At 39.4% G+C, this 144,179-nt stretch overlaps 1 protein-coding gene across 1 annotated transcript; it reads left to right on the forward strand.

The window, feature by feature from the left end:
• Positions 1-49,636: 49,636 nt before the first annotated feature.
• Positions 49,637-106,172, forward strand: LOC107798217 (guanine nucleotide exchange factor SPIKE 1). Its single transcript, XM_016621191.2, has 31 exons — positions 49,637-49,868; positions 50,529-50,612; positions 56,438-56,600; positions 57,405-57,532; positions 57,612-57,724; positions 57,803-57,858; positions 57,986-58,083; positions 58,196-58,333; positions 59,530-59,838; positions 61,242-61,511; positions 61,938-62,105; positions 62,184-62,375; positions 62,579-62,622; positions 66,300-66,369; positions 67,249-67,410; positions 75,438-75,545; positions 75,717-75,754; positions 75,831-75,975; positions 84,257-84,383; positions 85,668-85,861; positions 87,385-87,515; positions 94,043-94,118; positions 94,264-94,374; positions 99,501-99,683; positions 100,333-100,476; positions 100,642-100,809; positions 100,988-101,335; positions 101,448-101,780; positions 101,892-102,077; positions 104,510-105,481; positions 105,697-106,172. The coding sequence occupies exons 2-31, from the start codon at positions 50,532-50,534 to the stop codon at positions 105,949-105,951; spliced, it is 5,511 nt and encodes a 1,836-aa protein (XP_016476677.2). The 5' UTR covers positions 49,637-49,868; positions 50,529-50,531; the 3' UTR covers positions 105,952-106,172.
• The last annotated feature ends 38,007 nt before the right edge of the window (positions 106,173-144,179 follow it).

Here is a 144,179-nt window from a genome sequence, read left to right on the forward strand (position 1 = left end):
ATGATTTTATAAAATCTGAACTTATTCTATCGCTTCAAAGTGTAACTTCAGAATCGAATTCGAAATTCTTCCATTGCTTCAATGCAACTTTAAAAAATTGAATGTGAAATTCTTCCTTCTATTCAATACAACTTTAGAAATCGGATCTGAAGTTCCATCGCTTCAATGCAACTTCAGAAAATTAAATCTGAAGTTCCTCTTTCACACCAATGCAACTTCGAAATCGCATCTGAAGTTTGCTTGAAGCCGTCGTAACTTCATATCTCTATGGTAAATACTTCATTTTCTTCTTCCTTAAACCATATGTATTACTAATTAGCATCACGTATGCTCTCTCTAATGGATTCAATTCGAATTTCTTCACCTTTGAGCGAAACTCGTCTTATGGCGCAAACAATGACCGGCAAAGTACAAAAAGGAGCAGTCGAATGGCGGGAACGGAATGTGGGTTCCTCAGTAATTACAGTATAACCCATAAAGCTTTTTTGAAGGAGAAGAAGAGAAGCAGGAAGCCGAAGAAATTGGAAGTGCCTCTACACTGGATACCAGTTAAATTTTTTTAAAAAGTGGATACAGGTTAAATAAGGGTGACCAAATAGGACGACCGTTAAAATTTTACGGGTATGTCATCTCATATGGATACTGGGTGACAACTTAGTTTTCTACGGATGTTTTGTCAGCCCAATCATCCATAGTGTAAGGATACTCAGATAGTGTAAGGATACTCTCATAGATTTTCTTCCATAGTGTAACACTTTTTTAGTTTTCCTCTATTTTGTCGAGTCTGAATAGATCATTACAAATAATTTTTTAATCTTAGCATAAAATAATTAATTTCTATTGACATGGCTAGAGTGTTTACCCTCAAAATCGGATAACAATTAGATTTATAAGTGATTTTAAGGATACTCAGATTAATTTGATACAAAGCGATAAATTAAGTTGTTATTGAATAAAGAAAGATAAAATAAATTCAAACCACATGAGTTGAATTATTTCAGCCTTAGTGAAATAGTCACTCTCGAGCCGGGCTCACCACGACCGATACAGATAAAAAAGAACAAGATCTAAATAAAGAAAAAATAATAATATATTACTTTTAAGTGAGTATTACAATGTCCTTCATGAATTATCAAACCTCCTTTATATGGTAGTGGAGTCCTACTATAGGTACAACTCTATAAAAGATAAAAAAAAATCTTCTGATTCACCAATTGACGGTTCCTTATTGATACGTGCCGAGATCCCCGCCGTGATATCCGGCCGGTCACACATATTTTGGCTTTTTGTTGGCTATGATGGATTGTTTGACAATGTTCTTCGAAGTCATTCGAGGCTAGGATCGATTCCGGGACCGTGGCCTCGATATTCTCGTGGGCGGTCGTCATGCCCCCGGGTGCTGGTCCGGTGGGACTTTGGCTCGATTTCGTTCCCTTGCCTCCATGTCTCGAGCCTGGCATATTTTATCAGAGACCGGGATATACCATGAGCTTGATTTCACCCGTATACAGATAGTTCCCTCGTTTTTTGGGAAAGTAAACGACGAGAAACGACATGAGATTTTGATTCTTACTTCGACACATCGTGACGGAAATGACAAAACATTTGTAACATCTTGTCAATCAAGTCATAATGGCATTAAATGCATGTCATCCGTCGGTCGGCTGTCCCTGGACGTGAAACGCCGCTGAACTACTATAAATACCTCCTTCTTTGTTCATTTTTACTTTACATCAAACCTTCTACCCTCGTACCTTCAGGATTTCATTACTCTTTAGCATTTTTACCCCGGTTATTCGAGGTCCTTTGCAAGAATTTTTATCCATCTTTTTCTCAAGACAACAAGTCTAATCCTTCAACTTCCTTTCTTTCTTCATCTTTCTCAGATTTTCCTCCATCTTCTTTTTCTAAAAGAATAGCAAAGACTTCCAAAACCATTCCCCAGAAAGAAGCTCCTTCCACTTCGCAGGCGGCTACTGAGGCCGAAGAGACCACTCCGTGCGCGACCGTCGATGAACCAGTACCCGAACCCCCTTTGAAAATGTTCATCCCTGGGGGATGCTCAGTCAACGTACCGTACAGGGTCGGTGTGAGAAGGTCTCGAGATATATCTGCTCGATTACCAAAGAGGTCCTCCCTACGGTCCAAAAAGACTGTAACTGGGCCGATAAAGACATAGTGGTCCCCGACCCCGAAGAGGCCATCACCACCCATGTCAAGGGATATCTAAGTATTTATACTTATCCCTTCACATTGGGCCTGGTGGACCCAGTCATTTTAGATTTCTGCAAGAGGTACAACATGTGCCTAGGCCAGATTCATCCATCACTCAAGAGGATCATGATCCTACTCCAGCTTTTTGTGAACAAAATCGATGGGTGCTCGCTCACCATTGATCATCTACTCCGATTATACAGTCCCTGAATCTTCCGAGGAGGCTGATAAAGCTTGTGGATCGGGTCAGTAAAGCCCATTCTCAAGTATTTATGAGGGCCGGGATCGAGGCTGGCAAGGCCGTTTTATCCGAGTGAGGACTTCGGACTTTATTTTGGCTGAGTGCAGGCCATTCCCTAAGCAGTTGAATACTTCACGTAAGTAGAACTTACTTTCCAATGTTGATTTTAAACTTACTTCTCCTTTCCTTATCGGTGCTTTGTGGTGGTGCAGCAGTCGTTCGGGTCCCAAATGTTGTCCCTCGACTCAAGGAGTGAGTCGAGGGTATCGTTTCATAGATGCCTTACTCCAAGCGCTCATGGCGCAAACTCTCGAAGGGCCGTTGGAAGGCCCGTTCCCATGGTGAGACTTCTTTCCCGAGTAGGTTGTATTAGGATTCTCCTTTTAACATTAAGCCATTACTCATTTTACTTCTTTTTGCAGGCTTATCTAAGGATGTCGAGCTTAGGCCTCCAGTCGGTGGAGAGGGCTTACTTGCTGAGTCCCCTGCTCCGAGACAGGCCAAAGAGAGGAAAAGGAAGAGGGCTTTGAGTTCCCCGAGCTCGGAGAAAAAAGAAAACAAGGAGAAGGCTGGTGCGCAAGTCAAAGGAAAACACCACCTCCCAAGTACCGACTTCGAATTTGCTCTATCGACTGAGGGACGAATCCGAGGGAGAAGAACCTTTTGTTCTGGTGGCCTGCGAGCCGTCGCATCTCGAAGAGCAGGGGGCCTCTGAACCAGAGATCCGTGAGACCGATCTGCCTCAAGTCAGGGAGACCGGGGTCGAGGCTTCCCAGGATGTGGGAAGTGCCCCGAAGGAGGCACTCGGCATGATAGACATCACTGAGTCACCCTTGTTTACCGAGTCCATATACAACGAGGCCCAAACGATGAAAGAGTGCCCTAACGAGGGGGACCACGGAGCAGATGACCCCCTCCGATGCTTTTCTTGATGGCGTGGATTTCACCGCCACGAAAGACGTCACCGTATTAGGTGACATGAAGGCACCGAGGAAAAGTTCGTCCTCGGGGGCAGGTGGGCCTAACTCGAGCCAGAAACTAATCAACTTGTTCCCTGCCCCTAGTGTGGATCCTGATCGGAAGCGATCCATTATCATTACCATTCCGGAGGATGCCCGGGTTCTTTCCACCCCCGTAGGGTTGGGCAGTTACCTCCAGTTCCTGGTGACCGAAAAAGACCAGGCCAAAATGAACGAGGTAGACGCGCCCTGCATGTTCAACAAAGCACAACAAGCGCTGAACCGGGTAACTCCAGATAACTTCTATTGATTTCAATTTCTCCTTTGATACTTGAACTAATTCATTGATAATCTTTACATTTTTCTTCGTATTTATAGGTCTCGGTTCTTTACCACAAAACTTTCCTCCGGTATCGGGATGAGCTGAACCAACTTGAAGTCGAAGTCAAAGAGCTTGCTGAGAAGAGAGATACGTACAAACTTCTCAGCGAGAAACGTGAAGGAGAGGCCAAGATCCATCGAGCAGAGTTGGAAGCGGCTCGGAAAGAACACGTCGACCTCGTTGAATAGGTAAAAATCTTTGAAGTTAGTAACGGTCGGAACCCGCAAGTTCAATAGAATATTGATTGGATCGACCAACTCAAGGTCGGAACCCGTAGGTCCAACGATGCAATCAAGGTCGAGCCCGAAGAATGGAGAGGTAAGATGGACCGCCTGGCCTCGGAAAAGGAGATTGCTCGGGCACATTTGACCTCTGTGGAGGCCCAACTTCGAGCTACGAGGTAGAAGGCTCAGGCACGGTCCCAAAAAGTTGAGGAGCTTCAGTCTCAGCTAAGCTCGGTTGTTGCCGATCGAGAGGCCATTGCTAAGGAGCTTAAAGTGTCCAAGTCAGTGGTCAAAGTAACCAAAGTCGATGCCGATGAGATGGTGGCCCAATATAAAGCCGATGCCAAGGCAGCCCAGGACCGCGTGAAAGATATTGTCGAATGCATGAAGTGGTCGTCCCGAAGGGAGGCCCTCGAGGAAGTTCATTCAAGGGGTTTTGATTTGTCAGCCGAGGATTCGGGAAGATCCGGGGGCGGAGAAGACTCCGATGGTCCCGGTGATGAGGCGGGCTCCTGTGGAGACCAAGCCGTTTAAGTGCCTTGTAGATTTTTCCTTATTTTTTTACCTTTGTACTTTTTTGTTGAGGCTGTTTGGCCTTTGTAAAGATCTTTATATATATATATATATATATATATATATATATATATATATATATATATATATAAGACTCATTTTCCCTTCGACAGTTTTTAAGCTTGATTCCTTTTGCTTTTTTCTTTATGATTGTAAAGATATTGAATGCCTTAGCACGTAATAATTAGGTCTTGTTCGGAGGTTCGAATAGGCCTTGCTCTCAATATTATGTTGCTTAAGACTTGTGGGGGGGCTAGGTACGACCGGAAGCTTTTCCCAAAGTACTTAGAATATTATAGATTACAATTTGTTGAGGGTAGCCTTTTGAACCGATTTAGAAATTTTGAAGGTCTTATGTTTTGGTTACGGGTTTCGGACGTCTCCAAGCTGTTCTAGGACAGTCGTAGCCTTTCTAGTTTGGGTGTTACCCAGTGTGCTTATTACCTCGAGTTGTACGATCTTAACCGAGACAACCATCCCCGAATGGGAATGGTCGTAGCCTTGAAAGTTTGGGAACTGTCTAATAAGCTTTGTGCCATCATGCTTAGTTATACCGGGTCGTTCGAAACTGCCTTGGGAGATAATCCCCAAGTGAGGTGGCCCTTGGGCTCGATGTCTTTAGGGGATCAAATGTACGAAAGAAAAATTTTCATGGACAAAATATTTATTCGCAAGGTAGAAAATTCCTTTCATTTTTGTGCGTAATATACAAAGTTACACATGTGTTCAAGCTTTGTGTCCAGGCTCGGGCGGTCTATGTGAGCACGGTTCAATTGACTATTTGTCCCTTACAGTAAAATCCTATCGATCGAGCCTAGACTATTCGAGCACAAAGTTTCTTTCCTTGCCAAAATCATTATCCGAAGGTGATGCCCCCAGTGCTCGAGGCTGATCATAGAGAAGACTCAAATACTATTGAATTGATCCTTGACATTGGTTCAGAACCGGTCTTCGATTCTAAGTTAGCACGATCCACTGTTGCCTCCTTAAAAACCTTGCCGGAAAAATCCATTTGGGATAAAACCGGTTCAAGGGAAAAAGAGTGCAACGCATTCTTTCAGGCCTAAAAAATTATATCGCCCTTTGATGGTCACCTGAAAGTGTTAGTCCAAAATGTAAATAAATAAAATAAATAAACGGGACCGTACCTTAGTAGTAATATCGTTTCAAGTGAGTTATGTTCCAATTGTTTGGTAGTCGCTCACCATTCATTGCTCCGAGTTTGTACGACTATTTTTCGGTGATCTCGATAATTTGATATGGACCTTCCCAGTTCGGCCCCAGCTTCCCTTCGTTCGGGTCCCCAGTGTTTAATGTGACCTTCCTCAACACTAAGTCTCCAACATTGAAATGTCGAAGGTTGGCTATTCGATTGTAATACCTCTCGATCCATTGCTTTTGGGGGGCCATCCGGGCGAGGGAGGCATCTCGTCTTTCATCTAATAATTCCAGGCTCATATTCATGGTCTTGTTGGTTGATTCCTCGGTTGCATATCAGAACCTGAGACTCGGTTCTCCGACTTTGACCAATATTAGAGCTTCATCTCCGTAAACCAACAAGAACGGGGTGGCCCCGGTATTGGATTTTTAGGTCGTACGGTATACCCAAAAGACTTCAGGCATTTCTTTCCATTTTCTTTTGGCGTCAGTCAATCCCTTTATGAGGTTTTGGAGTATGGTTTTGTTCGTGGACTCCGATTGCCCGTTCCCACTAGGGTGATAGGGTGTTGACAGGATTCTTTTGATCTTATGATCTTCGAGAAACTTGCTTACATTTTTGTCGATGAACTGCTTCCCATTCTCACACATGATCTCAGCCGGTATTCCGAACCAACATATAATGTGGTCCCAGATGAAATCAATGACTTCCTTCTCCCTGACTTTCTCAAACGCCTGGGCTTCCACCCATTTAGAAAAATAGTCAGTCATGAATGTACCGGGTGACAAGACCGAATGTAATAGCTCCTCGGACTGATGAATCATCGGAGCATGCCTTTGACATATGTTGCATTTTCGTATGAACTCCTTCTGCGTCTTTTTCTATGTCGATCCAATAGTAACTGACTTTGATTATTTTCTAAACTAATGATTCGGTGCCCGAATGATTTCCGCAGGTGCCTTCATGGATTAATCTGAGAACATATTCGGTGTCTCTTGGTCCTAGACATATTGCGAGTGGGCCATCGAACGTTCTCCAGAACAGTGTACCATCTTCGGACAGGTTGAGTCGGGCCGTCTTCGTATGCAGAGTCCTCGATTCCTTAGGGTTCGAGGGTAGTTTTTCGGTCTTCAGATATTCTATATATTTATTTCACTAGTCCCAAGTTAGGCTTGTTGAATTTATCTCGGTGTGACCTTCTTCCACTACCAATCTCATGAGTTGTACGACCGCCCCCGAGTTGAACTCATCGTCATCGACCGACGATCCCAAGTTAGCAAGGGCACCGGCCTCGCTGGTTTGATCCCGAGGCACGTGTTGTATAGTCCACTCCTTGAACCAATGTAATGTTACTTGCAGTTTATCCAGGTATCTTTGCATTCATTCCTCTCTGACTTCGAACATCCCATTAACTTGGTTCACCATAAGGAGGGAGTCGCACTTAGCTTCGGTCACCTCTGCCCCAAGCTTTTGGCCAGTTCGAGACCTGCAATCATGGCCTCATACTCAGCCTCATTGTTAGTTAATTTTATAGTCCTGATAGATTGTCTAACTACATTACTTGCGGGTGGCTTCAATACAATTCCAAGTCCGGACCCCTTTGCGTTCGAGGCGTCGTCCGTAAAGAGGGTCTAGATTCCCTAAGAAGTCCCTGAGTTTAACAACAATTCTCTTTTGACCTCGGGTATTAAGGCCAGCATAAAGTCGGCTACAAAGTTTGCCGAAATTTGATATTTAATGGAGGTCTAAGGCCGATATTCGATATCGTACCCGCTGATCTCTACGGCCCATTTGGCCAACCGTCCCAAGAGCTCAGGTGTATGCATTACATTCCTTAATGGGTAAGTGGTTACGACACATATGGGGTGACATTGAAAGTACGGTTTCAGCTTCCTAGAGGCGCTTAGCAAAGTGAGCGCTAATTTTTCTAGGTGAGGGTATCTAGTTTCGGCCTCACCTAAAGTCCTCCTAACATAGTAAATTGGAAATTACGTACCTTTCTCTTCTCGGACTAGGACCTCACTTACCGCTATTTCTGATACTGACAAGTACAGGTATAACTGTTCGTTTATCTTCGGTGAGTGAAACAGTGGTGGGCTCGATAGTTATCGCTTTAGCTCCTCCAAGGCTCATTGGCAATCCGGGGTCCATAAGAAGTTACTCTATTTCTTCAACAATGAGAAGAACCGGTGGCTCTTGTCGGAGGACCTCGAAGTAAATCATCCCAAGACGGCTATACGTTCGGTTAACCTTTGTACGGCCTTCACGTTGTCCACAACAGTGATATCTTTGATGGCCTTGATCTTATCGGGGTTGATCTCGATTCCCCGGTTGGATACCATGAATCCGAGGAATTTACCTGATGTGGCTCCGAATGCACATTTCTCTGCGTTCTGCTTCATATTGTATTTCTTCAATATGCCGAAGGTTTCCTGCAAATGTTTCAAATGGTCATCTGCTCGCAGGGACTTAACTAACATATCGTCTATGTAAACCTCCATTTATTTTCCTATTTGTTCTTTGAACATCCGATTTATTAGGCATTGGTAAGTGGCACCAGCGTTTTTAGTCCAAACGACATCACGTTATAGTAATAGGCGTCGTACTTGGTGATGAAGGAAGTTTTTTCCTAATCACCCGGGTTCATCCAAATTTGGTTGTACCCGGAATAAGCGTCGAGAAAACTGAGGATCTCGTGGCCGGTCATTGCATCGATTATGCGATCGATGTTAGGCAAAGGGAAAGAGTCCTTGGGACATGCTTTATTCAAGTCTTTATAGTCCACACACATTCTTAATTTGTTCCACTTTTGGGGGACTACTACTACATTTGCTAACTAGTTTGGGTATTTAACCTAATGGATGGACCCTATTTTAAGTAGTTTAGATACCTCGTCCTTGATGAAAGCATGTTTGACCTCGGACTCGGGTCTCCTCTTCTGCTTGACCGGGTGGAACTTCGGTCCAGACTTAGCCTGTGAGTGGTTATTTCCAGCGGGATACCTGTCATATCAAGGTGGGATCAAGCGAAACAATCTTAGTTAGCTATAAGAAATTGAATGAGTTTTTTCCTGAGCTCGGGATTCAACCCCGTGCCCAGGTATACCTTTTGATCGGGCAAGTGTTTGATCAGTACGACTTGCTCCAGTTCCTCGACCGTTGATTTGGTAGCATCGGAATCATCGGGAGCTATGAAAGACCTAAGAACCCGTAGTCGTCGTCCTCACACATCTCTTGCTTCTCTAGTTGGGACGGAGTCAGTGTCAGTAGTTGCTATTTGGTTTCTCCCTTGGTGACCGAACCCAGCTCCTTCGGTGTTGAAAGCGTAGATATCGGGACCACCTCGTCAACCGCAAACATCTCTTTTTGAGGCCAATTATTCTCCGTAAACTATTTTTATTTCTCCCGGCGTCGGGAACTTCAACACCTAGTGTAGAGTCGAGGGTACCGCCCTAATGTTGTGAATCCATGGTCTGCCGAACAAAGCATTGTACCTCATGTCCCCTTCAATCACATAGAAATTTGTTTCCTGAACGGTCCCGGCGGTGTTCACCGGTAATGTTATCTGCCCTTAAGTGGTCTCACATGCCATGTTGAACCCGTTTAGGACTTGGACGGCAGGCACGATGTGATCTTATAGGCCAAGTTGTTCCACGACCCCCGATCTGATGATGTTGGCCGAGCTACTTGGATCAATTAACACACGCTTAACTCGAGATTTATTTATGATATTACCAGTGCATCGTTGTGGGGCTGCACGATCCCCTCAGCGTCTTAGTCATTGAAGGACAAGTTTCCCTCCGGCACGTGATCCCGAGGCTGTTTTTCACTTGTAATGGATACATTGGTATGCTTCAGTATCGGTCCTTGGGGAACGTCGACCCCACTGATGATCATGTTAATGACGTGCTAAGGTTCCTCCTGCTCGATCTGTTTCCTAGAATCTCTATTCCTGAAGTGGTTCTTGGCTCGATCGCTCATAAACTCTCGGAGGTGTCCGTTGTTGAATAACCGGGCTACTTCCTCTCTTAATTGTCGGCATCTGTTATGTGGCCGTGAGTGCCATTATATTTGCACATTAGATTAGGATTCCTTTGGGCTGGATCGGACTATAGAGGTCGAGGCCATTTGGTATCTCTGATGCGTCCAATGGCAGATACGATGGCAGCGACATCGACGTTAAAGTTGTACTCTGATAGCCTTGGCGCCTCCTTGTGCCCGATGGGCCTGTCAAAACTATTTTTGCTCATGAGTCCTCGATTGCTTTGACCCCGATCACTCATTCTTTCACTTTTCATGAGTGTTCGCCCGGATTTGCTACCTTTTCGGTCTCCATTGCATGGCTGATACTGATCCATGTTTGACCTTGGTTCACAATCAACGTCTCTCCTGACTCTGTCGATGGATCTGACGGGGTAAAAGGACCCGAAAGGGGCTCCGAGTTGATCGTCTTCGACCCTGATTTTTGATTGATACCGATTATGCACGTCGGCCCAAGTGACAACCAGGTACTCTACTAGATTTTGTTTTAACTATTGTGAAGTCAACGAGCTTGGAGCATTGAGTCCCTGGGTGAAGGCTTGAACAGCCCAATCGTGTGCGACCAGAGGCAAGTCCATCCGTTCCATTTGAAATCGGGACATGAATTCCCTGAGCATCTCATTATCCATCTGCTTCACTTTGAAAATGTCTGATTTTCTAGTCTCAACCTTGATAGCTCCGACGTGTGCTTTTACGAAGGAATCTGCGAGCATAACAAACGAGTCAATAGAATTAGGAGGTAGGTTGTGATACCATATCATAGCTCCCTTGGACAGAGTTTCCCCGAACCTTTTTAGCAGGACAAACTCGATCTCATTATCCTCTAAGTCGTTCCCTTTGATAACGCATGTGTAGGAAGTCACATGCTCATTTGGGTCAGTCATTCCATTGTACTTAGGAATCTCGGGCATGCGGAACTTCTTTGGGATCGGCTTCGGGGCTGCGCTCGGAGGAAAAGATTTTTGAACAAACTTCTTAGAATCCAGGCCCTTTAATATCGGAGGTGCTTCTCGGATTTGGTCGACCCTAGAATTGTAGGTTTCCTCATTTTTGTCATTGGCTTCAATTTTCTTCTCCCCCGATTCTATCTGTTTTATCAATTCCTAAAGCACGTTTATGATCTCGGGGCTAGTCCCCAATTCATTTTCATTCGGCCTCTCCATGATCGGTTCATATCTGCGGGTGACTTCCCAGGATGGTTCGGGCACAACCCTGCTCAGCGCTCGGCTCTGGTTCTGCAACTGGGCTATCGCTGCCTGTTGAGCCTGTTACATTTCGAAGATCACCCGTAAATTGATCCCATCATTTTCACTGTTGTGCGTATTCTGGGCAATCGACCGGACTTCCCTGTGCATGTTGTTCTCAGGATCGGTAGGCAAATTTGTATTGATGGCCATATGCGAACTGGCGTCGATAAGGTCCACGACCGGAACTCCGTCGAGATTGACTCGGGGCACCTCGTTACCGGGTGCTACATTGTTGTTCTCGCCATGGTAGTTGGACTCGGCATCTATGTTTTAGAGGGGCGGACTGGGGGTTTGACATTTCGACTTTGACCTGGTATCAAGGACACTTCAAAGAACAAGTGTAAAATAGGGGTGTGTTACGAGAATTCGTATCAAATTACCGTTATTATCCTTAGCCCCACGGTGGGAGCCAAACTATTTATCCTCAAAATCGGATAACAATTAGATTTGTAAGTGGTTTTAAGGATACACGGATTAACTTACTACAAAGCGATAAATTAAGTTGCTATTGAATAAAGAAAGATAAAATAAATTCAAACCACACGAGTTTGATTGTTTCAGCCTTAGTGAAATAGCCACTCTCGATCCGGGCTCACCACGACCGGTACTGAAAAAGAACAAGAGCTAAAGACAGAGAAATTAATAATGTATTGCTTATAAATATGTGTTACAATGTCCTTCATGAATTATCACACCCCTTTATATAGTATGGGAGTCTTACTATAGGTACAACTCTATAAAAGGTAAAAAAATCTTATGATTCACTGATTGCCGGTTCCTTATCGATACGTATCGAGATTCCCGACGTGATATCCGACCAGTCACGGATATTTCGACTTTTTGTTGGCTATGCTGGATTGTCTGACAATATTTTTCGAAGTCGTTCGAGGCTAGGACCGATTCCGGGACCATGGCCTCGATATTCTCGTGGGTGATCGTCATGCCCCCGGGTTCTGGTCCGGTGGGACTTTGGCTCGATTTCGGTCCCTTGCCGCCATGTCTCGAGCCTGGTTTATTTTATCGGAGGTCGGGATGTACCATGAGCTCGATTTCACCCATATACATTGAGATTAAATCAAAACTTATTAGAGGGTTCGAAATTCTACTGAACATAGTAGCTAAGGATTACAGTAATCAAATCAATCCTAGATGCCCTCCTAAACCATGTCACACAAAATAAATCATTCATACCTAATTCAGTTATAGGAAAAACATAGTCAACTACAAAGAAAGAAATTGTATTGGGATCAACCATCAGCCGGAAGAAACTCCATCTAGAAAATTGGATTACAAAATTATGTTGTTAACACTTCCAGAAAGCAGATATGGACTGATGATCATATAACAAGTACGTTTATGAAATACCAGATTCGTTGTGACATGCCATCATAGGGGAACGTTTCAATATTTTTTTGTAAAATACGATAAACTATTTATAAGACAATTGCTTATATTATTCATAGAGATCTAATTACTTTTTATATTGAACATAACATACAACTCTTTATAGTATATAGTTTAGGAGGCATCTAGAATATTGATGTGACAAATATACATTAGAGTCTCTTTCTTAGTTGTAAAGTGGAATATGTGGATTCAAACAGTACAAAGATTTCCATACCAGCTAAGCTAATGCGAAACAAATTCCTTTGTTTTACCTTTCGTTCTTAGTTTTCCATAACCACTTTTTCTCAAAAGCAAAACTAACCCCATATTAATAGTCTTTTTCACTTGTCTGACTTAATGTATTTTGATAACGAGACTTGCTTTCTAGTGAAGCATATTGATTCGTCTTTCTTTCTACTCAATGTCCTCATTATTAGTTTCACAAAATTTCTTTGTCGAATGTCTTTCTTATACTGCTAATATCTAGAAAGAAATTCAGCACGAATAATAATTATTTTCTTGAATTTTACTTTTAGCGTTCTGTTGAAAATGGAATTAGGTGATGTAGGGAAATTTGTAATTTGTATTCAACCTCCCCAGTAATGGACGTCTCTATATCACTACGTATCCCCTCCCCCCCCCCCCCCCCAAAAAAAAAAAAAAAAAAACCCAATTTTGCCATCAGCTTCCTCTTCTCTTTTATATCCAATAAAAAAACAATGAAAAAGTTTACTCGCATTTCAAGTTTATATATATATTATCATATAAATTATTACTCTACTTAGTTATACTTCCTCCGTTTCAATTTAGATGATATATTTTGACTTAGCACAAAGTTTAAGAAAGAAAAAAAGACTTTTGAAATATGTGGTCCTAAAAACTTAAGAGGCAAAAGTTTTGTGGGTCCATGACATTTGTGCGGCTATAAAAACGGTAAAATGGATAAACTAAAAAGTTTAAAGTTAAATTATTTCCAAATATAGAAATGTGTCATTCTTTTTTGAACGGACAAATAAAGAAAATGTGTCATTTAATTATTCCTCGATGTAGTACTAATTATAACATATTAGTATAATCTAATGTAAAAATACTATGGTCATGACTCTTCAAAGATGTGGGACTTTTAGGACTCGTTTGGTACGAGGGATAAGAAATAATTAATTCGGGGATTAAATTTGAGATGAGTTTATTCCATGTTTGGTTGTGATAAAATTGTGGTATAGCTAATCCCGGGATTAGTTATCCCGGGATTGTAATATTTTTCTATCCCTGGAAGAGGGTGAAGTAACTAATCTCGGGATAATTAATATTGGGATAACTTATTTCCAACCAAACTACCCTTAGCCTGTTTTCCTAAAACACAGTCATGAATAGACTTATGTTTAGTTTTTAATAATATTAATAATTAATAATAAATAATAAGAGGGCGCTTTGTCTTTAAAAAAAAAAAGAGAAAGAAAAATCATGAGTGGACCCACGTGCGCTTTGAATAGTAAGATTTTATCATCATAGCCATTCACAGACAAGGCACTTTTTAAGTTTTGGTAAAGGCTATTCTGGAACAGGTGTGTGAATCAAGACAATTAGGTGGCTTTTGGAGCTTTAACATTAAAAAAACTGCAAAATACTTTTTTGCAAAAAGTGATTGTCTATGAAAAATTTGCGAAAAAAGAATTTTATTTTTCTTCAAGTTTCATGATTTTGAAGAAAAAATTACAACAAGTTTTTCCAAGTTGAAAAATTACCTGCAAATTTTCTATCAAACAACCACTTCTTTTAAAACTTTAGAAACTGCCATACTTTTTTTGTTGTTGTGGGCGACGGATTTAGAGTTTGGTTGATTTGATAATGATTTGACACGGGATATGAGAATTGAAAACTATGTTCTTATCCCATCAAGAAAGGAAAAACAAAACATTGGATGGGACGTAATAAAAGGGGCAACTTTACTCATTTTTCCCTTTCACATCCACCTAATGTTGTCCATTGTCCACCAAGGACCACGCTTTTGTAATGGAAGTTCACGTGCTCAAGATTTTATATTAAGTAGCATAAGGGATGTTCAAGAAAAATTGAATTAAACCAACTTCAAAAAATTGAAAAATTGATTTGTAAAAGGTTTGGACTGATTTGAGGTTTGAGGGTGGTTAAATTGAACTTAAGGGATAAAGACCTAACCGTTGGAAGTTCTGAGTGTTGAAAAAGATGGCAGGGGCAAAATCCAAACCATTTGCATAGTTTAAGTGCGAATTTAACCCTTTTTCTCATTTAAAAAGGTCTTGCGTGTTGGAAAGCTTTTGTTGTTATTCAATAAGGACAAATCTAACTTATTATTATGGTAATAATAAAGATAAACTTGACTTCAATTATTAACGAGGACAATATTTAGACCATTTCGTAAAGTTTGAGGGGAATTTGGACTATTTTCCCTTTAATATAAGATATTTTGTTGGGACTAAATGCCTTGAAGGGACTTGAATCCAGGATAAAGTGCAATAAACTTTAGCCAAGTGAGTACTTTCCTTAAGATCATAAACTTTAGAGACCGTTTGGCCATGAATTTTTTTTTTTACTTTTTTTCGAATAATTTTTATTTTTTTCGAAATCAGTGTTTGACCATAAAATTTTCAGTTTTCACTTAAAGATTGAATTTTAGTTGAAAAACTCCAAAAGGTTATTTTTTTAAAATTTTCTCTCAGATCACTCACAAAAGTTAAAAAATAACTCAAAATTATATTCATGTCCAAAAACAACTCTAATTTTCAAATACCATTTTCGGTTTAAATTTTTTTTTACCTTTCTCAAAATTTTGCAATTTTTATGTCCAAACGCCTGCTTAGTCAAGAGCACTTTCCTTAAGACTATAAACTTGCCAAATAAGCACGTAAGACTAGTTTTTTTTTTTTTTTTTTTTGGGAAGTAATCACGCAAACTTTCAGAATGTCCAGAAGCGCTTCTATTGATAAATATTAGATCTTTTGTTTGGATGTGATGGTTTAGAAAGGCCTCGAGTTTAAGGTTTAATTGTTTTGAACATGGTAAAGCTATGAAATTTAGGATAAAGTGCAATAAACTTTAGGCAACCGAGTAATTTCCCCCAAGACTTTTTCCTTTTTTGAAGTAATAATCCCACAAAGTTTCACAATGCCGCACTACAAGCGCTTTTGTTTGATATACAACCCTTTGTTTGGACAAAATATTTAAAAGGGTCTCGATCGGGTCTTAAGTTTTAATTCTTTAAATTTGGCAATGTTATGGAATATAGGAAAAAGGATCTCACTTGACCTAAGGGGTGTTTGGCTGCACTTTATCCTAGAAACTAACAACCACACCAACAACAACAAAATATAGTGATCTCCCACAAGTGAAATTTGGGGAGGGTAAGATGTACGCAGCCTTACTCTTACCCTGGAAGGGCAGAGAGGTTGTTTCTGATAGACACTCGGCTCGCAAAATAATAAAAAATAATTATGGCAACAAGTAGGAACAACAACAACAAGATAAAAAAGACTAAAGCCAAAAAAAACAGTTAAACTCTAGATAGTAATAGCAGTCTATGAATAAAAAAATATCATACTAACATTAATGCTAGCGAACTGAGTAAGACAAAGAGAAACCCTCGACTACCTACTAGCCTCCTGTCCTAATCTTCGACCTCCATACCCTTCTATCTAGGGCCATGTCCTTAGTTAGCTCCAGCTGCGCCATGTCCCGCCTAATCACCTCTCCCTGAGATTTCTTAGGCCTGCCTCTACCGTTCCTGATACTTACCAGGGCTAACCTCTCACACCTTCTAACTGGGTTTTTATACTTCTTTTCTTAATATGCCTGAACCATCTCAACCTCGCATCCCGCATCTTATCCTCCACAGGGGCCACTCCCACCTTTTTTCGAATAACTTTATTCCTAATCTTATTTGAATAACTTTATTCCTAATCTTATCTAATTTGGTATACCCACACATCCACCTTAACATCCTCATCTCAGCTACTTTCATCTTATGGACATGAGAGTTCTTGACATGCCAACACTATGCTCCATACAACATAGTCGGTCTAACTACTACCTTGTAGAACTTACCTTTAAGTTTCAGTGGCACACTCTTATCACACAAGACACCAAAAGCGAGCCTCCACTTCATCTAATCTACTCTGATACGATGCGTGACATCCTCATCAATCTCCCCGTTACCTTGTATTATAGATCGGGGTACTTGAAATGTCTCTCTTGTAAATGACTTGTGTATTAAGCATCACACTCATATCTGTTTCCTGGGTAACAACGCTGAACTTGCACTCCAAATACTCTATCTTGGTCATGCTTAGCTTGAAACCTTTAGACTTAATAGCCGGTCTCCAAACCTCCAGTCTGTCGTCAACACCTCCTTGTATCTCATCAATCAGAACTATATCATCCGCAAATAACTTACACCACATCACCTCCCCTTGAATGTATCATGTCAATGCGACCATCACCAAGGAAACAAAATGGGCTAAGGGCTCATCCCTGATGCAATCTCATCACAATCAGAAAGTTTTCTATGTCTCCTCCCGTTGTCCTAACCCGCATCTTAGCTCTATCATACATGTTCTCAATCACTCTAATGTAGGCTACATATACACATTTAGCCTATAAACACCTTCACTTTGTCGTATATTTCCTCTAGGTCAATAAACACCATATGTAAGTCCTTCTTCATTGTCCTATACTACTCTATCAATCTCCTCACTAGATGAATGGCTTCCGTATTTGTGACGACCCGACCAGTCGTTTTGAGATCTAGCACATTATTCGACGGTTTGAGGATTTGAGTAGCTTCACTTCAGGTATTATGACTTGTACGTGTGGTCGGAATTGAAATTCGGGAAGTTCAGAATTGATTTGGAGAGAAAATTCTAATTTCTGAAGCTTTAAGTTGGAAGAATTGGCTAAGGTTTGGCTTTGAGTAAACGACCTCGGAATCGAGATTTGAAGATTCTGATAGGTTCATATGATGATTTCGGACTTGGGCGTATATTCGGGTTGAGTATCGGATCACCCAAGAGCAATTCGACGCTTATTATGGAAAGTTGGCATTTTTGAAAGTTTTAGAATTTCATCAGTTTGGTTTGAAGTGGATTTTGATGTTATCGATGTCCGCTTGGAGTTTCAAGACTTGGAATAGCTTTGTTATGTCATTTATGACCCGTGTGCGAAATTTGAAGTAATTTCGGATTGATTTGTTATATTTCGGCACAAGATATAGAATTTAGAAATTCAAAAATTTATAAGTTTGATTCAAGGCGCGAATCATGATTTTAATGTTGTTTATCACGGTTTAAAGATTTGACTAAGTTCGTATTGTATTTTGGGACGTGTTGGTATATTTGGTTAAGGTACCGAGGGCCTCAGGTGGATTCCGGATAGTTAACATATAGGATTTTGGACTTAAGGAAAAAGCTAGAGAATTCTGGTTGCTGGTGCAACCGCTTCTGCGCAAGATTCACCGCAGAAGCGAGGCAATGAACCGCAGAAGCAGTTGGGAGTGACCTGGGTAGAGGTCGCAGGTGCGAAGGAAATCCCACACCTGCGTGATCGCAGATGCGACCACTAGATCGCAGAAGCGGAGTTTGCTGGGGAATGCTGGGACTGCAGATATGGAACCGCACATGCGGCGGATCGATCGCAGAAGCGGAAAGTGTGAGGGAGGGCTGCTTTGTAGAAGCGGCAATGTTGCCGCATAAGCGAATCTGAAAAAGCGGACCTTTTGTCCGCAAAAGCGAGGAGGAGCATCGCATCTGCGGAGCCGCAGAAGCGACTAATAGACCGCAGATATGAAAGGTCGTTGGGCAGTGTGTTCTTTTAAAATGGGTGTTTAACCCATTTTCACTTTACTTCATCCATGGGAGCCCATTTTGAAGCAATTTTGGAGTGCCGTATTCATCATCTATTATGGGGTAAGTGATTCCTTCACATTGTGAGTTAAATACATGGTTTATATATGGATTTAAGCATGAGGATTTGTAGATATTTGGAATTTTGGTGGAAAATCGAGAAATTGGTATTTTTTGAATTTTGACCACGAAATTGGTCACGGAATTGAGAATAAATTATATAATTGAGTTCGTAACGTTATGGTTAATGTTTATCTTCAAAAATATTCGGAATCTGGGCATGTGGGCCCGAGGGTTGATTTTATAGACTTTTCGAGCGGAGTTGGGAATTATTATGAATTGAATTATTATGAGTATTAGAGTATATCGTTATTGGTTTGTACATTATTTGACTAGTTTTGGAGAGATGGGGATCCGTTTGAGGTGTTTGAGTGGCGTTGGAGCCGGTTATGGAACTTCAGAGGAAGGTAAGTCTCTTGCCTAACTCTGTGAGGGGGAAACTACCTTGTGCTACTTCTTGCGGGGGCTACGTATGCACGAGGTGACGAGAGTCCGTACGTAGCTAGAGTCATGTTATGTTTGGGTAGACTTAGGTTTCCGCCATGCTATAACTGTACTATTTGAGTTATCTCTTGCCTATTAAATTTCCTTTATTTTCCGATGTGACCTTAGACTAGACTTGTGTAGAGTGATAGACTTGCTATTGTAGAGACTCGATGAGCTTCATGATTAGCCGCAAAATAATGGTACTCCTCTTACGAATTTCTCCCGCATTATGCATTCTCATCGAAGGGTTTCTCTAAAAATTTATAACTTACATGTCTATTCGTGAGTGGGTCAAGGACCCGTCCAAGATTCTTATTCTAATGGGATCGGACCGTTCGCCTCGGTAGTATAATAGATGCATCTATGGTTTGTGTCGTTCGACCCTCAGCAGTGCGCATATTATGGTAGGATCGGGTCATTTGTCTCGGCAGGATTATGTATCACACTCTCATGGGAGCGGTCCATTCACCTTAACAATACAATAGATGTATCTATAGTTCGGAAATATTATGATGGATTGGGTCGTACACCTCGGCATTTCTATAAATTACTCTTATGAAATCATGCGTAATAATTGGCAAGAAGCTAGTATATTTGTGAGTTTTCCTAATTTGAAATGTGACGACCTATCTGGTAAGGTCCATTATATATATACTCCGATTGAGGAGGTAACTACTAGCTGAGAGCTTGACTTATTTCTAAGAGGAAAACTGTACCACGTATTTACACTTGTTATTTCGTTTATTTACTATGACTCACATATGTTTACTTCTATTGTATCTGTCTCATTGGACCACTTGTAAGTGTCAATGTCGACCCCTCGTCACTACTTCTTTGGGGTTAGGCTAGATATTTACTGGGTATGCATTGATTTACGTACTAATGCTACACTTGCTGCATGTATTGTGCAAGTACATATATGTCTGGTGGTCTTTTGGGTGCAAAGGCGCGGCTATTGCGGGGACTTTATCGTGAGCTACACTTCGTGTTACTATCTGCAGCTGGCAAAGTCTCCATCAGAGTTATTTATATTCTCCTGTCTAAGTTGTAATCCAGACATATGTGTATTTTATTATATTTCCTAGTTGATGCTCATGCACTTATGACACCGGATTTTGGGGGTTCCTACAGGTTGTTCATTATTGTAGTTCTATATTATCATGTACCCTGTAAATTTTATTTCATACTATTTAATTAACGGAAATTATGATTTCAAAATACTAAAATGGGTAATCAAGCTGATCAATCACCGTTGGCTTGTCTGACGGCGGTGTTAGGCGCCATCACGACCTTTAGTGAATTTTGGGTCGTGACAGTTTGGTATCAGAACGTTAGGTTTACTTGAGTCTCACGAGTCATGAGCAAGTCTAGTAGAGTCTTGCAGATCGGTATGGAGACGTCTGTACTTGTCTTCGAGATACTACAAGGTTGTTAGGAGCACTTCCCTTCTTGATTTCCTCACCGTGCGGTTTGATTCCATTGAGGCTTGTGCCTTTATTTCCTTCCTACTCAATCTTATGCGACATGAGGCATTTGTTATCAATTGGGGGTCGAGTAGTTGTATTGGTACTGCAGACGTAGTTGTACTCAGTGCAGCGTCGTTGGAAGATGTCGGTAAGTAATTCTACAGGTGGGTGATCTCCTGTGAGCAAATTAGCGGTTGCGTGATTCTTATGAAGTTTCTGCGAAGAGTTCTACTAACTACCCGGTACAGTCACCAATATGCGACTGTGACGGATAATTCAGAATTTTTATGAGAAGTTTGACGAAAGATTTTGAGAAATTTGGCGGGTTAAATGTGCGAGATCATGGTAATTGAGAAGGAGGAATCGTTGTGGGCTCTATATTATGTGATGGTAGCTTAACTCTAAGAGGGGGAGCCCACCGTCTATGATTGGATCACATGGTTGCATGCTTGTGCAGTTTCTGGTTATCGGTGTATTGGTGGGTTATTATGACTAAGAAAGAAAACATCAGGGGAAATTCGAGCAAAGAAATTGATAAATGTACACTATATTCTACCTTATCGATTCATGTACAGTTTTGGAAAGACAAAGAGTTTATGCTTCTTGTGGATGTGATGTACAAGGACAAGAATTCAGCCGGTTGCTTTTTTGAGAGGGTGTTCATGTGCTAGTAAAGCGTTGAAGTTTGGTTATATTCGGGATCAGGTCAGAGTGGGTGACTCTCAACAACGGTCCTAGTGGGTTCAAGATTTGAAGTGCAGTGCCTGAGGATTTCGGGTCCGTGGTGTGGTTAAGGATCGAGTTTTCACAGTGGATTACGAGTGAGACTTGGAATGTTCTATGTTATCATTGGGTATGCGGTGCAGTATTGGAGGAAAGGAAGAAATATTTTTGGATTCACGGAAGGTCTTGCAGAATGGGTGTACTAGTTGGAGATGGTATGGTGCGCATAAGGAGAGTATGTGATGATTCATGGGTATTGAAACGATGTGGTCTCGCGATTTGGGTCACTCGGGATGAGTGCGTGACGGGTTCGTTTATGTTTTGAATGGAGCTATTATTATTTCTAAGGCAAGTCTAGAGTAAATTGAAAGAAGTTGGGTCGGTTAATAATAGGGTTGTGCGTGGATCGGGTCGGCCGGATTTAATACATATCGAATTCGGATTTCGGATTCTACAAAATGCAATCCGAAATAATATTGGATCGGATCAGATTTTAAAGTTTGGATCGTATCAATATTTCGGATTTTGGGTTGGATTATATGTAATATTAAGGCTATTGCTAATTTAATCAGCTAATGCATCTGCCTTATCTACTTCTTCTGTTTTATGTGCTAATACAAACATCTCTTTTCTTTTCATCCCTTTTATCAGCATTGTATCTCTAAGAAAATATTTCTCTGGAGGTTCGAGTTGTTATGTCTCATAGTTGCAAACTCATAAGTATATTTTCTTTGTAAAATAGGCAATACAACAAGAAAAATTCATGTTTCTGCAATTATGAGGGTACTATGGTGCCAATATAGATAAATTCAGTAATTATAAAGGTAATAACCAAGAGTAAGATATAAAGGAAGTACTAACTATCTGAAATTAAAGTTTAGTATTTATACATGCCCTAATAATTTCAGATTGGATCGAGTTAAAATTATACCAATCCGAATCCCATCTGAATATCCAAAATTTTAATAAACATAATCCGAAATTCGATCCAAATATCCGAAATTCAAAATTCGAAATTGAGCGGATCGGTTTGGATTTCGGATATCCAATCCAAATGAACATCCCTAGTTAGTAATGGTTTAACTAGCATAATTGTGGAAATGATCAGTTCCTTTGGCATGTGAAGTTATAAATGTGGTTTGTGGTTGTACGCGCGGGCTTGACAACCACCACAACTTGATTGATTTAGGAGGTATTTTATTCAGATGGCCTTGTGGTATAAGTGGATTCCGGAGGAGTCATAGCGGTTTAAACCGCGACTTGAGGTTTGTATTTTATGCGGTTTGGGAATTCAATTGTGTGTTGCATTGGCTCTTCTGAAATGGGCTAAGTGAAAGGTTTCTAGCCAATGAAGTGTTTATTCTACTGGTAGTTCAGGGGTTATGATGAATTCGTGTATTCTCGCATAGCGGCATGATAGGTGCAGTGAGCGGTACAGGAAATTGAAAGTTAAGGATCAAGGTTTTGGTTTGGTGTTGACAAGAATGCCATGAGCTCGGATGAGCATGGGAGAATTCAGATGTTCAGAGTAAGCTGGCATTTTCTTTAATGTCGCCTAAGAACGACGTTCTGTGTAAGATGCTTGGTGTATTGATTTGCGGATTCTTGATTTTGTTTACAAAATTAGAACTGTTGGAGGTATGGATGTGCCGACTTTGCTACCTGGTGCGAAAGGTCATGGGAGAGTGTCCCATGGGGGAATCAATATAAGTGTGACATGTTAGTCACTTGATTGTAAAATATTGAAAACAAGCATGGAGATTATGGTACTACCGTTAATGTGAGAGTTTATGCCTTGAATGCGTTCTATTCTTTTTGTTGTGAAATGTGGGAGTTGTTCCAGATTGAGACAACTTTATTATTCGCACATGTGTTGAGGTCTCGTATATTTTGTGGTGTTATATGAGCAGGATGGATCTCGAGATGCAGGTCATTTATCGCGCCTTAGTTTTGCTTGGGTTTGTGGCGTATTACGCTATCCGTCTCCCCAAAGTTGTATTTTTGCACTTGGCGTGCTTGTGGATGATATTCGCTATTCTGCAGGTATAAGCATTATGGCTTGATGGGTACGTCCTTATTTATTGTTATGTGTGGATCGAGTGGCACGCTGCCACGGATACGTTGTGTGGATCGGGTTGCACGCCGCAACGGTATCATGTTTGGATCGGCTTGCACGTTGCAATAGTATCATGTATGGATCGGGTTGCACGTTGCAACGGTGAGATGTTGAGTACGGTCCCCTATACTTTTTTGTGTATTTGTTTCTCATTATCTGAGAAAGGTTCATAGCATCTCTTCGGTCGTTTTATTCGTTACACGGGCTGGATAGTTCCTTTCCAGAATTCGTTTTTCCTTATGTGTCAGATTCAAGTTGTAGCTTGTCGGTGCATTGATGGCGTCATATGAGGTCTGGGTCAATGTTTGAGGTGATTTATTATCTGAGCAACGTGTACTGGGTGAGACGAAACTATTGGACCTGAAATTAGTGCAATCAGATTTATATAAGGTATATTAAAGAGGAAATATCGTTATTCAGTTCGGAACGAAGTAATGGTTCGTATCAGGAGGAGAGATTCCATGATTTATTGGTTCGGCATGTGGTTATGAGTTTCTACACATCCCTTTCATCGTGGCGGTATTGCGAGAGTTGAATCAGGGTTTATATGTGTTATGAGGAGTATTGAGGGCACCCGATTTGTGAAATGGCGGCTATTATGGCTAGAGGATGTTGTTATGGTCAAGCGACTTAGGTGGTGGATGGTGTGATTTCAGCGGAGGATCATGGTCATGTTTGAAGTGTGAAAGGGTTTGTATGGTGTTTGTATGTTAGAATCAGGTCTTGTAGAGAAATTTCAGATGTTGGAATTTGGTTCTGAAGCTTGTTAGCTAAGGTTACAGGAAGGATCTTCAGTCTGGCTCGAGATAATATGCTCACATGGGTTGTAGTGGCACGGGTAGGTGCACGAGGTGTTAAACAGTGATTTTGGACAACTCCGGAATAATTCTTGGCACGTTCGAGAATGAACGTATGTTTAAGTGGGGAAGAATGTAACGACCATGTTGATACCCGATTTTCCCTCATATTTTTTAAATATATATATATATACCTTCAAAATAGCGCATAGGCGTCATCATTTGATTTACAAGCATACACAAGTATTTTCATAATCTTCCATGATTTTTAAAGACTTTAAACCAATTTATTTCTCCATTTTTATTGTATAAATATCCAATAATTATCCTCTAAATTATTTTATGATGATTTAATCATCTAAACTTATCATTTACACTAATACGAGGTTTAAATATTTTCAGGACATTTCTTATAATTACATTTGTATTTTTTCTAGGGCCAAATTGCATATTTTGCAATAATAACCCATATGCATGTATAATTACATTATTTATGCAAAAAATAATTTTTTATATTTTTATAATATTAAATAATTATTTTTAATCATTTTCATGCACAAATAATAATTTTAATATTTATTAATTACTTTTATAAATTATTTATTTATTAAACATTGGGTATTTAAAATCTAGCCCTAAACTCTTTTTAATTTCGGACCTAACTACTCAATCCCAGCCCAATAACCCTTGATCCCAAACCAATTAACCCAACCCCATACCTGGTAGTGATATGTTTCACTAACCCGGCCCAGAACCCCCGACTAATCGTGGATGTTGATCTCTGAGATCAACGGCCCATATTACACCCACCCTTTTAAATTATAACTTAACCCCCCTAAACCCTAAACCATTCGTCTCTTCACCCGCTGCCCTCGAACTCTCTCAAACTCCCCTTCTCTCTCTGTCAAACCCTAGCCATCTCCCCCTAGTTTTCTCTCCTAATCCCACCGATCATGGGATTCCATGGTCGCTTCTTGCCATATTCGACTCCCCCTTGGTATCAGAACCTTCTATATACCGCTTGCCTAAACATGGCAAGCGGATTTCATTGATTTCGAACCAAAGTTGATTCATTTCCTTGACCTTTTCTGTCTATGTTCGTTCTTGTTCGTTTATGGTATGAATCTCTGTGCATTTTCGTGATTCCTACTCACCCTAAAATTAAGGTTTCAGAGTTTTTTAAATCGAACCAAATCTGGTTCGATTCTTTGATTATAAAAGGTATTTCTGTCTATGCTAATTTTATTCTATGCAGCATGTGATTTTCACCTTTTATTTATTTTTGGTTTCTGCCGATTTTACACTTTCCCTAAAATTAGGGTTTGAGATTTTTCTCTTTTCCTTACTGATTTAGTTGCATGTGATGATTCTTTCCTTTCTCGTGTTTGATTGATGATTTTCCTTGTTTGGATTTTAATGTCTACTACTATATAAACCCCTCCCCATTCCCTTTTTTGGGACAGACTTGAATCGTGAATGTTTACTAAAAAACTGTAATTATCGCTCTTTATTCTCTAAATACTCTTGTTCTATATTCTGGTTCCTGGCCCGCTGAAAGCCAAGCCCAAAAATTCTGGGTTCTTATTACTGTGTACTTTGTTCTTTCTTGTCTCTTCGCTTAACAGCCAAGGCCAGAAATTCTGGGTTCTTGCTACTGTGGACTTTGTTCTTTCTTGTTTTTCGTTTAACTGGTGAGTTGCTGAACTTTCGTCGCTTCATTCCTATTTACCTATCATTAGCATGTGTTTTCACTTCTAAAGGTTGTTGTTCAATATGTTTTTGGGCTGTTCTCGTATGCAATCCTGACTGTCTTACTTCAATTCTAGGCCTCTCTAATCTAAAATGCCATTACGCTTGTAGTTTGAGACATGTTTAGACCTGCTTTAAGTTGATTAATTTATTTTTAAGTCTGCCTAGCCTATGTGTTACTAATGTTTAGAACCTCTACACTTTAGCCATCTCATTAGTCTTTAAATTTGCTATTAACCCTATTACTTGAACATTCTTTCATATCCCCTTTTATGGATTAGATGACTAAGCATGAAGGTATTCACTAAGTGTTTAGCATAAGTTTGTTTCCGAACTTGTTGTGATGGCATGTAGCATGTTTGATCCTATATGCTTCTACCATGTCTTGACTTCCCAATAGTGGCCTTAATTTGTTCTCATTCTTTTAAATAAGTAATTTTGAGCATTTCTAATAAGTTTTATTGACCCTACTGCGTGAATCACCTAGAGGTCATGTCTATATGTTTAATAACCTACAACATGTAATCTCAATAATCAACGTGTAATACCAAATGCTCCTAAACTGTATAGTTGCTTAAAAATCATGTTTATAGGTTTTATGACCTCCATAATCTGCAAATCAGTTAACTAGGGACAGTAGCACCACATATACGATATTGAATTCGGCATCACCTAGAATCCATGCATATAGGACTCTAAGTCTCAAATTGTGAAACTATGTATTGCCCGCGTGCATTTGTTTGTTTGGGTGTGGAGGCTAACTTGAGAACTTAATTGCCTTTACATGAAGTCCCAACTTATTTTTTTGTATGTCGCCTAGTTTTATCATTTTTGAGCAACCTAAGTTAAAGTCTAACCCCCCATGAAATAGAGGTCCAAATGCCTCATGGACCATAGGCATGGGACGGGTAGTGCACGCATAGAGTACGACTTAGAATTGACTAGTGCGCTTTAGGTAAACAACTTAAAGATAGTAATCGGGTAGCAGGAGATGATAGTCTGTGCCCGCTGAATAATATGAGTAACACCCCATCTTGAGGGAGTTACGAAGTATTATTTATGTTGCACGGGGTGATCCTTTAGGCTAAAAAACTTAGGACCTCCCACCTTTGTTAAAGTCAATCATTTTATTTGTCCAAATTGCTTCCCTTCACTTAGACTAATTCATATAATTCGAGTTTGGCCGGTACCCACCATTGTGGACCTCGAGAGGTGCCTAACACCTTCTCTTCAAGGTAATTTGATCCCTTACCCGATCTTTGGTGACACAACTGGTTAATCCAGTGTTATCTGCAAAATAGGTGCCCTAACGCACCTTAATCCATTAGGTGGCGACTCTCTTTTAGTACCCTCTCATTTAAAAGAGTTGTCACGATGTCGAAGCCCGATTTTCGCGAGAAAAACGGGGCGCGACAGTATGGCAACTCTGCTGGGGAAAACCCCTTAGGCTCTTACCATAATGAACTTGGTCTCTGTGAATTAGTCACCCTCGATAAGCGTGTCTTTATGCTCAAATTCACCGTTTATTTGCTACATGCACACCCCCTTCCCTATTTCCCCTTTTACATGAATTTACATGCAACTTTTCATTTAACCATGTTCGATGGCTTCAATCTTTATGTCTTTCCCGATCCCTACCCCTTTTACCGCTTTATTATAATTTTTCATTATGCGAAATAACTCATTATTTGTTTTTCTTTCTTTCCTGTCTTTACATTTATTAAATACCATATTTATCGCTTTCATCATGCAAAATACTTGACAAGGTGTTGTTTTATTTTTTGCATAATCACATGCTCTGCATCATATTCCACTCATGTGCAATTAATACCATAGCGGCACTTGATGAGTGTCCGCGCTCTTCCTATATTACCCTTTTTAAATTTGGAAAGGCTTATTTGCGGTAAAACTAGTCGATCAGCGGTGCAGTCGACGGTTCCGTGCCTTTCCCTCTCAAGTTGTCCGCATGAGAGTACCGGTCTATACTTCTATAGAAAACCCTACTCTGATGTTAACTGTGCATGCATCATGTCGAAACCTAGCATGAGTTAGAATGTTGTCCGCATAATAACTCTCTAAGGAAAGCCTTGTCCAAAGTCCATCGGGATTTCCATAATCCCAACGGGCACGATCATGATATATGCATTATTTGGAGAAAACGTGCCGATATGCTAATCATTAATGTATAAGTAGTCAAACCCGGAAGAGGAAAGGGCTATCTTTATTTGTTTTGCAGAAATGAGGCACGAAGTCCCCAGGTTCGGCATGGTCCGAAGTATCTCACCTCTATTGCTATACTGGTGGTAAAATCTCTCGCCAAGCGACAAGAACCATGTGAAAATAATTCTTGGAAATTTACCTTTTTTGCTAGACATTCAGCCAAACAATGTATTGATCGAGGCCGCTACTATGTTCTGGGATGAAAAGAGAGTTGTTTTCCATTTTGGTAACATAGAGATGACTCCCCTTCTTGAGGAAATAGGAGGTTTTGCCGGGCTACCCTGGGAGAGTCCCGGTCTGATGGTACCGGAAAATCGTACTTCTCGGGGATTTCTGAAGATGATGGGTCTTAGAAAGAATGACGAGTTAGTCTGCCTGAAGAAGTCCTACATACCTTTCGACTTCCTCTACGAGCGTTATGGGCACAACACATCCTACCGTATCTATCATGATGAGTTTGCCATCACTTCCCTGGGTTGGTCTCATCGTCGGGTTTTTGTGTTCATCGTCTGTTTTCTGGGTATGATAGTATTTCCAATTCAAGGAGACATGATTCACACTCGTTTGGGTATGGTTACCAAGACCTTAATAGAAGGGATTGAGGGACAGACTTATACTATAGTCCCAATGATCGTGGCAGAGATATACCGAGGTTTGGACTATTATAAGAAGGGATTCAGAACTTTTTAAAGGTTGTAATTTTTACTGCAAATATGGTTGTTGGAGCATCTTCAAAGAGGACAGTACCGTCAGGAATTTCCGCAGTGACCATGGAATAACCACATAGCCTTTCACCATCCAAAAAGAATGACGTTCATCCCATACAGGTTTGCACAACCGGAAAACGCAGTGGATCGGGTACACTTCTTTAGCAAATTGACTGATGACAAGGTCCATTGGATGTTCGAGTAGTTCCCTACTAGCAAGTTCATCATCAGGTCCATAGATGTTTCTCACTTAGTGTTGATCGGGTTGAGGGGTATCTATCCTTATGCTCCTATCAGGGTCATGAGACAGGCTAGGAGAAAACAAGTCATACCGCAAGTTTCTAAGATGGTTCACTACAAAGTACACTTTCAGGGTGGTGCCATTCCATCTAAGTGTGAGGCCCAACACATGTGGCATCTGAAGATTATTGTGGAAAAGGATACCATCGAACCAGATCGGTACCACGCCGGTCATGTGTATTTCTACCTATCATGGTTGGATGATGACATAGCAGGAGAAGTCGAGCTAGGGATCGATCGAGGAAACAGGGTCATAGACGATGTTGCTGAAGCACGAGTAAAATACAAGAGGTTGCGCAAGAGAATCCTTGAGTCTGAAGCCAGACATTTGGAATAACACAAGATAGACATGGAATCAATCAATGAATGGAGGGAAGTTGCTGCAAAATAAACAGAGAGGCTGGAGTACTTAGAGCAGGGTCTGATGGAACTTGAAGGGAAGGTGAGGAAAAGGATCGTGGATTGTCAGAATGCAGAGGGCAACGAAGGAGGACACCTAGCAAGGATGTATCTGCTCCTGGACATGCACGACCTGGGGAATCTGATCGATGGGGCCAAGAAGGCCAAGCTTGGAGAGGGTCCCTCCGGGACTAAATAGAATAGAATTGTTGTTTATTTGCTTTTCTAGAGTCGTTTTAGAAATTGATTGTAATAAGGCAAATGCCACTAGCAACTCTTTTAATTATTGTCATTTTAGAGGTTTGATCTATTTATTACATTAATGAAATGAGGCAGTTATCGGCATCAAGTTTCTCCAAATCTATGTGTCGCTAGGCCTACCTCAGGCACAATGAGGTCCCCAAAATTAGGACACGAATTTATAATTCTGCAATACATGTTTAAATATCTCAAATATCCTTCCAAAATCCCCTACTGACTTGTTTACCTTTTTGCTTTTCTGTGTTTTGATTATTCCCATCCCCTAAGGTTGGTTCTTGCATACTGGCATCATCAGCATATCATACCAGATCCATAGGCCCTCCACCTCCTCCTCCTCCAAGTGATCCTAAAAGTAAGGGAAAGGCTAAGATGGATTACATGAGTGGTATCAGGAAAGATAACGCTGCGCATGCGAAAAATGTTGAAACTTCAGATGGTCGGAGTACTCTGGCACAGAATGATTTGGTTCTACGGTTGGAACTGGAATTGCAAGGGGAACTTGAGCAGGTCCGCAACTTGGCAAACCTCTCCCTCACCTTAAACGTCCCGGATATTAACCAACAGAACACCCAAAACCTATCACTTCCTCAAAACACACCAAACCAACATCCACAAAATCCTCCCGCACCTCATCAATACGACACACCTTCTCAAAATCCTAACCCTCCACCAGTGCCAACTCCTCCTCAACACCAACATCTTCTAACTCAGTATCCACAAACTACTACCTACCATACTCCTCAAAATACACCGCAACCTACCCCCGATCCGCAGAATTCAACCAATGATCATTACTACATCCAAATTCTCGGTATCCACCAAAGTAACCCCATATACGTAGAAACCCTACCTCACTCCACTCAACCAAATCCCATACACACCGGAATTCGCCGAGAAGGACATGCTCATCAAGAATATGGCAGAGGAACTTAAGAAGCTCACAAGCCTAGTCTAGGGTGTCATAGGGGTAAAGGCATTGAGGGTTTTAATTATGAAGATCTGTGTATTCAGCCAGACGTAGAACTGTTGGAGGGTTATAAACCTCCTAAGTTTGAGATGTTTGACGGAACAGGTGACCCAAAGGTGCATCTAAGGATATACTGTGACAAGCTCATAGGAGTTGGAAAGGATGAAAGGATTCGCATGAAGTTGTTCATGAGAAGTCTCACTGGGGACGCCCTATCTTGTTACATTAGTCAAAATCCCAAGAAGTGGGTTAATTGGGTAAGCATGGCATTGTATTTAATGGATCGATTCAGGTTTAATATGGAGAATGCACCAGATGTGTTCTACATACAGAATCTCAAGAAGAAGCCAACTGAGACTTTCCGTGAGTATGCTACTCGATGGAGATCAGAAGCCGCGAAAATAAGGCCGGCATTGGAAAAAGAGCAGATGAACAAGTTCTTCGTCCGAACCCAGGATCCACAATACTATGAAAGGTTGATGGTTATCGAGAACCACAAATTCTCCGACATCATCAAGCTAGGGGAAAAGATTGAAGAAGGGATCAAGAGCGGAATGGTAGCTAATTTTGAGGGATTACAGGATATAAACAAAGCATTGCAATCAGGGGATATATACAAGGAGAAAGAAGTAGGGGATGTGATGGTAGCCCTAGGTCCAAAATCTCCTCTTACATACCAAACACCTCCACCCACATATCAGCCTTCACCTCCCAGATATCCACAACCCGCCACTACTTACCACACTTATAACACCCAGCCAGCATATTATCACTCACCTCCAGCCCACCAAAACTATTAGAAACCTAGACTAAATTTCGACCGCAGGCCACCCAGACAATACACCCCTATTGCTGAACCCATTGATCAATTATACGAGAGACTGAAAGCTGCTGGATATGTCACCCCTATTCGCGTTGTTGCCATGGAAAACTCCTCTCAATGGGTCAATCCAAACAAAATATGTGCCTACCACTCCGGCATGAAAGGTTATACTATTGATGGATATCGCACCCTGAAAGACAAGATCCAGACACTAATCGATACTAAGGTTATACAAGCAAAGGAGGTTAGACCTAACGTCCGCAACAATCTCCTCTCAGATCATAGGGACATGGGAGTAAATGTGATAGACACTGATGAAGAATGGGACCCAGAGGGGTCAATTGGACTCATTTGAGAAGGGGATAATCCTTAAACATCTCCAAACACTCTCACACCTATCATGGTACAAACTCAGGCACCAATTGAAGTTGAGGTAGCTGCACCAACTCCGTTTGAGGTTGAAGTAACATCACCCTTCACCGTGATGGTAGCACCTACACCGTCTTATAAGTCTAAAGCTATACCATGGGATTATGTTGCAGAAGTAAGAAGGAAAGGAAATGGGAAAAATGGAAGAAACTGGTGCAGCACAAGGTATGGCTAGAACTGGTAGGGTATACACACCCGAGCATCTGGGGAGGGGGGGACAAGTAAAGAAGCCGCTTCTAAGAAGCCCATCATTAAAATCGGCCCGGATAATCTTTGGAGAAAGGTGCAAGCAAGGGAGTATTCTGTGGTTGATCATTTGAATAAAACCCCTGCTCAGATACCCATTCTATCACTACTGCAGAATTCTGAGGCATATAGGAACACGTTGATGAAAGTGTTGAATGAGGCTTGTGTACCCAACAATATTACCAGTGGAGAGATGGCCAATATGGTAGGACAAGTGTTGGGAAGCCACAAGATCACTTTTCATGAAGACGAGCTACCACCAGAAGGACTAAGTTACAACAGGGCACTACATATCACAGTGCAATTTGAGGATAAGTTCATTGCTAGAGTCCTGATAGATGGGGCTTCGAGTATTAACATATGTCCACTAACTACTCTGAAAAGATTGGGTAAAGGCATGCACGAGATACAAGCAGGAAGTATGAATGTGATAGCATTTGATGGTTCTCAAAGGGCCACAATTGGGGAAACCAACCTTAGCCTAAAGATGGGCCCAACCTGGGTTGATGTTGAGTTTCAAGTGTTGAACATATCTGCTACCTACAACCTATTGTTGGGACGACCTTGGATACATATCGTTGGGGCCGTAGCTTCTATTTTACATCAGGTCGTGAACTTTGAATGGAACCATCAGGAAGTGATCATCCATGGGGACGGAAGTAATCCTATTTACACCAGTCAAACTGTTCCGGTCATCGAGAATAGAAGGAAGTTGGGTGGAGAAACATACCATCGCATCGAGCGCGTCAACACAATTGAAAATGACAAATGGTGGAGCAGTAAGATAGAAGACATATTGGCATGGGCGGGGTATGAGCCTGGCAAAGGTCTCGGCAAGAATATCCAGGGGATCACCAAACCAATACAGCTAAAGCGTCATGGCATAATTTTTGGGCTTGGGTATGAATACACCCGGCACGAGTATCAGAATTGGTCGCCACCATGGTGTGGTCCTTATTACCCTCTAGAGCAACTAGTACCATAGAGCAACCAGTCATTTCACCAAGCTGACATGATGTGGGAGTCCGAAGAAGATGAAGTTCTAGCTGGTATAAGGAATCTGTTTGTGGATGTTGGAGACATGGATTGCAGTGCGATAGTTGAGGAGGAAGGCCTCATTATTCAAACCTTAGAGAAGGGAGTTCTTCTCAAGAACTGGACTGCTGCACCATCAAGGGCCCATCGAGTTTCTGGGTAGCCTAGCAATTAGCATCATTTATTTTTAAAAGCATTTTATGAGCATTTAAGACGTTTTCAGCATTTTGTTTTAAGAATGTTTTGTTTGAAATAATTGCTCGGGTCATCGAGCCGCACCTGTTTTACGTTTTCAAGATTTATCTAAATGCATTGTTATTTTTAGTATTTATTATTATTCTTTACATTTTTTTTTCTCTACAACATTATTATTACCTATCCCGATAAACTTACGACTGTGACATGTAATGAGACAATGCAACATAAGGATAATGATTCAGAAAATCTGGAAGAGGATATAATGCCCGAGGAAATTGTCAGAGAAATGGAAAACTTTGAAAACAAGCCTAAGTCCAATTTGGATGAGACTGAAACAGTTAATCTAGGAGACTCCGAAACAGTCAAGGAAACACGTATAAGCATTCACATATCACCATCAGAGAAAGAAGAATACACTCGTTTCCTGAAGGAATATGAGGATATCTTTGCATGGTCCTATGATGATATGACCGGTTTGAGCACGTCCATAGTGGCTCATAAACTACCTACCAACCCAATGTGTCTGCCAGTAAAGCAGAAGCTCAGAAAGTTCAAGCCAGATATGAGTTTGAAAATCAAAGAAGAAGTCACCAAACAGATCAAAGCCAAGGTTCTCAGAGTGGTTGAATATCCAACTTGGTTGGCTAACATCGTGCTAGTTCCGAAGAAGGATGGGAAAGTCAGAGTATGCGTCAATTATCGGGACCTAAACAGAGCAAACCCCAAAGATGATTTCTCGTTACCCAACATACACATACTATCGATAATTGCGCCAAGCATAAACTCCAATCCTTTGGGGATTGCTTCGCGAGATATCATCAGATCTAGATGGATGAAGAGGATGCCGAAAAGACAGCTTTTATCACACCATGAGGGGTGTACTGCTATAAAATGATTTCGTTCGGTATGAAGAATGCTGGGGCCACTTATATGAGGTCCATGACAATTATTTTCCACGACATGATACACAAGGAGATAGAGGTATATGTCGATGACGTCATCATCAAATCCAAGAAGAGTACAGATCACATAGCAGACTTGAGGAAATTTTTTTGATCGGCTTCGGAGGTACAATTTGAAATTGAATCCCGCAAAATGTGCCTTCGGGGTCCCCGCAGGAAAGTTATTAGGGTTCATCGTCAAACGCCGAGGAATTGAGTTAGACCCATCAAAGGTCAAAACTATCCAGGATTTGCCGTCTCCAAAGAACAAGAAAGACGTGATGAGCTTCTTGGGACGTCTTAATTACATCAACCGCTTCATAGCACAATCAACCGTGATGTGTGAGCCGATTTTCAAAATGTTAAAGAAGGATGCCGTAACCAATTTGACTGAAAACTGCCAGAAAGCTTTTGACAGAATCAAAGAATATTTGTCCACACCGCCAGTCCTGGTCCCGCCAGAACCTGGTAGACCACTGCTACTCTATCTCTCCATATTAGATGGTCTTTCGGTTGTGTCTTGGGACAACACGATGAGACGGGAAGGAAAGAACATGCCATATACTATTTGAGTAAGAAGTTCACACCCTACGAAGCACGATATTCTTTGCTGGAACGCACCTATTGTGCTTTGACCTGGATAGCCCAGAAACTGAGGCACTACTTCTGTGCCTATACCACATATCTCATATCAAGGATGGACCCTTTGAAGTACATCTTCCAGAAACCCATGCCTACAGGGAAGCTGGAAAAATGGCATATATTGTTGAGTGAATTTGACATTGTCTATGTGACTAAGAAGGCGGTTAAGGGACAAGCATTAGCGGATCATCTTGCGGAAAATCCTGTATGAGGAGAATACGAACCACTAAAACCGTATTTTCCTGATGAAGAAGTATCACTCGTAGGAGAAGATTTCGTTGAAGCCTACGATGGGTGGGGAATGTTTTTAAATGGAGCCGCAAACTTCAAAGGAGTGGGTATTACAGTCGTTTTGGTGTCAGAAATAGGTCAACATTATCTGGTATATGCAAAACTCAGATTTCCGTGCACCAATAATATGGCAGAATATGAGGCTTGCATATTGGGGCTCAATTTGGCCGTTGACATAAATATCCAGGAATTACTGGTAATTGGCGATTCAGATCTGCTAGTAAATCAGGTCCAGGAAGAATGGGCTACAAAGAATACCAAGATATTACCATATCTATATCACGTGCAAGAGATGATGAAAAGGTTCACGAAGATAGAGTTTAGACATGTCCCGAGAATCCATAATGAGTTCGCAGACGCATTGGCCACTTTGTCCTCCATGATACAGCATCCAGACAAGAATTTCATCGACCCATTCCGGTAAGGATTCATAATCAGTCGGCTTACTGTGCTCATGTTGAAGAAGAAGCAGATGGGAATCCATGGTTCCATGATATCAGGGAATATTTGACAAAAGGAGAATATCCAGAGCACGCAAGCCACACCCAGAAACGCACACTTCGGAGGTTGTCTAACCATTTCTTCTAGAGTGGAGGAATTCTATATAGAAGAACTCCAGATCTAGGGCTATTACGGTGTGTTGACACCAAAGAAGCTTCCAAACTACTTGAAGAGATACATGCCGGAACCTGCGGCCCACATATGAATGGTTTCATCCTAGCCAAGAAGATACTCAGAGCCGGATACTTTTAGATGACTATGGAAACAAATTGCATCCGGTATGTCCAGAAATGTCAGTAGTGCCAGATACACGCAAATATGATACAGGTACCTCCAAATGAACTTAATATAACTAGCGCACCTTGGCCATTTGCTGCCTGGGGAATAGATGTCATTGGACCAATCGAGCCCACCGCTTCAAACGGGCACATGTTCATTCTAGTGGCCATCGATTATTTCACAAAGTGGGTTGAAGATGTATCTTACAAAGCTATAACTAAGAAAGTCGTCACAGATTTTGTCAGGGACCGTATTGTCTTTCGATTCGGGGTTCCAAAATCCATCATCACTGGCAGTGCCGCCAATCTCAATAGTGATCTAATAAAAGCCATGTGTGAAACCTCCAAGATCAAGCACAAAAACTTCACAGCATACCGACCCCAAATGAATGGAGTTGTGGAAGTTGCCAACAAGAACATTAAGAAGATACTAAGGAAGATGGTAGAGAATCACAAGCAGTGGCACAGGAAGTTACCACTTGCCATATTGCGATACTGTACCACAATCCGCCTGCCAACTGGGGCAACTCCTTACCTATTTATCTACGACACTGAAGTCGTCATCCCCGCTGAGGTAGAAATCCCTTCCTTGAGAATTATACAAGAAGCTGAGCTTAGTGATGCGGAATGGATAAGAAGGTGCTACGAGCAGTTAGCTCTCATTGATGGGAAAAGAATAAATGTGGTGTGTCATGGTCAGCTTTAGTAGAACAGAATGTCCAGAGCTTTCAACAAAAGGGTTAAACTTAGACAGTTCGCACAGGGGCAGCTAGTGCTGAAACGGATCTTTCCACATCAGGATGAAGCCAAAGAAAAATTCTCACCCAACTGGCAAGGGCCTTATATGGTTCATAAGGTACTAACAGGAGGAGCACTCATACTCGCAGAGATGGATGGAGAAATTTGGTCAAAGCCTATTAATTCAGACGTAGTCAAAATATACTATGTCTAAACTTTTTGCATATGATGTAAATGAACTACGCTTGACCTGATTCCCATTTAAGAGGGGATACGTAGGCAGCCCTGTGGGTTCAGTCAAAATTCAATAAAATTTCCATTTTCCCCATAATCGAAATTGGGGCAGAATTTTGAGGAGGACCCTTAAAATTCTTAAGCAAGTTAAACCAACGGCACAGTATGCGGAACAATCAGAGATTCGTCTAGGTAACTGCGGCAGAATTTTGAGGAGGACCCTCAAAATTCTATGGTAAGAAGGTCGCAATGTCTCTAACAATGTCGCAGTTATTGGTTCATCTAATCAATTTTTAAATTGCACATTACTATGTTTTCAATAACTATGCATGCATATTTTTTTCGAAAACTTTATTCTTAGCCAGATGCTACCCATGGTAATTCGGAAAGGATTTCAATGCGGAACAGAGCAAAGCAAGCAGACAAAGGCATGAACCAACCTCCCCCGCAAAACTCACGATTTTTCTTTGAATGCAGGAACAAGATATAGTCGCCAGTACGTGCGCACCTTAGAATCACTGTCTTCACTACAACCAGGATTTAAATTTTATGGGTTCAATTTTAAAAATTTTAACATTGAACCCATTATATTTTTAAAGTTATGGGTTCATATCTACTATTTTTGTAATTTTAATGAATTTTTACATACAAAATTTTACTCTGCGTCGAAAGTTATGGGTTCAATTGAACCCGTAGCTAATACGCTACATCCGTCTCTGACTGTCTTCACAACAACAAGGCTGCCGAACTTATCTACAACTAAGAAATACTCCGCTACCACTTATTATTTATTTACTGCATGAGACTAAGCATTGTCTCCATCCTGCATGAGGTTAAGCCATGCCTCCTCAACTGCATAAGGCTAAGCATTGCCTTCCATTTGCATGAGACTAAGCATTGTCTTAAATCTTACATGAGGCTAAGCCATGCCTCCTCAACTGCATAAGGCTAAGCATTGCCTTCCCCTTGCATGAGACCAAGCACCGTCTCCATCTTGCATGAGGCTAAGCTTTGCCTCCTCAACTGCATAAGGCTAAGCATTTCCTTCCATTTGCATGAGACTAAGCATTGTCTCCATCTTGCATGAGGCTAAGCCCTGCCTCCTCAACTGCATAAGGCTAAGCATTGCCTTCCATTGCATGAGACTAAGCATTGTCTCAAATCTTGCATGAGGCTAAGCCCTGCCTCCTCAATTGCATAAGGCTAAGCTCTGCCTTCCCATTGCATGAGACTAAGCATTGTCTCAAATCTTGCATGAGGCTAAGCCCTGCCTCCTCAATTGCATAAGGATAAGCATTGCCTTCCCCTTGCATGAGACCAAGCATCGTCTCCATCTTGCATGAGGCTAAGCCCTGCCTCCTCAACTACATAAGGCTAAGCATTGCCTTCCATTTGCATGAGACTAAGCATTGTCTCCATCCCGCATGAGGCTAAGCCCTGCCTCCTCAACTGCATAAGGCTAAGCATTGCCTTCCATTGCATGAGACTAAGCACTGTCGCAACCTTGCATGAGGCTAAGCCATGACTCCTTAATTGCATAAGGCTAAGCTCTATCTTCCCATTGCATGAGACTAAGAATTGGTTCAAATCTTTGCATGAGGCTAAGCCCTGCCTCCTTAATTGCATAAGGCTAAGCTCTTCCTTCCCACTGCATGAGACTAAGCATTGTCTCAAATCTTTGCATAAGGCTAAGCCTCGCCTCCTTAATTGCATAAGGCTAAGCTCTACCTTTCCATTGCATGAGCCTAAACATTGTCTCAAATCTTGCATGAGGCTAATCCCTGCCTCTCAACTGCATAAGGCTAAGCTCTGCCCCCCATGAGACTAAGCATTGTCTCTCCTTGTATGACCACAAATGTTGCTCTATTCCAAAAAACTTGCATCATTCTCTTCTCTCGAGGCTGAGCTCTGCCGCCGACCTTACATAAGACTAAGCTCTGTCTTGTCTCAAGCATCATGTCTTTGCATCTCATGGGCTGATAGCTAAATTTTTCGAGGGCGTCATAGCCGGAAGACACCATGCCATGGCATGGGGATCTCTTAATATTGCACATCATTATTCAAAGGCATCATGGTTCAGAGGCACCACCTTCATAGCCCGAGAATATCATTTCATCGCCTGCGAATCTCCTATCTCACAACTCATGGCCCGGGACGTCATGATCTAAGGACATCATCCTCACCGTCCAAAGACGATCTACATGGTCCAGAGGGAATTTGCATCATGTTTAAATTCTTGCAATAATCAATATATATATTGTGCATACATCGTGTTTTGAGTTTGCAGGTGATCCAAAAAGTAACCGTTCTCTTAGCGGCAGCAATCTTCGCTCCAATTTCCATTCAACGTTCATATCCTTTAATTATTTCAAATGTAACCAATCACCATACCCGTTCAAATATCCATAACCATTCTTATAATAACTCCGTCGATTTATTCCACCGTTGGATCCGAAACTACACATGGCCTGATTCCTATAAAACCAGGGATATGTAGGTAGCTCAGACACTAGGGTCCAGCCAATATCTTTTCAAATCACCCCATTCGGTCAAAATTGGTCATCATTTCTTTACCCGACAACTCTTTCATCCTTCCCGTGTAAAGAGGGGCAGTTGTTGATACCCGACAACTCTTTCATCCTTCCCGTGTAAAGAGGGGCAGTTGTTGGTCATCATATATATATATATATATATATATATATATATATATATATATATATATATATATATATATATATATATATATACACCTTCAAAATAGCGCATATGCATCATCATTTGATTTACAAGCATACACAAGTATTTTCATAATCTTCCATGATTTTTAAAGACTTTAAAATAATTTATTTCTGTATTTTTATTGTATAAATATCCAATAACTATCCTCCAAATTATTTTATGATGATTTAATCATCTAAACTTATCATTTACACCAATATGAGATTTTAATATTTTCAGGGCATTTCTTATAATTACATTTGCATTTTTTCTAGGGACAAATTGCACATTTTACAATAATAGCCCATATAAATGTATAATTACATTATTTATGCAGAAAATAACTTTTTATATTTTTATATTAAATAATTATTTTTTATCATTTTCATGCACAAATGATAATTTTGAGCCCAAACCAATTAACCCAACCCCATACCCGATCGTGACCCGTTTCACTAACCCGACCCAGAACCCCCGACTAATCGTGGCCGTTGATCTTACACCCGACCTTTTAAATTATACCTGAACCCCCCTAAACCCTAAACCATTCGTCCCTTCACCCGCCGCCCTCGAACTCTCTCAAACTACCTTTCTCTCTTTGTCAAACCCTAGCCATCTCCCCCCAGTTTTCTCTCCTAATCCTACCGATCATGGGATTCCATGGTCGCTTCTTGCCATATTCGACTCCCCCTTGGTACGAGAACCTTCTATATACTGCTTGCCTAAACATGGCAAGCGTATTACATCGATTTCGAACCAAAGCTGGTTCATTTCCTTGACCTTTTCCGTCTATGTTCGTTCTTGTTCGTTTATGGTATGAATCTCTATGCATTTCGGTGATTCTTACTCACCCTAAAATTAGGGTTTCAGATTCTTTTAAATCAAATCAAATCTGGTTCGATTTTTTGATTTTAAAAGGTATTTCTCTCTATGTTCATCTTATTCTATGCACCATGTGATTTTCACCTTTTATTTATTTTTGGTTTCTATCGATTTTACACTTTCCCTAAAATTAGGGTTTGAGATTTTTCTATTTTCCTTACTTATTTGATTGCATGCGATGATTGTGTCCTTTCTCGTGTTTGATTGATGATTTTCCCTGTTTGGATGTTAATTTCTACTACTATATAAACCCCTCCCCATTCCCCTTTTTGGGACAGACTTGAATCGTGAATGTTTATTAAAAAACTGAAATTATCGCTCTTTGTTCTCTAAATACTCTTGTTCTATATTCTGGTTCCTGGCCGATAGAAAGCCAAGGCCATAAATTCTGGGTTCTTGTTACTGTGTACTTTGTTCTTTCTTGTCTCTTCGCTTAACTGCCAAGGCCAGAAATTCTGGGTTCTTGCTACTGTGGACTTTGTTCTTTCTTGTTTTTTCGTTTAACTGGTGAGTTGCTGAACTTTCGTCACTTTATTCCTATTTACCTATCATTAGCATGTGTTTTCACTTCTGAAAGTTGTTGTTCAATATGTTTTTGGGTTGTTCTCGTATGCAATCCTGACTGTCTTACTTCAATTCTAGGCCTCTCTAATCTAAAATGCCATTACGCTTGTAGTTTGAGACATGTTTAGACCTGCTTTAAGTTGATTAATTTATTTTTAAGTCTGCCTAGCCTATGTGTTACTAATGTTTAGAACCTCTACACTTTAGCCATCTCATTAGTCTTTAAATTTGCTATTAACCCTATTACTTGAACATTCTTTCATATCCCCTTTTATGGATTAGATGACTAAGCATGAAGGTATTCACTAAGTGTTTAGCATAAGTTTGTTTCCGAACTTGTTGTGATGACATGTAGCATGTTTGATCCTATATGATTCTACCATGTCTTGACTTCCCAATAGTGGCCTTAATTTGTTCTCATTCTGTTAAATTCTGTTGCCAATTGATATGATCCCTTCTTGGGACACTAGCATCTACACTTAGCATAATCTGAACCCCCTTTTGTTTTTTTTAAATATGAGTCTGTGTACATCAATCTTGCAAACCTGTCTTGTTAGTATATACATTATGTGTTGAACTTGTTTTTCTGAAACTTTGTTAAGTCTATTCTCAAAACCTAAGCATGTTCTACTACCTGTTTTATGTGCTCAATTTGAATCTGTTTGTATACTTCAGTGTTGTCCCCCTAACCTCGGTCTATTCCTTTACTACTTGGTTTCTTTGAGTTCTTATTCTTAGCCGGCTGAAAGCCAAGGCTACTTAAGTTCTATCATTTGACCTCCCTAGTGTGAGCATTGCTGGGGGTCCAATTGAAACCCTTGTGAACTCTGACACACTAGAATTTGGTCCTTAGGCTTTCTCTGAATTTTCCCTATCAACCTCCCTAGTGTGAGTACTGCCCTGGGTTCTTGAAACCCTTGGGAACTCTGACACACTAGGGCCATGGTTCTAATGCTCAACTCTGCAATATGCCCACTGGGTGAATCACTTGATTCCTGGTTGCCTTATGCCCATGAGGATGTAATTTTGGGCTATTATGAACTATGAGAATGAAGGCCTAGCCTGGTCGGGTGTATCTTTGGGCCTCTTGTAGGCTCCCTATACTATTCTACTTTGTAATTCATTCTAGGCCTGTAATAATTCTTGTAATAACATTTGGGGTATTAGTGAAATTAGAAAAGTTATCTTTATCTTATATTTGCAATCAATGGGGTAGGAATCCTACCTATAGGTTCAATTATCGTGTGTTAGAAATCATGCCTATAGGTATCCTATTATGTTCAGTCATTATATGTTAGCAATCCTGCCTATGGTTTCAATACTTGGTTCAATTGTGTTCTATTTCTGCTTATTAGAAACCATGCCTATAGGAAATCACATACTTCACTTAACCTGCCTAATACCTACACATTATTCAAAAGCATGATAATTTGACAAAATATTTTACCTGCTCCTATGCCTATTTCTGTCCTATCATTAGATATCATGCCTATAGGGAATGAATGGTAATAACAGTCTTTTCAATCTGCACCACGCTTAATAGATATCATGCATGTCAGATTTTAATTACTTAAAATCGCTATTGCATCATATTGTCCATCTAGAAAGCATGCCTATAGGAGCTAACATATGAGAATCAGTTCCAATCACTAGTCTCTAGAAACCATGCCTATAGGACATCACCACTCGCTCTTCAAACGTTGTTATCCATGCGATTATAAGGAGGCATAAGTAATTTTGAGCATTTCCAATAAGCTTTATTGACCCTACTACGTGAATCACGTAGAGGTCATGTCTATATGTTTAATAACCTACAACCTTTAGTCTCAATAATCAGCGTGTAATACCAAATGCTCCTAAACTGTATAGTCGCTTAAAAATCATGTCTATAGGTTTCATGATCTCCATAATCTGCAAATCAGTTAACTTGGGACAACAACACCATATATACGATATTGAATTCGGCATCACCTAGAATCCATGCATATATGACTCTAAGTCTCAAATTCTGAAACTATGTATTGCTCGCGTGCATTTGTTTGTTTGTGTGTGGAGGCTAACTTGAGCCCTTAATTGCCTTTACATGAAGTACCAACTTATTTTTTTGTATGTCGCCTAGTTTTACCATTTTTGATCAACCTAAGTTAAAGTCTAAAAACCCCTTGAAATAGAGGTCCAAATGCCTCCTATACCATAGACATGGGATGGGTAGTGCACACATAGAGTACGACTTAGAATTGACTAGTGCACTTTAGGTAAACAACTTAAAGATGGTAATCGGGTAGCAGGAGATGATAGTTTGTGCCCGCTGAATAATATGAGTAACACCCCATCTTGAGGGAGTTACGAAGTATTATTTATGTTGCACAAGGTGATCCTTTACGCTAAAAAAACTTAGGACCCCCCACCCCCACCCTCCACATTTGTTAAAGTTAATAATTTTATTTGTCCAAATTGCTTCCCTTCCCTTAGACTAATTCATATAATTCGAGTTTGGCCGGGACCCACCATTGTAGACCTCGATGAGTGCTTAACACCTTCTCCTCAAGGTAATTTGATCCCTTACCCGATCTTTGGTGACGCAACTGGTTAATCCAGAGTTATTTGCAAAATAGGTGCCCTAACACACCTTAATCTGTTAGGCGGTGACTCTCTTTTATTTCTCTTTTAGTACCCTCCCATTTAAAAGAGTTGTCACGATGTCGAAGCCCGATTTTCGCGAGAAAAACGGGGCACGACAGCATGGCGACTCTGCTGGGGATATCCTTAGGCTCTTACCATAATGAACATAGTCTGTGTGAATTAGTCTCCTTCGATAAGCGTGTCTTTATTATTTTATGCTCAAATTCACCGTTTATTTGCTACATGCACACCCCCTTCCCTATTTTCCCTTTTACATGAATTTACATGCAACTTTTCGTTTAACCTTGTTCGCTGGCTTCAATATTTATGTCTTTCCCAATCCCTACCCCTTTTACCGCTTTATCATAATTTTTCGTTATGAGAACTAACTCCTTCTTTGTTTTTTTGGCATTTTTTAAAAGTTTTAGAATTTTATTAGTTTGGTTTGAAGTGGATTTTGATGTTATCGATGTACGCTTGAGGTTTCGAGCCTTGGAATAGCTTCGTTATGTCATTTATAACCCGTGTGTGAAATTTGAAGTCATTGTGGATAGATTTGATACATTTCGGCACAAGATATACAATTTGGAAATTCAAAAATTCATAAGTTTGATTCGAGGCGCAATTCATGATTTTGCTGTTGTTTGATGCTGTTTAAGGATTCGACTAAGTTTGAATTGTATTTTTGGACGTGTTGTATATTCGGTTAAGGTCTCAAGAGCCTTGGGTAAATTCCGGATGGTTAACAAATTGGATTTTGGACTTAAGGAAAAGCTGGAGAATTCTGGTTGCTGGTGCAACCGCTTCTGCGCAAGATTCACCGCAGAAGCGAGGCATTGAACCGCAGAAGCGGCTGGGAGTGACCTGGGCAGAGGTCGCAGGTGCGAAGGAATTCCCGCACCTGCATGATCGCAAATATGACCACTGGAGCGCAGAAGCGGAGTTTCCTGGGGAAGGCTGGGACCGCAGATGTAGTCGAGTTCCGCTGATGCGAAACCACACCTGCGCCGGATCCATCGCATAAGAGGAAAGTGTGAGGGAGTGCTACTTCGCATAAGCGGCAATGTTGTCGTGAAAGCGAGTCCGCAAAAGCAGACCTTTTGTCCGCAGAAGTGAGGAAAACTGTAGAAGCAAGGAGGAGCATCGCATCTGCGGAGCCGCAGAAGCGGCTAATGTACCACAGATGCGAAAGGTCTCTGGGCAGTGTGTTATTTTAAAACGGGGGTCGACCCATTTTCACTTCATTTCGTCCAGGAGAGCCAATTTTGGAGTGCCATCTTCATCATCTATTATGGGGTAAGTGATTTCTTCACATTATGAGTTAAATACATGGTTTATATATGGATTTAAGCATGAGCATTTGTAGAAATTTGGAATTTTGGTGGAAAACCTAGAAATTGGTATTTTTGGATTTTGACCACGAAATTGGTCATGGAATTGAGAATAAATTATATATTTGAGTTCGTAACGTTATGGGTAATGTTTATCTTCAAAAAAAATTAGAATCCGGGTACGTGGGCCCGGGGGTTGATTTTATAGACTTTTCGAGCGGAGTTGGGAATTATTATAACTTGAATTATTATGAGTATTAGAGTATATCTTTATTGGTTTGCACATTATTTGACTAGTTTTGGAGAGACTCGACGGGCTTCGTGATTAGCCGCGAAATAATTGTACTCCTCTTACAAATTTTTCCCGCGTTATGCGTTCTCATTGAAAGGTTTTCCTTAAAATTTATAACTCACACGCCTATTCGTGAGTTGGGTCAAGGACCCGTCCAAGCTTCTTATTCTAATAGGATCGGGCCGTTCGCCTCGGCAATATAATAGATACATCTATGGTTAGTGTCGTTCGATACTCGGTAATGCACACATTATGATGGGATCGGGTCGTTCGCCTTGGCGAGATTATGTATCATACTCTCATGGGAGCGGGTCGTTCACCTCGGCAATACAATAAATGTATCTATGGTTAGGAAATATTATGATGGATCGGGTCGTACGCTTAGGCATTTCTATAAATTACTCCTATGAAATCGTGCGTAATAATTGGCAAGAAGCTAGTAAATCTGTGAGTTTTCCTGATTTGAACTGTGACGACCTATCTGGTGAGGTCCATTATATATATACTCTGACTGAGGAGGTAACTACTAACTAAGAGCTTGAGTTATTAGTGAGAGGAGAATTGTACCATGTATTTACATTTGTTATTTCGTTTATTTACTCTGACTCGTATATGTTTACTTCTACTGTATCTGTCTTATTGGACTACTAGTAAGTATCGATGTCGACCCCTCGTCACTACTTCTCTGGATTTAGGCTATATACTTACTGGGTCAGGTTGATTTATGTACTCATGCTACACTTGTTGCACTTATTGTGCAGGTACACTTGTTCATTAATGTAGTTCATATAAATATTATCATGTACCCTATAAATTTTATTTCATACTATTTAATTAACGAAAATTATGATTTTAAAATACTAAATGGGTAATTAAGCTGATCAATCACTGTTGGCTTGCCTGACGGCGGTGTTAGGCGCCATCACGACCTTTAGTGGATTTTGGGTCGTGATAGTAGTCGAATGACTCGACATAAAACTGAACCGGTTCTCGAAAATAGACACACTTTTCACCCTTCCTTTCACTACCCTCTCCCAAATTTTCATCAAATGATTTAGCAACTTGATACCCTATAGTTATTACAATTATGGATATCACCCTTGTTCTTGTACAACATAATCATCTTACTCTGCCTTCATTCTTCACGCATCCTCTGCATCCTAAAAATGACGTTAAACAACCTAGAGAGACATTCCAAGCCTGCCTTACCCCCGTTCTTCCAAAATTCTATCGGGATCTCGTCTGGCCCGGTCCCCTGCTCATCCTACGCATCGCCCTCTCGACCCTCCCCCCTACACATACACACTTATCCGCCTGTAGTATCCAAAGTTCTGATGACTCTCGGTGTGCTCCAGATCACCCAACACAATATCCCTATCCCCTCCCCCATCATTCAAGAGCTTATGGAAGTGTGATTGTCACCTCCGCCTAATATGTGCTTCATCCATCAACACTCTACCCTTCTCATCTTTTATGTACTTTACTTGATAGACCACAGGCCCTCCTTTCTCTCGCGTTGGCCAGCCTGTACAACTTCTTATCCCTACCTCTCCTCTTCATGCAAATGTCCAAACGTCGTAGTCTTAGCCGCTGTGACCGCTAACTTTGCCTCCTTTTTAGCCTCTTATGCCACTCCCTATTGGCCCTCTTCTACACCTCGTATATGCTCTATACTAGCTTCAAATATGCCGTTTTCTTAGCTTTCACTTTATCTTGGACATCTTTTGTCACTCCCCAAACCTGGGGAGGCGTGGCTGGCACTCGGTGCCGTGCTGGCTCGAGCGAACTACTCTGCAACTCTTTTTTTCTTTGTAACTATCATGGGCCAATATGACCACAACTCTTTATGTATAATTATAAGTGGGCAAATACTGTATTAATGAACCATCTTTCTTAAAACATGAATACATATGGCCGTCAAGGCCTCTGACATACTGTACAAAATGAACCTCTATCTACAAAGCCTCTAAGATTATTTGATATTAAATAGAACAGGGTACCGACCTACCCATAAGTCGGTAGCAAAACTCTGACACGATGACTCATAGACTCGGCTGCACTCTGAATGAGGTAGAGTCTGACCGATCCTTCGCTGAATGCCAATCTCGTCTACTATGAAGGCTCGTCAAACTGATTATCTATACCTGCAGGCATGGATGCAACGTCCCCAATAAAAGGACGTCAGTACGAATAATGTACTGAGTATGTAAGGCAGAACTGAAACATAACATTAATTAAAGACATATAAGAATCAACCAGAATCTCTGAAGTGCCACCGTATATGCATACTTATTATACTTACATATGTAATACTTCTCTTTGAGACTATTTCTATTATCCATATCGTATGATGTATGACTGTCCAATTGATCAGTGGTAACTGCCCGACCGGCCGTAGCGCTGTGGTAAATGCATGACTGCCCGACTGGCCGTAGCTTGGTAGTAAATGTGTAACTGTCCAACCGGGCGCAGCTTGGTGATAAATGAATATGCATGACTACCCAACCGGTGGTAAATAATGATACATAGCTGCCCAACTTTCCGGCCGGCCGTAGCTCGGTGGTAAATGAAGATGCATGTATCACTATATTATAAACATTAACATCTTTATCATATATCTCAATAGGGAACTAGATACATACTTAGACATGCTTGGATATCATTTTACAGGAATGAATAACGTAGACCTCCTTAACTGCTAAGAATAGAACTATTTATGAAATAACATTACATTTACATATCGCTACTTGGATCATGCCAAAAGAAACGAGGGATAGCCTTAACGTACCTAAAGTAGGGAAAAATCCGTATAATATTCTTGAGTCACTTCAATAAACTAAGTACATCTTCAATATCTTCAACCCCATCTCACAAAGTTTCAATCTTTGTAACAAATTTTCATCTAATTCTACAATAGAAAACAACAATCAAGAAATTTCCATCATCCACTTGGGTTGAGCAACCTCACTATTCCGCCTCAAATTTATCAAAGACTCACAATAAATGCAAGTTATTATGATTCAAATTCTACGTACAAACGATCGATGGCATATTTTGAGTTCACCGATTCATTGCAACTTTATTTTAAAAGTTATCACTACTTTCCAAATGAAACTCAATATGACGAAGTCTAATAGGATATGAATATTTGTCTTTGTTTGTTTGTAATAAATATGCTCACAATAATGTATGTCCTTAGTCATGGTTAATGTAATCAACATAATAGTCAAATTTGACATTTTTTTTTATTTTGGTTAATGTATATAAAAATATCTTAATTGTTGAATCAATATAAAAAAAAAAAATCCCCTTATATCTTTTCTCCTACTTAATTTTATTTTGCAAAAAGTTTCAAAATTATCATCAAGAAAACTTAGGGTCCGTTTGGATTGATTTAAAAAAAGTAGCTTTTAATTTAAGTGTTTAAAAACACTTTATAAGTGAGGGAACTTGTTTTATAAATAAGCAGTTACGTGTTTGGATAAAAGTACTGAAACTTAAAACAAACTGATGAAGTGTTTGGTAAACAAGTGTTGGTAAGCACTTTTTCTTGTTAAAATGACTGAAATATCCTTAAAATTGTTAACATTATAAAGAAGATGATGACTATAATATTATATTTTTCGTTCATAGCTTCAAATTTAGGGGTAACACGTAAATTCATTGAATGATTTAATTTTAGAATATAGTTACACCAATTAAAAAAAAAAGGAAGGATTCAACGACCAAAATATTAAATGTTATGGAACCAAAAAAAGAAATCTAAAGAACAATATTTACAAAATATTGGAATGTATCAAACATTATTTAAAAAATTATTGTTTGCTTCACGTTAAGAACTTCGAGAAATTGACAAATATTGGAGAACGGAGAAAAAAAATATAGTATGTTGTAGGGTTTTTACTTAGGGGTAATTTCGAAATTAAGAAAAATTACAAGGGATAAGAATGTAATATCTTTGGTCAAAGCAATATGGATTTTAAGCCAATTTAAAAAAAAATGAATTTTTCAACTTATTGGTTTTGGCTTTTTAAAAACAGATTTTAACTTTTTTTAAGCTCATTTTTTGGTTGCCAAACACTTCCACAAGTTAAAAAAAATACTTAAAAGCTAATTTGACCAGCTTTTAAGCCTATCCAAACATGCTCTTAGTCACCTATCAATTTCCTCCCGATTAATGCTTACGGACTATAGTTATTAGTAATGTTGTACTCAACTTTCAAATAACGTTTCTATTTGCCTCCCCCTCAAAAAAAAAAAAGAAAAAAAAAAAGAAAGGGAAAGAAAGAAGAAAGAAGAAAGAAAAAAGAAAAAAGAAAAAAGAAGAAGAAAAAGATTAGATAATAGCACAAGTATATGAAAAAAAGAGAGTCCCCGTGCCCTCGGAAAAACTGAGGATTTCGGGAAGGGAATAGATGATTTAGACCAATGTCTGTTTTAATTTGACTATATTTTGACTAAACACAAGTCAGTCCGAAAGCTCGCCCTTTTTCTCTACTGCGAGCAGCTTGTTCCTCTCACATCGGGCTTCTCCGGCTCCGGCGAAATCGATCTGTAAGTTTTTACATCTTTCTCTCTCTCTCTCTCTCTCTCTCTCTTTCTTTAATTTGCTACTTTCTGTCACTCACTCGACAAGAAAACCCTAATCCCCTCGCCGAGTGATTGTTAAAGGTACAATGCAAATGCAAGTGAGATTTTGTCCTTTTTCTCCCCTTTTCCGATGCATAAATATAGTTACAGTTCCGATTTGTAAATATTGCATTGTGCCCAAACTGATCTGCATTGTTAATTACTGTAATATTTCTCTCAAAAAGGGAAGACAATGGATTTTTTAAGGCTGTTGTCATTCTTAAGTGTTGAAGTTAGGTTTGAAGTTACATAAACGGACAGTGTAAAGATTTTTGACATTATAGTGAATTCTGACCTTTGATAGCAGGCTAATTACCATATTTATCGGATTATCAATTAATGCTTATCGAGAAGTTTACCTGTAATTACCTTATAAGTAACCTGATAGCGTAAAGTACACGGACTGAATGAGCTTTCTTTTGTTCTGTTTGTATTTAAATTGTTTATTTTTATAGCAAGTATTTGATATGGAATTACTGTATATCGTATAGAATGCAAGATTAGTTTATTTATTGAAAAAAAATACCAAGACCTAGACTAAATTACTCTGTTTAATATTTGCCATTATGCTTTTACTTTTTGCAGGTTATGGAAACTTCATCTAGTGGATATCGGTTTCGGAGAATACCACGCCACTCCTTTGCTGGTTCTGTGAATTTAGATCCCCTGGTGAGTTTGGTATTCAAGTATTTGGACTTACTAATCCTTAACAGAAACTGATTGAGAGTGGGAGGAAATGATTCTTTATTAGTCTCATTTTGTTATCTTTCTTTTAATTCTAGTTCTTTTTGAATTGTTAACAAAGGATTACAAAGATGAGAAATTTAAGCTTAATATTGTTAAGAACAAAGTCGACAGCGCTTCAGTTTGTGCTGCAAAGCAGTTATAGGCAACTTACTAACAAACCCATACTGTTTGGTCCATAAAGATGCTAAGAAGACCACCACTCGCCTAACCGAATTTTTCATGTATTTATCTTCTGAGTCCCTATGTTGCTTTCAGACTAGATTCACCATGTAATTGTCATCTACTGCAGCCCCTATAAAGCTTGGCCTATTTCCTCCTGCACGATGTGTGCATTGATTTAGAGTTTTTTTGCTCTTTGTATTGTCACCACTCACCACCCTTGCAGACCAAATTGCCTCACTTGGGCCTTCTAGCCCAACTTATTTCCTATTCTGTCCAGAAAGTTTAACAATTATGGGAGGGTACTTTGGTCAACTGTGGTAGTCTCTGGTTTGGGTATTTGGCTTTCTGTTCATTACTTGTGTCTCTTTTACACTAGGCCCGCTTATTTTTTGCCCAATTGGTATCATTTGATATTCAAAACTTTTGCGCCTACCAATTTTGCCGTGCATTACATTTTCTTTCTAACACTGTTACACATGTTAAAGCAATCATTTTTGCTCTAATCGGTATAATCTTCAACATGAGAGTATTCTGATACCTTCCCTTTTTCCTCTACAACCAACTTTACAATTTGTGTTCATTTTTGCTGAAATCCAAATCGAGAAGCCACTACATAGATTGCCTACTTGCTAGAGTAGAGCCATGCACTACAAATGAATGAGGAGAGGAATAATCTTTCTAAATCTAGTGGGTCCCGATGGGGAAGACTGCTATCTAGCATAAAAAGCATTATCCTTGTTTTTAGGACTCGTTTAACCTCAATTCTAATTGGAAATTGAAAAAAGGGTAGAAATAGGTTCCTAGTTTTGAGACCTTCACCACGATAGTCACTTTTCGGCAGGACCCACCTAGTGGTCAAATCTTCCCACAAGACATGGGTTCAGAAAGTTTCTTTGCCTCTCAATTTGACTAGTGATCATAGAAAGCGTAAGTTAAGTAGTCTTTTGCAGTGTTTCCTTGTAAGATGACGATCAATATATTATTTTTGTCAAAAAATAAGTTGAATCTTGAGAAGACTTATGACTATGGGAATTGAGAGTTTGTGGAGTTTTATATGATAGAGATTTGGAGAAGTTGGATCATGTTTTCCATCTCAACAACCTGGTGAATAGGAGTTGCATGTGGTTACTTGAGCATCCATAAGAAGTTGAAACTAGGGGACCCGTTATCTTCTATGCTATTTATCTTAGTGGTAAAAACGTTGAGTAAGATGATAGATGGAGCCGTTGCAAGAGATTCTTGAGACTTGTTGCTTCAAAGCCTCAATTGCAGAGCAAACACGTGTTAGTCACAGTTATTGTTTCGCAGGACGCACTTGTATTCTCTAATCAAATATCTCCCCATTGGCATTATTAAAATGCATCATTGAGACAGATTCTTATGTGATTCCAAGTGGTGTTAGGATTAAGATCAACCTCAAAAAGCGCAAGATCATTCTAGGGTTGGTGAATCATCTAGTACAAGTGCTTAATTATAGGTTTGGAGATTTCTGTACCATCTACTTGTGACTGCCCTGGGGTGTTTTGAACAAGGACCAAGTTGGGTGGAACCCTGTTGTTGTAAGAGTTGAGAAGAGGTATTCATAAGAAAAGGGAAGAAAATACTAATTAGTAGCAGACTATCTATCTTACACATATATTATATGTCTCTCTTCCCAGCTCCGAGTAATGTGATAGAGAAATTGGAAAGACTCCAAAGGAATCTTGTTGGACTCAGCAAACGGAGCACAAAAGTTTCGCCTGGCTAATGAGGAGGTTGTCACCTCCCTGGGCTTAGGGCGAGGGACCTTAAGAGTTTTCAACAAGGTACTACTTGGGAAGTGACTATGGAGATTCGAGATTGAGGAATAGGCATTATGAAGGGAGGTAAAAAGGGCAGTCCGGTGCACTAAGCTCCCGGTATGCGCGGGGGTCCGGGGAAGGGCCGAACTACAAGGGTCTATTGTACACAGTCTTACCCTGCGTTTCTGCAAGAGGTTGTTTCCACGGCTCGAACCTGTGACCTAGTCACACGACAACAACTTTACTAGTTACGCCAAGGCTCCGATATGAAAGGAGGTAATAGCAGAAAAAGATGAAGTTGTGGAAGGGGGATGCAGATCTTAAATGAACTTATGGATGCAACATTTTGGAGGAATATCATGAAGGGTTGGGACAATTCCAACAACTTAGTTACTTATAGGGTAGGGAATGGAATAGCATCATATTTTGGGATCAATGGTGGTGTGGCTTATTCAACGTCTACATGTTTGAGGGAGGTTGAGTACTAGTGAAAGCTAATATACAAACGTTGAATATATAGGTGAAATATTGGCTAGGACTCAAATTTAAACATAAGATTTTCGTGTTGGATATTTCGAGAGAAGGAAAGTAACAAAGCATTTGCATCTCGTAGAATGGTTGTGAAAGGGGATAGAAGTGTATGATTACAACTCGAAGAATTTTTTAGCAAGGTGTAGTTTCGTAGGGGTTCACTATTGAAAATAAAGGGTCAAACAAGCAAGGTGGACGAACAAAATTACATATTGAAAGGTTTCTTTTTCACTTGGCTAGTAGAGAGAGGAATGATCTTGAAAGCTGAAAACTTAAGAGGATAATAACATATATTAGTGGGTACCTCATGTGTAAGACTAGCGACGTGGATCAACTTTTCATATGTTGTTAGGCAGTTACTCGCTTACGGTTGGAAAATTTGAGATGGTTCAAACTATATTAGTGATTCCAGCGACGTTGAATGAGATACTATTCAGCTGGGCCTTTATAAGATGAAAAAGAAGAATGGAGGATGTTGCTTTATTAGCACTAATGTGGATAGTTTGGAAGTGAAATAAGAGAGCTTTTGAAAGATTGATGAAGATTTTGTAATGTTGGCTAGTGGCCTCTTATTCCACTTTTTTGGAGTGCAACCATGGAGTTCCAATTTGTATACAAGATTAGGCGTCTTTCATAGAGAATCCCATATTTTTGAAGATTCTTAACTTTTTGGTATACCACATGTATACATGAGTTGTCTCCTTACCCTTAATAAATTTGTATCTTATAAAAAAAGAAGTTTTAGAATGCCCAACAATGTTAGCATTTGTTTACTCGAATGGTGACAAGAACATTCTAATCCAAAATCTTCCTTGTTGGAAAAATAAAAACCTATGCATGACCCAAGTGATGATGAGATTGGTGGGTAAGTAGGAACTAGAGTACACTTGAGTTTAGTGCAACTAAGTGAAGAGAGGAGAACAATGCGATATGTGCAATGACATTTTATAACATGTTGCCATTGAAGCCTTATCATCCTTTTATGATATTCCTCAGATGCCTGCACCTAAATGGAAGCGTGCTATATTTACTCATCCTACCCCTTCCATAACTCCATACTTTTTCAAAGGCACCTTCCTTCATAAAGCGTGCTTCTCGATCTTGAATCTCCATAACCATTTCCTAATTGGGCCTTGCTGAAAATCAGAGTTCTTTCACCACAAGACCCCACAATCCTTTGGAGATGTAACGTGCTCCCACCTGACTAACTGGAACTCCCTAGTCCAATTTGTTTAATCCCATGGAGAATTCCTTTATAGCCTTTCAATTTACCTGGATGTTCTTTCTACCTATATGATGTCTTTATTTCCCTTATCAGCAAGTGTAGAAAAGAGGCTAAAAGCTTTGAGAAGAAACTTCCTGTGTCATGGAAACAAAGAAAAAAAATAAGGATCCATTTAGTTAAATGGAAGACCCTGACTATCAACAAACAAAAAAGAGGATTGGAAGTTAGGAATCTAAGAAAGCATAAGAAATGCCTCTTGATGTAGTGGAATTTACTCAGTCAACTAAGCATATAAAGATTTGAACTAGGTGGGCTCTCAACTCAGTTTATGGCCTCGGAACCACATATGGAAAGTAAAGGTGCCTTATAAAGTGGCATGTTTTTCTTGGTTGGTGGTTAAGGAAGCCGGCCTTACTCAGGAGAACCTAAGATAGAGGGGTATACCAATTGTATCTAGGTGTTATGTGTGTGGACATGATGCTGAGACCATTAACCATTTGTTTCTATATTGTGAAGTGACCAACCAGCTATGGGATTTGTTTATCAACCTCAGAGATACTAGATGGATAATGCCGGGAGAACCTTTGAACTCTTACTAAACTGGAATACAGGGGCAAGCTTTACCACAGATAAAGACAGATGGAAAATTCTCCCAACAACTATTTGGTGGACAGTTTAGAAGGAAAGGAACTCGAAATGTTTTGAAGATATAAGCAACCCTCTCCAGAAAATTAAGATAAAGTGTATTCTGCCTTTTGTTCTTGGTGTAAATCAGAATACATAGATGATCTTGTTTCAATTCTAGTTGTTTTAAGCTCCTTGTAAGAAGAACATGGATTGTATTTTTGTTTCTTTTGAGTTTTGATGTAACGCTCATATTATGGTTTCTCGCATACGTGCTGATGATTTTATGAATATACGGGATACATTACCTTCTCAAAAAAAAAAAGAAAAAACTTTTGGTGGTGATATTGACAAATGCGTGAAGCAATGACTGAAGTACGTGAGAATGTCGGGCGATGTATTCTTAATTTTACTTTACCCTCTTTTGCTAGGTACCTCTTATGTCATCCTGCTACCCTCTTCTCAGCTCTTTCAACCAGCAAAAAACAAAGCTAGTTGCAGAGATGCAAGAACTTTAATTTTAAATAACTCATTTTCCTCTTTACAAAGTGGTTTCCTTTCTTCCAAAACTTGACTCCAATTTTTTGCACGGACTCATACCGTTTGATCCTTATTGGAAGCGCCAAATGATAAACCGAGATAGGGCGAGCTCCAACCCTGCTAATGAGCACCAGCTAAATTCTCAATTGTTCACTTCATTCATTGGAATGATCTGACACTTCTTGTGGTTGATCATGGCACTTCCTGGAGCCATATAAGAACCTATGTCAAGTAATGCAGTTTATTAATGTTAGTGTCATAGAAAACTGAAGTATTGTCAGCAAACAAGAGGTGTGAAATCCTCATTGTACATTGCACTCCGAACTACGATGTTTACGGGGATAGAGATACTTTTTTGGGGACTTCATGGGTGTATGGTCCAATTAGAAAGGGGCCAAGTTTTTAGTACATTTTATTGGATGATCTCTAACAGATGTTTTGTGTGTCTTAGTTGAAAGTATGTTTTGTATGAAACTTTTTTTTATACATCTTATAGCCGGATTTCCCCTTTCAATCTCCCAAAGACAAAAAGTTACCTTCATTGTATTCGCCAGATTCTCTGTTTAACTTGGGTAGCACATATTTAAGCAGCTTGAAAGCCATCTTTCATAAACCCTGTACAGAATTTACAATCTGCAGCTACTAACTTGATCAATTATTCTCTCTTATTTATAGCTGGGTTGTGTAATTCGTGTATGGAGTGTGGAGGTCGATAATGTCTGTATCCACTATGATAATTTATATTATATTGACCATTAATTAAAAAATCTATACAATAAATCAATTCATACTTAATCACCTTTTTTTAAATTTTTTAAAATCACTACTTGATAAATTCATGGCTTATTATCATGCTGTCATTTTTCTTTCTTTTTTCATTGCAGCTTGATGAAAATTTGGAGCAGTGGCCACATTTAAACGAACTTGTGCAATGCTACAGAACCGACTGGGTAAAAGATGAGAACAAGTATGGTCACTATGAAAGCGTCAGCCCAGCTTCATTTCAGAATCAGATATACGAGGGTCCTGATACTGATATTGAAACAGGTAAGTTACTACTGGGATAGCTCTTTTCTGAGTATGTCAAGATTAAGGGCATTCATATTCTGATGTATCTGTGTATATTCACAAGTAGATTTGTCATCTGGTGAAGGGGTGCTGACTTGAACAGAGAAGTCATGTCACATTTCATGTGCATCTATCTGTGTGTATTCACAAGTAGATTTGTTCAACCATCTGGTGAAGGGGTGCTGACTTGAACAGAGAAGTCATGTCACATTTCATGTGCATCTATCAACTGTTTTTTCAAGCAGGACTTCTTCATGCTCCTCATTCATCATTCCTAAAGGATCTTGTGATTCCATGCATTCCAAAGCTCTTAGTTCATCTCTTCCAAAATAAACATCTTAGTGGTGCAAATGGTGTAAAGTTGTCCACTAGTCCTTTTGTGTCATCTTATCTTAAAAAGAATACTCCCTTTCTGTTGTCCTATCCAGAATATAAGTAAACACCTAAAAAGTATTTTGATTCTTTCCCACCTTGCAAACTTATGAGAATTGTTTCTCATACAACTGGTCTAGTAAACAGCTTTCCCATGGGTTTGGTCTTTAAAGTTCCTTTCTCACATTTTTGCTTTTACTAAGAGAATTGTTGTCATGCCTCTTCTTAAATTCGGCATGGTAGGATCTACTAGAGATTATACTTACTGTTGGGTTGTGCTTTGAGCTATTTACATCCTTCTGATTAGCTGAAAGTAAAACATCTGAAAATGTAGTTACAGCCCAACAGTGTGCTTTCTGCAATTTTATCACCTTTCTTTTTACTAATGTTTATATGGTGAATTGTCTTCAGAGATGCATCTTGCAAATGCTAGGCGACCTAAGATTGAGGATTCAATTGATGATGAAATCCCCAGCACTTCTGGGACACAACTCTCTGAAGCTAATTTCTCTGACCTCTCAAATGCCAAAGTCTCTAAGGTTGTTTCCTGTTACACAAATGCAGGCCTTTATAAAGATAGCCTTTCCTTTAAAAGTGACTCAAATCATTAATTTGCAGCATTTTGGTGAATCCCCCCTACCGACTTATGAACCAGTTTTTGACTGGGAAAATGAAAGGTCACTAATATTTGGGCAAAGGATTCCAGAAGCTCATATGTCCCAGTATACGAGGTTTTAATTCATTTAACATTCGTTTGGTCCTCCCGGTCCCTGAAATCTTTCTTATCAATTTTATGGCTGTGGTTATAGTGGTCTGAAGATTGCCGTGAAAGTCCTATCATTGTCATTTCAAGCTGAACTTGTTGGTGAGCTTATATTGTTGAATACTGGTCTTGATTATTAAAACGATGTTTCTGCTTAAGATTTCTCTATTCATTTGAGCCTTTGAGATGCCAGCACTCCGTATCTGAGTTTCAGATTTTTTTTTTGTAGAGCCGTTTTATGGCACAATTTGTTTATATAATAGGGAGCGAAGAGAAAAACTTTCAGAGGATTTTATTTTCCATATATTGCCTACTGAAATGCAAGAAGTAAGCTGCTTCTGTTTTGCTTTTCTTTTTCTTGGTTTTCATTTTTTCGTTCCATTAGTTTCTTTTGATGTTAGCGTGTTGTAATATCTGCTTATTGTGATGCCATCCCCAGGCAAGCAGTTCCTGTGAACGGCGTTGTATTTTTCATCTTGATGCTCCATCAGCATCTATTTGTCTGCTAATCCAACTAGAAAAGCCTGCAACTGAAGAAGGTGGAGTGTCTCCTTCTGTTTATTCACGAAAGGAACCAGTAAGCTTGAGCTCTTCTTGCAACACCTAAGCTAAGGATTGCTTCATTTCAATACATTATTCGGTTTAAATGATCTGGGGACACAGACACGAAAGCTTTACTTTGACGATCTTAAGAATTTATCTTTATCTTTTTTGCGGTTACACTTATTTAGCTTTTCATACATGGTTGATGAACATTTAGGAGTTAGAGTTTGGGGGAATCCTATATTATCCTGAAAAAGTGAAGATCTTCTGTCTACGTCCTGCCATTTTGGTCTTCTTTTTTTCCCTTACAATCTGAAAGAGAATAACTGTACTAGACTTAAGGTATATGGTATTAGATATGAACTAACTGCAGCCAACTAGATAACTTTTATGCCAAAATCTTCTAAAACAGAAGTTTTAGGTGAGTTTGACAAGAGTCAAGAAATTAAACTGGTTTTTTAAATTAGTATAGGTTATCTTTTAAGAGATCTCTTTGCAATTAACAGGTTTGCTTATCATCTCTATTTACACCTTTTCCATCTTCGTGGTACCAAACAGAAGGGCTTTCTTCTGTTTTTAGTTTAGTTACAGACAACAACTCTGCCTTAGTTTGCAACAAGTTGGGTCGGCTATATGAATCCTCACTGTCCATGATTCTCCATTTAAGTTCATCTCAGGCTGGCATTGTGCAGAATTAAATTAGTTTAGTTACAGAATGTCCCTCAAATTTGATTTATCCTTTCTGTTTTTAGTTTAATTACAGAATGTGCCTCAAGTTTGATGTTATCCGTTTTATAACTACCCTATAAGCCGCATGTGGGTTTTCACTTTAAAAATGTTGAATTGTCAGTCTAGCAACTTTAATAGCACTTCTAGTCTGTCTGTAGTGTCTCCTAGGAGAGGAATTGCTGGCATCCCTTTTATCTTCTGCGAGAAGTAAATCTTTACCTACTTTCTTGCATTTGTTTTATGGTGATTGGTAAATTTGTTACTTTGCCTGCTTTTTTACCAAGTACAGCTTAAGATATGCTTTTCCTGAGGTTTACCTATGCTAGTTTCTTCTGCACCCCGAAGAGCGTATCTTTACTGTCTTGTTGCAAATGTTGTTTTGCATACACTAATGTCCTCCAGCTTGTTTGTGAGTTCATACATTTCGCCTATATGCACTCATCTTGCATGTAATAAGATGGATATTTTCTCTTTTCATTGAATATTTCTACCTTTAAATAGGTTCATCTGACAGAGAGAGAGAAACAGAAGCTACAAGTGTGGTCGCGGATCATGCCTTATAAGGAGTCCTTTGCCTGGGCCATCATTCCACTCTTTGACAGTAACATTACTTCTGTTGCTGGCTCTGCTTCTCCCAGCAGTCCTCTTGCTCCAAGCGTTTCAGCTTCAAGTTCTCAAGAGGGTATCACTGACCCAGTTTCAAAAATTACAGCTGATGGAAAGCTTGGTTATTCAAATGGGAACTCTATTGTGGTTGAAGTGTCAAACTTAAATAAAGTCAAAGAAGGATACACCGAGGAATCACTCCAGGTTAATTTCATTCTTCATTTGTTATCTTTTTGATTCCTATTCACTTATTTGCTCAAAGAATAAAATAGTGGTTTCTGATTCTATCTGACTTCAATTTTACCATTAATTTAGTCTTCTTTAGTATGTACAGTATGTTGATCCTTCTCCTTTTAATTACATGATGTAGTGACATAAATCTTGTTTTTTTGGGAACAAGATAACTTGTATATTATTAACAATGAAAGCAGTCCTTAGCACAAAGACTGTGCTAAGAGGAACCCGAGTTACAGGACCCCAAAAAAGAACAAAAACTTAGTCCTGTGCTAGTTACAAAGGCCCCAAGATGTCAACCACTGAATCTACATCTTCTACTAGTGCTTCTTTGCACCAAAAATGAAACAAAAATATACAATTCATAATGATATTCTGTTCAGAGTTGACTATCCCTTCAAAGCATCTTAAGTTCCTCTCGTTCCAAATTATCCACCAAATGAATGCAGGGATCGTGTTCCCCCAAGTCTTGTTCCTCGGTAAATTGGCTGGATCGTTCCAACATGCTAGCATATCTGCAGTTGTCCTGGGCATTGCCCAGTGACATAAATCTTGTTCTCACTAATGTCCTTGTGTGTTGAAAATTTGTAATTGATGAATTCAGTCTTTCGGCGCATTTGCATGAATACTACTAACCAAAAACTATTTGTGCATGAACAGTGCAATAATTATCTTGTTTCAGTCGGTAGAGTTTCAATATTTGTGCTAATAAGTTTGCTCAATCTAAATACCTTTCTATTTTCTCCTCTGTTTCGTACTTGCCCGTATTGCCTCATGAATTGGGACATATTTGATTCCTACTTATGTAGATGTGTAATTCCTTCTTTTGAAAAGTCATGTTGTGTAAGCATTTCCGCGAATGTGGATTATTCTGTCATTAGGAAAATACTTCTTTGTCGAAGAAAAAAGGATGTTTTGAAAGGAATTCTGAAATGTATTTTGGATAAGGTCAAGAGGCTGAAGTTAAGGCACATCCTTCTCCCTGTGTTGTTCATACTTGCCACGAAAGCACTTAGTTTGATGATGGATAAAGCTGTTAGGGGAGGCTACGCCAGGGGTTACACAGCAGGGAATACTAATTGCTCCTAAGTTCGTTTTCCTGCCCTGCAGAGGGGTGTGAAATGTTGTTATCAACTTTGCTTATTCCCTATCTGTGCATGGTCTGGCTGTAATTGATAAAATGCTATAATTTGTTAAAGAGGGAAATATACTTAAAGTTCACCACCACTGAGCCTTTTTGAAGAATTTAATTTTACACCCATCCCTGAGCATGAGGTTGTTCTCCTGTTACCCAATTGAAGTCAAAAGCTAATTTAAACGTAGCTATTCAGGATCACTTGTGTCAATTGATATCTGATTTGCTTAAATTTCAGGATCCAAAGCGAAAGGTTCATAAACCCGTAAAAGGTGTCTTGAAATTGGAAATCGAAAAGCTGCCAGCTAGCTCTGCTGAAGTTGAAAATACTTTGGAGAGTGGGAGTCTGACTTATGATTCTCTTGATCATGGAGACCATTTGACTGATTCGGCTTCTATGAAACGCCCTACTAATGGTTCCTTTTCTAAGTCTAAATCCTTTGAGATGAAAGAGCTTGTTCGGAATGGTTCAATTGCTCACGAAAATGTGGAAAATACTGCTGATGATGTAAGTATCATCTCTCAAATCAATGTTTTCTCTGTCTTTTTTCAACTTTTGTATTGTATGGAATGTTTAACTGGCATGTTCCAGTGGTAGGTTGTTTCAGATTCGTATGTTTTTTCTGTTCAGCTTCTATGATCTAAACTGTTATATTGAAGCCTCGACCTTCTGCCCAATGACCGGGTACATCTTTATCTGAAGATGATACTATGATTATCTAAGATTGGGTACTAAAGTAAATCTTCTGCTCCAATAATGTGCCCAAAACAACGTTCAGTTTATTGCAAGGGCTAAACTGCTGCGCAAGATGATTCTTACAAATCCTGCGATATAGTTTACTTTGCTTGGTGGTTCTTGCCTTTATCTGCTTGTTCAATGAGATTTGATTCATTTCCCTTCACTGATTCAGAATAATTATGTTCGAGTGTACAGTTTGAAGCTTTTGACTTCCGCACGACGACAAGAAATGAACCTTTCTTGCAGCTCTTTCACTGCTTATATGCCTACCCCTTGACTGTTAGTATGAGTCGGAAAAGAAACATGTTTATACGTGTTGAACTGAGAAAAGACGACACAGACATTCGGAAACCACCTCTAGAGGTATGTATTTGTGTTTTCAGAGCAGTTTATCTTGTAAATTCCATGTGGTTGGATACCTATCTAATTGTATATCATTAGGCTATGCATCCAAGGGAACCAGGTGTACCACTTCAGAAATGGTCACACACACAAGTTGCTGTTGGGGCAAGGGTTGCCAGCTACCATGACGAGATCAAAATTTCTTTGCCTGCTATTTGGACACCATTGCATCACCTTTTGTTTACTTTCTATCATGTTGATCTTCAAACAAAACTTGAAGCCCCAAAGCCGGTAAGTTTGATGTTTATTGGCTTTTGAGGGACGCACCATCTTGATTTGTATCCCCTGTTCTTGTGACAATTAAACTGACAGTTTTAGTCTTCTTCTTCTCACGAGGCGTGTGTTGGTGTGTACGTGTCCACCTATTAGAATTGGTGCACAGCTTCATGGCAGACTCCTTATAAGTTGCTCTTTTCTTTGTTTACTTATGCCAGGTGGTAATTGGATACGCTTCACTTCCATTGTCCACACATGCGCAGTATGTTTTTCTATTCTTTGACTAAAGTGTCATTGTCATTTCTCTTTAACTTTAATATCCATGTTTTTCTAGTTGGATCTTTTTTTCCCCTTCATGTTAATACCTTATTTACAATATTCTCTTTGAGCTTTGCTCTCAATGTGCTGTCGCTATGAAGAAAATCTTTTGTAATGGCAATAAGGACATAGTTTTCCAGTGAAGGGTTTAGGAAAAATCTGTAGGATTTTGTATGTGTCTGCATTTATTTTGGATACTAGTTAATAATCCACTTCAGTTGAGCTGTTATTAGCTTGACCATCTTTTCCATGACCTTCAGCCATATGTAAAAACCCCGACTAGTAATATGATGAAGTAATAATCTCTGCCCTGACTCCGGCAAAAGAGCAGCGTAAAAGTGTGGAATTTGCCATCTTGGTAACATGTGTTTGTAACTGGCAATTAATGTTCAAAGCATAATTGATGTAAATATGTGTTATTAGGAGATGGATAAGCTTTGCCTGCCAAAGAAACTACAAATAGAATTGAGAAACTGAGAGCATTAAGGTAAGAAAATAGCAGCTTTTTTTGGGTTGGGTAAAGATAAGCTTCTCGTGTGAAATAAACCGAAGACAAAGCTAATGGAACTTTAGAAATTTTGAATGAAGATAATTCATATCATGAGCTTCACCTGAAAATGTCTGAACATTTGAAATCGGTTTACTTATAGTTGGAGAGAGCTGCAAAGTCATTTTCTCTTCATCAATTTTGGGTGATATATAGTTGGCAAATTATGGAAACTGTACGGTTATGTATGATCAAAATCTAACGGGCAATAAGAGGACATACATTCCCTCACTTCTTTAATTTCTTACAGCAGGATTTAGCAAAAGGAAGATTAAGTAAAATTGAGGTAATGTGAAAGCAGATAGGATGGACTACAATTGATATGGTTTATTGGGCATTAGAATCTCAACTCATTTCTCACTTGGTAAACATTTAACATTTTTAGAGCCCCTTTGATTTAGGTAAATGAAAGTAGCTTTCAAGTACTAAGTGCTGAAATACACATTTCAAGTGTTGGTGCTTACGAATAAGTAGTTACATTTTTGGATAAGATTGCTAAAAGCAAAGTAATCAGTTGATGTGTTTAGAAATAATGTTTTGATCAATTTATAAATTTTATTAACAATGGGCAACTAAATACCCGAATAGTTTCCTTTTCAATCTTCTCTTTGTCGGATAGCGTTTCGTCCGTGGTGGGAAATTCTGAGATGTTTGGAGTTGAGTGGGTGATGCCGGGCATGGTGAAAGAAGCAGTGTTTAGCTGAGAAGAAAAGAAGCAAGGCTTGGGATGTTGCTTCTCTAGCACTTCTGCGGACCATATGGATATGGTGAGAGAGAAAGCTTTTGATGGAGTAGAGAAGGATTTTGTCCACTTGAGGAATAGCCTCCTCTCGCTTATTACTTTTTGGAGCACCCATGAGATTTCTATATATGTATAGAAGATTGAGTGTCTTTTGTAGAAAATCATTTCTTTTTCTGAGGTTTTCTACTTTTTTGGTATATTTCTTGTATACAGGCTTGTTTGCCCTTGTTTAATATAATTCTAATTACTTGATAGAAAAAAAATACCCGTATACAAGAAGTATTCCAAAAAGTAGAGAACCTTACAAAACTTCCTATCTTACCCTTAATAAAATGGTTTATAACAATACAAATGTCTATGACTTTTTTTAGACCACAAGTTTTAGAAGTTTTTCTTTCTTAAATTCATACCCAGTCAAACTCTGTCACATAAAATGGATGGAGGGTGTATGATGTTTTGCTTGCATACGTTAGTCAAATTATTACTCTCTCCGTTCCAGTTTATGCGGTACACTTTTCTTTTCAGTCTGTCACATAAAAAATGCCATACTTCCTTATTTAGAAACGATTTTGAATTAACCTTGCCATTTTACCGTTAACGTGGTGATTTATAGCCTCTAAAATGTCTATAGCTTATTTTAGACCACAAGTTTCAAAAGTTTTTCTTTCTTAAACCCGTGTCCAGTAAAACACCACTACATAAATTGGGATGAGGGATTAATATGTTATTTGAATAAATTATTTATAAAATAAGCTGGTCTAATAATTTTGGAACTTAAATGAATTGAGACATAAATTTATTTATATTTGAATCAATTAAAAATCTTTCAACAATTTGCTCATTTTTAGTAGTAACAATTTTAAAGGCATTTTAGTCGTTTTAACCCACATCAACTTGCTCATTATCAGTTTTGGCACTTCTATACCAACATAGCCTTCTTCGTAAAATCAACGCTAACACTTAAAAAGTGTTTTTAAAGACTTGGTGTCTAAAAGCTACTTTCATTTTGCTAAGCTAAACCAGTTTTTATTGCTTTTGGCCAATCCAAAGGAAGTCATTCTCCTAAAGACTTACTCAATCTAATAAGGGCATTCAAGAAGGACCTACAGGAAAATGGACATGCATATTTGGTCTTGACTCTTGAGGAGCTGGCATTGCAGAGGAGAGTATTCAAGACTAGTATGGAGCGCATGATGGAGCATGGAGGACTGCGGGAATTAGCTTGCTATATGGAGGGGGAGGTATAGGATAAATTTTATAAAAACATTAACGTAAAGGCAGGGAATGGTGCCCTGATCGACTTCTAGAATCATATGTGGCCCAATTCTGAAACTCCCCGACAATTTTTAGCATCTCCTCACAGCAAATATCAAGTGTCATAAAGATGATGAAACGGGAGTGAGCAGGACTTAGATTTAGTAGAAATTTATAAGATTGAGAAACTGAAGAATTCAGAATCTTCCTTATCAAAAGAATTTCAAGGTGTTCTTCAACTACTGCACAAAAAGAGAATTTCCAGCTGCGATGATGATACCTGGAAATTGGAAGGACAAATGGTGGTTTATTGTAAAGTCATTCCATCACATACTTCGTGAAGAGAGAGAACATAGATTCCCCACCCCGGAACAATATTATTTCCAACAGCACCCATGGAAACCTTTTTTTTTCCTTTTCTTTTTTGTGGTCCTGTTGGCAGCAAGGACAACCTTAGTCCTGAGAGCATGAGGAAGTGGAACATCATTTGTGTCAGTCCATGCTTCATGTTTAAAAGGAAAGATGTGAATCATGTACTGCTTCATTGCATTGTAGTGCATCGAATGTGGACTTCAATTTGGACCTCATCATGAAGCGGGGATGCTAAGAACAGTTTAAGGGTTACATCACAGTTTGGTTTTCAAAAGGAAAAGGAAAAGAGCCACAGTATGATACATTGACCCTTTGGCACTTAATGCAGACAACCTAAAGAGAAAGAAACTGGCGTGCTTTTTAAGGCGTAAAATTTAGCTTCATACAGATTAAAGAATATTTAAATTTTTGGAATGCATTTCAGGTCCCAATTGACGTGGATGACTGATGTAGAGTGTGATATTTGCTTAAGATTCTTTACTTTATATGCTACAGTCTTCTCCTTCTAGCATACATCTTCGCCCTATAAGTAAAAGGAGGTGGTTGCTCAGAAGAGGAACTTTCATCCAAGAACTTTCACTAGTTGGTCTGCTTATTGTTGTTGTTTGTAAAGCTTTGGGAAGGGAAATTAAATCTCTATCTTTCCTTGCCAATGTATATTCTCTTGAGAAGTATGCAATTTTTAACGTGCTGGGGTTTAATACAGGTTCAGATCTGAGATTTCCTTGCCAATCATGAAAGAATTAGTTCCTCATTATCTTCAAGATAGTGCCAAGGTTTGTTTCAAATCATGTTTGCCATTGTTAACCTTCCATCCCTACCCTTCATTTTTTAGTTGTGCTTGACGTATGAACTGATTTGTTTATCTTTGAGTTGGGAGCATATTTCATTGTTCAACTTTTGATATCATTTTTTTTCTGGGAGTTCAATTTCGTTTGTCCTTCATGGCTGGTGGTTTGTAGCTGCATTAAAGGGCTAGGGCAACTCTTCACTGTTCAAGATTGACATCTTCTGTTTACCTACCAAAAAAGAATAAAAAAGATTGACATCTTCTCTAGTTGAATGTACCAAGTTGTTACTTTTACGTGAAACAGTTCCTTATAGCTTTTTCACGAAAATTAGTTTTTTCTGGTATACCGAGGAAAGCCCTGCATTTAAGGTATATACAAAAATTAAAGAGCCTACAAAACATGATACTTTACGTAGAGCATCCAATGATCGAACAATATAATGCTTATCACAAAGCTCAACAACCTTCGACAATGAGCTCTTTCCAATTCCAAGCCTTTATCTTTCGATAATCTGCTGTCGTTGTGACAGTGAGTGAGACCTAGCCTGGGTTTTTCCTTGGTTTTCTTTCATAATTTTTCAAGTAAATGCCATATCCTGAATCATTGCTTTTTTCAGCAAAGATGATATCAGAACTGCTACTCTTTTTCTGCTGCTAGCCGTAGATAATTGTTTTGTCCTAAGGCAGCTTCCATCCGTTGATTAGTTTTCATGCTACATTGGCCATTTGTCCAAGTCCCATTGGATTTCACACTTTTGGTTTGTTATTTTTTTTTGTTAATTTTTTGTTTGTTTTTGTTTTTGACAGGTAATAGATATGATTGTTTTGATGATATCATAATTTCTTTATGTTTTCTTTCTTGCAGGAGAGGCTGGATTACTTGGAAGATGGCAAGAATATATTCAAGCTTCGTTTACGACTATGTTCATCATTGTACCCAGTTAGTGAACGCATTAGGGATTTTTTCCTTGAGTATGATAGGCACACTCTTCGGACAAGCCCCCCTTGGGGATCTGAGCTTCTTGAGGTAACTAAACTAATGCTGTCATTGACCATTCTATGTTTTTCCCTGAGGTAGTTATCCCATTCTTAAGGTACTGTGCAAATATTTGCACGTTGTTTTCCTTCTTTTTTTTGTTAATTTGTTTGAAAAGTTAACTGAAAAAGATTGAAGTTTCGAACTTTACAATTATCCAGGCACTAGCTTAGTGCCAGCCTGCCAGGCTTCTAAGTTTATGCTATAACACACCATTTTACCTTTTAAATAACACTGAAACTTATAAATCAATGGAGAATGTTGAAATAGATAGTGTGGAACCTATCTTCTTTTTTATGAGAAAGGTAACAAATGTTATAAATATCATCAGCAGAAGGTGCTGTGTGCCATATCTTAAATTCAAAAAGCAAAAACAGTATATTCTTAATTCTTCTTACAAGGATTCTAAAACCTCTAAAATAGACTTTGATTCGTCCGTAAATTTCTCTTTGCAACAAAAGTGAAATAGAAGAAAACAATTCATCTTAAATCTTTTTTTTTTTTAAAAAGGTAACAACAATTCATCTTAATCTTCTGCTTAAAACTATATCTATCCTCTATATTTTAACTTCTTTCCTTCCAAATACTCAACCATATGCATGCAGGGATTACTTTCCATCTATTCTTCTGTCTGACACATCTGGCAAACTGTTCCAGCATGCCAATAGCTCTCTAGTCAATGTTGGCATTGTCCATTTAATGCCTTTCACGTTTAGAAAATTCTGCCAAAATTGATCGGTGATTTCACACTGCAAAACCAATTGGCTGTTGCTTTCTGCCTCCTTCCCACCAGAACATCTTGAACAAAAGCTGAATCCCCCTTCTCTTCAAATTTTCTTGGCTCAGACAAGCTTCTTTTGTTGCCAGCAAAACAAAACAAGCCACCTTGTATGGAATTTTGACTTTCCATATGTGTTTCCAAGGCCACAAATTAGCCTGTTGGCCAGTATGAATCAAAACATCATATGAGGATTTGACTATGGAGACTCGCTCGTCGTGTTTCAGCCAGACAAGCTTGTCCTCTTGATCATCATTAGTGCCTTTGAATCGCTCCAGGGCACTAAAAGATTAGCAACTCTTTTGATATCCCAATCATATAACAATCTTCTGAAGTTCAGATTCGAACCCTGTTGACCCCATATTTCATTTATTGTTGCATCTTGCTGACTATGTCTGGAAAAGGTACTTAAGGGTTTGTCCTAATCAGTTATCTTTGCAGAATGCTGTTCTTCCATTCTCCACTTCAATGCTGACATTTCGTTGAAAGAAGGCCCTAAACCTCTGATGGTTCTCTATACACTTGTACCATATGATGTGATTACCCTTCCTGAAACCCATTGCATTTCATTCCCATACTTCTCACTGATCACACTCCTCGATAGAGCTTGTCCCTTCAGACCATACCTCCATATCCATTTTATAAGTAAACTTGAATTGTGCTGTTTTGAGTTTCCTATGCCTAGGCCCCTTCTGTTTTGCTGATGGTTGGTGTGTTCCATTTCACTACATGAAAGCACCTTTTTTCTCTATTTCCTTTCCATATGAAGTTCCTTCTCAAAAGCATCAATCTTCTTTCAATTTTACTGTTATGGAAAACAGAGACATCATATATGTTGGTGCTGAGTCAAGTACTGACTAAAATCAATTCCCCCCCTCCCAGGATAAATACTTGCTTTTCCATTGAGCCAGTCTCTTTTCACATCTTCCAAATACCCCATTCGATATTTCCAGAGACTTGTTCCTTGATCCCAAAGGCATCCCCAAATAATTTGCTGGAAGAGATCCTGTTCGCACCAAAATATCCCAGCTAGCAGGTTAATTTTTTCACTTCAGCTACTGGAATTTATTGACTCTTTCTCCAATTCACATGTAGTCCAGACAGCTTCAAACACACTGAGGATGAGTCTTAAATGCTTAAGCTGTTGAGACTTAGCATCACAGAAAACCAAAAGTCATTAGCATTTAAAGGATGAGTGATCTCCAGGCTGCACTCCTCATTACTCGACACTTTAAACCCCCTAATCCACCCCCTCATATTTGCAGTTTTCAACATGCTGTTTAATCTTTCCATAACTATAATGAATAGAAAAGGTGATAGATCACCTCGTCTCCAAACCCCTAAATGATAGAATGAAGTTCTCTGGTGACTCATTGATCAGAATTGAATACCTAACTGTGATGATACAGAAAAAAATCGATCAGACTGATTTCCTACCAAATCCCTTATCCTTCAAAACTTCGAGTAAGTACCTGCATTTTACATGGTCATATCTCATATGCCTTCTCTATATCTAATTTGCAGAGAATCCCTAGCTTTGTTTTTCTTTAGTTCTCGAGTCCACACACTCATTAGATATCAAAACTGCATCATTTCATGCATGCATTTAATAAAAGCCATTTGATGGGTGTTTACCAGTCCACCTTTTTGGGTCTCTCAGCTAGTAGTCTAGATGATCTTACACACACTACCTATCAAGCTGATAGGTCTGAAATCTCTCAATGCCTATGGCCCATTCTTTTTTAGGAATTAAAGCTCGCAACATTCCCTCAATTGAAAATTCTGCCAGGTCAACATGATGCCTTCCTTGAGAATTGCCCGACCAGAGTCAAAGAAACCCATAGTGTATAGTCCGGGAGCTTTGTCAATTACACACATTTTGTTGCAGTCCAGTACCTCTTGTTCTTCAAAGGGTCTCTGCAACCACTGTTCTTCTTCTTAAGTAACTCGTGGACAATTCTGTTATTGAACTCTGGTCTCCAGTCTTCAGTTTCATCATATAGCTTATGGTAGAAAGTTAGAGTTTCTCTTTTGATACTCCCAGAATCTTCCTCTGTCACCCAATTGACATCAGGCTTGTCTACTGTATTGTTTCTCCTGTGCACATTTGCCATTCTTTGGAAAAACTTTGTATTTCTATTCCCTGTTTGAGCCATAATACTCTGGACCTCTGTCTCCAAGGCAATTTTCATTGTTGGCCAAGTCCTCGAACTCATGAATAAGCTTGCTCTCAAAAGCAGCTCATTCACACAATATTCTCTGTTCCTGTATAGTATCCAATTTTGCCAATTAGCTCAGCATCATATTGTTTTTCCACCTCCAGATTACCATAGTTAGAATAGTTCCATTCTTTCAATGTCCCTTTCAGCAATCTCAATTTACATGTCAGGACATAGTCAGGTCCATTCTCTATCTCAAAAGAAGACCACTATTTCTTTACTTCATTAAAAATATCTAAACCCCCAACCATCAATTTTCAAATGTGATAAGATTTATGAATCCTCCCAATTACCACTTTGTAACAAGATTGGGGTGTGATCTGATGACACCCTTGGAAGAAGAGACTGCCTAATGTTTCTGTAAGTGCTCTTCTCACTCTGTAGAAAATAGAAACCTGTCCCGTCTTGAAACTTACCTGATTATTTCCTTTGGACCATGTGAATAAACCACCACTTAGAGGAGGTTCAAATAGCTCCAAATCTTCAATAAGGTCGTTGCTTTTTCTTTCCCTATAATTAATTGAAGCCGCAACCCTATCCATTTATTCATTTGACCCAACTTTATTTTTTTCTGTTGTCATAGCTCTTGTAAGTCTAGTATTATTCCTTCTTTCTGTAATGAATCTCATGTTGAAATCCCCATACACTATCCAAGGCCTTGAGGATAATCCTCTGGTTGATGCAATCTCCCACCATAGTTGTTGTCTCTCTATTCTGCAATTTTTGGGTAATTTGGCGTAAAGACTAGTTATATGCACTACAAGTTTAGTCCGAATAAGAAGAGGGAAATTGAGGTGAGATTAGACGTGATTGCGGTGCCTAAATGCCATTTCTGATATTTAAGCTTGAGGTGATATTTATGATAAATGAAGATGTTACAAAATCACAATAACATGGTTGGAACGGAGAAGGGCTACCAGAGTGTTATGTGATAAAAGGGACACACCTATCAAAGGGAGATGCTAGTTCTATATATTGTAAAACTAACAAAGTTGTAAGAGAGAAAATGTTGGGCCTCAAAAGTTTAATATATCCTGTTAACATATCCAAATTCCCTTTCAATGTTGCTTGTTTCACTTGGCTTTTGGCAAAAGAGGCAGTCTTGACACATGATAATTTGGTTAAAAGGGTCTACCTTATATGTTCCAAATGTTACTTATGTGAAAAAAAGGCAGAGACAATAAACCATCCTTTTTTACACTGCAATTGGACAAATCAACTTCAGAAAATATACATCAACCTGAGGGGAATTAGGTGGGTGATGGTTGGAGCAGGAATGGTAACCTATCCCGTCAGAAGGAGAGATAGAGGATCGTCCCAACATGCATTTGGTGGACAATTTGGAATGAGAGGAATCAAAGATGCTTTGAAGACAAATATAGTCCCATCCAAAAGATGAAGATGAACTGCTTAGTCCTTTATTATTTTTGGTGTAAACAAGGTTTCTTCGAAGATGCTGAATCTATTTTGATGTACTGGATTATCTGTAAGATGATATAAACCTAGGAATTTTTGTTTTTACTTGTATTCTACCTTGTCGTTCTGGTGACTTCACAACTTGTGTAGTGGACCCTTCTTTATATATAAAACTTTACCATTCTCCAAAAAAAAAGTTTAACATATCCACAAGATGAATGTTATAGAAATAAGAATGTTAAGACAGATGTGCAGCCGTACAAGATTAAATTAGATTAAAAATGATCATGTTCGCAAGCAACACACACAAAATATGGAATGAGATAAAGTCACTTGAGTTGTTTGGTGATGTCCTATATCGACCTTTAGATGTATCCAGTGTTTTGAAAAGCGAGCGCTTCGTCGCTTTAAGCGAGGCGAAGCGAGAAGCTGTCGCTTTTTCCTTACCGAGGCGACACGACCAGCAGAAGCGATCGCTTCAGCCAAGAAAGCGAGAAGCGATCCAGAAGCGAAAAGCGCAGAAGCGAGCGCTTCTGCCCAAAGGGGTCATTTTGAAAAAAAAAAAAAAGTTTGGGTCTTTGTTTTTGTTATACAAAACAGACCCAAAGTGAAAAGACCTTTCTTTGTCTTGCCAAAAATTGAACGTTAGCAGCAGCAGCAGCCAACTAGGGTTCCAGCCTCCAGGTAATTTTTCTTCTTTTATTCTTCTTTCTTCTTCTTCTTCTTCTTCTTCTTCTTCTTCTCTCTTCTCTTTTTTAGTTTTTCTCGTCCAGTGTCTGCGCTAGGGCAGGCGTTGGTTCCCCCCCCTCTTTATCCTTCTTATTTATTAATTTTAATATGTATTTTAGTTTGTAAAATTAATTATTATATATATGTTATATTTTCAGTTTATTTGATTTGTTTAATGTGTATTTCAGTTTGTAAAATTAATTATTATATATATGTTATATTTTCAGTTTATTTGATTAATTTTATATGTATTTCAGTTTATAAATTTAATTTTATATATGTATATATATATAATGTTATATTTTCAGTTTATTTGATTTTTTTAATGTGTATTTCAGTTTATAAAATTAATTATTATATATATGTTATATTTTCAGTTTATTTGATTAATTTTATATGTATTTCAGTTTATAAAATTAATTATTATTATACATGTGTGTTATATTTTCAGTTTATTTGATTTTTTAATGTGTATTTCAGTTTATAAAATTAATTATTATATATATATATATATATATATATATATATATATATATATATATATATATACACATATATGTTATATTTTCAGTTTATTTGATTAATATTATGTGTATTTTCAGTTTATAAAATTAATTATTATATATATGTTATTTTTCAGTTATTTTGATTAATTTTATATGCATTTTCAGTTTATAAAATTAATTATTATATATATATATATATATATATATATATATATATATATATATATATATATGATATGTTTTATTTTCAGTTTATTTGAATTTTTTAATGTGTATTTTAGTTTATAAAATTAATTATTATATATATGTTATATTTTCAGTTTATTTGATTAATTTTATATGTATTTTCAGTTTATTTGATTATGTATTTTCTTATATTAATAGGGATTTAAAAATGTCCCAAAGTTTTTAAAGTGAATTTTTTGATTATTTATATTGTGTCTTTGCAAGGTTTACATTATGTTTTTTAAAAATTGCGCTTCACTTCAATGAAGCGTGCGCTTCGCTTTTGAAGCGAGGCAAGCCCATGTCGCTTTTTTGCGCTTCTCGCTCTCAAAAACACTGGATGTATCGGTCTAGTAGGTGGGTGAAATCATGGTGAGTGGAGGTGTTAAAAAAGGTCAGATAGACCTGAAGGAAGTTATCGGTCTAGTAGGTGGTTGAAATCATGGTGAGTGGAGGTGTTAAAAAAGGTCAGATAGACCTAACATTAAATGGAAGGAAGTTATCTTAAAAAATCTATAATATCTTGAAATTACTGTAGACGTCACGAAAAAGGATACTATGAAAGAAAACGATCTATATAGGTGGTATCAATTGGCTAAGATAACGTGAGGATTCATATAGTCGACCCCAACTTGCTTGGAATTGAGGCGTAGTTGTTTGTTTGACCAATTTTGCTTTTATCATTTTGTAAGGAGTCCTTTGCATAGTCGGAAATAATTTATTGTTGCCAAATATATAGGTTAGAGGAGTGTGCATGTCCCTTCTTAGCTTAATTTAATGATGCAAATACAAATGTGCCTTGGGAGTAGTTGATCGTGGTGGTTGTCAATAGGGTTGCTGATGGTTGGTATTGGTGATTATGCGGTGGTGGTTGGGGTGGAGGTGGTTAGTGGATAGAGTAATTGTAAAAAGTCACATTCTCCAGTATTGTCAAATGATAGCATCTTAATGATTTTAAAAATTTGTACAAGATCATAATGAATTAGACCTATTCAGAGCATACAAGTAGTTGTAAAAGAAAAAAAATACAAATGCACTTAATGGTCGGAGATTTGAGTGATTCATAGTCAAACCTCCATTAAGTGAAAACAAATGGAGCCTAAGTAGCTTCCACTTAGCTTTGCCGATTTATTTTATTATTTTACCATTCTTATCTATTGCCCATGACCATTCTGGCTTCACCTCATCACTCTTCTGTGCCTGTACTTGGTGTTTTCCTCATTCAACTCGATTTTGATTCATTTCTTCAAGACACCAACAATGGTGAAAACCTCGTCCTTCATTTCAACACGCAATTTAGAAGTTTCAACTCCTTCACTGTGTCAGTCCTATGTGCCTCATGCCAATGGATTATCTTGGGTCAACATTAGTCCAAGTCAGCTGACCTGTCAAGTACTACTTAAAATCTGAGTAGTCATCAATTGTTGTCAGATCGCATATCAAATTAGTTTATGTCCGTTGGTTTGTCTGGTCAACTGTCCACTTTAGTCGGTGACATATCATCCTCAGATTTTCGTCTGGTTAGCACCATGGATTGCCAGCAACTTGGTCAAATTGGTGACTTAAACTGGTAGCATACATGTCTTCAATCTAACCATGTCTAATTGATTAACAGTGGCATCATGGCCAAGTCAATCGCCTGGCAATGCCAAGTCAGTTTGGTCTCACATCAGTACTAAATCAATTTTATTTCCGGCCGCACATTCAAGTTTTAATTTACAAATTCAAGCTGTTTCACCAGCTTTTGTTTGTGGGGGTATGTTAAAATTAAGAGATAGGATATTCATGATGGTTATGTCATTGTTGAAAGTCAAGTGAATAACAAAGAATATAATATTCTAAAGGTTATGTTATAATAATTAGGAATCTCAAAAATTGGAAACTTTGCTTGTTTCATGTAACTCGAAACTCTTGCATAAGGAGTGCTCTTGTTAGTTGTTAATTACCAATTCAAAATAAAAGTTTTCTCTCTTTCTAAACTGTCATGACATCAAATTGTGTATTTATGGTGAAAATCCTTATTTTCTAACCTCTCTGATGATGTTCTGCTTGGTAGCCGCTAAAAAGTAGTGGAAGCACTGAACTTGTTGCTTTTCAACCGTGCAGTGTGATGAACTGGTACTTAAACTTGTCCAACTTTTGCAGGCAATCAATAGCTTGAAGAATGTTGATTCCACTGCTTTGCTTCAGTTTCTTTATCCGATCTTAAACATGCTTCTCCATCTTATTGGCAACGGGGGAGAAACTCTTCAGGTCTGAGACAAACATTGCTGGTGCTTTTAATGATTGCTGTCTTTTATTTGACTTGCTTATATAACAATGTACCTCTTTTCTTCCCTTCGCGATTGTTGTCCGCTGTGGGCTCTGCATCATAATTCTAAATGATAAATGCTGTGTTTTCTCTTTTTCATTTTCCACTTTCAGGTTGCTGCATTTAGAGCAATGGTTAACATTTTAACAAGGTACAGTTTATATTTCCTTTATGCTTCAGTTAACATGGTTATCCTTTATTATTAACATTAAATCTCTACCCCATAGGGTGCAGCAGGAGTCTGTTGATGAAGCTGAGAGAAATGCTTTCCTAGTAAACTTTGTTGATTATGCTTTTGATGATTTTGGGGGCCGTCAGCCACCAGTCTATCCTGGTTTGTCCACAGTGTGGGGAAGTTTGGCTCGCAGTAAGGTAAAACTAGTGACCTCCACTTTTCTTCAGCGAAATATTTGGCTTTATATTAAACTTGGGCGTTTACTGGCAAGAACTCTTGGCAATGAAAGGCTTAGAAGCTTAGAAGAATTTCTCATAATCTGATGCGAGATATACATGTTGCTGAATGTTATCAATTCTGGTACTTAGATCAAATAATACAATGCAAAAGGTCAAATCTGAAATAATGGACCTTCAAGTATAAAGAGGACAACTGTCATGGATGACGAGAGATTGATGAATGAAACTTTCATGGATGACGAGAGATTGGTGAATGAAACTTTCTCCACTCTTTTAATAGCAGGCAATTAACAATGTGGCCTCTCCATTCCTTTGTTTTCTCCTGTCAGTATACTGTATCCAATCATTCAATTGTGCTATATCTAGATGGCATTTGAGGTAAAATGGCATGCTTGTTAGCCACATAAGTTTCAAGTATCTATTTATAATGTGCTTGAATGGAGTGGCTGGATTTCAAGGGTCGAAAATCTGCTTTAATAGCAACTGAAATATAGAGATTAAGTGCAGAATCTGAAACATAATAGCAACTTCCAAATGGAACTGGAGAGAAACTAAAAAGTATATTGTTTCTAGGTTCAGAAGGTTAAAAAGGTCCTCTGTTACGAAATAATCCATTTCGTAACTTTAATTGTTTCTTTTAGTCTTTACATTTTAGTCCAGTAGTTTGTCTATTTTCAATTAAGTCCCCAAATTAGTTAGCTGACTCAAGGGATACGTGTTTTAGTCTAATTGCTTTGTCTAGATATTTCCAAAGGAATGCAGCTGTCATATTCCACTATTTAGGGCAATGATTGTACAAAAATTTGGGGTACTGAAAATATGACATATATCCCTTTTTGTTATTTTTTTATTTTTTGCTTTAATTTCCTTGTCTTCAACGTACCAATTGCTACATTTGGTATCAGGAGCCTACCTGGGCAACTAAAATTTTTTATAGAAGTTTCGAACAAGCGCATGAGCCAGATAAAAGAAATGCAGAAACAAAATGTTGAGTCCAACCAAAGGATGGAGAACTGGGTGATGGACATGCATTGCAAAGAGGAGTCACGCTTGGCTCATGCTTTGGGGAGTACATATACAAAGACGGGCCAATCATCGGTGGCCGGAGTTTTTCGGCCGGCGTCAACTCCAAACACCCCAATTTACTCCTCGTTGGCTCCGGCGACACCAAGGGTTTCTAATGTAAGTAGAGATTTCCCTACAAACCCACTCCCAATGATCTCTCGTGTCAGTTCTGGTCCAACCTTGACTGAAGCCCTAGCCTTGCCGACCTTGAACCTTCATTTTCCTCCTCACTCCCTTACACTTACTGTGAACTCCACCATACCTGTCTCTCTCAGCTCCGCTAGACCTTTTACTACACTTTCAGTCTCTAGCCGACCTTTTACACCGTCACATGCCTCATCTTTTACTGGACCATTGACTTTTGGTACTTATGTGCCCATATCTGTAACAGAGTCCCAGACACCAAGCCAAGCCCAAATGCAAATCTTCAATACTGTAGGCCAAGTTCCATTTCAGAATACCCAAATGCCCATTAACCAAATTCCCACTTATCCAGCCCAAAACCAAATTCCCACCTATCCCGCCCAAAACCAAATTCCCACCTATCCAACCCAAAACCATCCTCCATCGGCTCAACAACCCATTTACACTTCTCAAACACCAATACCCACAACCCACTTACTCCCGTACAATGAGATGACCTTGCCTACTCTGTTCTCACACATGGATAACCCTCCTCACATCCTGCGTCACTTGAAAGCAAAATTGGCTTTCCCCGAATTTGATGAAAATAACGTATTAGGATGGATACGTAGGTGTGAATTCTATTTCAATTATTATCGTGTGGCAGAGGAAGAAAAAATGATTTATGTGACTGTTACAGTAAAGGACACCTTGGACTGTTGGTTTGATTCCTTTGTCATTGACCATGGGGGCATAATTAATTGGAGACAATTTTGTTTTGACCTTTGCGAGAGGTATGACGGCACTGGGCCTATGGATGTGGTGACTGTATTCAACAGATTACAACAATGGGACGATGTGCTCAGTTATCAAAAGAGGTTCAAAGAATTGCGTTGTAGAGTGCAAGTGGTGAGACCATACCTCGATGTGCTTTACTTCGTGACTTGTTTTGTGGGAGGATTGAAAACGGAGATTGGACCAATGGTGAAGGTGGCTAATCCACAAACACTGGTAGCATCCTATAATATGGCTAAACTTAATGAGATGGCCACAAAAGCTTCAGTAGAACACCAAGCACCCAAGACATATAAATCTGGTTCTTGTCCTTACCAAAACACCAAAAACCAAACACCTTTTCAAAATTCCAGTCTTACTCTTACCAAAACACCAAACCCCAAACGCCCTTTCCAGTTCCAAAAGCCCAAGCCCCAATTAAAGCACCGCTAACTAAAAACATCACCGGAGAAATTCCCAGAGATATAAGCCTTTGCTTTTGTTGCCATGAGAAGTGGTCTCCGGGACATCAATGCAAAAATAGAACATTGAATGCATTGGAGGGAGAAGAAACATTTGTGGAAGCCTCTGCTGCTGAATTAGCAAATGAGCCTGGGAGGAAATGGAAGAAGAGCAAGGAGAGGTGTCGTTAAATGTCCTTATGGGCCTCGAACAATCTCCCAAAACCATTAGAATTGAAGGTTGGGCTAGAAAGCACTCAGTAGTGGTATTGATTGATAGTGGGTCCAGTGTTTTGGATAGCGTGCGGCGACAAATAGCGACGAGGGCCCGCTTCACTGAGGCGAGAGGCGCGCAGCGAAGCGCTCGCCTTTTTGATGTGAAGCGACAATTTATACAAAAACATAAAATATTATATACATATAACTAAAAACTCGATAACAATAATATATTAATAAATATCATTCAAAAATAAAAGACTCAATAGATAGTCATAGGCTCATAGTTGATAGTCATAGACTCAATATGCAATTAATTCTACTCCATAAGACTATAAATCTATAATTGAAAAAACAGAGCAACAAAAAAATGAAGCTACTGTCTGACTGCCTCTGCTCGATTTTGAAAAACAGAGCAACAAAAAAAAAATACAGCTACTGCCTCTGCTCAATTTTGAAAAACAGAGCAACAAATTGAAAAATAAGAGCTGAAAGAGATGATGGAAGAAACAGAGTAAAGAACCCAAAAACAGAGCAAATAAAGAAAGAAAGAAAGAAGAAGAAAAAAAGAGCGAAGAAAGAAGAAGAAAAACAGAGCTGAAAAGAAGAAAGAAAAACAGAGCTGGGCTGAAAGAGAAGAAAAACAGAGCTGAAAGAAGAAGAAAAACAGTGATCACTGAAGAAAGAAGAAGAAAAAGAAAAAAGAAGACCAGCAATGGTGGTCGACCAGAAGAAGAAGAAAGTAGAAGAAGAAAGGAGAAGAAGAAAAGAAAAGAAAGAAACATACCTGGTAAAGAAGGGGTCGCTGATGGCTCACGATGGAAGAAGAAGAAGATGTGAACCCAAGCCCTAATTTTGTCGCTGAAGGAGAACTGGAGAAGAAGGGTCGCTGCTCGTAAGAAGTGATTTCACCCAAGCCCTAATCGCGACTTAAGTGCCTTTTTTTTTTTTTTTTAAAATAGCGACGCTACGCTCGCTTCTCGCCACACTCTCGCCTCTCGCTACACAAGCAGAGGCGACCGCTATTTTGAATCGCAACGCAACAGGCCCTCTGTAGCGACACACGCTCGCCTCGCGTCGCTACACGCTTTTAGCGCTGTAGCGAGCGCTATTTATAACACTGAGTGGGTCTACCCACAGCTTTGTGGACCCACAAGTGATTAAGCAATTGAATCTAAGAATTGAGTCCAACGAAAGGCCCATGCGGGTGAGAGTAGCCAACAGACAAGATGCTATGCATTCATAAATGTTCCAATTTTAAATGGACAATGAACGAAGAGCTGTTCGAGTTTGATTTGAGAGTGTTGAACGCAGGGGGGAGTGATATTATTTTGGGTATGGACTGGGTCAATACAATAGTTGCAGTAGTGTTACACACTCGTCCTCACAATATTTCATTCCTTAAGGAAGGGAAATTCATTACACTTTTGGGTAAGGAGGAGTAGAGTCCGTTGGAACTTAAGGATGCTAAGACCATTAAAAAACTATTGAGTTTGGGTCAGTGCATCTTCACAGCCCAATTGGTGGCAGAAACGACCCCACATAAGCCCACAATTCCAAGACCAATTCAATTGTTGATACAGAAATACTCAGAGGTGTTTCAAGAGCCTAAGGGGTTACCACCGACAAGGAAGAATGATCATTCCATTGGTAATAAACCCAGTCAATCAAAGACCTTATAGGTACTCGTACGAACAAAAAAATATTATCGAGAAGATGGTGAGGGAAATGTTGGCAGCCCAAGTGATTTCTCATAGTTCTTCTCCATTTGCTTCCCCGGTGATCTTAGTTAAGAAGAAAGATTCATCGTGGCGATTTTGTGTTGACTATCGCAAACCCAATGAGATCACTATGAAGAATAAATATCCCATTCCAGTGGTGAAAGATCTGTTAGATGAGTTACATGGGGCGGAATGTTTCTCAAAATTAGACTTGAGGTTCAGTTATCATTAAGTTCGTATGAGGAAAGATGATGAGTATAAAACGATATTTAGAACACATCATGGCTTATTGGAATTTCGTATCATGCCCTTTGGACTGACAAATACACCCGCTACCTTCTAGTCTTTTCTGACGACATATTGGTGTATAATGCCAAGCTGGAAGAACACTTACAACACCTAGAGTTGGTGTTTGAGTTGCTAAAGAAGAACTAGTTGGTTGCCAAATACTCTAAATGCAGTTTCGCCCAAAGTCAGGTTGAATACCTTGGTCACATTATTTCAGGTGAAGGGGTTAGCACAGAGCTGACTAAAATTGAAGCCATGGTGACTTGGCCTAGGCCCAACAATTTGAAGAGTCTGAGAGGTTTCCTAGGCTTAACGGGTTACTATAGGCGCTTGATCAAGAACTATGCTGTGATAAGCAATTCCCTCACAGAATTGCTCAAGAAAGGAGCTTTCCAGCGGACTGACTTAGCCACCAAGGCTTTCGAGGAACTGAAGAAGGCAATGGTAAGGGCTCCTTTACTTGGCTTGCCCAATTTTTCCCAACCTTTTGTCATTGAAGTTGATGCAAATGGGATAGGGATAGGAGCAGTGCTTATGCAGAGCAAGAAACCTCTTGCGTACCTCAGCCAAACTCTCATTCCCAAGCATTTAGGCATGTCCACCTATGAAAAGGAGCTGGTTGCTCTTTTGATGGCAGTGGAAAAGTGGAGACACTATCTATAACCTAATAAATTCATCATCCACACCGACCATTTCAGTCTGAAGTACCTTCGTGACTAGAGGATAACAACAGCCTTACAGCACAAAGGTATCACGAAATTGATGGGCCTTGATTATGAAATCCGCTATAGGAAAGGTACAGATAATGTAGTGGCAGATGCCTTGTCCCGCAAACACGAAAATTCAAAAGAATGCCATGGACTCTCTGTAACACAACCTAAATGGGTTGAAGAAATTGTGGAGAGTTACAACAATGACCTAGTGGTCCAACAACTCATTGAACAACTGTGCTTAGATGCAGCCGCAGTACCAGACACCACTTATCAACAGGGAATTCTTCGAAAAAATGGACAAGTATGGGTTGGAAGTAATGGGCATCTCAGGGAAAGACTTATTGAAGAAATGCATGCCACTCCTTGGGGGGGACGTTCTGGTATTCTTTCCAATCAACAGAGGCTAAGATCAATTTTTTACTGGCCTTAATTATTGAAAGATGTCAAGGAAAAGGTGAAGGCTTGTGCGATTTGCCAAAGGAACAAAGGGGAAAATGTTTCTTACCCCAGATTATTACAACCATTGCCCATTCCCTCCAAAGCATGGGAGCATTTGACAATGGATTTCATCGAAGGCCTTCCAAAGTCACATGGGAAAGACACCATTCTGGTAGTCATTGATAAATTCACCAAATATGCACATTTCTTAACATTATCCCATCTCTTCAATGCAGCTCAACTTGCTTAATTGTTCTTGGATAATGTTTTTAAATTGCACGGTACTCCTTGCTCGAGATCCACTTTTTGTCGGTAATTGTTGGAAAGAATTGCTCAAAGGATTACAAATCCAACAGAAACTCAGCACAACATACAATCCACAAACGGATGGCCAATCGAAGAGGTTAAGTAGACGTTTGGAGACATATTTACGCTGTATGATTGGCCACAAACCTAAGGATTGGAGCAAATGGATTCCATTTGCGGAATTTTGGTATAACTCGAGCCACCATTCAGCAATTGGCATGTCACCATTCAAAGCTCTTTATGGGTATGAACCTCCACAGCCCACCTTTGAGCTAGTGTCGTAGACAAAATTAGAGACTGTGGATCAATTGCTAGTAGAAAGACAACTCATGAGTAAGGTACTACGTGATAACCTCCAAAAGGCACAAAATAGGATGAAGCAATTTGCCGATAGGAAAAGAAAGTGACCGAAAATTTGAAATTGGAGATATGGTGTGCCTCAAGCTTCAACCTTACTGCCAAACATCTGTGGCTATTCGCAAAAATCTGAAATTGGCGGCTAAGTATTTTGGACCCTACAGAGTCATCAGAAAAGTTGGATCGGTGGCCTGTGAACTCGAACTTCTGGCAGAATCAAAAATACATTCTTTGTCTTCCATGTGTCGCAATTGAAGAAACAAGTTGGTTCAACTTGTTGCAGTGTTGTCAAAGGTGCGCTTAAAGCGCGTTTAAGCCCTGGAGCGAGGCTTAAAACACGTTGAGCGCTTTGCCTCGTTTTGTGGGCGCTTTAGTGTCGCATCAAAGCTTTAACACATACTTTTCCTTGCTAATGAGTGTAATTCTGAAAAGGCGACCTTAAACAATTGATATTTCATTTTATCATAAAAAAAAATTTCAATTTCTTTGTCCATATATTTGTTATTCATGCTTATAATGATTAGTCTTGGACTACTATGCATACTTTTACTTTTTGCGCCTTTTTTCATTAAAGCCCACACTTTATTTGCGCTTTGCGCTTAAAGCCCCAACGGACCTTAGAGCTTTTTTGCGCTTTTCGCCTTTGATAACACTGTTGTGTTGCCCTCAGTTGATCCTCCCTATTGCAACAATGAAGGTCAAGTCTTGATAGAACCAGTGGCAATCGTAGAACGACGCATGGTAAAAAAAGGGAATAAAGCTGCCATTCAAGTTTTAGTACAGCGGGCTAATTTACCTAAAGAAGAGGCCACTTGGGAAGACTACTCTTTTCTGCGCTCCCAATTTCCTGAGTTTGATCGGCAACCCACCGGCGACGATTAATGTTCTGAAGGGGGATGGAATGTTATGAAATTATCCATTTGTAACTTTAATTGTTTCTTTTAGTCTTTACATTTTAGTCCAGTAGTTTGTCTATTTTTAATTAAGTCCCCAAATTAGTTAGCTGACTCAAGGGACATGTGTTTTAGTCTAATTGCTTTGTCTAGGTATTTCCAAAGGGATGCAGCTGTCATATTCCACTATTTAGGGCAATGATTGTACAAGAATTTGGGGTACTGAAAATATATGACATATTTCCCTTTTTGTTAATTTTTTATTTTCTGCTTTAATTTCCTTGTCTTCAACGTAGCAATTGCTACATCCTCATCCAGTATAACAGAAAGAAGTAGCTGCCATCACAACCCCATGGCAATCTATGTATAAGTGATACTTAACCCTAGTGTTGACCTAGTAAAGTTACATGGTTCATACATATCAACTAGGAGCAAAGATAAGGTTGGGCAGTTCTACATAACACTGACTCATCAGAGAAAACACAGAAAACATATAGGGATTTAGCACTTAGCAGGGGACTGCCAAATCAGAAAGTTCTCTATAAGATGCTCCTGCATCATTTTTGTATGGTTTTCTATCTTTTTGGTATACTTCTTGTATATGGCACCTTGTTCCTTTTGTTTTAATGAAATTTATTACTTTATAAAAAAAAATATTCTCCTGCATCATTAAGACTGGAATTTCATTTAGTAGGTGAGCTTTTCGATCCAAGTTTATCATGTTGACTTCTGCACTGTCATTGTCAGCTCTAGTTTACTGCACAATAAATATTTTAGTGTCACAGAAATGGACTCTATGTATATGACATCTGTTGGTTCAGAAACTAGGGAACCATTCAGTTGTTTTTTTCTTATGTTTTAACTACTTTTGGTTTCTGTTATAGGCAAAAGGGTACCGCGTTGGGCCAGTCTATGATGATGTCCTGGCAATGGCTTGGTTTTTTCTTGAGCTGATTGTCAAGTCAATGGCACTGGAGCAGGCTCGATCCTTCTATCACAATCTTCCATCGGGTAATTGCAGTTGGGCTTGCTTCGATCTGTCATTATTGTTATAATCTTATGCTTTGTAATCATGCTTTGCTCTGAATCCTCTTTTCTAAAAAGTGCATTCAAATAAGGTCTTTACAAAGGTTGTACTCATTGTTTTCCTTCTACCTGGTTATCTTACAATACAGAGTAATAGAAGAAAACTGATCTTTTGCATGTGATCAGGAAAAAGAAACAGTTGTAGTTTCCCAATTCCATAAGTGATCTATATTAGACGGTCTTTTGACCAGATCTCCTTCAGCCCTAAACCACAGCTCTAGTAGGTGTTAGACGATCATCTGAAACTGTTATATCATGTTATTTGACTGGATAATCCTAATGATACATCCTGGATAGTGCGGATTGCACAGAAGCACGAACTTCAAAGTCGTTAGGATGGAATATCTCAGTGTTGTATTAGCTAGTGATCAGAAAACTCGATTAAGGTATTCAAGGCATTTGTCATTGCGTAACGCACTGAGGGAGAAAGATAGAAAGAGAACTCCTAATTAATCTGGAAAAGACTAATATATAAAAGAATCTTACAACAAAGAGAAACAATTAAAAAAGTTCCAGCAGGCCGATCTACTCAAAAATTTACAAGTCGCGATAAACCGATACATAAGACTTCAAAGACTGAAGACATAGAAGAATATGTTGCTTTCCTTTGAGTGCAAGACATGCCTTTGGCTTTATATGCTTTGTCAAAGTCATTTGATTTTGGATTTTAGTGTCAAAAGTGCACACACTTTTCTCACTCTCTTCAATCTTCCTATTTACACTCTCTGGCCCCATAGCAATCACTCTCTGTAGACCACAATTATATAATATATATGGGTAGATGCTAGATAAGAAATAAAATTGTTTAATATGTAAGTTGGTAGCTTTGGTCAAACCTTTTTTCATGTGTCTCTTCTACATAATAGTCTAATCAATGTGCAATGGTTTTGCTTTACTACCCAACAATCTCATTTTCATTTAACGATGTATTCAGGTTGTCGAATCCATTTATATCCATCATGAATGGTGAGCCTGTGTTTGCTTCGTGGTTTCTTAGCATTGTTTTGAGCTAATAACCATGGCTTCCTTTAGAATAATGCTCATTCAGAAGTTAGGTTTTGGAGTCTTAGACTACTTGTTATTCAATTGGTTTGGATGCATTGTCATTCTTTTAAAAATTAGATTGTTGACTGCTGAATAGTTGTGTTTTGAAATTCACCAAATTGGGGCTTTATATTGATAAGCTGCATTTCGTCCTTTTGAGCACAGGTGAAGATGTCCCGCCAATGCAGTTGAAAGAAGGTGTTTTTAGATGTGTTGTTCAATTGTATGATTGCCTTCTAACAGAAGTTCATGAACGCTGCAAGAAAGGTCTAAGCTTGGCCAAGCATTTAAACAGTAGTTTGGCTTTCTTTTGTTATGATCTTTTATCCATCATCGAGCCTCGACAGGTTTTTGAACTGGTAAGCTTTTCAAACTCGACTTTTGCTCTTCATTCATTTTTAGTATTCACCCCTAAAACTGTTATTCTTGCTCTTCATCACTCAGCCTATATTTCCTCTCTTCTCCAGTCGATGGTTGTGACATAATCCGGTGCTTCAGTTCCTATTGGAGTCTTCCTAGAGGTGTTTAGACTTCAGCCCAATATTTGAATAGTTAAGAAGTCTGGGAGCTCTGGAGTGCTATCTCCAAATCTACTCAGCAGTCATCTGCTAATATAGTTTCTCCCCTACTTCAGAGAATCTTCTTCCGCCATAATTGTGCTTCCCAAGATGTTCTGATCCTTCCAATAGTTTACTTTCATCGTCCGGCCATTTATTCAGTGCTGCTAAATTTATTTATCTCCTAATCATTGGCACAAAGGTGGAAAATTTGCTGTTACTAGAGCCTTGCTCAACTAAATTAAGATCCTTTTGGCCACATCCAACCAGCTAGGGTTGGGGCTAATCTCAAGTGTGATTACTGTCTCTCTCTCTCTCTCTCACACACACACACACACACACACACACACAATATTATTACAATTAGAACAAATCTACCATACCTATTTTTTTTATATTCATTTCTTTCCGTAAAAAAAAAGAAGGTATGGTAGGTTTGTTCTAATTGTAATAATATTGTAGGTATTATCCTATATTCATATACTAATCTGTTTTTGTTCAATTACGACAAAACTTTCCTAAGCACTCTGACGCTAGATCCAGAACACCACATTCTACATATAAAACAACAATAACAGCCTCAATCGCAAACTAGTTGGGTTGGCTATGTGAACCCTCAAAATACATTTGGGCCCGATTTGGAACAGTTCATATCTACACCGAATTTATGTTATAAACTTTTATACTGCCAACGCCTTACATGATTTCTTCTTTTTTTCTTTTCTCACCAGCACATACCAACCAGTCAAAGTTTCCTTGGTTGGCTCAGAAATTTGTTCTCCAAGAGTTGAGTCAGAACACTAATCCACACCTAATTTGCACTAACAACCTTCTTATTACTAACAAGGTTCCTATTTCTTTTCACCACCATTGCAATCAGTGGAATCTTCCTTTTTGCTCAATTAACTAAACAAGCTTCTCTCCTGCAAGGAAATAATCTCTCTATGATAATTACTAAACATGTTGCATCTGCTAAAGCTTCAGATTAGAAGTCCTCGATCTAGTTTTCACTGTTTGGTATACTATTCCTTTAACATTAGAAGAAAATACCAAAAGAAACTGAATTTCTTAGCATGATTAAGGAAAAACAGAAAGTTGATTATGTATGCTTAAATGACATTATTTACAGAAAGATGTTATTGTGTTGGTCATATTTAATTTATTAGGAAACATAGATTTTCTTCATCCCTGTTGGTTTATTCAGCACCAAGTAGAGTTTTCTTTATATCATTATGCTATGTTATGTTACTTTAAATTGTTCTATTAATTATTCTTCCCACAGTCTAATAAATATACATCTTCCCCATTATTGCTGTCGTGTACAGGTGTCCTTGTACCTCGATAAATTCTCTGGAGTGTGTCAGACGGTGCTGCATGACTGCAAGCTTACTTTTCTACAAATTATATGCGATCACGATCTTTTTGTTGAAATGCCCGGACGAGATCCTTCTGATAGGTAAATGTTCAAATATTTTCTGCCATCTTATTTTGTTCAAATATTTACCTTGTTTATATTGCTATAGCACTACCCTGTTTTATAAGACATCTATTCTCCAAAGTCAAATGGCTAATGTTCGGTTTTTGAAAAGTAAAATCTATAAGTTTATTATATATTTGAAAACACAAAGAACTTCGAATTCAAATATACTTTAAATAAGGAAGCCAACAACAACTACAACAACAACATGATTAAAAAAACATGATGACCAAGTAGGTCAATAACTGGGAAATTCAAAGACTTTTAGAACGAATTGGAGCATGAACGATCCCTCGTAAAAGTTATCTGGATGGGAAAATTTTAAATATATATATTGAAGGGGTGCCTGCCTTGTACAGAAAGGCTACTAAAGGACATAACAAGGACTGAAAATTGCTTAAGAGGTCCTAGATATAAACAGTCTAGTCTATACTAGCAGTAACCTGCCGTATGAGTAAGATTGCTGGTTAATAAAGCTATTGTTTTACCGCCAGAGAAGCAGAAAGGAAAAATATGCAAAGAGTAGGCCTTGAATATGTGAATCTGCATTTCAATTCCTCATAATAAAACTGGTATAAGCGCTGTGAGGAATAATGAGAAAATTGTATTATTGATATTATTAACTATAATACAATGAGCCCTATTTATAACTATACACAATACATACTCTACTCCGAAGAATGCAGACAACTACGTCCCAATGACTATCACACGGAGAATCCATTAACTGGCTCACAACACTCACAGGAAAGGAAATGTCAGGTCTAGTCACTGCGAGGTAGCATCTCTTAGCGGTTCTCCCTGTCATGGCAAAAGTTTAGAGTTCGGATCCATGGGAGTGTCAACGGGTCTACAACCTGTTATTCCTGTCTCCTCAAGAATGTCTAAGGCATACTTCCGTTGTAAGATCACAAAACCTGACCTAGACTGAGCGACCCCAATACCTAGAAAATACTTTAATCTGCCCAGATCCTTAGTCTGAAAATGCTGAAAGAGATGTTGCTTCAACTTAGTAATACCATCCTGATCAAAACAAATAGATAACAGACCTAGTCTAATCCGACAAGTGGTGTCTGGGGTGTACGCAAATCTTACCCCTACCTGATCATTGTTGGTAATAATAATATCGTCAATAAAAACCACCAAATACATACAGAGATTTAAAGCAGAATGCCAATAAAACACAGAGTGATCAGCTCCGACAAGTGTCTGGGGTGTACGCAAACCTTATCCCTACCTGATCATTACTGGTAATAACGATATCGTCAACATAAACCACCAAATACATACAGAGATTTTAAAGCAGAATGCCAATAAAACACAGAGTGATCAGCTTCACTATGAGTCATGCCAAACTCCTGAATAACTACACCGAACTTATTGAACCAGGCTCGAGGTGACTGTTTTAGACCATAGAGTGACCAGTGCAACTGACATACAAGACCTCTAGACTCCCCCCGAGCAACAAAACCAGGTGGTTGCTCTATGTAAACTTCATCCTCAAGATCAAGATCACCGTGAAGAAAAGCATTCTTAAGGTCCAACTGATAAAGAAGCAAATGGCGAGCAACAACCATGGATAGAACGAGACGGACTGGTGCTATTTTACCCACGGGAGAGAATATTACTATAATCAAGCCCAAATATCTGAGTATACCCTTTGGCAACAAGGCAAACCTTAAGCCGATCAATCTGGCCATCTGGATCAACTTTGACTACATAAACCCAATGACAACCAACAGTAGATTTACCTAAAGGAAGACGAACAAGTTCCCAAGTACCACTCGCATGTAAAGCAAACATCTCGTCAATCATAGTCTATTGCCATCCTGCATGGGATAATGCTTCGCCTGTAGATTTAGGGATTGAAACAGAGGACAAATAAGATACAACAACATAATGGGGCGGTGACAGATGATGATAACTTAAACGAACATATTGTGGATTAGGATTAAGTATGGACGGTATACCTTTTCGAAGTGCAATCGGTGGACTAGTAGGAGAAAAGTCTGCAGTAGGAGCAGGGTCAGGTGCATGACGTGAATCAATTGGGCCTGATTCTGGACATGGACGACGACGATAAGTCAAGAGTGGTGTTCCTGTGGCTGGGGATCTAGGAGAGCAACACTAGATTCCTCCACGGTTGATATGGGTAAGACATCTGTGAGTGAGGATGTAGGAGGAGCTATCGTAAACACTTCTAGAGTTGGTGTAGGTAAGACCTTCGATATATCAAGGTGAGCAGAAGAGGTGTAAAGTAAGGTCGAGACTCAAAAAATATGACATCAGCTAGTATAAGGTACCTACGAAGATCAGGTGAGTAGCGATATCCCTTTTGAACTCGAGAATAACCAAGGAAGACACACTTGAGAGCACAAGGAGCTAACTTATCTTTTGCTAGAGCTAAGTTATGAACAAAGCATATGCTCTCAAAAACACGAGGAGGAATAGAGTATAAGTGTGACTGAGAAAATAATACTGAATGCAGAATCTGACTCTGGATGAAAAATGAAGGCATTTGATTAATCAAATAACAAGCCATGAGAACTACATCGCCCCAAAAACGCAGCGGAATATAGGACACAATGAAAAGTGTACGAGCAGTCTCAATGAGGTGCCTTTTCTTTTTCTTTGCTACCCAATTCTACTGAGGGGTATACAGACAAGATGTCTGATAAATAATTCTCTATGAAGTCATAAACTGCTGAAACTGAGATGATAAGTATTCTAAGGCATTATCACTGCGAAAGATGCGAATAGAAATGCCAAAGCGATTTTTTATTTCATCACAAAAAATCGGGAATATAGAAAACAACTCACTTTCATTAGGAAAATCCAAGTACATCTTAAGTAATCATCAATGAAACTAACAAAATAACAAAATCCTAAGGTTGAACTTACTTTACTAAGACCTCATATGTCAGAATGAACAAAAGTAAAAATAGACTCTGCACGACTCTCAGCACTACGTGAAAATGTGGCTCGAGTATGTTTTCCAAGTTGACACGACTCATAATCTAATGTAGTCAAACTAGACAAACACCATCTTCTGAAGCTTGGATAAACTCGGATGTCTCTAAAAGTCTGTGAATTAGCTCTGGAAGATCTGTAACTAAACATGTTATGGAGGGATTGAATGAGTTAAGGTAGTAAAGACCTTGTGATTCACGCCCTGTGCCAACCGTCTGTCCCGTACTGCGGTCCTTCATAACAAAAAAATTATCAATAAAATATATACCACAATGGAGGGCACGAGTCAAATGACTAACAAATACAAGATTAAAAGGACAACCGAGGACATAAAGAACAGAATCTAAAGTGATAGAGGATAGGGGGTTAGCTTGTCCAACTCCTTTTGCTTTTGTTTGGACTCCATTGGCTAAAGTAACATTGGGAAGAAACTGTAAATAAACAATATATGTCAAAAGTGACCTATTACCAAAAATATGTCCATGACCCACGATCCAAGAGTAGTAGACTGGGAAACTCAAGCAAAAGAATTACCAGCAACAAAAGTATCAATCTGAGCAACATAGGTTATATAGGTGTCTGCTTACTTGCTCGATACTGAAGAAACTTATTATATTCCCCTGCAAATAAAGACATCTCATGTTTACCTGCAGTCTCGGTTTGAGCAACTTGAGCATTTTTAGATAGCCGGTCATGCAAAGTGTAACGCACCTCTTGAGTGTGTCCAAGCTTATTACAATAATAACAACACTTGGGTCGAGATCTTCTAAAATGACCTTCTCTGTTTGGAGGTGCCCGACTTTCCACTGTCTTGGATGCGAGAACAGAGGATTCATCTATCTTTGATGAGATTACTGGTGACTGGGTACTGCAGCAAGGCTAAGTAATCGAGAGAATAATTTGTCAATTATAGGGACAGTCGGACTAGCCAAAATCTGGTCGTGCATTGAATCAAGGTCATTACCAACAAGTGTAAGAACTATTAGCATCTTATGTCGTTGCTCTCGTTGCTTTTCAACACTAGCAGAAACGAGCATCAACTTCTCAAATTCCGTACTTCGGAGCCCTTGCACCACAACTCAATACAGAAAGCCCAACCTAAATAGTTTGAACTTCCCATTAAGGGATCCGAAGTAATCATGAATCTTGAATTTCTGGAACCCGTATTTTTAGAACCAAATACATCAAATCCCAACGACATTGTTGGATTGAAGAAAGGTCTAGCAAAAATATCACCAAATAATAGAAAACATTAACGGGATCTTGCCGAAACAGGCAAAGGAAACATCGTTTCTGCCGGAAAAATTTCAAAGTGATCGGAATAAAAGAAAATAGTATGGTTAGGCTCGGAATCACTGGACTACCAAACTGTCCTAAAAGACAATTAATTAAGTAATTAACAACTATTCCTCAATCCGGCTATATGTGTTCTCTATATCCATTTCATCTGTTTGGACTTATTTCATTCTAATATGGATTTAATGATTTGTCTTTTAGCAAATTAGGAATTCTTTTAACTTAAAATTGTATGTCTCATACTTATCCGTGTCTGACATAGGTTAAATAAAGCTAGATCTCTGTAAGCCAACAGGTATAAGAATCTTCCTGTATCTCCCCTGATGTTCTCAGACTTGTGATACTCCCCTCGTAATATCATTTTCACCATTTATGTATTTGATATTGAGTTCTTTCTTCTCAAGCACCCATGACCCACCAAGGACTCTCTTGACAACAACATTAAAGTACCTAGGACAGTATGACATAAACAGTGAAAGTTACTCTAAAAATTGCGTAACTGCTTTTGATTAGGTTATAAAAGAGGTTTCACGATGAACCATTTTGTGTCTTTGATCACAAGGAAAATGATGCATGTGTTAGCGCAAGTCCAAGTGAATGGATTTTATTTTAAATGAAGCCTCAGTTTAAAACAAAAGCAGGGGAATGCCTTGAATAGGGGCTAATTTCATAAATGTTTGTGGTTGTTGAGAAAGGAACTTAATGCGAAAGGCTTATGATATTGAGGGCAAGACGTCTAATGATTGCATAGTTGTAACAGGCCCTATTTGAACAAACTAAATTCTAATTATTGTCTAGATATCTCATCTCAAAAAAAATTATTGTCTAGATATCTAATTGGGATAAAGGCAAGATCTTTATTGCTATGAAGAGGAATCTTGCATACAAGGTACATAGACAACTAGATAGATAAAATCTGCAAGCACACATGACTGTGTTGCAAATAGCAGCCAATCATCAAAACAGATTGGAATGTCATGTCTGCACCTATACAAATTCCACTAATACCTACAGAAGCGTTTTTTTCCTCCTTCCGTGCACTTCTGTTTCTCTCCTTCAGCATTTTCCACATGAATTCTAGAGGAGACACCTCCCATGCTTTTCTTCTATTCCTTTTCCTTCTATACTGTCATTTGATGAGCAGCTCCCTAATGGTTCTTGGTATTACCATTCAAGCGCAGTAAATGATACATGATCTTCTGCATTCTTGCACGTGAAAGACCAGCTAATATTAATTAAATTTGTTTTTCCACAAATTTTCTACTGATAGAATGGTAAGCACCCTCCACTTCCAACCAAGAGGTTGTGAGTTCGAGTCACCCCAAGAGCAAGGTGGGGAGTTCTTGGAGGGAGGGAGCCGAGGGTCTATCGGAAACATCCTCTCTACCCCAGGGTAGGGGTAAGGTCTGCGTACACACTACCCTCCCCAGACCCCACTAGTGGGATTATACTGGGTTGTTGTTGTTGTTGTTGTTGTTTCTACTGATGGAATGGATTCCTGTGATGCTCTCCAAATTGAGGAATGTGGAAAGTACCTGTCACAGAGTTCTCTCTTTTCCTGTGCAAATTACAGAAAAACTTTTCCATGAAAATGTTGCCCATTTCCAGCAATCTCTATCTATTATTGATGTTTTATGCTTGTAAAGTAGTTCCTACAAGGTGAGCTCTTCCATCTCGCAGTCTTGTAAGTTTCTTATTGAAGCTCAAGTCCCTTTGAAATTATGCCTCCCACTCTTTGCAATCTCGACAACTACTGCAATCTGCTGTCTAGAGACGTTGAATATAGCTGGATAACATCCACATAGACGGGCGTCAACGCACAATTTCTACTTCCTATAGTTTCCTTTTGGCTCCATTTCCTACATTAAATCTCACAGTTCTATTGAAATTATCTTCCCTTTCATTGTGCTCCTCCATAATGTTATTCCATATGGTCGCTTTACATGATAATAAAAAAATGTTACCTAAAATATGAACAGTACTTTCATGGACAAAAGAAGTTTCTCTAAACATCATATTTTAAGTATTCTTCAATGCTTCATGCTATTCTATTCCCCAAAGCAACAACCTATCATAGAACGATGTATTTTCTTGGTTTAAACTTCTTATTTTGATTTGCATGCGTTGCCAGTTGATGATGCTAGCCATGTTTCACTGTGTTTCTAATTTCGGCCATTTTTCATTAGTTGCTTGACCTGATCGCCAGTTTTAATTTGTGGGTTTATATTTTTAATGTACAGGAATTATCTTTCGTCTATCTTAATTCAAGAGATTTTCCTTACATGGGATCATGATGACTTATCGATGAGGGCAAAAGTGAGTACTTAACTGGATGCTCATATACTTGGTCAAAAATTTCCTCCATCTAGTATTATGCTCTTTGTGAGGAATTTAGTGCTATCATCTTGCCTAGTTCAGGCTTCCGAGCTATACATAAACCTTTCACTTTCTATATTTGAAGGCTGCAAGAATCCTGGTGGTCCTCATGTGTAAGCATGAGTTTGATATTCGTTACCAAAAGCAAGAGGATAAATTATATATTGCTCAATTATATTTTCCCCTTGTTGGCCAGGTGCGTGATTCTAATTGAAATGTCTTATGAGCTTTAGTGTTCCCTTATCGGTAATGTTGTTTCTTGCGCGTCTTGTTCGAAAATCCTTATAATGTTAGAAAATTTCTTGCAAAGCCTCTTGAGTGCTGTACATTACAAGGTTTCTGAGAACATATTTACTAGGATTAAATATGCACTTGACATTAAGGATGTCTACCTTTCGGTTTTCTCTCTAGCTCTAAATAGTAATGAAGCAAAAAAGGGAACTTTAGTGTTCTGGTTGTCCTTGCTAGAAATTTTGGGCTTATGTTCAAGTTGTTGCACGCTTGGGTGTTTTGAAGAACATCTCACATTTTAGTTGTCAATCAATTGACCAGACCCTAAAGTTAGTCTAATCTAAACAAATGGCGTGCGTCAGGTTCTTGGTGAAGTGCCTCTAACACATGACTAGTATTATTAAAAGGGTGTTTTGTTCTTCATGAATGGCATAGAAAAGATCTACACATTACTTATCCTTACCAGTGCACCATAGCAGCGGCTATTTGGTGGGCCATTTGGAAGGAAAGGAACAATAGTTGTTTTAAGAACAAAGAAGATTTGTACTTCAAATTAAGTGCAACTGTATATCTTTGCGCGGGATTTGGTGCAACATAGCCCCCTTAGATGTAAATGATAGATCTGCAATTGTTGACTTTCTTAATTACCCAAAAGGAATTGTTGACTTAGCTCATTACACAACTTGTAGTGGCTCAACTGTTTTAGCTGTAACTTTCTCTAGCAGTCCCTTTTTGCTGGTATTTCATCAAAATTACACTTAGCCTATCCAAAGAAAACAAATCTATATCTATACTATCATAAAAGTGGAAGTCCTAAACTAAAAAGTTAAAAAACCAAAATATCCTTTTAACAATATATAATTTTTCTTTATTAATAATGGTAATTAAATAAAACTTTGAATAGATGGATTTATATTGTGTCTTCTCTAAATAGTTGTGTCCTTTCATTAGTAACTTATTTTAAAGAACTTTTGAAAGGTTTAGTTGTGTCACTGAAAGAACACAACTCTTTGTTTATTTTATGATATTATTATGATTATATAGCTATTCAATATGGTTTACAGAATACTTGACTAGCTACAAGATAAAGTAGTGTCTAGATCAACATGCAGGCACTTCAACTAATTTATCGAGTACCTACTGCCTCCTACCAGCATAAGTATCGGATAACTATATCCACCAAAACTTAGACACATAGAAGATATCACCTAGTAGTCTTTTGCCTCAACTGGAACTTGAATCCTGATTTCCCATGATTGTTCCGGCTTTCACTGATTGATAGGCCATGCCATTGGGTGCCAACAAGTTAGTTATAATAATAAGTGGTTTCTAAAGCCCCTCTGGTTACCTATTGTCTTATATTTATCTATCCCGTTTAAGATCTATACATGACTTCTTATCCTTACTGGTGCACCATACCAGCTGCATCTAGATCAACTTGCAGGCACCTCAATTAATTTACTTAGTATGTACCATCTCTCACTAGCATAGGTACTGGATGACCATATCTGCCAAAGCTTAGACGCAGAGAAGAAATCACATAGTATTCTTTTGCCTCAGCTGGAACTTGAATCCTGGTCTCCCATGATTGTTCCGGAGAAGAAATCACATAGTATTCTTTTGCCTCAACTGGAACTTGAATCCTGGTCTCCCATGATTGTTCCGGCTTCATTGACTGATAGGCCATGCCATTGGGTGCCAACAAGTTAGTCTTAATAAGTGTTTTCTAAAGCCCCCCCCCCCCCACACACACACACACACACAATTGTATTATATTTACCGATCCCGTTTAAGATCTATACATGACTTCTTATCCTTATTGGTGCACCATACCAGCTGCGTCTAGATCAATTTGCTGGTGCCTCGACTAATTTACCGAGTACCTACTACCTCCCACTAGCATAGGTACCGGATAACCATATCCACCAAAACTTAGACACATAGAAGAAATCACATAGTATTCTTCTGCCTCAGCTGGAACTTGAATCTTAGTCTCTCGTGATTGTTCCGTCTTCATTGATTGATAGGCCGTGCCATTGGGAGCCAACAAGTTAGTCTTAATAATGAGTCTTTTCTAAAGCCCCACTGGTTACGTATTGTCTTATATTTACCGATCCCGTTTAAGATCTATACATGACTTCTTATCCTTACTGTTGCACCATAGCAGCTGCGTCTAGATCAACTTGCTGACACCTCAACTGATTTACCAAGTACCTACTACCTCCCACTAGCATAGGTACTGGATAATAATATCCACCAAGGCTTAGACACATAGAAGAAGAACAACAATATACCCCGTATAATCCCACAAGTGGGGATAGACACATAGAAGAAATCACCTAATATTCTTTTGCCTCAGCTGGAACTTGAATCCTGGTCTCCCATGATTGTTCCGGCTTCATTGACTGATAGGCCATGCCATTGGGTGCCAACAAGTTAGTCTTAATAAGTGTTTTCTAAAGCCCCCTTGCTTACCTATTGTCTTATATTTACCAATCCCGTTTAAGTTGCTAAAGAGTGCATCAATTAGAAGAATGTTGCTGGAGACAACAAAGAACAGAAGAAGTGGTGTCACTTTGTAGATGGGGAACTTTCTAGTTCTTGTATAGATGGGCCTAGGGTAAGGGATGTTAAGATTTATAATGATGCGTTCTATTGAGGAAATGGTTTGGAGGTTCTGGATGAAAAGCAAGATTATCTGCAAGGATTATGGTTGAAGTAGATGGAGTAATTGAATCAACATCCGTCTTTATGATGCTACGGGAGGACTTCTTCAAGAAGATGAAATTTTAGGTAGGAGATGCTAGAATTATGATCTTATGGAATAAAATTGGTACTTTTTTAGCACATTAAAACAAATTTGTGATAAAATTTTGCATCAAATCCTTGTATATAGTTCTGTTAAATATAGAAGTGAAAAATATTCTCACAATTGGGTTCAGATCTCTTGAGCTATGAAAAATGGACTCTATGTTTGGAGTTTGAACAACTCCCTGAAATGCTATTTGACTTTGAAAACTCGAGAATAAGAAGGAAATTTGTGTTGGTTGGTTTTTGTGGGTAAAAAGATAGGACGTCGTCATCGACATATTTGCAGCTTAATTGAAGCCAACATAAAGATCGAGGTGGGGAATGGTAGACATACAAGGTTTTGGCAAGATACTTGGATACTCACCTCTAAAGATAAAATATCAGACCTAAATAGCTTCACCTCTAATAAAGATAACTTGGTCTCAGACTGTTGGAATACTAGCTGCTGGTGTATTAGTTTTAGAAGGAATTTTTTTATTGGGAGGATACCTGGAATGTCTCTTTTGTTGGAAGATTTGAACATGGTGGCATTAAGTGGTGAGGTTCTGACATTACTTTCTGGATCAGGCAAAGAATGGCAGCTTCTCTGTCTATTCTGCTACAAAACAATTAACAGTAGGGGCAGCCCCTTTAGCTAAACATGGAATTACTTGCGAGGTCCAGGTCCCCTTCCAAAAGTTGTTGCTTTATGTGCTTGATTACGCATGAGTCATTGCCTGACTGAAGCAAACTATAGAGAATATGTTTGTCATTATGCAGGTGTTTTATGTATAACAATGAAGAGGAAAACTGCAGTCATCTCTTTCTACTTGCCAAAACCTTTGGCAAGTCAGATCTGATCATTATCGTTTAACCTAATCAAGATCCTATATACCATGCCTCATACAGTGAGGGAGTGAGGCAGCTCCTTACCATCTATGGTGTTCACGTGTTGCAGGAATAATGAAATTTTATGAAGAGGATTTGGAAATCAGTATTAGCTTGTGTTCCTTGGGTATTGTGGAAGGAAAGCAATGCGAGATCTTTCGAAGGAAAAGTAGACACTATACATAAGATAAAGTTAAGATGCTTATGGCTTGTCTTTTTGGCGTAATCTTTAGGATGTTAAAGGTGAAAATAGTGAGAACTTCTATTATCCAAATTCCAATTGGATCTAAGATTTTGGAATGTCACTCTTCTTTATGGGCCTTCTGATGGTTGTATACATTTTTAAAAAGACCCTTCCGGGGTTAGTAAAATGCAATATCACAAACATTGCTACTTCAACTTGCCCCCAGGACTTTGTTTCAGTGGTAAGGATGCGGAGCGCGATGAGTGAGTTAGCCGCACGTCACGTGTTTGAATTTTCACTGATAAAATCTGATATCAAGTTTGAAGGAGGGTATAGGGGGGGATACCCCCAAAAGGAACCCAGCAGTCATGCTTCTTGAATTCAAAGTTAATGATTAAACCTTCAAGAAATATAGAGAATCATCAAGTCCATCCCATAAGCTCTCTAACAGTTCTCCAACATTGAAGAACTCTATTCTGCGACTTGATCTTCCTTGAGTAAAAAAAATTTTCTAAGGAAGAGGAATGCTCTTGACGGCTAAGAATCTAAGGAAGAGGAATGTTACTTGTGTCACATGGCACATTTTGGGCAAGGGCTCGCGTGAAGATGTCGACCATCTCCTCAAACATACTTCGGTAGCTTTGAAGCTATGGTGGGAAATCCTCAGATGGTTCAGATACTTTGAATGTTGTCAGAACAGGGAAAAAACTAATGTATTGTTGGAATTGTGGTAGAAGATGGAGAAAACACATGGTTTAGAATGTTGCCCCGCTAGCACTTATGTGAGTCGTTTGGAGAGAAGGAAATATGAGAGATTTTGAAGATGTAGAGATGAATTTTGTAAATCGAGGAGTGGCCTCTTATCGCTTGAATCTTTTTGGTGCACCCACGAAGTTCCTTTATTTATTAAAAATTGGGTGTCGTTTATAGAAAACCATATCTTTTTGTAGGTTTTCTACATTTTGGTTTACTTGTAAAAACGAGCATTTTTTGGCCCAAACATTTATAAAAATTTATTACTTTATCAATTAATAATCTACATCTGAATCAGAAATCTTGAACAATTTCTCTGAGCTCGATTGACATATTTTTACGTCATATATCTGCCTCAAGCTTGTGCTTTGCACTTAATGACCTAGTAGACATGTTGAGATTTTCTATGCTTTTCGCCTTTGTTAACACTATAATGTTCTTCTTGCCTTTCATGACATTTTTATATGTGTGTGCAGATCCTAGATGAGATGCCTGTCTTCTACAATCTGAGTACAATTGAAAAACGTGAAGTCCTGATTATCTTTCTGCAAATAGTACGCAACTTGGATGATGACTCACTTGTTAAAGCTTGGGAGCAGAGCATTGCACGGACCAGATTATTTTTCAAACTCTTTGAAGAGTGCTTGATGCATTTTGAGGTTAAAATATGTCTGAACTGCTACATTACTTAACATTCACAATACATTCGGCTTGAAGCTCGGATTTCATGATCATTTGGCAACCATGTTGTTGCATCTCTATAATGATGTCAATAGCCAAATAAAAAGATCTTTATAAGTTCGATGATAAAAATTTCTGAGATGCTACCCAAACTTAGTAGTCTCACATTAGAAAGTAGAAACATAACTTAGCTGGATGACATAAATTAGGTTTTTCGTGGAGAAGGGCCCAGTGTGTCATTAGCAGTGGATTTTATCTGGTTTATTTGTTATTCTGGTCTTCCAAGAGGAACAGAATTCAATATGTCAAATGTCTTTTGTTATTTTCCTGATCAAACTGTAGAATGGTGGTAATTGGACTTTCTAACAGTTATGAATGCTTCAGGAACAAACTTAAACTACTATGGATGATGTATGAGAGAAAATGTGATCTGTTTCTAGATTAAAGGTTCTGTCGCACTGCTAATTATTTTAATTATTCTAGAACAGAGCATATCATTGGAGCTTCGTGGGAATTAATTTCAACTGGGCAATTTTGCCGCTCTAGGATGCTGGTGTATGGTATTATTTGTCTGTTACTAGCCGGTTTGGCTCTGAGGCACTCATTTTGATTCTACATATTTTGCAGCATAGGAAACCTGCTGATGGCATGCTTGTTGGTAGTAGTTCTCGTAATGTGATGGGGGATGGACCTGCATCCCCAAAATATTCTGACAGACTTTCACCTGCAATAAATCATTATATGTCTGAAGCAGCGCGGCAAGAAGTCAGAGTACGTTAAAATACCACCCTCATCCTTTTTTGTGATAAAACTGTCTTCCTTTTCTCTATGCGGTGCTCCCACAACCACCCCCATCCCCATCCCTTTTTTGTGATAAAACTCTGTCTTCCTTTTCTCTTCTGCGGTGCTCAGTATCTTAGATCTATGCATCCTCAGGGAACTCCGGATAATGGTTATTTGTGGCAGAGGGTCAACTCCCAATTAAGCTCACCTAGTCAGCCATATTCTTTGAGAGAAGCGCTAGCTCAAGCCCAATCTTCCAGAATTGGAGCATCAGCGCTAGCATTAAGGGAATCTTTGCACCCAATCTTAAGGCAAAAGCTGGTATTCTTCTATGGGTTTTATTTGTATTACTTCCTAGATTGAGAAACCTTTGATTGTTCAATTATAATATTGATGCCTATCGCTAGTTAGAAGTCATGAACCTTGTGATTTTCATAACATACATACTCTGACCTTTACAAAAAGTACATTAGTCTCTGTCACTTAATGGTAATTTCAGGAACTTTGGGAAGAAAACCTGAGTGCTGCTGTTAGTCTTCAAGTTTTAGAAGTTTCCGAGAAGTTCTCGCGGACTGCTGCAACGAAGCGCATTGCTACTGATTATGGAAAACTTGACTGTATCACATCTATATTTATGAATGTGTTCTCACGTAATCAACCACTCTCCTTCTGGAAAGCTCTCTTTCCTGTCTTCAACAGTGTCTTTGAACTTCATGGAGCTACACTGATGGCAAGAGAAAATGATCGCTTCTTAAAGCAAATTGCTTTCCAAATTCTTCGGCTTGCAGTTTTTCGGAATGACAATATCAGGAAAAGGGCTGTAATTGGCCTGCAGTTACTTATTCGGGTAAGGCTTGTAGCTGAAGTTTGTGTACCAATGTTCCTTTTCACTTACTTTACTATTTAGAGTAATCTTTATCTATTGATTGCTAAACTTTGTTGAATGTTTCAATCTGCAGAGCTCGTTTTCTTGTTATATGCAGACGGGAAGATTAAGAGTCATGCTAACCATTACATTGTCAGAGTTAATGTCTGAAGTTCAAGTAACACAAATGAAACCTGATGGCACACTAGAAGAAAGTGGTGAAGCTCGTCGTCTTCGAAATTCTTTGGATGAAATGGCAGATGAAGCTAAGAGTTCTTCCTTATTATTAGAGTCTGGGCTCCCTGAAAGTGCACTGGTTGCTGTTCCGGAAGGATCGACAGAAAACCGCTGGTCCTGGTCCGAGGTTAAAGTTCTTTCTGACAGTCTTCTTATGGCTCTTGATGCCAGCCTGGAACATGCACTTCTGGTATGTGTTGACCTTCTTAATCACTGCTTTGATTCCAAATTACTACTATTATTCTGCAATGATATTTTGTCATTGACTCTCTTGAAATTCCCTTGCCACTACTATCTGTAGGGCTCTGTTATGAATGTCGATAGGTATGCAGCTGCAGAGAGCTTTTATAAACTAGCAATGGCATTTGCTCCTGTACCAGATCTTCACATAATGTGGTTACTGCATCTTTGTGATGCTCATCAGGAAATGCAGTCTTGGGCTGAAGCTGCTCAGTGCGCTGTTGCTGTTGCTGGTGTAGTGATGCAGGTATAACTTGATTGGATCACCTTTCCATTTCTAGTGAGGGAAGGAGAAAGTAATCCGGCTTCACTAATAAAAGACATCTTTATTAGTGCCAAAAATCCTATTTTAATCTGTTTCCTTGTTAATTTAGGATCCATAGCATATTTTTCTAGATCACTTGGACTGATCGTCCATTCCGAGAGCCGAGGGTCTTCGGAAACATCCTCTCTATCTTCACAAGGTAGGGGTAAGGTCTGCGTACGCACTACCCTCCCCAGACTGTGGGATTACACTGGGTATGCTGTTGTTGTAGGACTAGGACTGATCTCCAATTTCCATGAAAATGGTCATGGTTTTGCGGCTTCATATCTTGAGGTCTCTTTCTGCTAAAGCATTTAATGCTACTCAGCAATTACTTGATTTTTCTTTGCTGCAGAGAATGCAATCTTCTGCTGATCACATTAACCTCGTTGGCGTGATTTTTTCCTTTCTCGTGTATTCGCCTTTAGCAATACCATTTACTTCAAGTTAAAGGTACAAAATGGAACCAAAAAATATCTTCAACAATGCGTGTTGGGGTCTTTATATTTTTGTTAGAGACTTGTGCAGAGATGTAGGGATAAGGTGGTTTAAAGAAACATCTCGTTTTAGAGAACTAGTACTAGTTTTCTTTAAAAGACAAATATTTAGTATTTAAATGAAATAGATCGGAATGGATAAAAACAATAGTTGATTGACTGATGCAACAAAATGTAATGATTTCTCTGATCACTTCTATTGATACTTTGCATGAAAAACTTGTATTAAACACTTGATAAAAATGCAATATATGTGTTTTAGTTTATCAACAACCCTACTCTTGATGCATTTCGAACCTAGATTCATCCTGGTTCTTTACATGCTAATCTGTAGAGCCTATATTGCTCAAAACCTTTTCGGAGTTGCCATTTGCCTCTGCTATTCAGAGAGCTAGATTTCATGAAAGATCAAGTCATCTACTTGGTCGTTGGTCTAGGAGAGACCTAAAATCATTGACTTCTTAGAGTTGAGAAGGCCTTGTTCATCTGGTCGGAATGGTTGCATTATGTGCACGAATAATAAAGTCTATTCTCATTTATTTCAAGAATTATCCTTTTCCAAAAGAATTAGGGAGATATCTAGGCTACCTGAGTGATTCTATATGACTCCTTTTTCTCTTGGTGAAGTTTATCTGTTTAACTAAAATTTTGCCTATATGAAGAATGGCAAGTTTTTCAAAAAGAAGTGCTTGATTGATTATGCTCTGGTGTTTTTTATATGGCATAGCGCTAGAGAATGTTCCAAGGTCGGTTTTATATCCGAACATTTTTGAAATATAATATTATTCCATTTTGTATGTGGTGTAAAGCAGTAGGCCTATTCATGACATCCCCTTTATTGATCCTCACCGATATTGGAGGGTTTTCTCAATTTGATGCTACTCTGAACAGGTTCTCAAGTTATTTCCCAGAAAGAGACATTACTTACTGACTTCTTGTATGCGCTGTGTAAAGCTGTCCTTGTTTTGTCGCTGTTATTATTGCCGTGACTTAGGGCCATGTTAAACACTGTGGAATGAATAAGATGAATTGGAATGGAGCATTATCTAATTTTTGGTGTACAGCATGAAACATCTTGAAATATTCTATATCTTTACTGGAAGCAAAATCTGTCTAGGCAATAGCAACTAGTTGAGATTTGCATTAGGTTTGGTGTTTGATAGAAGTATCTTTAGTTTGTTTGGAGATTATATGTCAGTGCAGGGATAAGTGTGAGACTTAAAGAATCTCTAGTTTTAGAGAACCCATAACTTATCCTAAAAGACAAGTTATTGAGTGTTAGAGAAAAAGAGGGGCAGCACGGTGCACAAAGCATCCCGCATTCATGCAGGGTTCGGGAAGGATCGCACTCCAAGGGGTGCACTGGGTGTAATGCAGACAGCCTGCCCTAATACAAGCATCAGTGGCTGCTTTCACGGCTCGAACCCGTGACCTATATGTCACACAGATACAACTTTATCATTGCTCCAAGGTTCCCCTTCAAGCTATTGAGTGTTAGAGAAGTAGGCATAAATGGTGGGATGTAGTTATTTAGGATTCATACAGCCGAGCCGATTAGTTTAGGATTGACAAATGGTTGTGTGTATAGGCTCGAGTTTCTTATGACTAGATTTCTTCCCTGCGGATGTGCTTGAAGTCATCACCTGGTACCGCCTGTTGCCTTTGTTCATCGGTCACTATTGACGCTTTTAATTACAGTTAACCTAGTTTTCGTAGATCCAAAAGTGGTACTAAATGTTATGGTGTTAGATATTGTGGCGCTTGAACTTAGCCTACTAGGTCTTCGATCAACATTGCGTTTTAATTTTTAGAAGTTAAAACATGACGAGATATATATTGATCAGTGATGCTGACATGAATCTGTACCACTCTCTCCAGGCCCTTGTGAGTAGAAATGATGGTGTCTGGAGCAAGGATCATGTGACTGCATTACGCAAAATATGCCCCATGGTCAGCAGTGAGATCACTTCTGAGGCCTCAGCAGCTGAGGTGGAGGGATATGGTTCTTCAAAACTCACAGTTGACTCGGCTGTAAAGTATTTACAGCTTGCAAATAAGCTTTTCTCTCAGGCTGAGTTATTCCATTTCTGTGCAAGCATTCTAGAACTTGTAATTCCAGTATATAAAAGCAGAAAGGCATATGGACAGCTTGCGAAATGCCACACAATGCTTACTAATATCTATGAATCCATCCTTGAGCAGGAATCAAGCCCTATACCTTTCACAGATGCCACATATTATAGAGTAGGATTTTACGGTGAGAAGTTTGGGAAGTTGGATAGGAAAGAATATGTTTATAGAGAGCCTCGTGATGTGCGATTAGGTGATATAATGGAGAAATTGAGCCATATCTACGAGTCGAGAATGGACGGAACTACATTACATGTAATTCCTGATTCTAGACAAGTCAAAGCAGATGAGTTGCAGACTGGAGTCTGCTACCTACAAATAACTGCAGTCGATCCAGTCATGGAGGATGAAGATTTAGGAAGCAGAAGGGAAAGAATATTCTCTCTCTCTACGGGAAGTGTCCGTGCTCGAGTCTTTGATCGGTTTTTGTTTGATACCCCTTTTACTAAAAATGGAAAGACCCAAGGAGGCTTGGAAGACCAATGGAAGCGGCGAACAGTTCTGCAAACTGAGGGATCTTTTCCAGCGCTAGTGAACCGACTCTTGGTTATCAAATCAGAATCTCTTGAGTTCTCCCCGGTTGAGAACGCTATTGGAATGATCGAAACTAGGACAGCTGCATTAAGGAACGAACTTGAAGAGCCTCGAAGTTCAGAAGGCGATCAACTTCCCCGTTTGCAGAGCTTACAGAGGATTCTTCAAGGTTCAGTTGCAGTTCAAGTGAGTGTTATATCTTTGTATATTCTCTATAGTTGTAATAAATCACCTGAAAAATGTCAATTATTCCTGATATTTCTGCAAATTTTATGCATTTAAAGAGCTTACCTTCAGCTGCTCCCTAGTCTAGAACTTTTCCAACAGTGCATTTCATGTTATTTTCGATCTGGTTTTCCTGTTGGAGTTTGCTTATCTAAGTACAAATAAAACTTTTACAGGTTAATAGTGGAGTCCTCAGCGTCTGCACAGCTTTCCTTTCTGGTGAACCTGCAACTAGGTTACGTTCGCAGGAGCTACAACAACTTATTGCTGCTCTTCTTGAATTTATGGCTGTGTGCAAACGTGCTATTCGGGTACACTTTAGGTTGATCGGGGAAGAAGATCAGGATTTTCATACTCAGCTTGTAAATGGGTTCCAGTCTCTCACTGCAGAACTATCACATTATATTCCTGCAATTCTTTCAGAGCTGTAGCAGTAATTTTAATTGATATCCTTAGTGTTTTTTTGTATGTTAGTCTGTGTTCCTCCTATAATCTGTTTATATTATTTGTAACAATTTGGTTTTTGTATTCAGGCTGGGTCTTTGTTCATAAATTAGTCATTGGATCTCCATCTTTGTATTTATTCATCCCTTTGCCTTCAACCATACATTATCTGTTCTATGATTCTCAATTAATAGGCTATTTGTAGAAACTCTCCAGGTCGTCCATCCTGAAACTATGACTGCTGGTACTTTAAAGTAATCGTCTCTTCGTTATACCCAATATCAGATTGCTGAGTGGATTAGTCTCCCCAAATGCACAAGCTGATCAATAACAATAAAGCTCGCATGACTGCCTTTTAGGTGTGTTTGCTTCAGCCAATTTTTTTTATGTTGGATACGGTATTAGTCAAAAGAAGATTGCAGGGCAGGAGTTATCTGGATGTGTTATCATTTTGTGTATGCCTTTTCCTTTCAGCACGAGAAGATAAATCATGTTGATTGCAAGCTTTCTCCAGACCTGGAAAGCACGAAAAAAAAAAAAAACGACTCGAATAGTACACCTGTCACCCAGAGAGAAAGGGGTGATCTCGTAGTTGGCCTGTGAAAGATGCGTTAGGTGTTCATTTTATTTTCCGTTGAGGTTGAACCTTAACCTTCTTCGAGATAAGGGATGTATGGATTCTCAAGGAGAGGAGCCGTAAATCGTAATCCCCCAATCCCCTTCTTTGGAGATCTTTCTTTTATTTTTATTTTTATTTTTCCTGTGCTGTTTTTTCTTAGACCCAGGGGAACAGTTGGCAAGTCTAAATTAGTTGTTTTTGTGTTAACCTTTTGCTGTGTACGGATGCACTAATGTACTTTTGATGAAAGCAAAAGCATGCTCAACCTGCGAAAATCAAGTAAACTTATAATGTTACACTTTTTAGTTGCGTTTATTAATGGAATGATATTCACTTTACAAGGAAGATTCGCCAAGATTCTATGAAATTGTCAACTTGTAAGAGTGGAAATATAACATTTCAAGTATGTTGAAGATTATTGATTGAACTATGCGTGCACCTTTACGAGCCATCAAAGATGAAAGAATGCCGTTTATGGGACAAATACACTTCTCCCCTATAATTACCCAACTTAACGATTGTCTGGGACTAATTTTTGCATGTTTGGTTTGTTAAGAATAGTTTGATCTTGATATATTTCCCATGACGAAGCAACCGTTGATATTGAAGCAGCTAGCACGTCTCTGAACATACCTATTGTCAGAAGTACAGAGTAAGCAAAGGTACGAATTCCTCGAGAAAGTTGAGAACTAGAAAATATTCAAGCATACATACTTTAGACAAATCATTCTATTTTGATTTTTTACGAAAAGTTAACTACGTTATATTCTTTCATATCTTCCAATTGGAAAAGTACCCTACTTCTGATGAGAACAGATTGATGTTGAGAGAATTTACCTAACATGATATTTCATCTGACATGCATTTTACATTTTACACGAACAATTATGTGTATAATCTTTAAAAATAACTTCTCTGATTACTCCTTGAAGTATGTCACTGATGGTTTGGTGGCTTGAATTATTACTACTGTATACGGGTGAAACCAGGCCCATGGGACACCCCGGTTTCCATTAAGGTAAATCGAGCAAGAGACGTGATGATAAGAAACCGGAATCGAGGCGAGGGTCTCATCAAGCCAGGATTCGGGGCACAACGCCCACCCTCGGGAATATCGGGGCCATGACCCCGGGATCGGTCAAAATCTCAAAAGGCTTCAGAGAGTGTTGTCACGCTGCCAGCGGAAATCCGGTGATTAGTTAAACAGAAGACTTTTACCTTTTATGGAATTGTACCTAGGGTAGGACTCCCTTACTATATAAAGGGGGGTCTGGTTATTCATTAGACACTGTAATATGCATATCAAGACAATATACTATTATTTTCTCTATTATTCAAAGTTCTTATTCTTGTTCATCGGTGCTTGGTCATTATGAGTCCGAGATCGAGGGCGGATATTTTATTAAGGCTGCTGTTAAGTCCGGTATCACCCTCCTCTAGTGGTTTGATAATTTATTACCTCCTTTATCCGTTTAATCTAACACAACTTATCGTTTGTATCGAATTAATCCACGTATACTTAAAACCACAAACAAATTTAATTGTTATCCGTTTTTTAGGGTAAACAGTTTGGCGCCCACCGTGGGGCTAAGGATAATAGTGGTAATTTGATACAAATTTTCATAACACACCCTATTTTTCACTTGTTCTTTGAAGTTTTTAATTTCAGGTCAAAGCTTAAAATGTCGAACTTCCAATTTGCCCCTTTGAACATGGATGCTGAGTCTGGGCACCATGGTGAGAACAATAATGTGGTACCCAGTAACGAGGTGCCCCCTGTTGACCCCAATGGAGTTCCGGCCGCAGACCCGATCGACGCTAACACACATATGGCCATCAATGCAAACTTGCCTACCGATCCTGAGAACAACATCCATGGGGGAGTCTAATCGGTAGCCCAAAATACACACGACGGTGAAGGTGATTGGATCAACTTGCGAGTAATCTTCGAAATATCAGCGATAGCCCAGTTGCAAAATCAGAGTCGCGCCCTCAGCAGAGTCGAGCCCGAACCATCCCGGGAAAATGCTTGCATAAATGAACCAATCGTAGAAAGGCCGAGTGAAACTGAACCTGGGACTAACCCCGAGATCATAAAGATTCTTGAGGAACTGACAAAACGGGTGAAATCGGGAGAAAAAAAAATCGAAGCCAATGACAAAAAAGTAGAAACCTACAATTCTATGGCCGACCAAATCCCAGGAGCACCACCGATATTGAAGGGCTTGGATTCCAAGAAGTTTGTTCAAAAACCTTTCCCTCCGAGTGCAGCTCTGAAGCCGATCCCAAAGAAGTTCCGCATGCCCTAAATTCCTAAGTACAACGGAACAACTGACCCAAATAAACATGTAACCTCCTACACGTGCGCCATCACGGGGAACGACTTGGAAGATGATGAGATCGAGTCCGTCGTGCTGACAAAGCACTGAGAGACCTTGTCAAAAGGAGTTATGATATGGTATCACAACTTACCCCCTAATTCTATTGACTCATTTTCTATGCTTGCAGACGCCTTCGTGAAAGCACATGCCGGGGCCATCAAGGTCGAGACCATGAAGTCAGACCTTTTCAAAGTGAAGTAGAGAGATAATGAGATGCTCAAAAAATTCGTGTCCCGATTTCAAATATAACAAATGGACCTGCCTCTAGTCGCGGACGATTAGGCCGTTTAAGCCTTCACCTAAGGACTCAATACTCGAAGCACATTGGCTTCACAGCAGTTGAAGCAAAATCTGATAGAATATTCGGCGGTAACTTGGGTCGACGTCCATAACCGGTACCAATCAAAAATCAGGGTCGAAGATGATCAGCTTGGGGCCCCTTCCGGGTCTATTTATCCCGTTAGAGCTAGTGGCAGATCCAAAAGAGACATTGATCGTGAACTAAGATCAAATAAAGACCGGTATCAACCATACAATGGAGATCGAAGAGGTAATGGGCCTGGACGAAACCTTACGAGAAGTGAAAGGAGAAGCGACCTAGATCAAAATAACCGGGGACTCATAAGCAAAAACGGTTTTGATAGGCCTATCGGGCCTAAGGAAGCGCCGAGGTTACCGGAGTACAACTTCAACGTCGATGCTGCTGCCATCGTATCTACCATCGGACATATCAAAGACACCAAGTGGCCTCGACCTTTACAGTCTGATCCTGCCCAAAGGGACCCTAACCTAATGTGTAAATATCATGGCACTCACGGCCACATAACTGAAGACTGCCGACAACTGAGAGAGGAAGTAGCCCGGTTATTCAACAACGGGCACCTCCGAGAGTTCCTGAGCGATCGAGCCAAAAATCAATTCAGGAATAGGGACTCCAATAAGTAGATCGAGCAGGAGGAACCTCAACACATCATTAACGTAATCATTGGTGGGGTTGACATCTCCCAGGGGCCGATGTTAAAGGGCACCAAAGTGTCCTTCATAAGGAAAAATGGACTCTAGATTACATGCCAGAAGGAACCGTATCTTTCAACAACGAGGACGTTGAAAGCATCATGCAACCACACAATGATGCACGGATAATATCTGTACTCATAAATAAATCTCAAGTTAAGCGTGTGTTAATTGATCAAAGTAGCTTGGCCAATATCATCAGATCGAGGGTCGTAGAACAGCTAGGTCTACGAGACCAAATTGTGCCTTCAATTCGAGTTCTTAACGGATTCAACATGGCATGTGAGACCACTAAAGGGGAGATAACCCTACCGGTGAACACCGTCAGAACCGTTCAAGAAATAAAGTTCTACATGATCGAAGGAGACATGAGCTACAATGCAGTGTTCGGGAGGCCATGGATTCACAACATGAGGGCAGTACCCTACACTTCACCAAGTGCTGAAATTCCTAACACCAGGAGGGATTAAAATGGTTTACGGAGAGCAACCGACCGCAAAAGAGATGTTCGCGGTCGATGAGGTGGTCCCGATATCCGCACTCTCGACATCAAAGAACCCGAGTTCAGTCCCCAAGGAAGAAACCAAATAGCAATAATCGATACCGGTCCCGACCGAGCCAGAAAAGCAGGGGACGTGCGAGGATGACGACTACAGAGTTCCCAGGTCTTTCATAGCCCCCGACGATACCGATGCCACCAAATCAATGGTCGAAGAGATGGAGCAAGTCATATTGATCGAGCACCTGCCCCATCAGAAGGTATACCTGGGCACGGGGTTAACTCCCGTGCTCAGGAAAAAATTCATTGAATTCCTTATAACTAACATAGATTGTTTTGCCTGGTCCCACCTGGACATGACAGGGATCCCGTCGGAAATAACTACTCATAAGCTGAGCCTGGATCCGAAGTTCCACCCGGTCAAACAGAAAAGGAGGCCTTAGTCCGAAGTCAAGCATGAAATCATCAAAGATGAGGTATCTAAACTCATTAAAATAGGATCCATTCGGGAAGTTAAGTACCCGGATTGGTTAGCAAACGTAGTAGTAGTCCCTATAAAGGGGAACAAATTAAGAATGTGTAGACTATAAAGACTCGAACAAGGCATGCCCCAAGGACTCTTTTCCCTTGCCCAATATCGATCGCATGATCGATGTAACGGCCGGCCACGAGATCCTCAGCTTTCTCGATGCCTAGTCCGGGTACAACCAAATTCGGATGGAACCGGGCGACCAGGAATAAACATCCTTCATCACTAAATAGGGAACCTACTGTTATAACGTAATGCCATTCGAACTAAAAAACGCTGGTGCCACTTACCAATGCCTAGTAAATCGGATGTCCGAAGAGAAAATAGAAAAATCAATGGAGGTTTATATTGACGACATATTAGTTAAGTCCGTGCGAGCAGAGGACTATTTGAAACATTTGCAGGAAACCTTCAACATATTGAAGAAATATAATATGAAGTTGAACCCAGAGAAATACGCATTCGGAGTCGGGTCCGGGAAATTCCTCGGATTCATGGTGTCCAACCGAGGAATCAAGATCAATCCTGATAAGATCAAGGCCATAGAGGATATTACCATGGTGGACAATGTCAAGGCCGTTCAAAGGTTAACCGGGCGCATAACCGCCTTGGGTCGATTCATTTCAAGGTCCTCCGACAAGAGCCATCGGTTCTTCTCGTTATCGAAGAAGAAGAATAACTTCTCATGGACCCTGGAGTGCCAACAAGCCTTGGAAGAACTCAAGCGGTATCTTTCAGGCCCGCCTTTGCTTCATACTCCGAAGGCAGACGAGCAGTTGTACCTGTACTTAGCGGTATCTGAGATAGCGGTAAGTGGAGTCCTGGTCCGGGAAGAAGAAGGTACGCAATTCCCTATCTATTATGTTAACAAGACTCTAGGCAAGGCCGAAACTAGGTATCCTCACCTGGAAAGATTGGCGCTCGCTTTACTAAACGCCTCTAGGAAGTTAAAACCGTATTTTCAATGCCATCCCATATGTGTCGTGACTATTTACCCATTGAGAAACTTAATGCATAAACCCGAGCTCTCGAGATGATTGGCCAAATGGGCCGTGAAAATCAACAGATACGATATCGAATATCGACCCCGAACCGCCATCAAATCTCAAATTTTGGCGGACTTCGTGGCCGACTTCACGCCGGCCCTAATACCCGAGGTCGAAAGGGAATTTTTGTTGAACTCGGGGACTTTCTTGGGGATCTGGACCCTCTTTACGGACGATGCCTCGAACGCAAAGGTGTTCGGACTTGGCATCGTGTTGAAGCCACCGACGGGTAATGTAGTTAGGCAATCTATTAGAACTGTAAAATTGACTAACAATGAGGCCGAGTATGAGGCCATGATTGCAGGTCGCAAACTGGCTAAAAGCCTTGGGGCCGAGGTGATCGAAGCTAAGTACGATTCTCTCCTTGTGGTGAACCAAGTCAATGGGACGTTCGAAGTCAAAGAGGAACGAATGCAAAGGTACCTGAATAAACTACAGGTAATACTACATCGATTCAAGGAGTGGACCCTGCAACATATACCTCGGGATCAAAACAGCGAAGCCGATGCTCTTGCTAACTTGGGATATTTGGTTGATGACGATGAGTTCAGCTCGGGAACGATCATACAACTCATAAAATCGGTAGTGGAAGAAGGCCACACCGAGATAAACTCGACAAGCTTAACCTGGGCCTGGATAAATAAGTATATAGATTACCTGAAAACCAAGAAGCTGCCCTCGGATCCCAAAGAATCGGGAGCTCTGCGCACAAAGGCGGCCAGGTTCAGCCTGTCCGAAGGCAACACCCTATTCAGGAGAACGTTTGATGGCCCACTCGCCATATGCCCGGGACCGGCACCTGCGGGAACCATTCTGGTGCCGAATTGTTGGTTCGTAAGATAATTAGAGTCGGCTACTACTGGATCGACATGGAGAAAGATGCGAAGAAGTTCGTGCGAAAATGCGACGGATGTTAGAGACACAAACCGATGATTCATTAGCCCGGGGAGCTACTATATTCGGTCTTGTCACCCTGGTCATTCATGGAATGGGGAATGGACATCGTCGGTCCCCTGCCATGGGCACCCGGTAAGGCTCAATTTATATTATTTATGACTGACTATGGGTGGAAGCCTAGGCATTTGAGAAAATAAGGGAGAAAGAAGTTAATTGATTTTATTTGGGACCACATAATATGCCGGTTCGGAATGCCGACCGAGATCATTTGCGACAATGGGAAGCAGTTCATCGGCAGTAAGGTGAGCAGATATTTCGAGGACCATAAAATCAAAAGGATCCTATCAACACCCTATCACCCTAGTGGGAACGGGCATGCGGGGTCTACGAACAAGACCATACTCGAAAACCTTAAGAAGAGATTGACCGACGCCAAAGGAAAATGGAAGAAAATTTTGCCCGAAGACCTGTGGGCATATCGTACGACCTCAAAATCTAGTACCGGGGCCACCCCGTTCTCGCTGGTCTACGGTGCCAAAGCGCTGACCGACCGAAGAGTCAAACGACGAGGTCATGTGCACAAGCCTGGAACTATTGGATGAGAGGCGCGAGGTCGCCCTCGTTCGGTTGGCCACCCAAAAATAACAGATCGAAAGGCATTACAACCAGAGAGCCAACCTCCGACACTTCAATATCGGGGACTTGATGTTAAGAAAGGTGACACTGAACACCCGGAACCCGAACGAAGGGAAGCTGGGACCGAATTGGGAAGGTCCATAACGAATTATCGAGATTACCGGCAAAGGATCATTCAAACTCGAAGCATGGAACAGTGAGCGACTACCGAACAACTGGAACATAACCCACTTAAAACGATACTACTGCTAAGGTATGACCCCATCCATTCTTTTATTTACATATATTACGAATTGGACTAACACTTGCAAGCAACGACCAAGGAATGATGCAGCTATTAGGCCCGAAAGCACGCGTTGCACTCTTTTTTCCTTGAACCGGTTTTGTCCCAAATGGGTTTTCCAGCAAGGTTTTTAACGAGGAAACAGTAGATCATGCTAACTTAGAATTGAAGACCGGTTACGAACCGGATTCGAGGGTCGCATCAACAGTATCTGAGCCCTCTCAACGATCGACCTCGAATACTGGGGGCCATCACCCTCAGATAATGATTTTAGCAAGGAAGGAAACTTTGTGCTTAAATAGTCTGTGCTCGGTGGATAGGATTTATTGTAAGGGCCAAATGGTCAAATAAACCGTGCCCATATAGACTACTTAAGCCATAACATGAAGCTTGTACACATTTGCAATATTGTATGTTGCGCACTAAAATAAAAGAAAGTTTCTACCTTGCACATACATATTTTGTCCCTTAAGACTATTACATTTTGTTTCTTAAGGATAGATATTGAGCCCAAGGGCCGCCTCTATCCGGATCCAAGAGATCACCCCCACTCGGGGACTGTCGTCCAAGGCAAATTCGGACGGCTCGGACTATCGAAGCATCAGGGCACAAAAACCTATTAGGCAGTGCCTAAACTTAAAAAGCTACGACCACCCCCACTCGGGGACTGTCGTCCTAGGCAAGCTTGGACGGCTCAGGTATTGAAGCCTGGGGGTACAAAGCCTATTAGGTAATGCCCGAACTTAAAGGGCTAGGACCATCCTAGAAACGGCTCGGAGACGTCCGAAACCCGTAATCAAAACATAAGGCCTTCAAAAATTCCAAACCGGTTCAAAGGCTACCCTCGGCTAAACTATAATCAAAAAATATTAAAGTAAGCACTTTGGGTAAAGCTTCCGGTCATACCAAGCCCCCCACAAGTTTCAAACACAATTACATCGAGAACGAGCCTTGTTTGAACCTCCGAACAAGACCCTATTAATACGTTTTATTTCGTGCCAAGGCATTTGAAATCTTTGAAATTATAAGAAGAAACCAAAAGAAACAAACTCGAAAATTGCCAAAGGGAAAAAAATCCTTAAATATATATTCCAATAAAGATCTTTACAAAGGCCAAACGGCCTTAACAAAATGAACAAAAATACAAAAACAAAAGAAATATCTCTAAGACACCTAAGCCTGATCTCCACCGGATCCAGACTCGTCACCGGGGCCATCGGGGTCTTCTCCACCCTCGAGTTCGTCGGAGCCCTCAGAGCCTTCCTCGTCCTCAGGGTCAGCCAGATTCTTGGCCTCGACCTTGAGCCTTTTAGCATCTTCGATCTCGGCCGACAGGTCAAAACCCCGGGCATGGACTTCCTCGAGAGCCTCTCTTCGGGACTGCCACTTCGCGTACTGAACAGTGACTTTCAGGCGGTCCTCAGCTGCCTCAGCATCAGTTATGTATTGAGCCACCATCTCTTCAGCATCGACCCTGGTTATTTCCGTCACTGACTTGGCTATTTTAAGCTCCTTGCCAAGGGTATCCTGTTCAGCGATGGTCGAGCCTAATTGAGACTGGAGGTTTTCAATTTTTTGGGCATGGGCCTCGGCTTTCTCCCTCGTCACTCGAAGTTGGACCTCCACCGTGGACAACTGCTCCTGGGTAGCCTCCTTCTCCGAAGCCAATCAGTCCATTTTTCCTTTCCACTATTCGGACATGGCCTTGTCCTCGTCCATCTCGTCTCGAAGTTGGTCGATCTGGTCAACCTTCTGCTGAACCTGCGAGTTTTGACCGTTAATCGCCATGTCTAACTCGCCATCGCTAACTTCAAAGATCTTTACCTGTTCCACCAGGTCGGCATGTTCCTTCTGAGCTGCGTCCAACTCAACCTGGATATTCTTGACTGCTTCTTCGCGTTGCTCGCTGAGAAGCTTATACATGTCCCTCTTCTCAGCAATCTCCTTGACCTCAGCCTCGAGCTAGTTAACCTTAGCCCGGTACTAGAGAAAGGCTTCATGATGGAGTACCGAGGCCTGCAAAGATATGAAATGGAAAAGGCATGAGATATATCAAAAATTAAATTCGAAGGCAAAAGAGTGTAATGACACCTTACCCGGTTCAACGCATGTTGTGCTTAGTTGAACAAGCAAGGCGCATCCACCTTGTTCATTTTTGCCTGATCTTCTTCAGTTACGAGGCACAGAAGGTAGCTAGCTACTCTGATAGGGGCGGAAAGAACCCGGGCATCCTCTGGGATGGTGATGATAACTGACCGCTTCTGGTCGGGATCCATGTTCGGGGTGGGGAACCAAATGATCAACTTTGGGCTCGAGTTCGGCCCACCGACCTCCGAGGATGAGCTTTTCCTCGGCACCTCTAAATCACCCAACCTGGAGAAGTCTTCTAGAGTAGTTGAGTCCACACCATCAAAAAAGCAACGGAGGGGATCGCCCGCACCATGAGCCCATTCATTGGATTGCTTCTTCGTCGCTCGGGCTTCATCGAACATTGACTCTGTAAGAGAAGGCAACCCCGAAATTTCTATAACACCGGGCGGGGCGGATCCGTCGTCTCGAGAGGTTTCGGCCCTCACTTCTGCACCAGCCTCCTGAACCTGAGGGGGATTAGCCTCTATTGTTTCCCCCTCGGCCGCCACCCACTCCTCGTGGACAGATGGCCTGCAGGCCATAAAATGTTCATCCTTTTCGGGCTCGTCCCTAAGTCGGTAAAGTGAGTCCAAGTCAGGCACTCGGGAGCTGGAGCTTTCCTTTGGCTTATGAGCCAACCTTCTCCTTGGCTTCTTTTTCTCCGAGCTCAGGGAACTCGGAGCCCTCCTTCTTTTCTTCTCTCCTGCTGTGGCCCCGGGATGCCCCGAAGAAGAAGGATCAGTGGGCAGGTCTTCGCCCCCTACTAAGGGCCTAAGCTCAATGGTCTTAGGCAAGCCTGCAAAAAGAGAAGAGAAGGAACGAGAACATAGTGCTGAAAAAGAAAGCCTAGTGCTACTTATTCAGGAAAAGAAATCATACCGTGGGAACGGGCCTCCCAGCAGCCCTTCGAGAGCTCGCGCCACGAGCGCTCGGCATAAGGCATCTCCGAAGAAATGCCCTCGATCCACTCCTTGAGCCGAGGAATGGTGTTTGAGACTCGAGCGAGGGATGCACCATAACAAATATCAATGAGGAAAAGGGAGGTACAACGTAAAATTGACATCTAAAAGAAAAGGACACTTACGTGCCTCATTCCACTTCTCGGGGAATGGCCTAAATTTGGCAGGTATCAGGTCGGCGGTCCTCACCCGAACAAAGCGTCCCTGCCAACCCCAATCCCGGTCCTCGTCAATACTTGAAAATGAGGATTTACTAACCCAGCGTAAAAGCTTTATTAGTCCCCCTCCCCCCGAAAGATTCAGGGACTGTACAAGCGGAGTAGATGGTCGACGGTGAACAAACTAGAGTCAACTTTGTTCACAAAGAATCGAAAGAGGATTACGATCCTCCATAGTGACAGATGGATCTGACCGAGGCACACGCCATACCTCCTGCAGAAGTCCAGAATGACCGGGTCCACCAAGACCATTATGAAGGGGTAAGTGTAAACACTCAAATACCCCTCCACATGGGTAGTAATGTCGTCATCGGGCTGGGGAAGGCTTCGCAGAAGCGAAAAATGGAACGATTCTGCGGCTTCGCAGAAGCAACAAAGTGGTCGCATAAGCGAGCTGGAGCGCAGAGGTGGCTATGGCTTCGCACCTGCGGTTGTGCATAAACGGGAAGGAGTCTGCAGGTGCGATGGGATTGCTGACTAGTGGACTCCGCAGATGCGCATTTGTGGTTGCAGAAGTGACTTCGCAGATGCAAAGATTCTGTCCGCAGAAGCGAAAACTGGGCAGAACATAAGGGATCAAACTTGGTCATTTCGTCATTTTCATTTGGGAATTTTGGAGCTCGGTTCATGGGTATATTTGAGGAGTTTTCATCATGCAACACAAGGTAAGTAACTTCCCACTTGTTGTGAGCTAAATGTAATGTTTATATGTTGATTTAAGGAGGAAAATTTAGGAAAATTATGGGATTTTGGTAGAAAACCTAGAATTGATAATTTTGGATTTTGACCATGATTTTGGAAATGGAATTAGGAATAAATTATATATTTGAGTTCGTAATATTATGGGTAAGGTTTATCTTCGAAAATTTTCAGAATCCGGACGCGTGGGCCCGAGGGTTGACTTTGTTGGCTTTTGAGCGAAGTTAGGAATCATTATAAATTGTTAAATTATACGTATTGGGGTATATTTTTATTGGTTTGCTCATTGTTTGACTAGTTTCGGAGAGACATGCATCGGTTTGAGGTGTTTGAGTGACGTTGGAGCCGGTTATGGAACTTCAGAGTGAGGTAAGTCTCCTATCTAACCTTGTGAGGGGAAAATTACCTCGTAGGTGTTATATTCTTATGTGCTACATATTGTGGGAGCTACGCACGTGCGAGGTGACGAGTGCCCGTGCATATGCTAAAATTCCTGATTATGTCCGGTTAGACTTAGGCTCACGCCATGCTATAATTGTACTATTTGAGTTATCTTTGCTCGTTTGAATTCCTTTATTTCGCATTATGACTTGAGACTAGACTTGCATAGGGTGATAGACTCACTATTGTAGAGATGTCACGAGCTACTTGATTTAGCCGCAGAATAATCGTACTCCTCTTACGAATTTCTCCCGCGTTATACGTTTTCATCGAAAGGGTTTTCTTAAAATTTATAACTCACACATCTATTCGTGAGTGGGGTCAAAGACCCATTAAAGCTTCTTATTCTAATGGGATCGGGCCGTTCGCCTCGGCAGTATAATAGATACATTTATGGTTCATGCCATTCGACCCTCGGTAGTGCGCACATTATGAAGGGATCGGGTTGTTCGCCTTGGCAAGATTATGTATCACACTCTCATGGGAGCAGGCTATTTACCTCGACAATATAAAAGATATATCTATGGTTCGTGCCGTTCGATCCTTGGCAATGCACATATTATGATGGGATCGGGCCGTACACCTCGACATTTCTATAAAATACTCTTATAAAATCGTGCGTAATATTTGACAAGAAGCCAGTGTATCTATGAGTTTTTCCTGATTTGAATTGTAACGACCTATCTGGTGAAGTACATTATATATATACTTCGATTGAGGAGGCAACTGCTTAGTGAGAGCTTGAGTTTACCATTCAGAGGAGGATTGTACCTCGTATTTACATTTGTTCATACCGTTTAATTGCTCTGCCCCATATTTATTTACTTCTTACTGTACCTGTCTTATTGGACCACTAGTAAGCGTCGATGTCGACCCCTCTTCACTACTTCTTTGGGGATAGGCTAGATACTTACTGGGTACGCGTTGATTTACGTACTCATGCTACACTTGTTGCACTTATTGTGCAGGTATATATATGTTTCTAGTGGTCCTCTGGGTGCAGAGATGCGACATTTGCGGGGGCTTTACGGTGAGCTGCATTCCATGTTATGATCCACAACATACAGAGTCTCCATCAGAGTTATTCATATTGTCCTATCTAACTTATATTCGAGACAGATGTTGTATTTTATTATATTTCCTAGTTAATGCTCATGCACTTGTGACATCGGATTTTAGGAGTTCCTACTGGTTGTTCATTATTGTAGTTCACGTAATTATTATCATTTTACCCTGTAATTTCTATTTCATACTATTTAATTAATAGAAATTATGATTTCAAAGTAATAAAAATAAGTAATTAAGTTGATCGATCACCGTTGGATTGCCTGGTGGCGACGTTAGGCATAATCATGACCTATAGTGGATTTTGGATTGTGACAACTATGTCCTTATCCACCCAGCTGCAGTCCTTCCGAATCACAGGAAGAACAACCTCAGTGATGGAGCAAATGTACCTTGACACCGCCTCGCATCGGCCTTGCACCGAAGAGGGCTTTTTGACCTTAAAGTCGTTCGCAACCGAATACCCCCCGTGGATGAACATTTTCAAGGGGGGCTCGGCTACCAGTTCATCGGTAGCCACGTCAGGAGCGAACCTATCGAGGACAACCATATCAGGGGCGGTCTCCTCGACCTCGATGGTCGGCTGTGAGGAAGTAGAAGCACATTTTTAGGGAACAATCTTGCCATTGTTGTCTTGAAAACTATTTTGAAAGTGTGAAGGAAGATTAGGAGATGAAAGGTGAAAACTTGCTAAGAAAATCAAGCACACCGGCTTGAGTAGAGGATAAAGAAAAGATTGCAATTTGTTGAAAAAACTTGAAGAACGAAGGTAAGAATGTTAGAGTATGAAGAAAGGCAATGATATCTTGGAGGATCGAAGGTAGAAGCTTGGTCAAAAGTAAAAAATGAACGGAGGAAGGAGTATTTATAGAGGCTTTACGCCATTTTTCATCCAGGAACGGCTTACCGATGGCTGACACGCGTTTGGAGTCATTATGATGCGACTGACGGGACATTTCGATTTCTTTGTCGTTTATGTCATGGCGTGTTGAAGAAGGAATCGAAGAGCTCATGTCGTTCCTCGTAGTTTCCGTAAATAACTCTCCGAGAAACGAGGGGACTATCTGTATACGGGTGAAACTGGACCCATGGGACACCCCGATTTCCAATAAGGTAAATCGAGCAAGAGACGTGATGATAAGAAACCAGAATAGAGGCGAGGGTCTCATCGAGTCAGGGTCCGGGGGCACAACACCCACCCTCGAGAATATCGGGGCCATGACCCCGGGAGCGGTCCAAATCTCAAAAGACTTCAGAGAGCGTTGTCAGGCAACCGAGCACGATTAATAGAAGGTCGTGATATCCGTGACCAGCCGGGTATCACGGCGTGGATCTCGGCACGTACCAGCGGAAATCCGATAATTAGTTAAACGGAAGATTATTACCTTTTATGGAATTGTACCTAGAGTAAGACTCCCCTGCTATATAAGGAGGGAGAGGGGGAGGGGGGGGGGGGTCTTATTATTCATTAGACACTGTAACACACATATCAAGGCAATATACTTATTCAAAGTTTTTATTGTTGTTCATCAGTGCTTGGTCATTGTGAGTCCGGGATCGAGGGCGGCTATTTTATTAAGGCTACTGTTAAGTCCGGAATCACCTTTCTCAAGTGGTTTGATAATTTATTACCTCCTTTATCCATTTAATCTAACGCAACTTATTGTTTGTATCGAATTAATCCACGTATCCTTATAACCACAAATAAATCTAATTGTTATCCGTTTTTAGGGTAAACAACTACCATATCAGACCTTTCTTTTTTATTGAAAGAACATATTACAAGTTTATCATATTCGATTTCACTTATGGAAAATTGCACGAACTCTTATATTAGGACACTTCTTTGCTCTCACTTTATACTTGCCAAAGTGTAGCCTTTCATTGTTATAAGGATTCTCTGCGAGAGGACATCTGAGCAACGAACCGGCTTGTGATAAGTATAATTAAAAAGGAAAAATTTACCTAGATATGCAAAATTGAAAGCCTGGTTATTATTATTAGGAATATTTGCACTTAATTACCAACATGCTCCGCCAATAGGTAGATGAGTTCAGATTTCCAATTTTTCAAATTTTTACCTAAGGGGTGCCATTTAAACATGTTTCTCTTATCTTAAATATTATAGTAGAAACTTTTAAAAAAGTAATATTATAGATATGTTTTTGCATTATTATGATTGAAGGAATGATGGTTATGGTGATTTTTGGTGATGGGGATAGTGGTTATTTTGGTGGTAGAATAATTATATGTCGGGTGTATGTCTTATGTATCACTGGACATATAGTGAAACACACGACATACAAAATATATACAAACGATATATCATACTAAAACATAATTATATGTTATGTGTATGTTGTTACGGTGATATATACAACAACATAATTAAATGTGTTGTGTATGTTTTTATCATGTTTGTATATAATTTGTTAGAGAACTCTTGCTACTCTTTGAAAATCTGATTCTTCCATTAAAGCGGGTAATAAGGGGTTTAACTTTTATTCTCCTTCTGAAATTATTAGTGTCATCTTCCATTTTTTAACCCTTTATTGGTTTGTGCCATTTCAAAATAAAAATAAAAATTGAGGATTGCTCCTTTCGTACAAGTATACACATGTCTATTGACTTAACCACGTAACTATTTGTCTCCTTTTATATAGTTCGTCTAAATCTGCAATATCTCTATATTACGATCTTAAAACTAAAGCTGTGGCTAATCAGGTTCGGCCCAAATGCTAATCTAAAACTAAATTGTTGATAATGGAGATTCATATTAGGAGCAACATCAACTTACTAAGAACTATGTAATGAGAGGGAGTAAATTTGATTTATAAAAAAATTCAAAGTTGGATATTTATTATTTTGGTGGTCTGAATTATGGCTACCTTTTGACATTTCTTTTTATTTGAGAAAAAGATCTACAAATCTATCATATTTGATTTTTCTCTTGCTTGTTTGAAAAGAGAACATACTCCTATAAACAAAGCCGGCTATAGGGGAAGCCATTAAAGCAATCACTTTAATAACACCCCCCCCCCAAAGAAATGAAGGCCCCCATATTTTTTAAATTTATATATTATTACATAATATAAAATTATTAATAAAAGAGGAGCGCTAGATTTTATATATTGTTCTTTTCGAACGAGACAGAAGTTATTCAAATAAATAGCTTGAGCTTTATAACAAATATGTAATTTATGAAAATGAACAATTTGATGTCGACTTTGATAATTAAAAAATATGGTCTTTTAGTATCTTTTAGAGTTGATTATTTCTTATAAAAGAGTGGAATAAGCCATTTATTTTATTTCGAAATAGACTTGAACTACTTCAAATGTATGAAATTATTCTGACATCTACTTAGTGGTACAAAATTAAATCATTATATTATGAGAATTTATAAAAATATTATATATTTCTTGTAAAAATATTATCTAACCTTTAGTGAATTGAGCTACATAATATTTACAATGGTGAGAATAATCAAGATACTTACAAGATGGTCAGTATATCATCATTACAAAAATAAAATAAAAAAGTATAGTAAATTTTATTAATAAATTTAAGGTCTCTTTTTGAGGTTTAGTTTTAGGCTACCAGTATCGAGCCACTTTGCTTCTCACTAACGAATTACATGAGGTTATTCTCTCTTATGATATTTTTAGAATTATTTAGTGTTATCTCTAATTTTGTGTTCTTTGTTCAACCATATTTAAAATAGAGTACTTCTCTTCCCCTATCGACTAAGATCTAGTGAACAAACCACATTAACCTCTTTGTCATTTGCTTTCGTTTTCAAATTCCTCAATACCCGACAACTCACCCTTAGTATGTAATATCATATTCTTTGTAGTTTACACTTTGGTTCATGTATTCTTCCATTGATTCATTTGTATATAATGAGATAGAACTCTCCTGAAACAATCAGTTTATTTTGTATCATTCTTTCTCAGATATTAACGAAATAAGATCTCTTTCTTTTTCTTTCTAGTTCTATGGTTTTCTCCATGATTTCTGCTCGCTCACTCTGATTCCTGACCTTAACATGGTATCAAAGCATAGAAATAGACGATTTTGGACCACCCTTTCGACCGGTGGTAGCCTCATTGGATTCTGTGGTAGTTTTCGCACCATCGAGTTCTATCTAGTTTTGCATTTTTGGGAATTGCTTTTGGGTTGTAGTGTTTTTTGCGTGTTGTTTTGTCGATAATTTGGAGTCTTTACGGTGTGTCTGTCTCTGATGGATCGCTGGTGTTTTGAGTCTCTGTCTCTTTGCTCAGATTTGTCGGAGTTATCTTCTTCCTCTTTTCAAGACCTTACCTTCTTTACATTGCAAAAAAAGACGATAACATCTCTTTTGTTATTTATGCTAGCTTTTAGTATTGATCTATCATATTTATGCTCATATTTCTGAAATTTGCATATCTAGGGTTTATTCATAGGTAGTCCTCAAGTTAGTTCTTCCTCTGTGGTCGATGGATTTGATGATTTTTCTATACCTCCATCTCATCCATTTTATATTCATCCATCCGATGGTCCTGGCACTCATTTGGTTTCTCCTCCATTTTATGGGAGTGGTTGCCATTTGGTGCAAGAATATGCTCGCTGCTCTTTGTGCTAAAATAACCTAGGGCTTATAACTGGTAATATTTTCAAACCTCAATTCGATTCACCTTATTACTCATTCTGGAAAAGATGTAACGATATAATAATTGCATGGATAACAAACTTATTGTCTAAGGATATAGCAATAGTGTGAAGTTTTTTGATACTGTCAAAGACATGGGGCTGACATTAATGAAAGGTTTGGGACATCAAATGGTTCAAAATATATCCAAATTCAGAGAGAAAATAGTGCTGCCTCCCAAGTATCTTCAGATATTTCCAACTATTTTACAAAATTAAGGGGTCATTGGGATGAACTTAGTACTGCATATGTAGGCCCAGTATGTACTTGTGGAGCCTTACCAAAATCCATTGAGCATCAGGAGATATACCAATTTCTTAGCGGGTTAAATGAGTCATATTATACATATAAAAGCAACATTCTATTGATGTAATTCCTTCCCTCCTTAAGCAAAGCATATTCTATGCTCTAACATGATGAAAAACAAAAGGAAACCTCAGCCCTCGTCTCCAGTTTTTCTAATGAGTCAGCCTCATTCAATACTTTTAGTGCTCTTATCCACAATCCTAGTAGGAATTTCACTCAGAGGTTTGAGTTTGAGCAAAAAAGAGATTCTGGTTCTACCTCTCATCTATCCTGTGGGCACACTATTGAGAAATGTTACAAGCTTCATAAATTTCCTCCAAACTTCAAGTTTACTAAGATCAAAAGGTTTGTTACCTGTGTCCAGTCTGAGGGTCCTCTTCAGCATTCAACTTATTCAAGTGGACAGTCATCGGAGAACATTGGTCATGGTTTTAGTAAGGAATAGTGACAACATCTTATGACCCTATTCCAACAGATTCAGGCTTCTCCGGTCATACATTCTGAAACTACAGCTTCAGAGAACATTGGTTCCGCTCACTTTCTAGGTGTATTCAATGATCTTGAAGTACATTCTGTTGTTTACATGCATGTGTAGTTTCTCATTTAGGTTCAAATCCTTGTATTCTAGATTCAGGAGCCACTAACAACATGACACCTCACAAACATCTTCTACACAACTTAACACTACTCACCACACCTTTTCTAATAACTCTTCCTAATAGATATAAAGTGAAGGTCATATCTACTAGGTCTTTACATCTCAGGCCAGATATGGTTATATATAATGTTCTATTAGTTCCTTCTTTTTGTTTCAATATGATATGTCTGATAAGGTTTCTTCTAAACACACTTTTCTCTATATTGTATGTCCAATGACTAGACAACAAAGACTTCCTTTCCCTGATAGTTCTATTCACTCTTCTATTCCTTTTCAATTTGTACACATTGACATATAGGATCCATATAATACTCGTACCTAATGGGTTTACGTATTTTTTGACCTTGATTGATGATTTTTCTAGAGTAACTTGGATTTACTTATTATCCTGCAAGAGCAATGCACTTTCTGTGTTCAAGGATTTCCTTGCAATGGTACAAGTCCATTTCAAATCCACTATTCAAAGTTTCGGATATGGTAATGCATATGAGTTAGGTACTAGTTCTAAAGTTCAACAATTATTTTCTGCTAGTCTTTCATCAGACAACAATTCCTAGCACTACTAAACAAAATGGAGCAGTTGAAATAAAACACAAACATCTCTTGGAAGTCTCTAGGATTCTTTTGTTTCAATCCAAATTTCCTGTTAAGTATTGGGGGTGAATGCGTTCTTACAACCACCTATCTCATTAATAGATTACCTTCCATTGTTTTACAAAATCTTTCTGATTTTGAGAAGTTGCATGGTTATGCCCCCTCTTATGATCATTTGAAATCATTGGCTGCCTATGTTATGCTACTAGTCTTAGGCATGGCAGGGATAAGTTCCAACCTAGAGCTATTTCTTGTATTTTTTTGGGGTACCCCTGTGGTAAGAAGGGTTACAAACTACTTAATTTGTCTTCTCATTATATACTTTTTTCTCTCTAGAGATGTTTCTTTCCTTGAAAACATTTTTCTTTATCATCATCCTCAATTCTCAACTTTTCCTCCTCCTGCCACCGACTTCACAGACCACTTCTCTCCTCCACATCATCATTCTCCTGCTCCTTCTCCTCCTTTTGTTTCTTCTTTCCCTTCTTCTTCACCAACTATCTCTGTTTTGGTCTCTTCTCCTCCTCTGTTCTTAGGAGATCTCGTAGACATGTCAATCCATCCTCCTACTTGGCAGATTATGTTTGTTCTTCTGTTTTCCTTCCTCTTCTCCTCTGATTTCTCTGAATTCCAAGGTTTTTACTTCTGAATACACATGTTTGAGCCTAAATTTTATTGGCCGGTAACATCCCACCCTACTTGGAAAGAGGTCATGCTAAAGGAATTCCAGGGTCTTGAGACAAACCATACTTGGGACATTGTTCCTCTGCCCTCTCATAAGAAAGCCATACCTGCAAATGGGTATAGAATATTAAGCAAAAATCTGATGGTTCTGTTGAGAGGTACAAAGTCAGACTTATCATTAGGGGTGATACTCATAAGGAAGGCATTGATTACGCAAAAACTTCTCTTCAGTTGTCAAGCTTACCGTTGTTAAGTGTCTTCTTTCTTTGGCTGTCAAGAAACATTGGATCGTGTTTCAGCTTGATGTCAATAATGCCTTTCTCCATGGTGATCTCCATGAGGAGGTGTACATGAGGATACCTCCTGGGCTTCAGATTTCTTCCTCACCTCCTTGCTCTGCTTTTACTCTGGTTTGTAAACTTATGAAGTATTTGTATAACCTTAAGCAGGCTTCCAGACAGTGGTTCTCTAAACTGTCTGAGGCTTTTCTCTCCAAAGGCTACATTGCTAGAAATAATGATTACTTTGTATTTACCAAGTCTTTTGGTGGTTCCGTAATTATTCTAGTCATTTATGTTGATGATATCCTCTTAGCTGGTGATGACATTGATGAAATAACTACTTTGTAACAATTTTTGGATGAGCAGTTTAAGATCAAAGATTTGGGGATGGTTCATTCTTTTTGGGGTTGGAAGTCTCCAATCATCTTGCTGGTTATGTTATGCACCAAAACAGATACACTTCAGACTTGTTAGATAAGTATAAGTGTTCTCACCTTTTTCTGTTGCTATCTCCCTAGATCTATCCATCAAATTGACTGTTGATATGGGTGATGTTGTTCTAAATCCCAGTGCTTACAGAAGGTTAATTGGGAATTGCAACTTTTTGCAACACGCTAAGCCTAATATTGCTTATTATGTCCAGTATTTGAGTCAGTTTCTACAATCTCCCAGGGTCCCTCATATGAAAATTGTCTTATATGTTTTAAGATATCTTATTTCTGCTCCAGCACAAGGGATTTTACTGACTAACTCTCCTAATCTTTCACTTCTTGCATTTTCTGATTCTGATTGGGCTACTTGTGATTTTCTAGGAGGTCTATTATAGGGTTCTTTATTACTCTTGGTGGCTGCCCTGTTTCTTGGAAGAGTAAGAAAAACTCACAATACTCCTTCTTCTGTAGAAGCTAAATATCGAGCTTTGAGAAAGGTAGTAGCAGACATTTCCTGGCTTGTTAGGCTACTTGGTGACCTTGGCCTTCATATTACAACTCATGTCCCTATTTTTTATGACTATCAAGTTGTCTTACACATTGCTAAGAACCCAGTGTTTCGTGAGCGTACGAAACATATAGAAGTTGATTCTTACTATGTACACGATTGCTTGAGTTGTGGACTGATCTCTCTCCAACGTATTCGCAGCTCTAACCTGTTGTCTGATATCATGACTAAGGCCTCGTATAGTCCACTTCATCACTCTTTTTTGGGCAAGCTAGGAGTGTTTTCACCTTCCAACTTGATGGGATTTTTAACATGATCCTAACTCCAGTGCAAGGCCAAGGCCCAAGTTATGATACGACCGGACATTCCACTTAATGTCTAATATCATTCTTTGTAGTTTACACTTTGGTCCATGTATTCTTTCATTGATTCATTTGTATATAAGTATATTGAACTCTCTAGAAATAACTAAATCATTTTGTATCATTCTTTTTCATATATTAATGAAATAAGATCTCTTTCTCTCTCATTCTAGTTCTAGGGTTTTCTCCATAATTTCTGCTCACGCACTCTGATTTCTCACCTTAACAACAAGTAGAATAATTTTTTAAGCATCATTTGTTAAAGCAAATGTTCCACTCTTGGATCAGCCTTTTGCCAATCAAAAACAAAATTGAAAAAAAGCAAATAAATGCAAACACATTGCAGCATTCCGATAAAGTTGTACTATAATTTACAGGTATAAAACATTATAGTTAACTGTCTCTATAAGCCACCGGCCTTTGAAAGCACAAAAGTGGGATTCTCGCATCCCATCGAGAAGTGAAATTTTCCTAAAAGCACTAGAGATGAACTTCTCTGCTCACCTTTTGCTTTTGTCGTTGGGAGTAGCTTTATCTGTCTTTGCTTTCTTCTTATCCTGGAACCAACTTTGAATCTTTAATCATGGCGAATTCTTCAAAAAAAAATTGTGCCTTCCACATCCCGAGTTATTGCGAAGTAAAAAACCGATGAGATATGGTAAGAACATAAAACAGTTTGGAAGAGGATTCAACTACCATGATTACTCGATAAGAGAAAATTCTTTAGAAAACAATTCACATATTGTATGTCATCCAACGATCACCTTTGAATAATTTCAGCGACAACATTTAACGTCTTATTGACTAATCTTGATGGTGTCTTAATCACTGAAATACCACTACAGCTTTTATAAAATGAAGAAATTTGGAGGTTAATAGACTCTTATATCCTATTAGCAAATATATGTACCTTATTTTCTCGCATCATTGAAATATACATGTAATGAGCATTTATTGATGATAGAATAAACAGAACATCCAGAGTTATCAAAGATAAAACATCTCATCACTAAAATAATTTGGTCATAGACCGATCATAAAAATAGAAAAATACTGCTTTACTGGATTAAGGGCAAACCTTAATCATAATTACCTGTATTTTAATAGATGCAATGTAGGAACTCATCTCACCTAAATAAATAAATAAAACGGATTAATCGTTGTTAGCCATAGATGGACATCAGAAAAACCACGAAAAAGAAAGTAAGAAAAATTACCTTATCTTGAGATGAGAAAACTGGTAAGTCTCAAAGAAGAGCACGAAAAACATTGGATGTGCTGGAGCTGTTAAGAGGAGTATGTTCCTCAGGATACTGAGTTTGCGCTAAAAGATGTTCCTCGATAAGTTTTTTATTCCTCTAACCAATATAATACATATGATGATTTCAAAATGAGTTATATGTTAGTACATGATAAACGTCTTTAGTTTTCATTGGTTATCTCTGGAATACTAGTATGCACCATTTTGCTAGTATGGCTTCTCTCAGTTCCCTCTTGATAATGCTTTTACTTATTATCAGACAACTTATGTTATTCAAGTTTGAAACTTTCAAGTGGATCACTTTGGTGGTTTGGCGGCTTTCAAGTGCAGCAATTGTTTCCATGGCCCTCGTTGAGTTATTACTTGTAAAAAATATTATTTATTTAACAACAAAGACTAATTTCATTCCTATTAGGACTTGAATATCAACCTTCTATAGATAATTTCAAGAAGATAAAAATGTGGTAGCAATGTTATGGAAATTGATTTGACGCAAAGCTAGTATCGCTGCTTTCAGTAGAATAACAAAGACAAACCAAGACATAAAACAAATTTACAAACTCTGAAGTGCCAAATTCTGATTTATTATAGATAAGATAGAGTAGCTAACATGTCAGAGAAATTACCTATATAACTACAGGTCAATGCTACTTTGTTTGATCCTACCCAGAAACCTGGAATGGATTTTCAACCATGTACGTACACCGGGATATTATCCATGCTTGGGGTAGTAAATAAGCTATTGTATGCCTTGAATTGATTGCAAAGCTTCATTATCATGTTTCTTATGATTCACTCCCTTTGTGAACTAGTTGAATCATGTTAGAGATTATTTATTAGTTGATCTCTTGTTCAAACGTGTTAGTTGCTATTCTTGTGGCGTAATTGCCGGACTAGAAGTGTGGTAGCACACTGCGCACATGCCTACACTCTAGCATATCACTTATATCAATCCATGAGTATGTAAATCGACAATAATTGTTCATGTACATGTATCCCTGTATATGCTTTCTATGTGATATGGATTGGGTTGATAGCACACGAGTTGTCGCATATTTGAGTTATATTAGCATGTGAGTTGTTCGTGTGCTGACTATATATTGAACGTGAGTTATCCGTGCATTGTGTTGATAAGGATCCATCCTCCTAGGGCTATCCTCTCATGTTTCTCTCTTGATGGTGTATATGTGGTATGAGAAAAACTGGCTAGTATATGTTTTGGTTATTGCATTTCTTCTCTACTTGCAAGCAATTTCCTTGGATGTATACTTATTTTATTCTCATATATTCTCTATATGCTAGATCAGGAATATATACATGCCTTGTATTAAATATCTTCTTTATATGTCGAAGTGTTAACTAAAACAGAGCATATGATTATATCTTTGTGCACCGAGGTGGCTTTGTCTGTAATTTATGACTTGTTGATATTAATTATTGTGCACTTGTGACTTTATTGCACTGTACAAGTGATTAACAAGTATCATTAATAATTATTGCTTCTATTACCTCACCGAGGTTAGCTATAATATTTGCTAAGTACATAGGGTCGGTTGTACTCATATTATGCTCTACACTTAATTGTGCAGATCCAGGTGTTGGGCCGAGCCGTGAGTAGTTGTGGCTCGTTACTAAGGATTTGCAAAGAGATGACGTAGAGCTGCATTTCGACTGCAATCTTTGGCATCTCTTTTCATTTATGTATTGTTTCTTTCATTCTGACAGTATTCTACTTTATATTCCAGACTTGTACTTTTATTTTAAAGCTCATGACTCTATATTTATCAGTTTTTGGGGATTATTATGTATCGACACATTTATTTATATTATTGGCTTTTAGACTTGTACTGTTTTCGTTATTTTTGTTATCATGTTCCGCTTTTATCATGTTTAGCTTACCCAACAAGTTAGTTAGGCTCCATTACCACTAGTTGGTGGTTTTGGGTCGTGATAAGTTAGAATCAGAGGCCTAGGTTCATAGGTTTTATGAGTCATGAGCAAGTTTAGTAGAATCTTACGGATCGGCACGGAGACGTATGTACTTATCTTTAAGAGGCTACCGAACTGTTAGGAAAAATTTCACTTTCTTGCATTCTTGTCGTGTGGATTTGTTATTTTAGAAGTTTGAACCTTTACTATTCTATCCTCTCATAGATGGTGAGGACACGTTCAGCCAGATCATATGAATCGGCACCAGTGCCTCCAGTCAGGGCCGCGAGAGGTCGAGGTAGATGCCGAAGTGGGGCCCGTGCTACATCTAGAACATCACATGTGGAGCCACCAGTTGCTCCAGTGGAAGAGCATGTTTCAGATACTGTCCATCCGGTGGGACCAGCTCAGACACAAGAAGTACCGGTTACTATGCCTGGTCTTCAAGAGACCTAGGCCTAGATTTTGAGTGTGTACATGAGCTTGGCTCAGGCGAGCGTGATACCGGTTGAACCAGCTACCTCTTATGCTAGGGGAAGAACCCAGAACTCCCGCTGCCTATACACCAGAGCAACTAGCTCAGGGTTATCATGCACAAGGGGTGTTGCCTATTCAGTCAGTTGTTGCTACTCAGGCCGAGGTTGGACCATCTTTGACTGATGAGGAACAGAAGAGGTTGAAGCGATTTTAGAGATTTCGTCCTCCCCAATTCGGTGTAGGAGAGTCAGAGGATGCTCAGGGATTTCTTAATCACAGTCAGCGAATTCTTCGCACAACGGGCATTGTGGACTCCAATGGAGTCAACTTCACTACTTTTCAGCTCATAGGGCCAGCCTACAAGAGGTGGCAAACCTATGAGTCAGGTAGGCCAGCTGGCACAACATCACCCACATGGCATCAGTTTTCAGTCCTCTTCTTAGAGAAGTTTGTTCCACAGACTCGCAGAAAGGAGTTGCGTAGGGAGTTTGAGCATCTACACCAAGAGGGCATGACTGTGACCCAATACGAGATAAGGTTCACAGAGTTGTCACGTCATGCGGTATTTTTGGTCCCTACTGATAGGGAGAAGATCAGGAAGTTCATTGATGGCCTCAATTATGGTCTTTGGTATGGTATGGCTCGAGAGTTCGAGACGAATGATTGATTTGACCGGGTGGTTGAGATTGCTAGAAGTTTGAAGCATGTTCGAAGGCTTGAGAGAGAGGAGCAAGAGGCAAAAAGGCCTCGTGGTTCGGGTGGGTTTGGTGGTGCTTCATTTGGAGGCAAGTCATATTACGGCAGAGGCCGTCCTTTTACTCCCACTTAGGTAGCCCTTCAGATTCTTCGTGGTTCAACAGTTAGACACAACTTATATAATACTCACCCAGTTCAGTCATCATTCAGTGCACTGCCGGCACAGATTTCTTACCGTGCCTCATCTGCTCAGGGTTTCTCAAGCAGTTATTCAGGTTATCAGAGTCGGTCGAAAGGTCAGCAGTCTCGTTAGAGGAGTGGATGTTTGAGTATGGATACTTGAGTTATATCAATAGGGATTACCCCATACTTCTGAGTAGTTCACCACAGTCGAGCATGCAACATATGGTTCCAGTAGCAGTAGCTACACCACCCACACAACTAGGGGTAGGGCTCAGTCTGTTCGAGGTTGCCCTAGAAGGGGAGGTTGATCAGGTGGTGGACATGCCCATTGCTATGCATTTCTCTCCTAGACAAAGGTAGTTTCTATCGATATTGTGATCACATGTATTATTTCAGTGTGCCATAGTGATGTGTCAGTGTTATTTGACCCTAGTTCTACCTACTCTTATGCGTCATCCTATTTTGCTCATTACTTGGATATGCCTTGTGATTTTTTAGATATGAATGTTCATTTATCTATATCGGTGGGTGATTCTATTGTGGTGGATCAGGTATATCGGTCGTGTGTGGTTACTATTGGGGCCTATGAGACTAGAGTCGATTTTTGGTTGGTCAAAATGGTTGATTTTGAGGTGATTTTGGGTATGTATTGGATATCTTTGTACCATACTATTATTGATTGTCAAGTTAAGACCATGATGTTGGTGATGCTGGGGTTGCCTAGGGTGGAGTGGAGAGGTTCGCTTGGTCACACTCCCAGTAGAGTGATTTCATCTTCGAAGGCTCAATGGATGATTGAGAAGGGGTGTTTGGCGTACTTGGCCTCCGAGAGGGATGTTAGTGTCGATACTCATACTATTTAGTCGGTTCCAGTAGTGAGGAAGTTCTCAAATATGTTTCTTGCAGACCAGTCAGGCATGCCACTCGATAGGGATATTGATATTGGTATTGATCTAGTGTCGGGCACTCAGTGCAACTCTATTCCATCATATCGCATGGCACCAGCGGAGTCGAAGTAATTAAAGGAGCAGTTACAGGAATTACTTAATAAGGGTTTCATCTAACCTAGAGTGTCATTTTAGGGTGCATTGGTACTATTTGTGAAGAAGAAAGATGGTTCTATGAGGATGTGCAATGACTACAAGCAGTTGAACAAGGTTATTATCAAGAAGTACCCACTACCGTGTATTGATAATTTATTTGATCAACTTCAGGGTACTAGGGTATTCTCGAAGATTGACTTGAGATCAGGGTACAATCAGTTGAAGATCGGGGCTTCAGATATTTCTAAGACGCCTTTCAGGATCCGTTATGGCCACTATGAGTTCTTGGTGATGTCTTTTGGGCTTACCAATTCCCCAACAGCTTTCATGCACTTGATGAACATCAAATTTCAGCTGTATCTGGATTCCTTCGTCATTATGCTTATTGATGATATATTGGTATATTCTCACAGTCAGGAGGAGCATGAACAACACTTGAGGATCGTGCTCCATACTTTGATGGAGAAGAAACTATATGCTAAATTCTCCAAGGGTGAGTTTGGATTACACTCAGTGGCATTCTTGGGTCACATGGTATCCAATGACGGGATTGAGGTGGATCTGAAGAAGATTGAGGTAGTTGAGAGTTGGCCAAGACCGTCTACTCCTACAGAGGTACGACGTTTCCTTGGGTTGGATGGGTATTATCGTTGTTTTGTGGAGGGGTTTTCATCTATAACAACCCCATTGACTAGATTAACGCAGAAGGGTGCCATATTCAGGTGGTCTGATGAGTATGAGGAGAGTTTTTAGAAGCTCAAGACTGACTTGACTACAACTCTAATTCTGGTCTTGCCTTCAAGATCGAGTTCTTATACAATCTATTGTGATGCTTCACAGGTTGGCATTGGGTGTGTGATGATGCAAGATAGTGAAGTGATTGCTTATGCTTTGCGTCAGCTGAAGCCCTATGAGAAGAACTACCCAGTACATGATTTGGAGTTAGAAGCCATTGTTCACGCGCTAGAGATTTGGAGACATTATCTTTATGGCGTGTCTTGTGAGGTGTTCACAGGAGTCTCCAGCATCTATTCAGGCAAAGAAATTTCAATGTGAGGCAATGGAGGTGGTTAGAGATATTGAAAGACTATGATATCGCCATTTGTTATCACCCCGGAGAAGGCCAATGTGGTGGGTGACGCTTTGAGTAGGAAGGTAGAGAGAATGGGTAGTCTTGCCTTCATTCCAGTTGTGGAGAAACCGTTAGCTTTAGATGTTTAGGACTTAGCCGACCGATTTGTGAGGTTGGATATTTCGGAGCCTAGCGGGGTTCTTGCTTGTGTTGTATCTCGGTCGTCATTGTTTGAGTGTATTAAGGCGCGTCATTATGATGATCCCCACTTGATTTTCCTGAGGGACACGGTGCAGCACGGTGATGCTGAGGAGGTTACTATTGGTGATAATGGGGTATTGAGGTTGCAGGGCCGGATTTGTGTGCCTAATGTGGATGGGTGGCGAGAGTTGATACTTGAGGAGGCTCATAGTTCGCGGTCATCCATTCATCCGGGTGCTGCGAAGATGTACCGTGATTTGAGGCAGCACTATTGGTGGCGGAGGATGAAGAAGGATATTGTTGAGTATGTTGCTTGGTGTTTGAACTATTAGCAGGTTGAGTATGAGCATCATAGACCTTGTGGTTTGCTTTAGAGGCTAGATATTCCGGAGTGGAAGTGGGAGTGTAACACTATGGATTTTATAGTTGGGCTTTCACGGACCTTGAGGAGATTTGATGTAGTGTGGGTCATTGTGGACTGACCAAGACTGCACACTTCATTCCAGTCATGATTACCTACTCTGCAATGCAGCTGGCTCGGATTTCTCTTCGAGAGATTTTTTGCCTTTATGGTATGCCCGTGCCTATTATCTCGGATCGAGGCACTCAATTTATATTGCATTTTTAGAGATCATTGCACCATGAGTTGGGCACGCATGTCGAGCTGAGTACGTCATTTCATATCCAAACGGACTGGCAGTCCGAGCGTACTATTTAGATATTGGATGATATGTTACGAGCATGTGTCATTGATTTCGGGGGATCATGGGATCAATTTCTACCTTTAGCAGAGTTTGCCTACAATAACAACTATCAGTCAAGTATCCATCTGGCTCCATATGAGGCCTTGTATGGAAGGCAATGTCATTCTCCAGTTGGTCGGTTTGAGACTGGGGAGGCTAGGTTATTGGGCATTGATCTAGTTCGATATTCTTTGGAGAAGGTGAAGTTAATTCAATAGTAGCTTCATACAACACAGTCTAAGAAAAAGCGTTATGCGGACATGAAGGCTCGTGATATGGCATAGATGGTAGGTGAGAAGGTTCTACTTAGAGTTTCGTCCTTGAAGGGTATGATGAGGTTCCGAAGGAAGGGCAAGTTGAGCCTCGGTATATTGATCCTTTTGAGGTGCTAGAGCGAGTTGGAGAGGTGGTCTGCAGACTTGCCTTGCCACCTAGTTTCTCCGGAGTTCACTAGCATTTCATGTTTTCATGCTTCAGAAGTACTATGGGGATCCGCCATATTTATTGGACTTTAGCAGGGTTGAGTTGGATGAGGATTTGACTTATGATATGGAGCCGGTGGCCATTTTGGACTGGCAGGTTCGAAGGTTAAGGTCGAAGAATATAACATCAATGAAGGTTTATTGGAGAGGTAAGCAGGTCGAGGATGCTACTTGGGAGATCGAACAGGATATGCGGAGCAGATATCCTTGCTTTTTTGAAACCCCGGGTATGATTATAGACTCGTTCGAGGATGAACGTTTATTTAAGAGGGGGAAAATGCAACGACCCAGCCAGTTATTTTAAGTATTTTAGCCTCATTTCTCCTATCTGATGCTTTACATATGTGTATTTATCGTTATGTGACTTGGTGGGATGGTTGGTATGGCTTCGGGGGAGTTTTGGATTGAATAGGGATACTTAGTCCCTTCATTGGGGGCTTACGTTGTGAGGATTGACCGGAGTTTGAATTTTGTGCCAGAATTGTGTTTTAATTGTTCTAATAGGTTCTTATTGTGATTTTGGACTTAAGCGTATGTCCGAATTTGAATTTGGAGGTTCCTAGGTTGATTAGGTTCTATTTGGCAAAAGTTGGAAAGTTGAAGGTTTGGAAGGTTCATAGGTGTGACCGAAAGTTGGCTTTGATGATATCGAGTTCGAATGTTTTGGGAGTTGGAATAGGTCTGTTGTGTCATTTGGTACTTGTATGCAAAATTTGAGGTCATTCTGAGTTGTTTAGGCATGTTCGGCGTAAGTTTTGAATTTGGGGATTAGTTTCTTAGGCTTGAATTGGGGTGTGATTCATAGTTTTTATGTTGTTTTGTGTAATTTGAGGCCTCAAGTAGGTATGTGTTATGTTTTGGGATTGATTGGTGTGATTGGACGGGGTCTCGGGTGTGTTTCGGATGGGTTTCAGATCATTTTCCTTTGTTTTGGAACTACTGGTTTTCTGACGTTCTGGTGTGCTTCACGATCGCGGAGAGTATTTTGGTGGCAGGTGATGTTTGATCTTCGTGTTCGTGATAGGGTGGTCGAATTCGCGGAGCATAAAGGGCAGTGGCCTTCGCGTTCGCGACCTCGGAGTCGCATTCGCGTAGAAGGGGAGGCTGGTTGGGTGTGTCAGGCTTTATCCTTCGCGTTCACATGCGAAGGACCGCGTTCGCAAAGGATCTGCAGTGGTAGGCATCGCGCTCGTGACCAGGTCCTCGTGATCACGTAGGGTCTTCATATGCAACTTTTGCTTTGTGCTTCGCGATGGCGAAGCAGGTCCCGCGATCGTAAAGAGTATTACTGGGCAATGACTTAAGTACTCTATTTCGAGGGTTTTAGTCATTTTATTATATTTTGTGATTGGGAGCTCGGATTTGGGAGATATTTGAGAGAATTTTTACGATTTAGATTGGGGTTAGTGTTTTTTACTAGGATTTGTTAATTATTTATGATTCCATATTTTATTTTAGCTTTTGAATGATGAATCTAAGTCAAGAAATTGTATTTGTAAATATTTATCTAACGTGTAAATTCGAGATTTGAACCCCGATTTGGAGTCGAAATTGGATAAAACTTGTATGGTTGGACTTGTATTGGAATAAGTGTTCGGGGTTTATAAGTTTTGTCAGGTTTCGGGGTGCGATCATGGGGTTAGCGTTTTGGGTTGACCTTGCATATGTGTATCAAGATCATAGCTTTATTATTTGGAGTTATTTTCTATGGCTTCTATTAATATTATTAAGTTATTTTGGCTATATTCGAGTCGTTCAGAGGTTGATTCACGCGGGAATGGATTCTTAGAGTATTAATTTGGCTTGCTTGAGGTTAGTATCTTACCTAAACTTGGTTGAGGCACTAGTTTCATGAGTTATTAGTGATAGCTACGTGTTATGGGTGGCGTACATGTGAGGGGATTGAGCTCATGTGCGTACACGGGGTATTATCCATGCTTGGGGTAGTGAATAGGCTATTGTATGCCTTGAATTGATTGTTAAGCTTTATGTTATCATGTTTCTTATGTTGTACTCTCTTTGTGAACTAGTTGAATCATGTTAGAGATTATTTGTTGGTTGATATCATGTTCAAACGTGTTAGTTTCCATTCTTGTGGCGTAATCTCCAGACTAAAAATGTGGTAGCACGCTTCGCACATGCCTACACTTTAGCATGTCACTTATATCAGTCCATGAGTATGTAAATTTATATCTATTGTTTATGTACATGTATCCTTGTATATGCTTTCTATGTGACATGAACTGGTTGATAGCACGTGAGTTGTCCGTACGGATCTGAGTTATGTTAGCACGTGAGTTGTCCTTGCGGTGGTTATATATTTCACGTGAGTTGTCAATGTAATGAGTGGATACTCTTGATAGTATATACGCGGTATGAGAAAAATTGGTCAGTGTGTGTTTTGGTTATTGTATTTCTTCTCTACTTGCAATTTCCTTGGATGTATACATGTTTTATTCTCATATCTTCTCTATATGCTAGATCGGGAATGTATACATGCCTTGTTTTGCATATCTTCTCTATATCCCCGAGCGTTAACTAAAACAGGGCATGTCACGTTATCTTTGTGCACCGAGGTGGATTTATCCGTAATTTATGACGTGTTATATTAATTATTGTGAACTTGTGAGATATATGAATTGTAGGGTGATTAGCGAGTATCATTAATAATTCTTGCTTCTATTGCCTCACCGATGTTAACTGTGATATTTGTTGACTATATGGGGTCGGTTGTACTCATGCTACACTCTGTAATTAATTGTGCAGATCCAGGTGTAGGGTCGAGCCATGAGTAGCTGTGGTTCATTGCTAAGGATTTGCAAAGAGACGAGGTAGAACTTCATTTCGACCGCAGTCTTTGGTGTCTCTTTTCATTTCTGTACTGTTACTTTCATTCAGAAAGTATTCTACTTTATATTCCAGACTTGTATTTTCTTTTTATAGCTCGCGACTCTATATTTACTAGTTCTGGGGGATTGTTATGTATCGACATAGTTATTTATGTTATTGGCTTTTAGACTTGTATTGTTTCCATTATTTCTGTTATCTTGTACCGCTTTTATCAAATTTGGCTTGCCTAGCAAGTGAGTTAGGCACCATCAGGACTGGTTGGTGATTTTGGGTCGTGACATAATTAACTGAGGCCATTCATTGTCTGAAGTGCCAACCAGATACAGATGCTCATGCACACATCCGCAGTAGTATTTTACATCAAATTTTGGCATTGGATAAGAGTGGATAATTTCCATATCAATATTAAAATAGCAAAGTTATATAACGCGTTGATGTCCAAAAGATTGCTCCTCTGAAGAAAACAAACTTGAAACTGAAGAGAGATTTTGGTGGGAGGAAAAGTAGAATCTTAATTAGAACATCATCATTGTCTTCAATCTCTTCAACACTACGAGAAACTACTACTTGTTCATCAACTAGAGCAGCTTTGTGAGAAGTCTTTGTTGGGTGTGTGTGAACATCATCCTATATAGAAAGTAAGAAAATCTACTTGTAAGGAGTTGGATACTCTTAATGGTGTGAGGTATTATGAAAAATATCATGTGGGCTTGTCCCATAATGAACAATATCACACCATGTCAAAAGTATCTTTGGGTTATTTTAGCCAACAACCAGTATCAGAGCCAATAATTTGGCAGGACTATGGAGATGACGGAGTGTGGCGTAGGGGCTCAACTTTGTGCCTTTCCCCGTCTACAGGGTTTGTACATTTATCCCTAGCTTTGAAGATGCATACATAACCTTTGGGCTTAGGTAACCGTAAATACTCAAGATCATGTGAGTGACACACAGTTAATCTCCAAATTATCCTATCAATGGTGATGGATCATGTGGAACTTAGTTCAAGTGGGAGATTATTATGTGTGTATAAATAAAGTCTCACATGAAAAGTAGAAAAAAGAAGAAACTACTTATAAGGAATTGGATATTCGTAATGGCGTGATGCCTTATGAAAAATCGTGTGGACATAGCCCTAAGCGAACAATATCATACCATGTGAAGAGTATCTTTGGGCCGTTTTAGTCAAACAGTCTTGCCACATTTTTATGAAACCATAGCTCCTCACTCATGATGTTCCTTTCGAGTTTACCAACCAAAGAAGGATAAGATGCTAGGGAGTTGCGACTTTTTTGTTATGAAGGTTGTTTGGAAATTTTGGAAAAGTGTAAAGGATAAAAATAAAAAATACTTGGTCAAATAAAAATAGCTTTCAAGCCAAAAAAACAATAAGTTGGAATTTCCCGGTTTATAACTTTTTGGTCTTTAAATACTTTTAAACTTATTTTAAGTACTTTTTGAAATTACCAAACACTAAAAACGGTTAAAAAGAACTTAAAAGCTGGTTTGACCAGCTTAAAAGGGAATCCATACACCCTTTATGTGTCTCTAAATGTTGCTGGTGTCAGTATCCACAATAGATAAAATATGTCACATCATCTTATATTTTTGCACAAATTATTTTTTTTAATTTTTACTAGTCTTTTGAAAAAAATAAAATTCACCGCATTTTTTCTTTCCTCAATTTACCTTCCTCCTCCCTCGCATTTTTCATTTCTTTCTGTTTCACCCATTACCGCCCTCTGTCGACTTTCTTTTTCAAACCCTTTTTTCTTTTATACAAACCTCATATTATTAATATTTTGTATTTTACTCTATAGAACTGAAATGCGCACACACAAAAATTACTTTTATTATTTTTGTGGGGGGGGGGGGAGGGGGGTTCGAAAAATGCCTAGTGGAGAGATTTTGTTAAAGGAACCAATTCAATCAAAGTCGAATTCAAATAGGCTTTGGCGTTTGAGATTGAGAAGTAGTAATCTGTATTCAAATTCTATTGGTTTCAATTGTAATAATGGTTGGCTACTTCTTGAAGATTCAGCGACATAATCATTCGTTCTATTAGTTTCTATGGAACAGTATTCTCCCTCGAAGTTTGTGTTACAAACGTGATGGAGTGCCAAAGAAGGATCAGATAAAGAAATGTGGAGCCGATTTTTGTTAGTGACACTATCAAATTTTACTGTGATTTTGAGACATGATAGAAAAGTTGTAGCAACGGAGGATAAAGTTGGAGTATGTCAAGAAGTTGAAAAGAAAGAGAAGGCGAAGTTGCATAGTAGAGCTGAATGTGAAGAGAACACAACAACATAGTTAAAGGAAGGGGTAGGGGAGATGATGGTAGGCAATAATCACGTATCTTAGTTGCTTATTGCACTCAAATTTACTGCACTTTTATTGTGTTTGAGCTTTAATCGCTAGTATTTTGTATTTATTGTGTGTTTTATGCCTTGGAGAAGTTATTCCGAGCTATGTAGATGTATGGAATGAATTCGAACTACTTGAATCTTTGAAGTCTGAGTAAAAACCCAAGGGATTAAGCCGGAATCATGTTCGGGGGGCGAAAACCACATCTAGATATCAAAAAGCGAGGAAAGTTCCATACTATGAGAAAAACCCATAACCGCGACGCGTGGGCGCCTTTCTGGAGCATTTCTCTGCTACCTAACAGATTTCAACTCTCTGAGTTTCCCCGCTAATGCCCCACATGGCGAGTCGCCCTATGCGGTGCGCCTGTGCAAATTTTACAGAATAATTGTCCTATTTCGCGTAGGAAAAGGTGATTTCATTTGGGTCCGACCCTACTTGGTATAAATACATGAAAAAATGTTATTTTTTGGACTTTTGACACATACTCGACCTAAGGAGGCTAAGGAAGAGTTGGAGAAGCAAAAACACAAGGAGTTCATCATTCAATCCTCACTCAAGACCCGAGTTTAGATTGTTTTATGTTTCCCTTTATACTAAACATATTTGTTATGAATTACTCCATATCTATGGAGTAGTTCTCTTTAGGGTTTGATGGATTTGGTGTTTTGATTTTTTTTTGTGGATTATAACTATGTTTTATGTATTGAAGCGTTTTGGATGATTTAACTGTTGCATTTATATTCACTTGTTCATATAATCGAGAGAGGCATAACTTGTGATATATTTGCATTATATTGTTGGTTGAGTTCATTAATTCTTCTTAGTAATCGAAAGAGGTTAGTTGAATTGTTGATTAAACCTAGTTAGGAGGATAATCGAGAGAGGTTCTCCTAAAGACCAATCCACTACGTATTTTTGCATATCTTCACGTGCTTAAATTGGTTCATCTTGTGAGGTTGAAACTTAATCGAGAGAGGAGTTTCTACTAAACATTTGAACTAATAATTGAGTGAATTCGAGAGACTCACTTAAACATTAGAAGTGAATTATCTAGAGTTAGATACCAAAAAATTATCTTTCACCTATCCAATCAACCCCTACTTTCTCCCACTGATAACTTCCTTGCTTACCTTTGTTGCGATTGCCATTAGTCAATAGCTTTAGATTCTTAGTTAATTGTAGGTTTCATCACATAAATCTCAACTATTGATTCTCCTAAATAGCAATCAAGCTAGAAACTACGAAAATACTGCTTAACCCCAATCCTTATGGATACTATATTATATTATACTATCTTTGACTAGCGAGCATAATTAAAGTGATATTTTGCGCTCGTCAAATTTTGGCATTGTTGCCGGGGATTGGCAATCAACAGTGTTTTAATTAGTTTGTAGAGCTAATTCAAGAATTTTTCTTTTATTTTTATTTTTTCCTTTTTATGTTTGGTGTTCTTTGACTGTGCGCAGGATGCAGGTTGAGAGTGGTGCATGACTAGAACTTCTGCGAAGGAAGAGCTAGCATACGAGCCTGAAATTGAAAAACAACTACGACAGTTGAGGAAGGAAAGAAATCTCACTGAGACGTTAGTAAAGGTTGGGCAATCCTCAACCAAAGAACTTATGGGTGGAAACGGTGAAGATAATATAGAATTGGCTGCGAGAGAAGCAGCCCAACAAAGAGAACAAGATGCGCGGGATGCTGAGGAAAAAGCTATTAGAGATACGCAGAACATCTATGAAGAAGAGAGGGGTCTCAGACTTAATCAATATCAACCCTTACCTGGGAGACCACTTGGCGATTATGCTAGACCGGTCTACAATCAAGGATTATCCAATGTTCGGCCACCTCCAATTGCAGCTATAATTTCGAGTTGAAGCAAGGGTTGCTCCAAACCCTTCAAAATTGATGTGTTTTCAGAGGGAAGATGAACGAAGATCCAAACACACATCTAATGGACTTCGAGGAGATTATAAACACCTTTCAATACAATGGTGTGTCACAAGATGCAGTTTATTTAAGGGCATTCCCCTTCACACTCAAAGATGATGCAAAGTAGTGGCTTTAAAGCTTACCTAATGGATCAATTCAAACATGGGATGAGATGACTAGAAAATTTCTTGATAAATATTTCTCGTCGGCTAAGACGGACATGTTTAGAAGAGAAATCCATAACTTCTTCCAGAAAGATACTAAGACTGTGTTTGAAGCATGGGAGAGGTTTAAAGAGATTGTTAGAAAGTGTCAACATAGCGGAATTGAACTCTGGATGCAACTCCAGGATTTTTGAGATGGATTGACACCGGCCTCACGTAGAATATTGAGCAATGCAGTTAGAGATCCGTTGATGAAGAAGACTCCAGAGGAGATATTCACAATTCTTGACGAGTTATCTGAAGATGCAAATCAGTAGCCCTCTGAGAGTGCTGAAAGAAGAAGATCAACTGGTGTTTACCAAGTTGATGCTACGACATCTATGCAGGTACAACTTGATGCTATGGCCAAGGAGATAAGGAGGTTGACCTTAGCGTCGATATAGATTAAGCCTCACGCATCTTGTGATATATGTGGAAGAGGACACCCTACTCATGAGTGTCAAGCCTCAACTAAGGAAGTAAATGTTGTGGGAAAATATAATGCGATGGGTCAGAGGCACGTCAGTTTTTCATGGAGTTCATCTAGAGGTACTGCGAATACTTAGCAACAAAATAACTCTTGACCGTAGGGACAATGAGCTTCAGCCTAACAAATTTAGTAGAGGCAGCAATTTCAGCCTCAACAGCCCATTCAGCCCCATCTAGAGGATCTAATGAAGGCTTTCATTATCAAGACTAATGAGAGGCTTGAAACTCATAGCACAGCTATACGGGAACATGGAGAGGCTATCAAAGAAATAGGTACTGGTTTTTGAAACTTGGAAAGACAGGTTGGGCAGCTAGCCACTCAATTGTCTGAGAGGATTGGAACTCTCCCCGCTGATA

Source organism: Nicotiana tabacum, chromosome 15 (assembly GCF_000715075.1).
Source record: "Nicotiana tabacum cultivar K326 chromosome 15, ASM71507v2, whole genome shotgun sequence".
NCBI lineage: Eukaryota > Viridiplantae > Streptophyta > Magnoliopsida > Solanales > Solanaceae > Nicotiana > Nicotiana tabacum.

What these genes read in the sequence shown, in the direction of transcription:
- LOC107798217 (XM_016621191.2), top strand. Translation starts at nt 50,532, where the DNA reads ATGGAAACTTCATCTAGTGGATATCGGTTTCGGAGAATACCACGCCAC. An exon ending in ACACCGAGGAATCACTCCAG is followed by an intron (nt 59,839 to 61,241) that starts GTTAATTTCATT and finishes CTTAAATTTCAG; the next exon opens with GATCCAAAGCGAAAGGTTCA. An exon ending in CTCGACAGGTTTTTGAACTG is followed by an intron (nt 85,862 to 87,384) that starts GTAAGCTTTTCA and finishes TGTCGTGTACAG; the next exon opens with GTGTCCTTGTACCTCGATAA.